We start from the raw sequence: 126,252 nt of genomic DNA on the forward strand, positions 1-126,252 counted from the left end.
ATACCACAAACGCGCGCTGCCAGTAAGCGCGATCTGAAAGGCGCGGCATTTGATTGCGTCTGATGCCGCTTGAAAATCCATGAGGCCCTCGAAGACCTTAACATAATCCTTATGGTCCTTCGACCCATCATAAGGCTTCACGGTAGGAGCTTTGAACTTCGGAGGGATCGGTGCTTCCAAAACGTCCGAGGTGAATGGCGATTCTCCCAGGTCGCCATCGTTCAGCGGGCTTTCTTTCTGCTCGCATTTGGCCTTTAAGGCCTCAACCTGAGCATCGAGCTTGCCCCTCAGCTGGTCAAACTCCTCCCTTGTGATCATCCCTGCGGGAGTTGCTGGGTTGTGAGAGGATTCAGCCTGCTGGTTGGAGCTCCTGTGTGAGCGGGATGGTGACTGTCCTTTTCGGAGGGATGAGCCTTTCTTTCTGTTAAGATGCTCACGGAGGTCTCCCCTCTGGCGAGTGTATCCCTCACTCTCATTTTCTTCGGGATGTTCCTCCTCGGCTGGGCCGAGGTGAGAACCCCTTTGTTCGTGTATGTCGACGCGCGTCACTCCGTTTTCAGATCGAGACCCTGCGCCTGCAGCTCGTATCATTTCGTTATACATTTCTTCCATGGATCGCATTTGCATGCGCATTGTCTCCATTTCTCTCTGGAGTGCGTCAAAGTTCTCACTTGTTGGAGCCGGGGCTGGGCCCCGGGCACCCTTCTTAGAGGTCCCACCTCGGCCACGGTTGGTCTTGGATGTCCTTGGGTGCGCAGGTGGTAGAACAGGCGTGGTGATTCGTGCCGACCTGCGGAGGGGTTCTGTTATTAGGCCATCGTGACCTTGCCCCTCGACCACCGCGGCTCCGTCCTCCCTCTGGTGGGCGTTGCTGGCAACTAGAGTTCTTCGATCTGCCGTATTGGTCGAGTTTGCTGGTTGAACCATTTTCGCTCGCGTGTTTGTTTAAAAGAATTGGGATGACTTAGATTGTCTCCCCACAGACGGCGCCAAATTTTTATGCAAGGATATGCACAACAGTGTATTTCTGATTGCAGCTCGAACTCGGTCTCCGGACCGATCTGAACACTTGTGCGGACCTGCACAAAAAGGTGAGCACTCCGATGATCAAGTCAGTATAGGTCGGATTCCCAGTTTAGTTCGAGGTAAAAAATCATCGTACCTGATCGTGGAGTGAGGTCCTATACTTATGGGTGGTAGTCCCGTTAATCTCGCGACGGTTACACCCGGTGATCTCGGGACCAACGGTTTCACCCGGTAATCTCGGGACCGACGGTTACACCCGATAATCACGCCGCTGACAGTTGCTCACATCGGACCCACCGAGCTTCCCGGTAGATCGGACCTTGACCAGGTCGCACTTCGGCCCTCATACTTAGCACCTGTCAACGCTGGTGGTGGTAATCTCGGCAGTTCGAGCTGGGCATGACTCATGAGTCATCTGGGAACACCAATAGTTGTCCTCTACGTGTCCAGGGTATTCTCTCCCCCAAACAGAAAGTATTTGACTCGTCAAAACCTGACAATTAAGAGGAAGAAATGCAAAAACAAAAAATATTTTTAGAAAATGATGAGTTGTCAAATATTTAATGGTGGTAAGGCCAAGATTCCTCCCGAATCAAGTATTTTCTACAAAAAGAAATAACATCCAATTAAATAATTTTTTAATAAATCTATTTTTATGATAAAAAAAAGAAGAAAGAAATAAAATAAAATTCTTTTTTCTTTTACATATCTATATATATAGGTTACGTACTATCGATATTGAAGCTGACACAAATAGTAATTAAAATACTATAGATTTAAAAAACCATATAAACAAATTGAGTTTACAACTTTTCATGAAATTTTAACTAACAGAAATTTTTAGAATTGAAAAATCAATCATATATATCAAAAGGGTAGAGTAAAATTTGCCTCCCGTAATTAAAATTCTTGGCTCTCGTTTCACGGCCACTGACTATAACTAATCTCTTACCTCAATGTGGATCTCACGTAATTTAGGGCTTCTTTGGCAACGGTTTTATTTTCTATTTCTCGTTTCTTGTTTTCTATTTCTATTTTTTTTAACTAGAAATAGGAATATGTTTGATAACTATTTCATATTTCTTGTTTCTATTTTTTCTTTTTTTACAATAATTTGTAGGGGTGAAATTCGAACCTACTACAATCTATTGACCGAGAATTTATACCTTACTCAGGTTAACTAATTTTTATTTTTAATTAAATAAAATTTAATAAATATAATATAAAAAGATATAACATAGACTCAAAAAATTATTTATTAAAGAAAATATAATTTAGAATATAAGTTTATTTGATATAAACGTATCCATTATTAGCTTATAAAGAATAAAGTTTCAAAATATTTTTAACTTAAAAAATAGAAATTTTTTTATTTAATAAAATATAATAGCTTTTAATAAAGAATAAATTATCAAAATATTTTAAGTTAAAAAATATAAAACAAAAATAAAAAAAAATTTATAGTTTATTAAAAAATATAATTTACAATATAAACCAATATAAAAGTATAAATTATTAGTTTAAATAAAGAATAAAATTTTAAAATATTTTTAATTTAAAAAATAGAAATTTTTTTGTTCAAGAAAATACAATAGTTTTAAATTAAAATAAATTTTGATTAAAAAATATAAAATATAAAAAAAAGAAACAAAAAATTGATATTTTACATCAAATGGGGTTTGAATCTTTGCCTCTTATTCAATTTGGGTCAGATGCACCATCACTGTGTTTCATAAAAAATTGTGACAAATATATTATTTAACCTTAGATAGCGCCTAAACATAAAATGAAGAAACAGAAACGACAAAAACGAAACTACATTTCATAGTTCCAAAAATTGGTCCCTTTTTTGGAAACGTTTTTCAAAATTTAGAAACAAGAAACGAGATTGGTTACCAAACATGTCTGTTTCTCAGAGAAACGAGAACAAGAAACAGGAAACAAGAACGTTACCAAACGAGACCTTAAATTCTTTATTTTTTATATCAACAATGCTTATCTACACATTCGCCAATAAAAGTGTATTTTAATTTTATTGACCTATTTCTACTGAATTGAATAGATACCACTATAACTTTTGAGCGGATAAATATTATACCACATCAAAATAGTCAATAAGAACATTTTTAGCAGATAAATATATACCACATCAAAAATAGTCAGTAAGAACTATTTGTGACGGTTGAATGAGAAATTTCGGCTAATTACTAAAGGCCACGTCACAAAATTAAAATTACATTTAGGATCAATGATAAAATTACACGTGTCCTAAATTAATTTTAAAGAATTGATAAATCAAATTATGCCACGTGTCTCCCTTGTGGTCGTCCGATGAAATCAACTAATTGGATAAAAACCCATGAATAGACCAGGCTCAAGCCCATGGCCCATTAAGCCCATGGCCCATATAAGACTCACCAAGACTCTATAAATAGAGGGGATCGAAGAGCCAGAAGAAAGGGAGAAGAAGCCAAGAGGAAGAAGAATTGGAAGAGGTCTAGAAGAATTGAAGATTAAGAGCACTCATAATCGTCTACAATCCTTCGGAGTCAAGTGAAGCATCCAAAGCCAACAAGATTGGAAGAATTAGAGACTTGAAGAGTACGAGACTTCAAGAACATTGAATATTCTCCCCCAAGCAACAATACTTGAAGACTCCATCAAACTGCAAAGTCTTCATCAAAACTGACTGAAGAACTTCCACAAGCAGCGCAAAGTCGAAGCACTTCACAATCTGCAAAGCCGAAGAACTTCACAAGCTACAAAGTCGAAGAACTTCAACAAGCTGCAAAGTCGAAGCACTTCACAAGCTGCAAAATCGAAACACTTCACAAGCTGCAAAGTCAAAGAACTTCACCAGCGCAAAGCCGAAGACTGTACAAAGTCTTCATCAAGCTACAAGCCAAAGAACTTCATCAATAAGTCAAAGTCTTCAAACAAACTCAAAGTTGAAGACTTCGAAGATCCTTCGTCAAGCGAGAAGCTGAAGGCATCAACCATTCAATAACAAGCTCACGAGCCATTGAATTAAGGTTTACATTTGAGAGAATTAATCAGAGGATTATACATTAGAGATTGTAACACCCACATACATAAATACAAATACAAGTTCATTAATTCGAGTTTCCCTTATTGAATTTCTCGTCGAACAGTGACTAATGTATTATTTTTCTTTTCCTATCGACATTAATTTTTGTATTTCTTCGACCAAAGAGCATATAACTCAACTAATTAAAACATATATTCAAAAGATCGAAATTCGAATCCCACCCCAAGTATTCAACTACAGCTTCAAACAAGATCATGTCAAGGAATTAAGCTATGAAAAAATTACAACATAAACACACCCTGAAAAGACAGTTTCACCAACATTTCACTACAAAAACATCAGCTACAAATCAGTTTCAGTGTTTCCTTAACCAAAATTCCAACAAATACAAACAAACCCACATGATCAACTTCCACATATATCCCTCCAAAAACTAATTCTAATATTTCAGATTCAGATTCAGATTCAGATTCAAATGAAATGAGATCTTATCTTACTTCTTGGCATTGTACATAGATTCCACCTTCCCATCATTCCCTCCCAACAACAGATACTTATCCTTCCTTGTCAGCGCCGTGCATTCAAACCCCAGCACGCTCCCCAGCATCCTCTGCACATTATTCGCCACCTCGATCGCCGTCTTCCCTCCCCCCTTGCACGTCATCTCCTCCGGCAACCTGTCGAGAAACCGAACCTCGTATACCGGCCTCGGGTTCATGAAGAAGTAGTAAGCATCCCAGAACTTCACCCCTCTCACCGTCGTCCCGTAGAACATGTTTTGCTTGCAGTCCACCGCGACCGGGACAATTCTATCACTCATCTCTGCGAACAGTGCACTGAACCGCAGCAGGAACGGCTCCCGACACGTCGTGCCCTCGGGGCAGACGACGAGGTCGCCGTGCTGGAGGAGCTCGGTGATGCGGGCAGCGTCAGCAGCCCGGTCGCGGGTGAGGGCGATGGCGGGGATGGGGGAGAGGAAGCGGGAGAGGCGGCTGACGCTGTAGGTGACGCAGGAGACCTTGCGGCGGAGGGCGATGGCAATGACGATGGGGTCGAGGGCAGTGCGGTGGTTGCAGACGTAGAGGTTGCCCGGGGTGCCGGGGGAGGGCGGCGGAGGAGGGGTGCCGCGGATGACGAGGTGGATGCCGAGGAGCTCGTAGGTGTAGCGGACAATGCGCTCCGGGAGGGGGAGGTTGAAGTAGACGCGGATGAGGGAGAGGATGAAGCCGAAGGGGATCCATATGAAGGTGATGAGAGCGTTGAGAGGGGTGGGGCGCTGGACCAGGCGCCCGTCATGGAAGATGATCTTGCTTTTCAGTTGATCTAATGGAACCGGCGTCGCTGATTTGCTACGGGGCACCATATAACCCTCCTGTAAAGATCCCACATATATAGTTTTTGTTAGTATTAGAATTCAACACAATCAGGTCCCTGTTCAAATTCTACAAAATGAACGTAAAAGTGACCATAGGTCAGCGATGATTGATATATTAATCTCTAATAAAAAAAAGTTGTGGGTTCGATCTCCACCCTCACATGTTATATTAAAAAAATCTACATCATATTTAAGAGAAATTACTAATATTTTGACCAACTAAACAATGTACCAAAATTGCATAATAAAATACAAGAAGTTACTGATATTTTGATCAACTGAACTATGTACCAAAATTGAATAACAAAATATGGGATAATAATATAATGAGAAATTTTGTTACGTTTACAAAGGAATTGCATAGCAAACATATTATATTTATAACTATTACATCATATAAATGTAATAGAAATAAATCAGACAATAAACAGAATGCACATCAGAGAGTGAGTAATAACTCCAACTGATTAGTGGCAATAATAATGTATTATTTTGGAAAAAATGTTTGATCACATAAATGTTTCATAATCAAGGCCTTATCAGAAATAACTATTTTGTTCTTATAACAAACTAACAAAAAGGAAGAAGATACCTACCATTTGGAGGATTTGGAAAAAAGTTCTAATGGATTAGAACATTAAAAAAAGGAAAAAAAAAACAATAAATTTAAACAAAAGATTTTTTTTTTTTAAATGCAAAAGGATGGAATAACTATGCCATAGGCTACCCGCTACAGGGCTAAATTATAGATACGGGATTTGTTTGATTTAAAAGAAATTTTTTAAAACCTAACTATTCTTTTCAAATTCAGACATATCTTCAATTATACTGAAACAAAATTTGAGATTTCTAACCTATATCAACATCTCAATGCATTATTGAATAGAGAAATTACGAAGTACAGCAGGGATCAATATAAATCAACAAACCCTACAATACAATAAGTTTTACTAAAAGTATCATATATAAATATAATGAAGAAATTATAAACACTCAAAGGAGACTATGCCCAAATAGAAAAAACAAGTTCAATAATCAAAAAGAATGACTCAGAATGTAGAAGCTCTCATTTACACATATCTAACATTTTAATTACCGCAAAAAAAAAAGTAATAATATAAAATTAAGGGAGCTGAAAAGTTCAATGACAAAATAAAATTTAGCTGATAAAATAGAATAGTCTAAAAAAGTTGAGAAAAACTCCAACGTAACTTTTTATAGTACAATAAGTATGAATATGCGGATTCAAACTCATAACTTCTTAATAACAGACAAACTCATAACTTCTTAATAACATACAGATATTAATCATTGTTAAACTAAATTCATGTTGACGAAAATTCGACATAATTAACAACGAAACAGAAAATAAATAACGAAATCGTTATCAAAACACAGACTTATTTATCTTACCCTAGGTTGGTTGGTGCGCATTAATTCCTCACGTTGGGCTGTTTATAGACAGGGAGGCATTCATTAATATAAAATTTAAGAGAATTTTCGGTTCATCAATAGGAGTCGTCTGTGGGGACCACTCCAATTTGTAAAATGTTTAAGCCGGTGAGGTGGATGAGCAAATTTTTACAGCGGTGGGTCCCACGAAATTCAATTCGACCGGCTACAAGTCCATGATTCTCTTCTCATCCATTTATGAACCGACACGTGTCTTAAATAAATTAAATTTTGTATTCTGAATTTTCTTTTCCTTTTTAAATGTTCCCTTTTGCAAAAGTAAATATATTAAACAAAAACTAGAGGATCATTGTTCGAGATCAAGATACGACATATAAATGACAACACAAAATATACACATAAATGATAACACAAAATATACAATGTTTATTAAAAAAAATTAGTATTACCACATTTGGATATTACTTTATAAAATCCATTATTTTCTTTCTTGGTATGCTACAACAAGCTAATATTATTCCTTTTAAACTAAGTCGTGAAGTTTCGTACCAATAAAAATATTGTCTCTCACTTATATACCGATAATCTTCTTATTAATTAGAGACTTTGATTGCATTCTTAACAATGATATGTTCCACATTTATTTAGTAAATTTATATATTTTTTTAGTTCAAAAACATATTGACACGTGGATTGGAAACTCTAACTTTTTTATTGACGATACAAATCAGTTGAACTAGTTTGCAATTTATTAAATTCCATAGAATAAAAGGATAGGTTAAATATGAACATAGGTTAATATATATAACATTTATTTGATATAATTTCAAAAACTAATCTACTTATGAAGTATATATAAACATAGGTTCAATTATCAAACCCTAAATGTAATGAAACAAAAATCATGCAGATGGAGATTGAAATGGGATTCGTGTGCAATTTTCCTAAATTTGGGGAAGTATGGGGGCGTACCTTGCAGATAGACATGAAATCGTGATCGGATTCACGATCTCCGATCCCAAGATCCGGCGAAGTCTCGCCGAATTCCTTCAAGATAGCCAATCTCTTCAATTTTCCGACCAACACTCCCGGCTTCTTCACGAATCCGGTGGCCTTCTTCGTCTTAGGGTTCACTTCGATTTCCGTCCCCAAAACTTTGTCTCCGCCGAGAAAATCCTTCACGAAAGGCTCCACCATTATCGTCGGATTCGCCGTCACCACCACCTTCCTCTTGCACTTGTCGAACACCTCGAAACTCTCCGCCCTCACATCCGCCGCGTAGAACCTGCAGATTACAGAGACACAATAAACACACAACACAGAGCAAAAATTTCCAGTAATCAGTTAAAATTACAGCTCCCGAGCAGTGGAAAAAGCACAATATTCGTCCAATTACAGAGCGATGAAACAGAATTTGAAAAGAAATCGAACGCGCGAATAATCTGGATTTTTTTTATGAAATCGCGCGCTCTGCAAATCGATTTCGAATTCGAATCGGTCTCCACCGCCTAAATTACCTAGGCAACACGGCGCGGGAGACGAGTTCGATGTCGCGGACTTTGAGGCCAGCGTAGGAGATGAAGATGAGGATCTGGATTCCGATGGCCTCGGAGATGAAGAGGTAAGCGATGATTACAATCGGAAGCGAAAGCAAGAGAACGAGGCCGCGGAGGAGGCTACCGGCTTCAATGGCGACGAGCATGAAGTAGGGGAACGAACTTCCGGAGATCAGAAGCGTTCCGTCGAGATCGGCGGCGATAGAGTCGTGCGCCGCGCCAGAGCAACTGGTAATAGAGGGAAACTTAGAGGCTTTCTTGTGCGCAGCGGCGGCCATGGTGGATTACGGTTGAGATCGGCCGGCGACCGGCGGGATGAGCGGAGGGTTTAGGATGATCGGAGATTTGGAGGAAGATGAAGAGGCATTGAAGTGGGGAATTTGTGAGGGAAATAGGGAAGTGGGGTTTTAAATGGCGTTTTAATTATTATTATTTTTTAAAAAATTGCAAAAATCACCCTATAAATTCCTAAAATTGTTGCGATTAAACCCTTAAACATTAAAACGTATAAACTACCTTAAACTATATAAGGGGTGTTTCAATCGAACCCTTGAAATATAAGATGATTCTTTACCATAAAAAAAAATCCTTAAATCGAGAGGCAGCTCTATATCAATTTAAAACTAAATATTTTTTTAATGGTTGTAATATTACAATTTTTAAAATTTTAGGTTAAATTATCGCAATTATATACTATGGAGTTTGATTGTAGTAATTCTGGTGGTTCATAGTATATTTTGCAATATTTAATAGCTTAATTGTAAAATTTTTGTAAATTTTGAAAGTTTGAATATCTTTTTTTTAATGATCTCTATAGTCCAAGTTGTTTTATGTCAAAGCATTCAGCGGTAATTGGTATATAAGTTGTGAGTTCGATCTTCACTCCCACATGTTACACTAAAAAAATGATTTTTTGTCATTTTCTCTCTCTCTTTTGAATTTGTTTTGACTTTGTAGTTTTTTTTTTTTTTCTTTTGAACATTTTGGATGTGAAGGGACAGTTGGGGGTCGTTGGAGGCAATGTTGGCAAATTGAATGCACTGATTTTTGTTTTGGTTTGAGTGTGACCCATTTAATTAATGTCCCCAACTAATGTTTACAGCTCTTTTTCTCTTTCTAGATGCTAATTAGACAATTATTTAGTCAATATATTTTAATTAAATTAATAAATTTCTGTTGAACTTTAGTTTAGTTCATTTTTTATCTGTCTATTTTTAACTTCTATTCATTTACTTTCAATACGTCTATTTTGTCTTTTTTAATCTTTTAAAATTGTCAATTTGATATTTATTTATAAAATTTTAATATAATTATTTATTGAAACTTTTTAATACAAATTTATGGTAAATAAACTATCCTGTTAAAAAATTATGATAAAAAAATGAGATTAGAATAGTCACTTTTTTAAATTACAAGGACGAAAATAGATGCTTCAAGTACATGAACTGAAATACATAAAATTTGAAAATACATAGACTAAAATAAACTAAAGCCGAAAATGTATGGACCAAAATAATATTTAAATCTAAAAAAATTGGTTTAACCCTATTTCACTTTGTAAATCTTTCAAAAGTTCAATGTGATTGGTTGATGCATGCATGTTAAATCGAGTTTGTTGACCTAGCAAGACCTATTTGTTAGTATTAAGTCTTGTTAAATTATCACCCATTAGTTATGCTATACGACAATGTTGAAGTAACAGTGTTAAACGATAAACGCTTATTATAATCAAAATTGAAATGTTCAAATAATTTAACACATATATATTGTTATTAAAGTGGGTAACAATTTTTTTTAAAATAAGAGGATTCAAGGTCTTTCATTTTTGACATGTTAGCTTATAATAATTTACTTTTTGCATAAATTAAAAAATTCTCATCGTTGATCAAATTTAATTTGCATTGAGATCCCTTTCGTTGAGATTATAATCTAAAACGAGTTCCATCATATGATAATCAAGGTTAATTAAACTTTCATTTTGGATAAAAATTTATCATATGTGAGGTAGTAAAGCTCACCTCGACTAGTACATATGGGGTGGAGCATACTTCGAAATTCCAAATTTTGGATCGTGTTCGGTATAGTTCTTTAGGATTCACAAGTTACATTCCTTAGATTCCTTACAAATAGCGGAATCTTCCTCGGAATTAGGTAGGTGAGATAATCTTTGCTCAGCTCAAAAAAGTACACCATGTGTTTCGGATAAGGGTGCCCCATCTTTATACCATCTTTCAATCACAGTTTCCCACACCGACACTACTTCAATCTAAATATTAATTTAAGCATCAGAGTGTGTTGGATAAATATATCCTATTCGTACAAGTTCTTTGTGTAAGTCGTCACCCCCACTTCAGTGACCTCCCGTCTCATATTCGAAGTCAGCAAAGTTCACAATGTAAATCACACATCAACATTGGTCATGGTCTATTTAGTAAAAATCACGACCGAGTGATGTAAACTATAGTTTATATTAATAGAAGTATGAATTTATTTTAGACCATAGTTAAAAAACAAAATTACCAACAGCTTTTAACCAAGGGGTTTTCAAAAAATGACTGCGTTTATATCCCATTTTTGTCAGATTTGTTTATCTTAATTCTTTAAAAAAATATATATGTTAATAAAAAAAATAATAATAATAATTTTAATTTTTGAGTCTATAAACTTTAAAAAAAAATAACTATTTTGATTTTTGCTATATTTATCATCTAGGATCCACTTATCTAATACTCATCGCTAATTAGCTATGTGACTTAAATATATGTTGACGTTAATATATTAATAAACATACTTGAAAGCTCATTTTGAGTTTGTTAAAAGTAGAATAAATGTAAGGATCACGTTAAAATAAATATACTGATTTTCAATAATTAATTGTTACTACTAATTAGTAATTAAGCAACTTTGAATTAATTATAATTAATAAACAATCTAGTATATTTAAGTTGCAATCAACATGCAAATGCAATTGCAATAATCCATGAACATCAATGATACCTAATTAATTGTATGTAGTGTGGTCCAATTAAAATAAATCTATTAATTGTAAGTAATTAATTATTAATATTATTTTTTTCCTAGTACAAGTACAACAACTACAATATTTTGGTCAAAGATATATATCTTAACTAAATATTTAAATTCAATCAATAAACTAATTACAATTACAAGTGATAATTTTTATTAATTTCTTTTTACTTTGTGGTGAATAGTCATTCATGAGCAAAAATTAACTACTCAATCTTAATTCAATTAATAAAATAATTATTAATTATATAAATATATAAATATGAGAACTAATTTGAATTGATTAATTAGTCTAAATTCAAAATATTTAATTATCTTTAATTGGTTATTTAAATAATATATATATATATATATATATATATATATATGTGTGATTTATAATTAATTATTTCGTTATATATATAGCTCTACAAAACCCTTCAGAATGGAAGGTAAATAATTATGTTTATATTTTTAAAATGTGTATTTAATAATCATGAAAACAATAATTATATAAATATAGTTGTATTGTTGTCATCGAAAACCAAATTTAGTTTGAATAATTAGACACTTTTTTTAGTAGAAAAACTTTGGACATGGAGATTAAACTTTCAGAAAAATAGCAAGATCTCTTGAGTGCAGTGTTGATGTTGACGAATAATTAAACATTATTGTTTGTGGAACATAAAATCATTCTATTTCAATAAATTCATTGGATAAACATCCATGAATTCAAATATGATAAAACAATTTTTTTTTTTATTTTGGAACAAATTGGAAATGATAACAAGAAATTTATTTTGGTTGTTTCTAAAATCTCTGTACTTTGAAAATTTTTCCAAAAAAATGAGAAACAAGAAACATCGAAAGTTACAAAATGCTTACATTTCTTCATAAAACTAAAAACGAGGAACAAAAAACGAGAACATTACCAACCAGGCTATAGATATTCTCTGAGTCAAAGCTCAATTCTCAATTGCAACGTTAGCTTTTCTCTTTTTTTAGATCACCATCCATCCAGTACTTTTGTCTTGCTCGCTAAAATTGAAGAATCTTTTTTAGTAATATTATAAGCAAATAAATCAATCAAATTATAAATTTATTAACAAAATAATAGAAAGAGATATACAACAACAATATCAATATTCAATTTTTTATTATTTATAGAACAAAAATTAGTCATTATATGTTTAGTTAACTATTTCTCTAAGGGATTTTTTCTTTTAATTTATTTGCACACGTAATCTATTTTTAATAATAAAAAATTTTGTTATTCCTTAAATATCACGCATATATAAATAGTTACGTGATATTATATTACTCAATCACAACTATCAAAAATAATGTTTCAAAAAAACTACAAAGCCTAGGTCTTAAAACATTAAAGTGGCCACGTGTCACATCTGAATTTTACATATTTCTTATAAGAGATAACTTTATTTCTTGTAAGAAAGAACTTTGCAAGTACAAGCAAGCATTAAAATATACATTAATTTCAAATTGTTTATTGAGAATAAATTGGATGACATAGACAAAATAATTCATAATCTAAGTGCGTTTGGTAGCGTTCGTATTTCTTGTTTTTCATTTTTCTATTTCTTGCTTTCTCTGTTTCAATCAAGAAAAATATAACTACATTTGATATCTATTCATTGTTTCATCTTTTATGAAAACGTGTTTGGTAAGTACTATTTCTTATTTCTGGTTATTAACAATTTTAGATTAAAAAAATATGTATAATTTTTATATGAAAATTAATGTTTCAAACTAAATATTCAAATTTTTTATATTTAATATGCATTTTTTGAAAAATGATTTTATCTATGTTTTAGAAAAAAAAATCTGGAAACAAGAAATAAAGTGCGCCTTTGACATCGTCTCCCCCTCTTGTTCTTTTTCATTTTTTTTTAACTTTACCTCTTGTTTCTTGTTTCTTGTTTTCTCTTTTTAATAAAGAAAAACATAATTTCATTTGGTAATTATTTCTTGTTCTTTATAAGCAAGAAGGATAAAATGATATTTTTATTTATTTTTGAAAAAAGTTTTGGAAATGTGAACAAGAAACAAGAATCTTGATTTTGTTGTTTCCAAAATTTCTATAAAATTTTGGTAACGTGTCTGAAAAATGATAAACAAGTAACATAAATAGTTATAAATGCTTAAATCTTTCAATAAAACTTGAAACACTAAACAATAAACAGCAAATGTTACCAAATGGGCCCATAATTTTGTTGTTTCTAAAATTTCTACACAATTTTGAAACGAGAAACTGGAAGAGTTTCCAAATGTCTCTATTTCTCAAAAATTAAAAATGTTTCCGAACATGAAGTTAAAGTTAGCTCAGTTTTGGTATTTTACGGTGAACTTTTAACCAAAAAAAATCTTATACAAACCATTTCAGACCATATTATGCCCATTATAATGATTTTTATTAATCCACCTAAAAGCTTAAAGAAAAAATAATAAATTAGAATTTACATAGATTCAATATTTCAAAATATAAGGACCAAACCGCAAAAAGTACATGAACGGAAACAGAATTTAAACTCAAATTATGAATGATATCATGTTTGAAAAAATAATCACATAACAAGATAAGAAAAAGGGTGGGAAACTTGATAAGAATATGGTTGGAAGTTGGAAGTTGGTTAATGCAATACACAAGAAATTGATTGGGGTAGTTGAAATTTTTGCTAATATGGGTCTCCCACTTTATTTTGGTAACCCACTATTTCTATTTTATTCCCAATTGGGCCCACAAAATGACTTTTTGCATAGTTGCCAATAAAATCCAAAATGGCATTGAATATTTTATTTTTTTTCAACCTTTGAGATTTTGTGCAAAGTATGTTCTAAACAACTCATGATCTTCCTTCAACCAATTTTTAGATTTAGTTTGTATGGTATTCTTACTTTATAATTAATGTGGTTTGTTAGGGGTGAAATTTCATTAATGAAATTTTGGAAAAAATAATATTCGATCAATAAGATTTCTAGTATACTAGATGTCCATAGCCAACAAATCATTGTAATTAGTGTAAGTAATGTCGGATGGGGTACAAAGTCCAATAAATTTGATAGCATGTTAGACTCGATGTCAACACCTAACAAATCATTGTAATTAATGTAACCAATGTCGACTAGTAACATAACTCTATGTCAGGCAGCGACGTAACATGTCACATTCTAACACTCATTAGATCATTACCAATTGTTCTCATGAGCGTACGTCCACTTATATACATGTCAAATTTGCAATTCAACCGTATTTTATTTTTCTCTATCATATTTTTTTAATTTTTTTAAATATTATATTATACCTGTGGATGATAATCTATCTACGAAATCTAAGAGAAAGTTGAGATGTGTTAACTGTTGGGTTATGCTCAATAAGATTATAAATGTCAATATCGATAGAAATGTCGAGATCTCGATTTCATAGAAATATCAATGGAAATATGGATAAAATGTAAATATTGATAGATATTTCTAGAAAAGTATAAAAATTAAAAATTGGTAACAAATAAGTATTTCACAATTTCTAAATAAATTAAAGATGATTAATTATTTTTTTATTATTTTTTTTCAATACTATGAGAACATTGATTCACCCCTCACATTGATGCCGAACTCGTGGACACATTTAAATGTCAATGAAAATGTCAATAAAAATTTAATACTTTAAGTTCTAGTCCATGTGCTTGTCAACACGTTAATATACATATTTAATATTAATATACATATTTAATATCACGTCATCCAATTGACAATAAAATAAGTTCTCAGGAACTAAAATTGTCTAAAAAAAACATTGTCTAAAGGCAAATTTTGAATAATAGAAATCGAAATAAGATTTAAATTTAAATAATTTTATGGCTAAACTTTGAGGGTTGTGTCTAACAAATCTCTAGCCTTAAAAATGTTTCGATGTTGTGTCTAATTGTTCGACGAGAAATTAAACGAAGAGACTACTCGAATTTATGAACTTGTATTTGTATTTATGTATGTGGGTGTTACAATCTGTTATGTATAATCCTCTGATTAATTCTCTCAAATGTAAACTTTAATTCAAGGGCTCGTGAGCTTGTTCTTGAATCAATGGTTGATGCCTTCAACTTCTTGCTTGTCGAATGATCTTTGAAGTCTCCGGCTTTGAGCTTGTTGAAGACTTTGACTTGTTGATGAAGTTCTTTGGCTTGTAGCTTGATAAAGATTTAATGGAGTCTTCGGCTTCGAGCTTATTGAAGAATATTTGAAGTATTCAGCTTTGCGCTCGTGAAGTTCTTCGGTTTTGCAGCTTGTGAAGTGCTTCGACTCTGCAGCTTGTTGAAGTTCTTCGACTTTACAGCCTGTTAAGTGCTTCGGCTTTGTAGCCTGTTGAAGTTTTTCGGCTTTGCAGCTTGTGAAGTTATTCGGCTTGGAGTTTGAGGAGTTATTTGACTTTGAAGCTTGATGAAGTTCTTCGGTTGGTTGCTTGATGAAGAATTTGTAACTTAATGGAGTCTTCGGCTTCACGTCTTGTTGCTTGGCGAAGAGAAGATTCAGTATTCTTGAAGTCTCGTCGTCTTCAAGTCTTCAATTCTTCGAGTCTTGTTGGTTTGGGATGCTCCATTATAATTATAGACGACTCTGAACGCTCTGATGGCTCTAAATCTCCAATTCTTCTGGATCTCTTCTCGAATCCTTCCTTCTCCTCTTTGTGACTTCTTCTTTCCCTCCAAAATGAGAGGTGACCCCTCTGTTTATAGAGTTTTGGTGGGTCTTAGATGGGTCATGGGTTTAATGGGCTTGGGCCCAGTCTGTTCATGGGTTTTAATCCAATTAGTTAGTTTCATCGGACGGCCATAAGAGAGACACGTAGCACAATTTGATTTGTTGATTTAAAAATTAATTTACGACATGTGTAAATTTGTGATTGGTCTTAAATATAATTTTAATTTTGTGACATGGCATTTAACGGTTAGCCGAAATTTCTCTGTCAACACTAATAGATCCTTAAACTTTAAAAAAATGTTTTAAAATTTCTTAAATTTTCAATTTTGTATCAAAAAAGTCTCTAGACTTTAAAAGGTGTCTCATAAATCAATAACCATTTAGACACAAAATTGAAAATTCAAAGACCTAATAAATTCATTAACGAAAGTTTATAAAGTTACGAGAAGTTGAGAGGCTTACTAAACATAACATTAGAAGTTTGAAGATCTACTAGATACTTTCTAAACTTAGACACAACTCTAAAAGATTAAATACCCAAACTTACAATTTAACCTTCTTGTTAAAAGATACAATCATATTAATGAAGTTCGAGTGTTACGTTAGTTTTCTCACACAGACAAACACATCATACTGACTTTTTGATACGACTTATTTGTATAGGCATATTACTATTACATTTAATAGATAAGTAGATCTCACCGACATTCTTTCGCCAATAAAAATAAGCTCTAATATTCCACCAAATTGGTGTAGAAATCGCATGGTTTGAGGCATTGATGGGTCCAATAATGAAGCTTGGAGGCACATTCACCCACACCCTCAACTGTAGTCTACAGCTTCTTAATTAATTCAATTCAAACTTCAATCTCCTAACATATATATTATACGTTAAAAAAAGTAAATAACAATTTAGTCCATGAACTATAGTTTATAACGAATTGATAACAATTTAGTTTCTATAGTTTAAAGTTTGTAACGATTTAATCTCTATCAAAAAAATTTGTTAAATTTCTTGTATATGTAGATCGATATAAATTATAAAGACTAAATTATTATATGACAAAAAGTAACCCTTGATTTTGATGAGTGAGGACTAGATTGTTGCAATTTTTAAACCATATGGATTAAATTGTTAAATATAAAGTCTAAGGACTAAATTGTTACCAATTTGAAAGTAGCTCCCCTTTTTCTTTCAACCATTTTTCCATTTCAGTTCTGGCTTTAGGGGAAGGAAGGGTCGTGGCCTTTTAATTGTACCCTCCTTTCTGCAACTAAAAATGAAGTTAGATTCCCTATCTGTCTATTCAATCTAATTTAAGACCCAATCAATAGACATTACATTAGTAGTTGAAGGAACCAATATCAACATCCACAAATATAAATATATATCTATGCTTTTATTTATTAGTTATCTATATTAATCATATTTTTTTCCATTGATTAAAAAATCGTGCTGTGAATACTTGTTAGAAGGCATTTGTAAATAATCGCTTGGGGGATTTTGGTATATTATTAGGGATTTTAGGAATCACTTGAAAAGTGTGTAACCAAAAGTTAAAATAATCACCCAATTTCCTCTTTCTGTCGAACCAAACGAGTCCTCTTCTAACCCCCAAATCCCAAGCTCGTTCCAATCTATGAGTGTCCGGACCAGCTTGCATACACTTCAACTAATCTCACGGGACAACCGTTTGACTCTACTGCATTTGGTTGCCAAGGAAATACATAGGAAATCAGTTTCTAGGTAGGCGTCAAGCATGGGTTGGACCAATGAGCCAACCCATGATGGTTCCATATTCGAATTCATCGGATGAGTACTCTGAGTTGTTTTTCATCTTAGGAGTTAAATAGCAATCGTGGCTGTTCTCGTCGTATTCAGATTTAGAGTAGAGCCCTGCAGGAAGAGTTTTGAAATGGACCACCAAGCTTGGATATTACCAACCCCAAATGCATATTGAAGGTGGGTGATCTCAACTAGAAGCTCTCCTACGGTAAAGGTAAAGCTAAAAGACTCTTAAACACTATTCTCCCAAAAAAACGAACAAGTCGTGAAGAGAAAGGACGACGACCAGGCAACTTGCCTTAAGCTCCTCTGTCGCAAGTTTGCCTCTAGGTCTTCCATTAATTATAATTGAGAAGTTGATCGTGGATATGCAACTCCAAATTCGTCTCTCCTCTCCATCTTGGACCAAAGCCCTTGAGTTCTAGGATCGCGTCCAAGAAAGACGAATCTACCTTGCCTACCAAAACCTTATATAATTTTTATTCCATTTTCAAAAAAGAAAAAGAAAAAAAAAGGGACTTCCAGCAACTTATTCCCTTTGATGACCACCTCCTCTGCTATTTACTAGCTTAGGCCTATCCATGTAAAAGTTGGAGTTCTCTCATCACCTTTTAACCATTGGAGCTTATAACACTGCTTTCCACTCCATTTTCGCCTTGCTCGTTTTTCATTAGTTTGCCCTTGCTCCTCTAATCGATCTGGTCACTTAACGCTCTTCTACCATTCTTTATCAAGCCATAACTTTCTTGTTCCTTCCAAGTAATGAGAATTCTCCTCAAGGCTTTCAGCCTGTTCATGAATGCATAACCCAACCAGCCTTCTAAATTCATACTAGTCCACCAACCTTCAAATTTTCCTTCAAAATTAAGAAAATTCAGCCATATGTTCCCTAACCGAAAACGAGTCGATCCCTACAAATGCAAACCAGACTTGGGCAACAAAAGGGAAAGGTCTAAGGTAGCCCAAGGAAAATGATCTAATTTGAACTCTTTAAATGAAACTAAGCATTCCCTTAAAGAGAGACGGAAAATCTCTGTTTTGGTAACTCTTCCTCCCAATGATTTTTCAACACATCATCTAGCCACATTAAAGCACCCCCCAATGCATCAAATACTATAACACAAACCGAACGTATCGACAATTTCGATTCCATGACTAAGATACCACCCGAAGAGCCTTCAACATCTAAAGCTACTACTCTATGATCAAGTATCAATGTCTCTCGTTGTAGGTTGTAAATATCAATCGACCCTTCTTATTCACAATATAATATTCAAAAAGAGAGAGAATGATGGGTAGTTACAGAAATTCGAGAGCTGGAAATAATTTGTCAAATAGAAAAATGTCAGTTCTAAATATATCAAATATGGCTCTCAACTCACCTAGTTGTGAACTTGTAATGTCTCGCTTGTCGTTTTCATCTCAGTTACTTCACAGTTGGTTTCCCTAAAACAATCTTAGATTTTCTGTAATGACATCACATAACAAGCAGCAGAACTGCAGAGACAACAGCTTGAAAACAAGAGAACGCCTTTTGTGTTAAGTATATATGGTTTGTAAAACAGCTATATATAAATTACATGTGGAAGTCATCTACAGCCTGAGAGAACGGTAAAACAAAGAGTTCTCTAAGTTCTTTCAGCTCCTAATAGTAGTTTACAACAGGTATTGGTTATGATCCAAGGTTGGTTACTTGCTGTTTTTTTTTTTTAGTGTTGAAAGGAGGGTCGGAGTTGGATGTGCGGGCAAGGCCTTTCTGGTTCTCCTCTTGTCCAAAGAATTTTAAGATCCCCTCTTTGCTTTCCCAGTGTCAAAAATGTGCCTACAATGAAATCCAGAATTTTAAGCCCCTCTCCTTTTCAATTTGTCATAGAATGGCCAATTTGTAGGAAGGAGCATGGTTGTTCGGGTAGAACCGTTGTACTTACCGAGGGTGAAGGGAACAATGTAAAGCAAAGCCGGTTGGCCATGTCCATCCATTAAATTCAAAGCTACATAAGTGATTAGTAGACCTGAAATGCAATTTAAACATCACAATAAGCAAGACAGCGGTCAAGTAGGACAAGTTTTGAATGTATTGAACAGACTTTTGTTCTGTTTTTTTACGAGTAACCATATTTCAATAGAGGAAATGAAATAATACAGACTGCATGCAATTTAAAGAATAATCAATCTCAAAAGGAGTCTAAACAAAAGGCAACAAGCCAAAAAAACAGTAAAAATGGAAGAGGATTATGAACAAGGAGGCCGATTGTTGAAGATATGATTCAAAATAAGTAACCTGCTCAGAGTTTGTTATAGGTTGTGTTTATCATACCTGTGCCATAAGCAGTCATTGCCCAAACGAAGTAACCGGCACGGAGTTTCTTCTTTGCAAGCCAATCATATCTGCAAACATAGGTATAATCCACCATTTAGTTCCATGGTACTCTTGCCAGGAATTATTAGTATGCTACTACAACAGAGTTTCCACCATTGAAGACAATGCGTAGGCCAATTTACTCAACAGAGAGAGAAAGGGAGCATCATTCTTAAAAGATAATTGCACCTACTGTTCAGTCTAATATCCGACTGACAAAAGGGTTAAATTACCAAAAAGAAAATGGCATCTGATTTTGATGGTATCGCCTTTTCCATCCAAAACACCATACTGGTGCTATAGTCTTTCATAATTGCCATAAAATTTTTAAGAAAACTTTGACAACGTATATATTTTGACAAAAAGTTAAGAAGACGTCCATTTTGTAGCCTAGTTTGAGATCAGCCCACTAAATTCTTTATTTTATTGAAGTTGTTGGAGCACAAGAAATAGTACATTCCAACTTAAAACAAGAGAATCTTCAAAATTCTGGAATGAATCGATGGAAAACTGACTGGGGTCATTAGCACTACGATTTAATATCTGATTAGATCATCTTTAGTAATGCAACATCTAAGACATTTTAATAATAAAAATAATGGTGGAGTAGTGAGGTAAATAGTTACTTGAAATAGTCAATGTAGGTTTAGAAGACTGTAGGCACAGAATATTAGAAAATTATACTTGTAGCTTTCACCTTAATGAAAATGCAACCAAAAGTCCTGGCAAGATAATATCACCAAATCCAATAATGCTGTATCCTCCCCAAGGATCAAACATCCGTGGAATCTTTAGCAGCATGGGTATACCATCTTCTCCACTCTTATCACCTCGAGCAACCTGAAATCCCAAAAAAATAAATAAATAAGATAGGTCTCTTGATGATAACCAACAATATTGCCCAATAAAGGACAATGGAAAAGGGAGATAGCTTCAACTAACAACTCACCACTATCATAACACTCTCGTGGAACCACCATTTTGAAACAAATACCCAAAAGATGTCGTACAAAAAGGCACAGCTCAGGAGAACCGTCCCAACCTGATGATAATAGGAAACAAATTGAAAATTTTAACCGGAGATTTCCATCAAATTTGTCCTCCAACTTCAAGATTTCATTGCACTAAGATTTTCTTCAATAAATTTCAAATAAGCTCATATGCCAAAAATTGCAATAATGGAGTTTTCTACAAAATTATTAATCTTCAATGTAGAACCTATGGTTCACTAATAGCACTATAATCTATAAAGTTTGATATTTTTGTGACCAGGTTAGTACAATCAATTGTTGCATGAAATTGAGCCTTTTAAGTTAATAATATCACATGTAGCTTTCTTCTTCTTCCTAGTTAAAAAGATAACTTAGGGCCCGTTTGGTAACGATTACTATTTTTAGTTTTTGGTTTTCCTATTTTTTGTTCTTTGTTTTTAGTTCCATATATGTTTGATAACTTTCTATGTTTTTGTTTTTAGAGAACGGAAACCAAACATGTTTGATAACCATTTTTTATCTTCCATACTTCAAAAAGTTTGAGAGTCGAAGAGATATGCTTGAGAGAGAAAAATTTATATGGAGTAGAGATGACGATGGGGTGGAGGGAGAGTCGGGGACGGCCCCTCCATCCTCGTCCTCAAGAAAATTTTTAAACTCCATCTCCACCTCATTCTCCAATTCCAAGATCTGAGGGGAATCTTCACAGGGAAAATTACCGGTTTAGTCATTAATTTTAATCACTTTTATTAAAATGAAACATGCCTACAACAGGTTTCGAGCACGGGCTCAAGGCTATAACAGCCGTAATCAACGCGAACGGGCAACAGACAACAATTTATTAATTTTAATTACTTTTAAGAATTTTAAAAATAAAAAAGAGTAATTAATATATATAAATTAGATCTATTTTGTTAAAAAATTATTATTTACTAGTATAAATAATTAATTTAATTTTTTAAAAAATATTTAATATTTTATTCATAATTTAGTAAAATAGTTAATAAAATAAATATTATTTAATTTAAAGATGGAATCGGGGACGGGGTTGGGCCATCGTGGGAAATGCATTCGCTGTTCTTGGAGCGGGGACTTGATCCTGTGGGGATTTTTGTCATTCCTAATTTAGAGACATAAACTAGAGAGATAAAAAGAAAATTTTTAGACAAATTTTAGAGAGTAGATTTAGAGAGATAAAGAAAAAGATTTAAAGAGAAAAAGTTAGAAGAAAAAATTAGTCAGAGAAAAATTAAAAACAAAAAGAGAATTGTAAAGAAACAGTAAATTTGAGATCAAAAGACGAGTCAGAGAAAGAAAGAAAAATTAGAAAGTGAAAGAAGAATCATAGTGAAAAAAATCAAGATATATTTGTTAGAGAAAATAAATAAATAAAAAGAGAGAAAAGTTGTTCAAGCAAAAAAAATAGATTGGGAAAAGTTTGAGATATATTTGTTAGAAAAAGAATAGATTAGAAAAATAAATAAAAGTTATAAAAGGTGAAATTTGAGAAAGAAAAAAGTTTGGAAAAATATTAAATTTTTACAAAGACAAATGAGAGTGATATGTTAGAAAAAAGAAAGAGATAAAAATATATAGAGATAAAAATTTTGGAGAGATAAATAATAGTAAATATTCAAGAAATACAAATTTTATAGAGAGAAATTTAGGCCAGAAAAAAATTTAGAGTGAAAAGGAAATTTATTAGAGATAAATATGTTAAAAGAAAAGGGGAAAAAAAAGGTCGAGCATTAGAAAAAAATGAGATTTTGAAAAACAAAACTACCTTTTTTTCTTTTTTGTTTTTGAAACAGAAAACTGAAAATTGAATTGGTTATAAAAAGGAAAAGGCAAACTACCCCTTAGCTTTTCATTTTTCTTAGTTCTATATATGAACATTTCTCATTATCTCCATTGACTATATGATCCAATTATTTCATATAACAATTATCTAAGCCTAATGCCAGAACTTCACTGCATAGCTTAATATAAAGCAAAAAAGAGGCCAGGGCAGCAACATTAAAAAGATAATCAGGCAAACAAGTGGAAGATAGCTAGGAAAAACCTGGAAATGGGTGCAACTCAAAAATTACCTTAAGATTAGGAACTCGAACAATCTGGAGAACTGTAACTATGAGCGCAATACCCTGATTAAAAGTGAGAACAGGAAGTCATTTCATCAATGGACAGACCTTATATATATATATATATGAAATAAATCAAACTAACTATGAACATAAAATGAAACATTAATGTGGCCCCTCATATTTTAGTAGGTAAATTAAAACCTTGGCTAGAGAAAAGTTTGGAAGACAAGTAGTGATTTCTTACAAGGATATCTTGGCCTATCCAAGCAAAAGATACTTTGCGGTAATAACCCCAAAGAACAGCAAATGCTATGCAGAAAGGAGAAACGGCCAACGTCAGATGGGACACAGCTCCAAAGAAGGGTACTTTGACATAGGACTCAGCAGCATGTTCAAACCATCTGAAACTATAGTTCTTTTGTCATCAGTTTCATCTTGCTAAAAATTTGAAAAAGAGAATATATCATGGAAAGTTACAAATTCAAAATGTTATTCTTTCTTTTCTCCAATACCAATAGGAATACAGCACCATGCTAGCAAATTATAATGTTCAATTCGTTAGTTGTTAATCAATTATGAGTTGGGCGCAAGGTCAAGCTGTCATGTAACAAGTGAAAATTCAATCCAGAAAACATTGGGCGGCAGATGTGAAGTCACAACTTCATCAGCTAATTTGATCGATTGTATTTACTTGATATGCCTCAAATATATAGAGCCCAAATTGTAAGAAAACACAAACAGGGATATCAGCAAGTTAACAACAGATCCCCCGAATACTAAACTTATCCACTGACAGTTTTGAAGTAAAATCATAAATGAAAGAGGAAAACAAGGTAATTTTCAAATGACTAAGGGCCCGTTTGAGAATGATTTTAGAATGAGTGGTTTTAGAAAAAGAGATTAATGATGATTGGTTCTGTGAAGGTAATTTTTATATAATTGTTTTAACATTTGGCTAAACACTTTTTCAAGTAATTTTTATATAATTAAAAGTGATTTTGAATAATTAATATTTGAAGTTTAAAGAGAGAACTTGACAAAAGTTATAGAGAAAGAAAAGTTAGAGAGGAACCAAAATCTTAAAGAGATAAATTTTAGAGGGTGAGAGACAATAATTTTAGACAAATAAATAAATTGAGATGGGAACTAAAAATTTAGAGAGAATAAATAAAATTAAAGATAAATAAAGTTAGAAACTAACAAAAATTTTAGAAATAAATAAAATCTCTCAAAATTTAAGGTGAAAATAAGGTGAATTAGAAAGAAAAATTCGAAATTTAAAACAATTACAATTTTAAAAACTAATTTCCTATTAATTTTTTAACCAAAAAACACTTGGAAATTACCTCCCAAGCGATTGACCGGGAATCGCTTAAAGTGATTTTGGATTTTTCTAAAATCACTTGAGAAGTATTGTCAAACACATCTATACTATATTAAAAAAGTAGGATGTAGGAAAACATTTTTGGACACTTTTGCCCTTTACTAAATTTACAAATTACAAATTATACCATTTACAAATATTAAATTAATTATTAATTATCCATACTATAAATGCATGGAATATAAAAAGTTGGAATGCAAAAAGTTTTCCAACAACATAAAATTAATTTTTTCTTTAATTAAAATTCATACTAGAATTTCAAGAGTTTTAGAATTTGAAAAACTTTTGTAACGTTTTATCCTCTACTACTATAAAAATAGGGTTCTTCTACATGTTTTTCACAAGTTTCAATACTTTTTTATTCTTAGTTCCTTCAAACATCTCTCAAAGATGATTCAATCATGAAAACATCTCGAGATATTTGTGACATATTCATCAAGTTGTAAGGGAGGCATATGTTGAATCTACATATCTCGAATACTAGGTTTGTGACATTACCATTCCACAATTTTACAAAGTTGAATAATAGTATATGTCAAGCAATCTTCAAGAATGAGCATATTTACTCTAAAAGATGAGTGTATAGTAAGTATTTGGATTTTTTTTTTTTTGTTACTATTGTTATTTTTCTAATTAGTGTGTTTTTTATTTGGAATTTTTCTTTTTTTAGCAATTTTATTTAGTTTAGGATTTGGATTTTTCTTTTTGTTACTAATGTCTTTTTTTATTGTTTAGTGTACTTTTTTTATTTGGAATGTTTCTTTTTTGAGCAATTTTATTTTGAATATTTGTTTAAAATATAGATAATTACAAGCTCATGTTCTTATTGTTGAAAAAAAAAACAATCATAGAAATCAATACATAAAAAAATGTTTAATTAATAAATTAATTATAAACAATAATTTGTATAGAATCTTAAAAGGTGGAATATAAAACTTGAATTTTTCTTTAATAATTTTAATTATAATATAAAATTAGATCAATAAAATAATTTATATTTAGATAAAAAATTCAACATATATAACAAAATGTCAGCTCTAAACAAATATTTAATAAACAAACAAAATATTAAAAAAATAAAATAAAGGACCCATATTAGGTTGAAATAATTTAAAAATAAAAATATTAAAATACCTATTTACTTTTTTATTAATATATAATTTTTTCCTTTACTTTTAATTTATTTATTTACAAAATATATCATTAACAATTAATTATAAATAGTATATTTAAAAAATAATTATAAATAGTACATTTTATTATTAGTAATTAGCTGTCAATAATAATAAATATATATAAAAATTAATCTTAATTATTTTTAAAAATAATTATACTTAAAATATTTTACGTGAAATTATATAAAATTTAAGTTACCTTATAATTAAAAAAAAAATGTTACGTGCATTGCACGTGGTAATACACTAGTAATTTTAAAATGGCAACAATTTTGACATTAGTGAAAATCACTCCCAAACATGCCCCAAGGGCATGCCAAAATCACTTTTCTCATTTTCTAAAATCACTTGTATATCATTATCATACATTACAATTTTAAATGGAAGTCATTTTGATAATGACAAAAATGATTTTGGTCATGTCAAAATTACTTCCACAAATTTTCTAATACAAATTTTCTAATGTTTGACAAAGAAATACAAGTGATTTTAGAAAATAGAAAAGCCAAAATCACTCCCACACGCCTTAACTTTAAGCATCCAAGCAAGAGTACACATAATAGGGAATCATAAATAACAGAGCTAGAGTATGGTAGTATCTGCTGTACTACATCCATAAGCCGTCTAGGTCATGGGAAAAATGGAGTAAAAGACTAACCATGGCCATGGGAGTTAATAAGTATGGCCCAGAAAATATATAGTATGCCAAACAAGAGAGCGAGAATATATTCCTCTTTGTTTCATCTTCCTTGAGCAAAGCAGTTAGAAATTAAAGCATAGACAACTGAGAAAAGATACGTACCATGACAACAAAGCCACCAAGCAAGTTTGCAGTCCCTGTAAACCATAGAGATATTATGAGGTACAGCCTCATCACCACACAAGCAATGATTAAATTAATTTAAATATTAGATTTTAACCTTGCAACTATTCATATTGTGCATGCATAAGAATGATATCAATGCTTCGAAAATTCACGAAGGTAAGGACATTAAAGAGCCTTGAGTTAGAGAGTGGAGGGGTGATGGAGAGAGAAATATCCTCAGGAAAATCAGAAGCTAGTGGATACGCATGAGTTTAACATAAATGCAAAAAAAATCCGTGAACCCTAAACCGATTTTCAAAATAGATACTATCATATCAATTTTTATATACCTGTTAATTAATAGTCAAACATCCGAAGATTCTGAGACCTCAAAACAATTTCCTTATGAAGCAAATAAATTGACATAGAAACAAGGAGTCTCAGAATATACAGGTCAAAGGTCACAACAATTGATTGGGTTTTTGAACATCACAACGTCCACAAGGTTTCACAGACAACTCTTTCTAGATACAAAGTAATTAGTACACCTTAAACAACCCAGCATGAAGAGAAGAATGGACAAACCTCTGCACCACCAATACAAAATAGAACCACCAGAACCTCAAGAAACCAGGAAGACATTAGTTTGTAGAGCATAACCAAGAAACATGAAGCAATCACGACAAAGAGAATTGCAGCTGTAGTGTTAATGTCTATGTAACCACTGGAACCAGTGGCTTCCATCTGCAGCAACTCATCCGAACCATCCTGCAAATGGAACAAACTCTGTCAACTATTCAGGAAGCATTGAGTACTCCAAGGAGAAACTATTACAAATAATATATAATAGACTAGAAAAAAGCTGTGGACCTTCAGCAGCTTATCTTGCTCGATAGCCACTTCTCTGGCAGTCCATGCAGACCAATAAGAGGCCAATAAGACAGTACCGACAGCCATAAGCCACAAAAATACTTCAGCAACATCTACTACTGGTCGAAGTGGGGAATAAAGTTGCACAGATACTGAAATAGCAGTAAGTTTACACTAAAAGTTGATTAAAATGAAAGTGAAGGGAAGAAAAACACAAAAGAATTGAAAATTGTAAAATTGATAGAAATTAAAGACATACCTGACATATTGTCCTTCAAATCTTTCTCTAAGCTATCACCAGCATCGTGAGGGAGCATAACAGCAGGTATGCCTATGGTTACATCGGTTTCATTCTCCTCGCAGACCATCTTGAAAAGTTCTGCAGAATAAAAAGTGCACTCTCTTTTCAAAAACAAAAATGAATATGAAAATATTTTTTTTTATAAGAATTTAAGAACTACATTCAAAAGGGGCGGTTGTGAGGTGAGTCATTCTATCACTTATATAAATATTGAACTGTGGGGGGTTAATAAAGTCCTTCAACCTAATGGACCTGAAAACTCAAATAAACTATAAAAGTGGTGTGAGGTGGGTCCAAAGTTTCAATACTCCAAAACGAAAATTTGAAATAAAAAAGAAACAAAAATACGAACACAGAATGAGTCCTACTTTTAATAAGCCACGGACAGTTTCGATCTTACTAGGTGTAGCTTAAGTTAGGCTTTTAAAAAAAAAAAAAGCTTAATTTTAGGGACTCTTGGAGGAACCTTTTTATTTGGGATATCAAACAGACACGTGTACAATGGGGTAAGAGGTAGATACATAGAAAATGAAAGAGAGAAGTCGCATGCATCACCCAAATCATGAGATTGCAAAAAGCCTTCCCCAACTGGCTATAATGAGGAAAGTCAAACAGTTACTGAAAAACTTGTCAAAGTCCAAGAAAATGCGATAAAACTCACTAAATCCCATTCTATCCAACCCCTACTCTTATCTTTAATAATTTTTGTCGTTCCTTTCCAACCACAAGCACCATTAAACAGCCCCATAAGAATTTAACAAGAGAACATTGACCTTAATGCCCAGCTTCAACTCAACAAATAACGAGTGAGAACTCCCACGATATCCTTTGGAGAACACCAGGCAACACAAATTATGAGATATAAGTCCAACATCTATAGGCATAGTCATAATGTATAAAAAGAATGATTAACGCCCTCTCCACTGTTTTTGCGGTAGACACAAAAGGGGAAAGAGGCTTGTGCGAGGATTTCTCCTTTAGATTCTCTCTTTTTCTTTTTCCCTTTTTTTTTCTTTTTTGATATCTATGTGTCTAGGTCGCACACCTCGACTAATCACGTGCCAACCCCCTGACTCTACTACATCATTTGGTTGACAAGGTAACTCGTAGGATATTAAATCCTACTGGCCACCATGGTTTGAACCTATTCCCTCTAAGCCCTTTGCTATTTACATTGGCCCTTATTGACCACTTTTTTCCTTTTTTTGTAAGAAACAAGTTTCATTGAAAATGAAAGAATACATAAGAGAGGACAAGATCTTCACAAGAAGCCAAGGAGATTACACATACATTAAAAGTATGTTGTAGATACAAAAAAGGGATAGAGGCTTGATTGAGGATTTCTCCTTTGTTTTTTAAATAAGAAACCACTCTCGTTAAAAATAAAAGAATAACAAAGGGAGTCCAAGAGATCCTCACAAAAGCCTAGGAGCTTACATAAAAATTAAAGCACTCATATGACACAGAAAATAGAAAGAGAACAACTACAAAATGGATCAGAAAGAGCCATTTGAAGGCTACCAAAATCACCATTTCTCAAGAGTTATCAAAATCAGCCACAATGTCTTGGAAAGTTCTTCTGTTTCCTTCCAACCAAAGTTACCAAAGGAGGCCTTTAATAGCATACTTCATACGGTTCGGTTTTTTCCTATGAAAGGATTACTACACGTGACTAGTACCAGGGCTTTTTGGTAGTCTTTGGAAAGTACCATTTAATATTAAAGGTTCTGAGCCTAAAGTACCACTACTTGCAAGCAAATTCACATTTTATGGTTACATGATCCGACTGTTTCATTGTTTTTCCTGCACATGATGGGAAATTTGGACATGGTTCGCTGAATCACTGTTTCATTTTCTTATCTACATTTCCAATTCCTCCTCACTATACTCCATTGATTTCAAACTGCAAGAGGAATTAATTCAATGATACAAAACCTCAACAAGATCTTCTCTTCTTAATCTCACTCAGAGTCTAATTCTTTGATTCATAACTCCAAAATTTGGAGGTTAAATTCTTCTAGGTCCTTTTCTTAGTTTTTATTTTCTGAGTCCTTGATCTCTTTATGTTACTTTGGTTCTCACTCTCCCCTTTGAGAATGTGAAAGTTTATGCCCTGAAGAAGGCAAGTCATATTTAGATCATAGTAACATGTGATCTTGGGACCTCATCAATGGAAAAATTTTATCAGCTTGTCTTTCCTTGTAGTGATGCATTCTTCAAGGGCAGTTTGGGGATCAAAATCACTTATTCCTTCACTGCCATTTATTTGACTTGTAAAGTAAACTGCATCGAGGTTTGAGATGCATACTGCTCTCATTCATCATAGTAAAGAGTTTTTTGGCAAGTTATTGCTTAGTCCTTCCTAGAAGAGGAAGGTCACATTCTCTGATATTTGCAAACGTTAGCCTAACTTTCAGTTAAGGGAACGACAGGACTTTTGAAGATGGAACTCGAGTCATTGAGCAGATTTAGTGGTTGGTTCTATTTAATGCATTTTTTGTGAGCATCTCAGTCTAGTGAGTTTGGTGACATTCTCAGTTTTTTTTATCTTCATCATGAAGGGTGTTCCTTGGTAGTTTCCTAATAGGTTCTTTGAGTTTATGTTTTGTTCCCTCTTCCTCTCCATTTCATGCATCCTTCATATTTTCTCAATGATAGTTGTGTTCATTTCATAAAAAATAATAACAACAAAATAAATCCTTACAATGATATTATTTTGAAGTACTGCAATAGTAAAAACACCACCAATTTTCTCAAACAGAAAAAAAAAAAAAAAAAACCCACCAAGATCATGATGGTATTCACAACTTCTTATTATGATATACCTACCTATGTAGTTGTATATTTTGTTGGTTTACCTATAAGCAAGAATGAAAAAAGAAAAAGAAAAGGTGTACCTTTACTGTTATTAATAATGAGGATGGCTGAAGCATTAGCACCTTCGGCAATATTTGCCTTATTTGTGAAACTACAATTTCCACGATGTACTAAAATGACCTCTCCAGCCAGCTACAAGCACGACAAACAGTTCAATGTGACAAAATACCACAACAAGTAGATGAACACTTTGAGTTTTACTTAAAATGAAATGTCTAGATTAAGGAAAATATAAATCCAAAAAACATACCTTATTCTTGGGCGTAGTGCAACAATCAGGAGGATCCGCCAAAGCAACTTTAGTATGGCTGGCACGTTTTTCCTTTGACTCCAAGGTCGGGCCAAATCGAGCACCAACACCAACATATTCAGTGGCTTCAACACCATTGACCCAAGTAGGGACTTTCACCTTAACCAAAAATTAATGAACTGCACTATGAAATCATCTTACATATAATTGTAGGATAAACAGATTACAATTCTCAGAATTATCGCTGCTTGGACAAGCAATCGATTCTATTTCTACCTCCTATCTCCATCCATTGAATCTATCTCTAGTTCTCAGTACACTTAACAAACAAGCATCGTTTTAAATCATTTCTTGTCATCATGTCAACAGTCAAATAGACAAGAGAAAAACTGAATAATCAAAAAGAATTGAGAGAGAGAGAGAGAGAGAGAGTAAATGAATTAAGAACTTCTTTAAACTAAGCCTCACATATAAATCACAAATACACCACGAACCATCAAGTCCCAAATGTTCTCTCCATTCCATTTCTTCAATTATGTCTGCTTCCTCTGAAGAGGTTTGTTCAATTTACTTCTGCTTCTCAGAAAAGCATCACAAATAAATAGCCCAATAAATATCATATCGTCTACCCAAATTTTCCAAGTATCGATTCCACACAATTCAATTAACAAGAAACAAAAAAGGAAAAAAAAAAACAATAAGAACTACAACAATTTCAAACTAAAACTCCCGATTAAGTCAAAATCAATAAGAATCAATCAGAAGAAGGAGGGAAAACACGAATTCTAACCAGAACGAAATTATTTTCACAGCCAGGGCGCGTGGGTGCGATACTGTCCTGGTGAACTATATCCCCAGCTGAAACCAGGCTCAAACTCAGCATCAAACCCAGAACCACCGCAATTACATCTCCCCGCGAATCCATCCCTCCCCCCAACAACCCCAGCACCGATTCCAATCCGAGATCCGAAGCAAGAAATAGGGTTTTAACTTCCAAGATAGTGAATTCCTAAAGAGAGAGTTCACCGAAAAGCTTGAAAGAAGCAGCAGAAAGAGAAGAAAACAGTGTATCGGTTCAGCCTTCAGCTTTCTTCAACTCAGTGTCAGCTTCTTCTCCCCTTTGGTTTTTTCTTCCTTTTATTTTTTCTATTGGGTCGTCGTCGTTATGGCCATGGCAGAAGGAAAACGAATAGAAAACGGCGTCTACCAAAACCCGTTGAACTGGTTTCTTTCCACTTTCTTCGATTCCCCTCCCTCTATTTTCTCCCTTTGTTTTTGGGGTTTGAGAGATGAATCCATAGCCGTTGCTGTTTATCCGTATAATACACGCGTCACCATGGCGTGGGGAGAGACTGCTGAGGAGCTGACTCCATTATTGTCCTTTTCCCGAGCTCCACGACCTCCATTATTGTACTTCCTCAATTGATTGATTTATATACGGAGATGAAAAAAAAAGTCCTTTTTTTTTCTTTTCCATTTGATTAATTTGAATATCTCTCTCTTTACTCTTTATTTAATGTCATTTTTAATTATTTGAGCCATCATTAACTAGTCTAATTAACACAAAAATACTGGGGAATTTTTAAGTATGATTAAGATGGTTAATTACTAACTTATAGACTTTTAATGTTGAAGGAGCAATTGAGGGTTTTTTTCAACTTCATTGTGAGATGGAATCGAACTATTGACATTTGGGACGGTAATTGATATCTTTATCCACTCAGTTATGTTCAAATAGGCGATTGAGAGTAGATATTGGGTGTTTTGATCGGGGGACATTTTGGATCTAATTCATATTGTTTGGATTATCGATTTTAGAACAATATTTAGATGTTTATCAATCGTAAATTTATCAAAACTAAACAACACTAGTTACGTGATTGACCTAACTAGATGTAACCATATTATATAGATGGGGTAGGTTTGAAATGGTTGAAATGTTCCAACATTTGTTAATAGGAGTCAAACTAATAATAATAATATATTTATCTACTTTCTTTAATAAATTTATTTTTTAACTACTAAACCCGACTAGTTTAATTAAATTTGAGATAATTATTAAAATAGATAGGTAATTTCGCAAGCTGACTAAAATAACAGAAAATCTAGTCCAAATTAAAAAAATTACAAATATGACCTATAAGTTATTATGGACGCATGATGTTGATATATGTTGATGAATTTTTTTAACTCTGATATAATTTTATTTGGGAATGATTTGATCGTGCTATATTTACAATTGCTTCTTTTAATCAATATATAAATAAAATCAAGATCTAGATATTCAAGTTACGATGGATAATGATTTTTTTATTATTATTATTTACATGATATCCAAAATAAAATTTAGAAAGAAAAAAAATCTTCATTTCTATTTTAAGTATAGATCTTTTTTCATGGTCCTTGTACTTTTAAAAGGATAATTAATGCTTATGTGAAAAAAAAAATAAACAAATAAGAAAATTTTGTTGATTACGACTTGGATTGAACTTAGACGTTTTTATTTGATAGAATAGAAGTGGAACTAAATTATTTAAATTTGATTTGACATTAAATAATTAATGGAGCCAATATTTGGTTGGTGTTACATATAAAAAATCCAAAACATTAAATTATTTTTTTTAAAATCCAAAACATTGTAATTTTTTTTTTATATTCTTTTTGGGCAAGAGATTTTTTTAAAATGTTATGGAAAGGCACGCGCGGGCACAGAAAGTACAAGCGCGTGGGGAGAACACGGGAAGCCGGTCACTGGCTACCGCCTGAACATGTTCCAACCTCCGTATCGCCGTACATAAAATTGGCAGACCCGAAGATAATTCCGTAGCAGACGTGCGGGAAGCTCCATAGAGACACCGACACGTGGAGACTGATCGCGAATGTGAACATCGTGGTAACCAATCAGAAGGCAGCCACGTGTCCAAGTTCGATGAACCCGACCGCATCTGATTCGGAATCCTTTTTTCTTTTATATTTGATGCCGTACGGCAGAAGAGCTGAAAAGTAGGGCCCGCACATGGTTTTCAGCGGAGCGTCCAATCAGCACATGTGGCATCCCGATCCGATTAGGATCACACGTGCGGTTTTTAAATAATTTATTATTATTATTTTAGAGAGAGAGAGAGAATTTTATGGTGAAATGGGCTCCAGGCTGCAGCCCACTAAAAATAAAGTGTGTGATGTCAATTCCCACGGCTAATAGTTAAATCCGTACCATATTATTATTATTAGTATTATTATCATTAAACTTTTGTTTTATTCTTATTTCACTTTCATGCTAAAACTTTCCAATATTTTGTGTTTTTTGGTTGGTCTGGAAATTGAAATATTGAGCTTTAAAATGGTATTAAATTGTAAGGGGTAGAAATTGGACTAATAAGCATTTAAATGGTATTAAGGTACTTTATCCCCTTTGGATTTGTTCTCGGAATTTTGTTGGAATCTTAAACTTTGAGTAAAAATTTTAATTTTAGTTGATGAATTATTTAATGAAAACTTAATATAGTTACTTTAAAGTACTATTTTAGTCCGTATATTCTAAGTATTAATTCATTTTGGTACCTATATTTTATTTTGATTAATTTTAGTCATTATACTTTCAAAATGTTTAGTTTGGTCCGTGTGTTCTTAAAAAGAAGTGATAATTTTCATCTATATTTACAATATTTTGACATTTACACATAATCGAAACTCTTTAATATAAAGTAATTGTTATGTTTTGATAAATATATTGAGTGTAGTGTAGTGTATCGTTTAATAGATTCTTGAAATTTAAAATTGTCAGATTGGGTCATGAACTTCTAATTTAAAAGCTACAGACTTATTAGACACATAGTTAAAAGATCAGGATACACAAAATTCAATTTTATATCTAATAGATCCACCCGTTTAAAAAAAATGTCAAATATGTCGAGAGCCGATTAGACACAAAATTAAAAGTTAAAGAATTTAGATACTTTTAAACTTTGAGCATCTAAGACATAAAAATTGAAAAATTAACTACTAAAACAAAAAAATTTAAAAATTTAGACACAAAATTAAAAAAGGACGAAAAATTTTAAAGATTTAAATGAGTTTATATATATATATATTAGACACTTTTTTTTTTGTTTCCTTGGCTTGATTTAATAGGACCCAGCAACCTAAATATTCAATGCGAGGATTTGATTTTGAATCATTCAATTTATTAGATAGATGTGATTTGATTAGGAGTGGAAGTCCAATTTGTAAGTTTCCTAGCAACGCCCTTCCCCTCTAAATTTCCTATATCAAGACTCAATACTTGGAATTTTTAATAATTTATTTTAGCTTTAAATACTATTTATTTTTCTCTCTCTGTTGACTTTAGTTTTCGTTCGGCTAGTTGATTTTGATTCATGTCGATTATCTTATTCATTTTAGTACTAGTATTTTTAAATAGATAAAACTTGCCTCTCGAAAACGTCCTTCTGAATGATTACGTGGTTAACAAACTTTAATATCTATCTCTTGTACATATATATATATATATATATATATATATATATATATATATATTTATTTCCTTTCTCTTCCAACTTCTTATTCTTCTTTTTTCTCTCTCCTACAAAGCTTCACGATTTTATCTCTATTTTTTTAATTAATTTTATTTTACAAAATCATAAGTAATTCTCTTATGCATTTGTCTTGTCTATTTTTTTTCCATTTAATGTGCCCTTTTTGTATTTAAAGAACATGAGAAACAAAGATAAACTAAAAGACAAATATTTGTTAAAAAAAATTAAATTTTCTACCCAATGTACATTGAATGGTGAAAAACATATCAAGTTTATTTGTGGATGGAAAAAAACATAAGAATTTTCTTTTATAACAATGAAAAAAAATATTATTTTGGAAATAGTATTGAAGAGATACAATAAAAAAAAAGTACAATACATTTTTAAAAAATATAGTAAATTTGATTTTTTTTAGCGAAAATTTGAATTGAAATATATAATTAGAGATAAAATGAGAGAAAAATGAAGAAGATGTGATGAAACACAGGGAAGAAGAAGAGAAAAAATAGGAGATATTAAAAGTTAATAAATAAAAAAGGAAAAAAAGTTAATATTTGTCTACATGTTATTGGGCCACATAGGTATTCCGGAAGAAACTGCTTGTGAATCTTCAAGTATTTTCCTTTTTAAAATGTTCGTTTTAATCTCGGTACTTTAAAAAATGACTGACTTGATATTTATTTGCAAAATTTTAACACGAATTTACAAAGAAACTCTTCTTTAAAAATTCAAGCTAAAATTATTATTGAAAAAATGAGATTAAAAAAGATCAAAATAATAATGTAAAAATAAAATGCATAAACCAAAATAGACATTTTGAAAGTAACCTGAATTAAAATGAACAAAAAGTAAAAGTACACGCACCTAAAAGATAAAGTATTTTGAACCAAAGTCAAGGGCACGATAACCAATACAATATTGAAACCATCAATGAACTTAATACTTAGTAGGCACGAGACTTGAGTTGAAACAAAATTGCAACACCTTTTCAAAGTTAGATGAAAATTGTAATATTTATCCAAATCTAAGGTGAATTTGATAAAATTCTGGAATAAAAATGGATGCAACTTGCCAAATAAGAGTTAAAAATGATATTTAAAAAAGAAAAAAAAAAGCCAACATTCAATGACTGATTTAACTTGATAGAAGGTGAAAAGGATTTGTCTGAAATAGCACTTGCTAATGACCAACTTGCCTGGAATTTAAGTCATCAAATCAAATCAAATACAAGCAACAGATTATACACACACATTTTTATTTACGTATATATATATATATATATTCACACTTTTTCTATATTACTGCAACCCAACAGGAAAAGGATATGGTAGCAGATTCATTCTCCAAACTTTAGGAACCCACCACAAACAAAAAGGAAAACAGATTCTTTACCAGCCCCATTTCCTTTTTCCATATCTCGTTTATTTTTTCACGGTCCCGTTTGGTAACCATTTAGTTTTTAGTTTTCTGTTTTTGAAAATTTTAATTATAAACACTACTTCCACTTATATGTTTCTTTGCTGTGTTATGTATCTTTTAAAAGTGTTTTCAAAATCTAAATAAAGTAAGTATTAACAACCCATTTTATTTTTTGATATTTGAGTAAGAATTTAAATGTGTTTTCAAGGAAATTAAGAGGAAATAAGCATAATTTTTAAAAATAGAAAACTAAAAACGAAATCATTACCGAACAGGACCTACATATCTACTGTTTCCCTTCCACTCTTTCACTCTATCTCTTCCTTTTCTTTTTCCCCTACTTCTGTAATGGCAGAGATTAACTATATGGAAACAGAAACACAAAACCAACACAAAAATGAATCAATGGGCTTACTACTGGGGCTGGTGCAACCATTCCTGAATTGCAGAACGAAGAGCACGGTTAGGGACGAGGTTTCGGTGGTCGAGCCTAAGGTTCGTCATTGGCGAAGTGTCATGCCCACTGTCCAACCATCCTCTCAATGCCTCCGCCTCGTAGGTGAACCCGTCGGCTGCCACATGAGGATCCTCCATGACTTCCTGAATATTTGCCAATGGAAGGAATGAAATATCAATCCATCAGAGGTGTGGGTGCAAAGAAGAATAATGTACATAGAAGATGTGTATTTCCCAGCCAATAACTAAGATTTTTCTATTTTAATCTCTAAACTTTTAACCCCTCCCTATTTTAATCCTTCAACAACTTTATCATTTAATTTTCATTCAGCTCCACATGTTGTCTCTACCGTGAAAAAATGATAAGGTATAATGAATGATGTTAAACCACTTCTAAATAAATTAAACTAAAAATGAGATTCTTAAAGATTTATGATCAAAGTCTAGTGACCGAAATAGAAAAATTCTTACAAGTTCAAGGACTAAACTGAAAAAATGGATGGAAAACTCGAGACCAACAATGTATTTAACCAGGATCCCATAAAGAACTGTATTGAGGAACGATGTGAATAATAAGAAAGGCCAGAAAATCAACTCAACTTTAGCTAGGAGGTTCCATCAATGAAAAGAATATGCAAAGAGATATACATGAAACAGTTCAGAAACTTGCATTTACAACAATTACATATCCTTTAACTAAAACACCATCATCAAAGCAAGAATTATGAGAAAACCGAGAGAGAGGCTTAAGGTAATAATAAAACTTACTTGAAAAATGGGGCATATGAAATAAGGAGGAGGTTGCAGTTGTTGCTCCCCAGAGCCTAGGCATACTGATAGTGAAACTCCACAAGAAGCCCTCATTGGCTCAAGTACTCTCCACACGTCAGACGCAAGGTCTGGCCTTTTCATACTATTTGTATTGCAACACCTAAATGCCAATTGGGCCAACTGTTCGGCTTGCACGAACGGCCAGTCCCCGGCTCGTGGATCCAATACATCTTTCAATTTTCGGCCATCTATGGCAAATTGAACCTCATGTAATAATTTTATCATCATGTCTGATTTTCCTGTTAACAACCTTAACAATACTATGCCAAATGAAAAAACGTCCAACTTTGTTGTGAGCGGAGACTCATGGTTGCTCTCTATGTCAGCTCTGACAGATGTAGTTTCATCGTTAGGTAAAAAATGACAATTGCCAAATCCTGCAAGTTTGGGAATGTAGTTGCCATCTAGTAGTATATTAGCAGGATTCAAGTCGCAGTGAATAACCCTGCAGAGTTTGTTTGTGTGAAGAAATACAAGGGCTGAGCATAACTGTGTGGCAATGCGTATTCGAGTTTTCCATGATAATGGGGAAGAATTGTCCTTGCAGGCTAGCCTATCTTCTAGGCTTCCATTGGCGAAATAGTCATAAACAAGAATGCAAGACTCCGAGCAAGCTCCAATGAGCGTCATAATATTTGGATGTCTCAACTTATTCAACACATCAACCTAGCATATACCATAAAATATACGTTCAATTCACTTAAATTTGAAATTGACTTGATATGATATGAGAATTCCAAACTTCTAATGTTAATTGAGCAAAGATACGATCTTAATTAAAATCAAAATAAGTGCCTAGCCTAGAAACTACACCTTAACATATAACATGCATACACAAAAATATAATAAATATTAGTTAATACTTGCTATTTTTAATTAATTTCTTCTTGAGATATATTTCTAAAAAATTATTAACATCAATTTATTGTCTAGATTAATATCCATGCCCACCAAATATGCATTTGATGAAGTTGTAGCACTCAAAGTAGGATTTGTAGGTTGCAAAAATACCTGATAATGGTGACCATCTACCTGGGAATTAATATCCTATGTGTTTCATGGCAACCAAATGTAGTAGGGTCAGACAGTTGTCTCGTGAGATTAGTTGAGGTACGGACAAGCTGGCCCAAATACTCACGATTATTAAAAAAAGAAAAACTCAACAATAAGGGTAAGTTTGAGGTGATTTCAGAAAAAAAAAATATATTTTAAAGTGTGAGCGTTTCTTCTGTAAGCAATTTTGAAAGAAACACTAATCCTAAAAGTATTTGAAGTGTATTTTAGGGTGTATTTGAAAGTGCTCTTAACAAATGTGCTTTGATTGGTTTTGCTCTCTTAAAAAGTGATTTTTAAGTACTTCCTCGACAAGCACTTGGGCTACCACTCTACAAGTGCTCTCTCACAAAGCATTTTACATGCTTTTGACGTTTTCCTTGAGTACCGTTAAATCACTCCCAAATATGATGTTTTTGAGTGGGAAGTACTTTTGGTCATGACAAAAGTGCTTTTGGCCCATGTAGAGACTAAGGTTGGAGAGAATCCAATGTGATGTGTTCTCATTATTAAAGTCTATATATATAGACAAATATACAAAGTTGACCTAATCCTATAAGGAGAAGGTAAATGACAAATTAATATTAATACAAGAATATAAAATATACTAATATCTATACTCTAACACTCCCCCTCAAGTTGGTGCATATATATTGATCATGCCCAACTTGTTAGACAAATAATCTATTCGTGCTCCATTCAATTTGTGTTCTGTGATTTTTGATATCACTGGGATCACCTCAGAAGTTACGATTGATTTCTTCTCAGTCATAACAAACAAACGAACTTATTTGAACAAAACGACAGAACCAGACCAAACCACCCGAACCAAACAAAATAGATGAATCAAACTACTGGAACCAAATCGGATTAGATGTTTTCTGAAACAAGAAACCCTAAGTGCTATCCCACGACAACCAGAAGGGCGAAGGCAACGGGTGGCGATTGGCGGTGACAAAAGCAAACGGCGACGGCGACGGCGACGGCGATTGGCGGCGAGACGAAACCCACGAACAGCAATCAGAAAACAACAGCACTGGCGAATCAACAAACAGCGTCGGTCGGCGGAGGCGACGACAGTAATAGTGAGTTGAGTTGGATAGCAATGAACAAAACCCTAAGGGACAAAACCCTAATGGTCACAAAACCCTAATGAGCATCAAAACCCTAATGGGCACAAAACCCTAATGGGCACAAAACCCTAATGGGCAAGAAACCTAGAGCTCTGATACCATGTAGAGACTAAGGTTGGAGAGAATTCAATGTGATGTATTCTCATTATTAAAGTCTATATATATAGACAAATATACAAGGTTGACCTAATCCTATAAGAAGAAGGTAAATGACAAATTAATATTAATACAAGTATAAAATATACTAATATCTATACTCTAACGGTCCAAAATAAGTAGAAGTACCTTTAGAATATTCAAAATTACTTGTGTTTACCTAATTAAATACTATAAAAATTTTAGAAAGTATTTTAAATGGGGGCTAAAGGCACATTTTATTCTTTTAAAAGTCATCTCAAAATCACCCTAAATAGTTTAATTCATCGTAAAGATGAAAGAATAATACTTAAGTGCTTATTGGTCGGTAGGTATCCTCCAACTTACCACCATTAAAAATTTGACAACTATTTATTATTTTTAAGAAAAGAAAATATTTGTTGTCTCTCTCTTCCATGATGTATTCATCTCTTTTAGCTATCAATTTTTTAGTGGTAGTTAGTAAGAAATACCTAATGACTAATAAGTACCTAAATATTATTCAAGATATAAAAGGGATCCAGGCCTTTCGTACCTCGCGTCGAAACGCTAGTGGGTTCTGCAGGCTATGAGAACGAAGCATTTTTATGGCAACCTCAGTGTTATATAGCAGACCTTTATAAATAATCCCATGTGTACTGTCTCCAATCTTAAGGGAGGGATCAAATTTCCTGGTTGCTTCTGCAATTTCTGAGAATGAGAACTCAGAGAATAATTGAGCGCTATGTTCACCTGTGGCATCTTCTTGTCTAGTCCTCATGTCCTCCACTTCTTTGAGTGCTTCGTCCCGCTGCCTCAGTAACTCATCTCGATCGTTTTTGTAATTATGCAGCAGCTCAATGGCTGAGAGAATCTTCTTCTCCAACTCCTTCACCATCAGATCAGATTCTGCAATTTGGTTCTCTAACTTTAGTCCCTTGTTTCGGGCGATTTGAAGCTCCTCCATCATTTCATTTACTTGGTTCTTCACATTGTCAAGTTCTCCTCTTTCTTTGGACAGTGCTGCTTCAATTTCTTTCCTTTCTCTGGACTCTCCAGCATATAAGGCTTCAGAATCTTTAACCTGTTTATTCGATGATAATCATATGAGATCATAATGTTGCTGACTACAACTTGATGCAATAAGAACACCCAAATCCAAGATTAATATTATCTAATTATCTAAAAGAGTACAGTTCCCAATGTTGAGATATCCATATATGAATTAAAGTTACCCAACCCATCAGCTTAAGCTTTTGGGTTGAATGGTGGTTTATTTATCCTTAACATGATATCAGAGCAGGAGCTCCCGTATTCGAATCCGTGCATTAATGTTTCCTCCCTATTTATAATGATTTCCAGTCGTTAGGCCTTGTGCTATTATCCAAATCCACGAGTAAAGACGAGGAGTGTTGAGATATCCATATTTGAATTAAATTTACCAAACCCATGTTTATTCATCCTTAACACCCACGTATAGAGTCAAGTGGTAGTGCATTATCTACATAAATGAATAGAGCCCAGATCTGACTACATGACAATTGACAACAGAATTACCCTGCGAATAGCATCGCCAAGTTCTTTTTCAGCTTTTATTCGCCTCGTTGCCTCTTTAAAGGCTTCTCGCTTGGCATTTGCAGCATCAGTTATTGCTTGTTCAAGTCGAATATAAAGACTGTCATCAACACTTTCATCTTGCTCGAATCCCTGAAAAATAGCAAGGCCAAAATAAAAAATCACTTGTAGGTTCAATGCTCAAATTTTGAATGTAAAATATATAAGAAATGTCTAAATTGATATTCAGGAGGCCAGTATGAACATAGCTTAGCGGTAAAAACATCTCCTCATTTCTTTGATATCAGAGATTTAAATTCCCACACCACCACATTTGTTCTATTAAAAATTTAAAAAGCTGATACTCTGGAGCATACCAACAAATTGGGGGAATATAAGTTAGGAGTGAGATCTTTCATCTGAAGAGGCAAATTTAATCCTAGTCCATACTCATCTTCCTCAGTCCTTGAAGATGGGACATTTATACACCCACTACAAGAACTTGTAGAATATGGATGCTCAAAAGGGCTCCAAGATCCAGCATCCAACATACTATTCGAAATCGAACGCGTCTCCAGAACAATTGATGGAGTGTCTCCTCTGCTCCCATTGGATTGGCCAGACTGCACTGATCTCCAACTTGCACCATTGATGATGTTCTGTGTCTGTGGCAATGGCAATGGCAATGGCAGTGGGATATTTGCATGAGCTTCTCGTGGACAAGCTTCCCTTTAAATTTGTATACAATATTTGTATCAGTGTCGGATAACTGAATCTGCAATCTTAAACAACAAACAAGTATGCAGGCCATAACAGCTCCATATATCTCCTGCTAAACTATTGGCCATGTTGGCCTAAGGATTGACTATTAACCATAGATCCACATGTAAATTAAGGACAAGAAGTTTCCTCATTCAGGAATTGATGTCATATCCAGTACATAGATCCATTAAGGTCAATGCCCATGTCAATATGCGATGCAGTAAAAGTATGAAAAACAGATCAAGAGTGAGAGCAACAAACCTAATGCGAATTAGCATCCCTTTGCAAACAAATTGAATTTGACAGAAAGCTGGTGCTTTCAGGTGAACATACATAGCTTTCCTAGACCGGATTTTCTTCATTCTTCTGCAACACCAAAGAAGATAAACAATCATTGAATACATGTTCTATATAATCCTCCATTTAGTTGACAACTATCAGACATCACACTACTTCCTCATCACTAATACTGATAACCCCACAACTCCAAGGGGCAGCCCAATTAGCAAGGACTTGGGGTCTCTTGATCATCCTGGCTTAGAGATCTCAGATTCGAACCTTCTGGTGAACTTAATACTAAAAACTTTTGATTTTTCCCGGGTTCGGGCTTTGGGGCAGGCACGAGTGCCCCCTGGGTATAGGGGAGCAAAGCTCTGACTCCCATTTATTAAAACAAAAAAGAAAAAAGAAAAAACACTGATAACCCCACAATGATTAAGCCCCTAGGAATCTGCAATATTGTTGAAGTGATAAAGAAAATGCAATACCACCACAACAATAATAACTAATAACGATATATCCTGTTGAAAAGGAAACTAAATAGCTATCATCTCTCTCTCACTTGATCTACTGACTGCTATATCAAAATGACTATTAACTAAGTGACGTAATGTTATATTTATCCGAACCAAATCTTTTCTACTCATATTATCTTAATTTTCTTTAATTAATATCAAATACATTTATTTTCATCTCCCCTCAAGCTCTTAACTTGTGTTTTCAACCATCATTTGGAAAATGCACACAACAGAAAAATTAATGAACATAAAAAGAGCACCCTTATTTTAAGCACATATACATGGAATAAACAGAATGTAAGAAGCTGGAATGTACGTTGAATAATGCTTATCTGCTGCTGCACCCATAACAAGCTTTCTAATTCCACAAAGCGAGATGAGTTTAACAAGTCCCTCCTTAATTTTGTCTGATTCAAAATAAAGTTTCTCTGCCCGAGCCTGTAGTAAAACATTAATGAATTAGTAGAACAAATAGAACCAATCCCAAATGAAATTTGAAAGCATTCCTTATGTACAACCCATTTTGATTATCTATATCAACAGAAAGCGCAAAAATGATTAATGACTTATCATAACTAATATTGTATATCTAGGCTGCCTAACTATTGTCTTAACTGATGCCCAATAGTTGCATAAAGTAAAAATGCATCTTAAACCCCAATTTAGTTCAATGAACAATGAAAGTGTATTGAAAGAGAGAGCTAACAAGGGACGCACCCCAGCTACACGACAGAGGAGGAGGAACCCGTCAAGAATCTTATGAATATCCTGCCTTTCAAGTTCTCGGCAAGCATTTACTTCCTCTTCTTTCATAGAACTTGCTGGAACTTTTTTTCCCGCTTAATACATGAAAGAGAGAGTTCAGGATAATTAATCAGGTGTTTTCAACAAGCTACCAACAACAAACAACCTCTAGCCATTATCTCAAATTCAAGATTGCTATATAATCAGTAAAAAAGTCCCAAACATTTCTAACAAATACTCCAATTCATGCCAAAACTAAACCATGTGGTATGAATAGTATTTTAGTGAATGAAAAAGTTGAACATAGAAAAGATCCTAATATGATATATGATAACTTACAATACTAAATTAGCCTTTAACAACTTCTAATTTACTCTTGAATATCCAACTTTCTGGGTATTCAATCGATGCCGTCCACAAAAAGGAAAAGTCAAACGTGTTAAAATTTGTGAGCGAGCTTACAGATTCGAATCATCTTTGGTGGCTCATGAATATGGAGGATGCAAATCCTCCTCCCGCCTGAGTTCTGTGCAGCATAGACCAAATTCAATTTGCACTCCTTTATATCTTTTCCTACAGCCACATAAACCACATCGTCAACGCCATTCATCGCAGAATTTCCGCCACCACTATCCATAATCCCTGTAGAGTAAATCAATTTCTATCGACTTCTGAAAGAACACAAAATCAGCCACTACAGCGAACAATCTTCTTTCAGCAGAAGGGCAAATTCCTCAGTTCACTTCGTTATTTTATCCCTCTGGAGAATCCGTTGAATCAGGGGCTGAATCGATCAGAGTACAGAGATTCTTCCGTAGCCATGGATTTGAGGGAAGGGCGGAGCTGATGATCTGAATACATAATGGAATGGATAACAAAATCACTTTCGCGAGAGACCTGACTCGGTCCTCTGCTCTCTCGTTCACCATTGCAATTGCTTGAGGAAGAATCATCAGAAGTCAGCAATATTAATATTTAAATTTGCAAGCGTTGCTAGAAGAACAAGGATATTAAATTAAAAAAAGGAAAAAAAAAACGACAAAAGACAAAAAAAAAAAAAACAAAATACAAAAAGATTTATGGATTTTTTTAAAAAAAATGCTGACTTGCAAACTTATTTGAATCATATTAAAGGTACATAATGCATCGGTTGAAACTTACGACCAAATGCTGAACATCACATGGTCGTCAATTCATCAAAAAAGTATTATTTTTTAATAAGTTTCTATTTCAAACCAACTTTATTTCGTTTAAAATTAAAAAAAAATCTAAAGATTTATATCCGAAACTTTAAAAAATAAAATTAAAATAGCTCTTTCTATATATTAGACACAAAGTGAGAGGTTCAACAAAAATTTTATAACTTTAAAATGAGTATATAATTGATACCTACTTCTATTCTTGACATAGGAGATTCAAACTTTCGTATTTATAATTTGTTATACTTAAATAGAAAAAAATGGTAATAAATTTTAAAGTATAAAATCCAAAGTTCATAACATTAAAAAAATCAAGTTGTATTTGATATTCCCAAATCGAATTTAAAATAAATTTAAAATTTGGAAAACATCAAAAATATTATTTTTAAAATTTCATCATAAAATTAAAAAAGAAATCTACCAAATATCAATTATTGAATCTAAAAACACAGATTGTATACCTATACCTTAGTAATTATTTGAAACTAGGAGAAAAAAAAATGTAAGAGACTTAATACACCTACTTTTTAAATTTAAGTACCTATTTTAAATTTTTTAAAATTTAACAACTATATAGACATGAGTAAATTGAGGATTCTAGTCTCATTATATAACTCATTTAGATTTTAGATCAATTTCTAAAAAAATCTAATTTGTGATCCCTACCATTCTAATTTGGGATCATTTTCCACTTTTTATCAGTGTAAAATTATCAAAATATCTTTTCTTTTTTTTTGGGTAAAATTCTTCCCATTCCCTCCACCAATCCATGCACTGATATTTTTAAAAAAAAAACTGAAACTGCTATCCCCTGGTATATAAAAAAAACTGCAATCCTGGACTGGGATCCAGGACAATCAGTCCAGTTTTTTTTCTTTCTTTCTTTCTCTCTTCCCTCCCCTCTTCGCCCTATTTGTAATTAATGAAACCTTGACTTTGTTTTTTTAATTAAATCCAGACAAATCTTATGTAATTATGTACAATATTTCATTTTGTAATTTCAACTTTTTTTTTATTGATTTTTTCCATATTAAATTTTTAATTAACTATTTGAGTTAGATTTTTTTTTATTCGTAATTGATTTTTCAAGTTTAAAAGTTAGATTTTTTAAGTTTGTAATGGATTATTATAAGAAATTTGTGGAGGGAATAAAGATCCAAAAGAAATTTGTTAATGAGAGATGATTGATTTTGAAACATGAGGGTACCACAATAATTTCATATTTAAAAATAATGAAAGGGGTAAAAAAAATAATAAGTGGAGTGAGGTCACAAACTAGTTTTTTTTTTTTTTTTGAATGTATCAAAAATCCAAAATGAATTATTGAAGGGGTCATAAATCACAATTTCTCGTAGACATGACTTTAAAAGCTTTGATGTTTTATTTGTTTCTTGTTTGTTGGCGACGCGTGACCCTTTCCAGGGATGTTATCTTTGTTTGAGTCTTTTCTACATTTTAATATTTTTTTAAATTTGTTTATTTTGTTTGTTTTTTTATATTTGTTTGTTTATATTTATATTTTGATGTTTATGTTTTCTTATAATTATTGAAATATCAAATATGATTATTGACTTTTTCAGCGAATGTAATTATCTGTAGGATAATATATTTCATATAATAATTATGTTTACGCAAGCTTAATTTCAATAATTGAAAAATAATATAAATGAGACTCTCTCCATGTCACTTGATTGCTCAACGAGGAAGACGAGGATCTAAAGGGAAATTTGCAAATTTATCTTTAAAAAAAATCCAATTTAATTCTTATAATTTCGCTTAAATCTCACTTACTCTTGGTGAATATTTTTTACTCACCCAAGAACCCTCTCCTTCTCACTTTTATCTTTTACTTAATTCGTTGTTAGATAAATAGAAACGTGTTACGTATTCAATACAGTAACAGTGAATGATTTGTGAGTTCAAACACTCTTAAAATTACTCTTAAAAATAATTTGATAATTTAACCTATTTTTTAATAAATATTTTATTTTTGTCTATTGGTCAATCTTCAATTACTTTTCATTTCTATGAAATTGGAGTATTCAAGCCTACGATATCTTAGAACATAAAATTAGTATTTGTATGTAATAAATTATTATTTGAAAAAAAATATCATTTAGAGACATTAACAACATAAAAATGTACCACTCTGGTTGGAGCCATGGTCTACGCAGCAGCTGCTGTTGGGGAACTCGGTAAAAGCGATTTGCCGCTTCCGCCTCTCTAGGCTTCACAATAGCTTCCCCTATCTCGTAATTCTTTTCCTAAAAAAAAGAATCAATAATCATGCCACAAGGTCCAATCATAAGAGCTATAAACTAGGAGCTAAAAGACACCAATAAGTATTGAATTGATCGCTTCCAAGTTAAGGTGTTGGGGAAAAACTGCATCCATTCAAGTTTGACGAGGCACCTACACAAGGGGTCAAGGCACCTACACAAGGGGTCAGGGACTTGGGGGCCCATTTCTTAGTATTTCACTCATATAAATCCTCCTGCTGGAGAAATTGTTATGTTACAATTTAAAATTATATTTATGACTAATCATAAAATTATACGTGTCCTAAATTAATTTTAAAATCAGCGAATCAAATTATGTCACGTGTCTCTTTTATGGCCGTCCGATGACATTAAATAATTGTACTAAACCAATAAAGAGATTGTGCCCCAAGTCCATGGACCTATTAAGACCTCGTCCCATATAAGACCTACCAAAACTCGGGAGGGAAGAATTGGAGATTCAAAGTGTAACAATATCTTAATACCTAGAGAGATAGTGCTCTATTAATAACGATAAGAGCACAAAACCTATTTAACTAACTGTACAACAATGAGTAACTACAGTCATTATCTCCCCAAGCAGATTTAAGCTGAAGTTTGGATCGAAAATAAAGCAGGTGATCACTTGTATGAGGCTTGGTGAAGAGGTCAGCAAGCTGCTGAGTACTAGAAACATAACGAAGATCAAAATCTTTCTGCACAACACGTTCTTGAACAAAATGAAACTCGATTTCAACCTTTTTAGTTCGGCCATGAAAAATCGGATTGTTAGTTTAAGAATGCTGAAGCCAAAATAATTCAACAACCGTGTATGCAAGTGATCGATATTCTGCTTCGGTTGAACTCCTTGAAACAGTGATTTGTTTCTTGGATCCCAAGATATAGGATTGGGTCCAAGAAAAACCACAAAACCGGATGTAGAACGTATTAATAGAGTCACCAGCCCAATCGGAATCAGAGAAAGCATTGAGACGAAAGAAATCTTATGTGCTATATACTTGCATACTTTATTCCTACAAAATATATCTTATGTGCTTAAATTTGTCATCAAAAAACGAAAACTAACAAATAATTTCAATATAAATCTCATGAAATGCAGCTCAGTGTGCTATCAATCTGCCCCTGTTGAAATAAAACGCCAAGATGCAAAGTACCAATAAGATATCGATGGACCTATTTAGCAGTCACTAAATGTGAATCAAGGAGAGCATTCATGAATTGAGAAAGTTTACCAACACAAAGGCTATATCAGACCTTGTAAAAGTGAGATAATGAAGTGATCCAATTAATCTTCTATAATTACGAGTGTCTTCAAGACAGCAAGGTGTTGTCCAGTATTTGTAAACTTCAATAAACTGACAGGAGTAGAACAAGACTTGGTAGAAAGCATACCATATTTCAACAAAACATCCTTGATATACTTAACTTGATTAACAAAAAAAACCCATCATTCAAAATAGAAACTTCAAGACCAAGAAAGTATTTTAACTAACCTAAATCAGTCCTATCAAACTGATGTCGCAACTGAGTAATAAGAGAATCAATATAGCTTTTGGCTAGTCCCAGTTATAATAATGTCATCGACGTAAAGAAGCAAGTAAATGACCCATCCAAATTACGAACAAATAGAGAAGAATCAGCATAGGAAGCCACAAAACCGAGATTCAATAAATGAGAGGTAAAATAATTGAACCAAGCATGAGGTACTTGTTTTAGACCATATAGCGACTTAATAAGACGAAAACATGAGTAGACTCGGTAGAATCAACAAAACTTTGAGGTTGCTGCATATAAACTTCCTCTTGCAATTCACCATGATGAAAAGTATTTTTAACATCTAGTTGACGAAGTTTCCAACCAAACTGGACAGCCAAATATAGGATAATACAAACCTAGGCTTCTTAACTATGGGACTAAACGTCTCATCAAAGTCCACACCTTTTGTCTTTATGATATCCCTTAGCAACAAGTCTCGCCTTATAACGAGCAATACTTCCATCAAGATTGCGTTTAATGCGGTATACCCACTTGCATCCAACTGCATTCTTACCAGGTTGTAAAGGAGTTAAACACTAAGTGTTTGGCATCTAATAGCCACCCTGACAAATCCATACATGAACCTTATTAAATGAAAATACATGAATATAAATGGTACATAATGCATTAAATATGAGAATGAATTTGGATTTGTAGATTCATTAAGTTTCTTGGATGAAAAAGTGCCTTAACAAGCTTAAATAGATGCAACTCTTTACCAAGTTTGAACAACTTAGCTTGAAAGTGATCATTCAATTCTTCTTGATGTCTTTTAGCTCCTAGCTCCTAGCTCTAATAACCGAACCTTGTGGCATAATGATTGGTTTGAATTTGCGTTGTTGGAGATTCATATCACAAACACCTAACTAATTAGGTTGAGGCGCGGAGATCTCACCCTCTTTAAGGAGATTCAATGTAATGCCTCAAGCTTAGGATTCAGCCAGTGTTTTCGAGGTGCACTTGGGCGCTCGCCTCAGGCGAGAGGCGAGGCATTTTCGCCCAGGTGCGTCTTGTAAGGTGCCCAGGCGAGCACCTTCAATCGGGCGCTCGCCTTTGGGCGCCTTGGCGCGCCTGTCGCCTAAGGCAAGGCGATCACCTCCTTCAAGGGGGCGATCTGCCTTATTTATTATTATTTTTTTAATTTTTAATGTGTTTTTTTAAAACACCCTCCCCTGCGCGACCGAACCCTATCTCTGCCTCCCTTCTCTCTCGATATTCACCTTCACGGGCTTCACCACCACCAATCTCCGTCGGCCGTCGCTCGATATCTCCGGCCATCGCTGTCGACACTGTCTTCAACCGTCGCCACTGTCTGCTACCGTCGCAGCCGCGTCCTCCTCATCCGTTGCTGCCGCCGCTCACTCCGACTTTCATAGGTTCTTCTTCTTTTTCTTTTTTATTATTTTTTTTAATTTCTTATATCTCATTTATTCCTTTTCTTTTCCTCTCTTTCATTTCACACAAATGTTTTCTAAATCTTTGGCTTTCTTCACACTTCACAGTGACTCTTTCCTTTACTTACTTACTTATTTTTTTATTTTTTTATCTTCCAAATTTCAATTATATTAGGATGGAAGAAGGTGGAAACAAATGCAAGCATCCCGGTTGGCAATACATCATATTGGATGATCCGAAAGATATAAACACGTGCAAATGCATGTTTTGTGAAAAAATTACTAAGGGTGGAGTTTGCCGAGCAACAAACCATTTGGTTGGGGGAAATCGAAATGTAAAGGCATGTTTGAAATGTCCAACTAATGTGAGAGAAGAATTAAAGGAGTATCAAACAAGAACACAAGTAAGAAGGGAAGAGAGTAATGCCCTCCCAACGTATGAAGATTAAACTTTAATCGAAGAAGATGAGGAAGATGAGATGGAAGTAGTTGGTGGTAGTGGTAGTGGATCGACATCAACCCCAATGAACAATCAAACAAGAATAAACACAAGTGATAATGTGAGTAGTATGGGTGGGAGAGGGAGAGGGAGATGAAGAGGGAGTGGAGGAGGAAGTAGTAAGTATTGTAGTCCATCAGTGTTAAAACCACCGCGATCAAAGGGGCCAATTGATAAATTTGTTTATCAACATCGTGGAAAAGTTGTTGATGATAGAAATCGATTGAAGAGGTTGAAACAATCAACTATTACTGAAAAATATGATAAAGAGGGGAGGGATGCTACAGTGCAATTCATCATGCGTTGGATATATCAAGCAGGTATTCCTCTAAATACTATTCGCTTGAGAAGTTTTTAAGTGATGCTAGAAGCTGTGGGGCAATTTGGCCCTGGTTTGATACCTGCCTCTTATCATGAAGCTCGAGTAACGTATTTGAAAAAAGAAGTACAGTACACAAAAAATCTGATGGGCAATCATGAGGTAGAATGGAAAAGAAATGGTTGTTCGCTGATGTCAGATGGGTGGACTGATAAGAGGGACAGGACACTAATAAACTTTTTAGTTCATTCATCTATTGGAACATTGTTTATGGAATCCATCGATGCATCTTCATGCATCAAAACTGGAGAAAAGATTTTTCAACTCTTAGATGACATGGTGGAGAAGATTGGAGAAGAAAATGTTGTCCAAGTTGTGACGGATAATGCCTCAAACTATGTCCTAGTTGGAAAACTTTTAGAAGCCAAACGACCTCATCTATATTGGACACCATGAGCTGCTCATTGTCTAGATTTAATTTTGGAGGATATTGGAAAGATTGAGCAGGTGAAAAGGTATGTTAGGAAGGCTGTGGCACTTAGTAGTTTTATTTACAACCACTTGTATGTGTTAAACATGATGAGAGAATTTACTAACCAACATGAATTGGTAAGACCAGCAGTGACTCGCTTCACAACTTCATTTTTAACCTTAGCCAGTATTCACAAAAATAAAGTCAATTTGAGGAAGATGTTTATTTTTGAGAAATGGACCACCTCTAAATGGGCGAGGGACCCAAAAGGGAAGAGAGTAGCTGGAACTGTTATGATGTCATCTTTTTGGAATTCAGTTGTGTATGATTTGAAAGCATCCGACCCTTTAGTTCGTGTGTTGAGGCTAGTAGATGGTGATAAACTGGCTATGAGTTATATTTACGAAGCTATGGATAGGGCAAAAGAGGCTATTAAGAGTGGTTTTAATGGAAATGAGGCGAAATATAGATCGATTTAGGAGATTGTTGATAAAAGGTGGGATTGCCAACTTCATCGGCCTTTACATACAGCCAGATATTATTTGAATCCATCTCTTTTCTATGACAACAAAGAGAGAATTATGCAAGATTCTAAGGTCATGGATGGTCTGATCAAAGTTATGGAACGATTAATACCATCTATCGAAGACCAAGTTCAATGTTCAATCGAATTATAATTGTACAACGAAGCAAAACGTATGTTTTCGAGTAATGTAGAAATAAGGACGAGGGGTGTTAAAACAATAGGTAATGACATTATTTATTAGTTTACATTTAGTTTTAATAGAAATATTTAAGTTTGAACTACTAAAATTCTAAATCATTTGTTTAATATGTGCATAGCTGCATGATGATCTCTTTATGACGTTAATGCTCCAATTTTACGAAAGTTAGCCATGAGAGTCCTTAATCTAACGTGCACTGCTTCTAGCTGTGAACGCAATTGGAGTGTTTTTTAACATGTAAGTGAGAATAATTTGGTTTTTCCATTGTTAATTGAAGATTTAAAAATCCACTTTTGACTCTACATTCATTAATAATTCTGTAGATTCATTCCAAGAGGAGGAACATGTTAGAGCAAAAGCATCTTAATGACTTGGTTTATATAAAATATAACCAAGCACTTAAAGAGTATTGCACTCTACAAGACCAACTTGATCCAATTTCTTTGGATCATATTGATGAAAGTAATGAATGGTTGATTGGAACACTCGAAGAAGAAGATGGTCAAGAAGGAAATGAGTTGGTCTTTGATGATGATGACCTCACATGGGGAGATGTAGCCGAGGCTAGTGGTGTTGGAAAGCCCATAAGGCAAACTAGAACATATACAATATCTAAAGGAAAGTCGCCTGCTATTCTCACTCCCACAATTTCTAGAGTTCGAAAATCAGTGCAAGTGGTGGTTAGTGATGATGATGATGATGACACCAATGAAGAAGAATTGGAAAAGGAAGATTGTGAGGACGTCCAAGATGAAGAGAATTTAGATTTAGATGAGGATGATGATCTTTGATCACTTATATTTACTTTTGTTCTATTCCAAACTCTAAAATTTCTCAATGTTGCTTGTCTTTATTTGGAACTAAACTTATAAAATTTGGTTGTTTTATGTATCTTGTTGACATTTACTATTTTGGTATTGATTTTTTAAGGTAATTTATGCACTATATATATATTTTTTACTTATTTATTAAGGTGCGTCTCGCTTCAATCGGGCGTCACCTTTGTATCACTTCTTGCCTCAAGGCGATCAAAGGGCTTGTCGTCTTGCGGTGCACCTTGCACCTCGAAAACACTGGATTCAGCACCTAATTGCCCTGACATTCTCCTGCGATCTGGTTGCGCCTACCATCTACATCTGAGCTACTTTTAAGAGTAAAGACTGTCCCTACTTAAAATATTGCTCCAAGTGAAGCACGCTTAAACTTTAGAGTTCTTATGATTGAGCTATTGAAAAGGAAGATGCACTTGGTTAGTATAAATAGTGACTATAAGTTCTTTTAAGCTTCTTAACCATGCTTCCATGATCTCAGGATCTATTGGGACTTTCTCTACCTTTAAAAAGATTAGAGACTCGTGCAAGCGCACACGGTCACAAGTAATACTCGGAAGTAATCCAAGGTCGAATCCTCAACGACTTGTTGCTTTTCAAAATCAAGTAATGCAGTGAAATGGTTCAAATATGCAATTGTGATTTAGGAAGAAAATAGTGGTGAAATGTTGTTGTTTGGGGTTTTAACGAACAAACAATTTAATAGAACTCAACCTCCTTGTCTCCTACCTTGGTTTTGATGCAAAACATGGAAAACACACTATGTTGGGAAAATGCACCAGGCGCAATTCCTAGTTTTTCTTGGGATTTGAGTTCTACTCTTTCACTACTGCTTTTGGTTGCTGTAGAGGCTAGGGTAATTTACAATCATATTCCTATGTGTGATTACAATCCTAGAGAATATCTACCAACTCATTTGCATTATGGGTCAGAGGGCCTATGCCTAGGACCATATTTTATGTGCTTATTCCTAAGTCACATCCCATATTGGTTTCCTATTATTTTACCTAACTCACCTTTCCCAAGGTTGGGCTTTGGTGTATAAATCAAGTTCCCACCGATCGAAAGGAAAAAAGAAGTAAAGAAAAGTTTTTAGAAACCAACCCAAAAAAGTGTCAGGCGCAATCTGGCCAAAATCCCAAGTGTGTTGAAAATCAAATCATTTGACTAAGACATCCACAAGGAGGTTGATAACTAATTTAGAACATAATTAAATGAAAGTAAATGCACGAAAACATAAAGAAAGTATTTTTCATTGAATTTAAATGAATAAATAAGCCGTACAAGGAGTTCTAACTTGACCCTCTTCTCTCTCGAGTGTGAGGGGAGTTGAAACTCGCTAAAGAACTTTAAAAGAACAAAATGAACAAAGAACAAAAGTAAGAACTTGAATTAAAAGTAATACAAAAGGTAAAAACGTGAAAAACAAAGAAATGAACAACTAGAACATGAAGATAAACCCTAAAAACGTGTTCTACAACTAGAGAGCATGTAAAAGAAAATGAAATGAAGCTTGGAAGAGATGATTTACTGAGGGATGGATGGCTTCCTTTTATAGCACCATAGGTTGGTTGAAACTCCCCTCAATTTTAGGTGGAAAAGGGTTGACATTCACCTAACCACCTCACTTGGACTTGGACTCACGGTTTTGAACATGTGGGAAATTTCCTCCTTGCCCTTCATTAATCAAAACGTGCGTTTTGACAAATTGCGCTCAAAAAATGCGCCGGGCGTAATTCTGCAAAAAAACAGAATTCTGTTATTTTCTTTCAACTTTGACCGCATTTATCTCATATTTTTTCTAAAGTACCATAGTTTGACTTTTATGCAGAAATAATCTATGTATGTTCTAATTTAAGATATGTGGTCCTTTTTGGCAAATAATAATGGGAAATGGGTCAAAAACATGGTCAAACATGGCTACCGACACATGTTTCTGCAGTAAAAAGTCAACTCTAACAGGATCCCTCTTATTCGGATATGATATCGGTTTATTCATGTACCCCTCATCTCTAGTCAGACATCACATGCCCACTAGCTTTCGCTTGGTTCGTTCCTAAACCACATCGTATAGGGAGAGATTCCGCTCTGATATCATTTGAACCAGGATTCAGAATCCTGATCCAAATCCTAGGCCTAGAACATTATATTCAAGCCCTCTGTTATTTGTATATATCTATCAACCACCATACCTACTACTAGTGTAGTAGGTCTTCTTTGGTTTGTCTCCTCTATGATATAATAACTCAATTGAAACGTTGTATAACTCAAAGACACTCTACACTTAAGATGAGTTCAAAGCACATAAAAAATAACACCCATTTTTTTTGGCCAATTACTTTTAAAAGAACAAAAGAGACAAAGTAGAGAAGATAGAAAATATATATCACATATTATGAGTTGTGTGGGGAAAGTGTTGTAAGAGTGATATTTATAAAACTTTTGGATCCAGTAACTTAATAAAAAAAATTAAAATTAATAAGTTTTGTTAACCTTCTTTCTTTTTTTTTTAATGTAAATTTGTTTCTCTATTTAATAGATAAATAACCTTTCTCATTTAAAAAGTTAAAACTAATAATTAAAAATAAATATTAAAATGTAACAACATTCCACGTGCTGATTAGACTCACGAATTTAGTTATATCAGTTGGAACAAAATAAAAGCCATTGATCCAAAGATATTAAATTGGGAACACATGGGTGAAATATTTTTACAATAATTTTTTTGTATAATTATTTTGTTGTTAGCTAGCTTGCTACATCATAATTTTAAAAACAAAAAATTGACCTCCATCACTAATGTTCGAATCGACAAAAATTTTGAAGTTCAATCCTAACCTTCCTATTAGAGCGTAGAATTTGAATAATTTTTTATGGGTTAAAATACTATTTTGTTCTATATATTTTTAACTTTAGTTTATTTTAGTCTCAATGTTTTTAATACGTTCATTTTGATCCATATTCATTTTAGTTTTTATACTTTAAAAATGTTTGTTTTGGTCCATATACTTTTAAAAAGTGATTAACTTTATCTCTTTTTGCAAATTTTTAACACAAATTTTATACCTAATGAAAACACTTTAATACAAACTCATGACTATATTTCAAAAAATCTAGTAAGTAAAGTATCGTGCTAAAATTATGATTGAAAGAAATAAAGATAAAACAAAAATTGAAGGGACCAAAATGGTAACTTTTTAAAATGCATAATTAAAACAGTCATTTCAAAAGTAGAAACAAAATAAACAAAAATTGAAAGTACGTTAACCAAAATAGTATTTAAAATTTTCTTTTAATTAATACCTCCTTATCATTTTTAAAAAAAGTGATGAAATCAAAACTTTTATGGAAATGAGCATTTTAAACCTTAAAATTAGCTAGTCAATTTTTATCCTAAACTTTCAATTTCATTGAATTAAACTCTAAACTTAAACAAGTGTTGCAATTTTTACCCTCTATTCAATTTATGATAATTCACTCACTAATTTTTTTTTAAGAAAAGGTAAAAACTCCAAACACTCACTAATTTGATGAAAAACAAGCTTCATACAAAATTAAGTTTGATTAATGTACAAAATCGATCACTAAATAATTACGACAAACTTAAAAAGTTTCAACAAAAAAAAAAAAACTCTCTTATGTTATTTTTGTTTGAAACATATATGTTTTACATTTGACACATGACATGTTACCTTTTTAGGTGAAAATTACAACACCTTTCGTAAGTTTAAAATGAAATTGCAATATTTGTCCAAATTTAAGTTGCTATAAAATGAAATTGAACATTTAGGCTCTGCCAAATTCAAGGTTAAAAATGATACTAAACAAAAAAGCAAAAAAAAAAAAAAAAAAAAGGAAAGGGCAACATGGAATGACTGATTTAATTTCATAGAAGGTGAAAAGAATTTGTTTGAAATAGCAATTGTGTAAATGGCCAACTTGCTTGCAATGGTCTGATTTAAACAATCAAATCAAATATAAGCAATAGACATATATATGTTCACAATTTTTTATGTACAAATGGGATAGAATACATTACATATACAAACAAAAAGAGAAACACATTATTCACCAGCTCATTCCCGTTTGGTAATTGTTTCGTTTTTTTTTTCTTTTGGAAAATTTTTGCTAAAATATTTTCAAAATCTAAATAAATATAATTTTTAAAAACCCATTTTTGTTTTTGAACTATTTGTCGTAACGGTAAAGAACATACCGAAGAAATTGAGGGAAAGGAAGCATAGTTTTTAAAAAAAAAAAAAAACTAGAAACGAAATTGTTACCAAACCGACCTATATTCCTATTGTTCCCTCCCCCCTCTCTATCTCTTCCTTTTCTTTTTCCCCTACTTCTGGAAGGGCAGAGATTAACTATATAGAAAGAGAGAAACACAAAAAGAACACAAGAAGTGAATCAATATGAACTTACTATTGGGGCTGTTGCAACCATTCCTGAATTGCAGAACGAAGAGCACGGTTAGGGATGAGGTTTCGGTGGTCGAGCCTAAGGTTCGTCATCGGTGAAGTGTCGTGTCCACTGTCCAACCATCCTCTCAATGCCTCCGCCTCGTAGGTGAACCCATCGGCTGCCACATGAGGATCCTCCATGACTTCCTGAATATATTTGCAAATGGAAGGAATGAAACATCAATATCCATAGAGTTGTAGGTGCAAAGAATATTGTACACAGAAGATGGATTTCTCAGCCAATAACTAAAATATTTAAACTATTTTAATCTCTATACTTTAAACCACTCCCTATTTTAGTCTTTCAACAGCTTTATCATTTAATTTTCCATATTGAGTCTCTACTATAAAAAAGAACAAAAATGATAAGATCTAATGAATGAAGTAAAGTAACTTTTAAATAACTTAAAATAAAATTTTAGGACCGAACAGTACAACTAAAATTGAAACCGTAAAGATTTGTGATTAAAGTCTAGCCACCAATAGAAAAATTCTTAAAGTTCAAGGTCTAAACCGAAAGAATGGATAGAATACTCGAGACCAACTAAAGGTCCCACAAGAACTGTATTGAGCAATGATGTGAATAATTGGATAGGCCATAAATCAACTCAACTCAGTTTTCAGTTAGCTAGAAGGTTCCACAAATGAAAATAATATGCAAAGAGATGTACATGAAACAGTTCAGAAACTTGCATTCACAGCAGTTCACATATCCTTGAACTAGAAGACCATCATTTTTTTCTAATCGGGAGTCGGAGCTTTGCTCCTCTATACCCATGGGCACCCGCACCCACCTCAAGGCTCGAACTCGAGAGACATCAAGGATTTTTGGTATTAAGCTCATCGAAAAGTTTGAACTTGAGACCTCTAAACCAATATGGCCCCTTGCCAATCGAGTTGCCCTTGAGGGCTAACTAAAACACCATCATCAAAGCAAGACTTCAGGCAATAGAGAGAGGGCTAAGATTAATAATAAAACTTACTTGAAAAATGGGGCATATGAAATAAGGAGGAGGTTGCAGTTGTTGCTCCCCAGAGCCTAGGCATACTGATAGTGAACCTCCACAAGAAGCTCTCATTGGCTCAAGTACTCTCCATACATCAGACACAAGGTCTGGCCTGTTCATACTATTTGTATTGCAACACCTCAATGCCAACTGGGCCAACTGTTCCGCTTGCACGAACGGCCAGTCCCCGGCTCGTGGATCCAATACATCTTTTAATTTTCGGTCATCTATGGCTAACTGAACCTCATCTAATAATTTTATCCTCATGTCTGATTTTCCTGTTAACAACCTTAACAATACTACGCCAAATGAGAAAACGTCCAACTTTGTTGTGAGCGGAAACTCACGGTTGCCCTCTATGTCATCTCCAACAGATGTAGTTTCATCGTGAGATAGAAAATGGCATTTGCCAAATCCTGAAAGTTTAGGAACATAGTTGGCATCTAATAGTATATTTGTAGGCTTCAAGTCACGATGAATAACCCTGCAAAGTTTGTTTGTATGAAGAAATATAAGGGCCGAGCATAATTGTGTGGCAATACGTATTCGAGTTTTCCATGATAATGGGGTAGAATTGTCCTTGCAGGCTAGCCTATCTTCTAGGCTTCCATTGGCTAAATAGTCATAAACAAGAATGCAAGACTCCGAGCAAGCTCCAATGAGCGTCGCAATATTTGGATGTCTCAACTTATTCAAGACATCAACCTAACATATACATAAAATATACGTTCAATTCACTTAAATTTGAAATTTACACTTTAAAACTTTTAATGTTAATTGAGCAAAGATATTAAGATCAAAATAAGTGCCTAGCCTAGAAACTACACCTTAAATATAACATACATACACAGAAAAAATAATAAATATTGGTTAATACTTACTATATTTCTAATTAATTTTTTTAGATATATTTCTAATTAATTTACAATCACGTAAAAGAACACGAATATTATATACATACAAGAGTAAATTTTCAGTACTAAAATTGAAATTTTTTTTGTCCCAAAATATCCTCAGATATATTTCTAATTAATTATTAACATCAATTTAATGTCTAGTTTTAAAATTCAATATCTCAAACAGTTAATATCCATGCCTACCAAATAAAAATTGCATTTGACGAAGTTGCAGTACTTAAAATTTGGATGCATTAGGTTGCAAAAATATCCGACAATAAGAGTAAGTTTGAGGTGACTTTTGAAAAAAAGTGTTTTGAAGTGAGAATGTTTCTCCTACGAACTATTTTAAGTATCTTTTAAGACGTGTGTTTGGGAGTGTTCTTAGAAAAAGTACTTAATAACAAATCACTTTGATTTGCCTAACAAGCACTTTGGCTATAAGCACTTTAACAAGTGCTCTTTCACGAAGCATTTTGCATGATTTTGACTTTTTACTTATGTAATTGGAAAGAAAAAAAGTCCCTTTCTTTTCTTTTTTTTTTGTCTTCGGCAAATGAAAAAACTCTTGAATTAGAAAATCAAAATAATGGAGAAAATGAATATGTGGTCATAGAGGATCTCGAATCAGCTTTCTCAAACCACAAAAAATGTTCAAGAAGATTCTGCAAGAGTAGATGTGAAAAAACGTACAAACAAAAAGCAATACAAGAAAAACATGTAAGTAGAGCTTCATTTCGTCTTAAAAAGATATTTTCGTTTTCGGTTGAGATGAGATGATTTCTTAAATCAAGAATGATCAATAACACCAAAGATTCTCACTTTTGGTCATGAAAAAGTACTTTTAGAATGTTAAAAAATACTTTTGATTACCTAACTAAATACTATAAAGTGTTTTAAATCGGCTAAAAGCACTTTTTATTCTTTCAAAAGTCATCTCAAAATCAACCCAGATAGTTTACTCGTCATAAAGATTTAAAGGGATCCTGGCCGTTCGTACCTCGCGTCGAAATGCTGCTGGGTTCTGCATGTTATGCAAACGGAGCAGTTTTATGGCAACCTCAGTGCTATACAGCAGACCTTTATAAATGCTCCCATGTGTACTATCTCCAATCTTAAGAGAGGGATCAAACATTTGGGTTGCTTCTGAAATTTCTGAAAATGAGAACTCAGAGAAAAATTCAGCAGTATGTTCATTTGTGGCTTCTGCTTGTCTTGTCCTCATTTCCTCCACAGCTTCTTTCAGTGCTTCGTCCCGCTGCCTCAGTAACTCATCTCGATCGTTTTTGAAGTTATGCAGCAGCTGTATGGCTGAGAGAAACTTCTGCTCCAACTCCTTCACCATAAAATCAGATTCTGAAATTTGGTTCTCTAACTCTATTCCCTTGTTTTGGGCCATTTGAAGCTCCTCCATTATTTCATTTACTTGGTTCTTCACATTATCAAGTTCTTCTCTTTCTTTGGATAGAACGTCTTCAATTTCTCTCCTTTTTCTTGACTCTTCAGCATATAACGCTTCAAAAACTTTAACCTGTATTATTTAATGATAATCGTATGAGAATACAGATGTTTCTGATATCCTTGCTGTCTACAACGTGATGCAATAAGAACACCAAAACCCAAGATTTATAATATCTATGCTCCTGTTTGATAACATTTCATTTTTTGTTTTTTGTTTTTGAAAATTATGCTTGTTTCCTTATAATTTCTTTAGTATATTTTCACCTTTCTTGAAAATACATTAGAATTTCTAGTCAAATTTTTAAAAAATAATCACGTTTTTAATTAACCAGGGCCTAAAAGACTACCATTCCCAACTACAGAGTCAATGCATTATCTACATAAATGAATATTGCCATGATTTTGAATATATGACGGTAGACAACAGAATTACCCTGTCGATAGCGTCGGCAAGTTCTTTTTCAGCTTTTCCTCGCCTCATCGCCTCTCTAAAGGCTTGTTTCCGGGCATTTGCAACATCAGTTATTGCTTGTTCGAGTTGAATATAAAGACTATCATCAACACTTCCATCTTGCTGGAATCCCTAAAAAATAGAAAGCCCAAAATAAAAGAAAAAAACTTGTTATCCATTCACTTTTTCATTTTCTGGTGTAGCTGAAATCTAAGGTTCAGTGCTAAAAATTTGAATGCAAAATATGTAAGAAATGTCTTTGACTGACATTCCATACCGACAAATCTGGAGGAGATGTGTTAGGAGCAAGATCTATCAACCGAAGAGGTGAACTTAATCCTAGTCCATACTCATCTTCCTCAGTCCTTGAAGATGCCACATCCATACACCCACTATAAGAACTTGTTGAATATAAATGCTCAAAAGGGCTCCATGTCCCACTAGCATCAGACATGCTATTTGAAATTGAAAGCCTTGATGGACTGTCTATTCTGCTCCCATTGAATTGGGCAGACTGCACCGGTCTTCGACTTGCATCATTGATGTTATGTGTCTGAGGTGATAGCAGTGGGATATCTGCATGAGATTCTCGTGGACAAGCTTCCCTATTTATAAACATTAGTTGCAATAATTGTCAGATAACTGAATTACAGCCTTAAACAACAAACAAGTATGCAATCCATAATAGTTTGATAGGAATGGGGTAATTAGGGATATTAATTGAATAGTAAAGGTATGTTAGTAATTAGTTAAGAAATTGATTAGTGGGGGATACTCAAGAGCGGAAGGGTCCATGTACTTTGAATTACTTTGGAGTTATAATGGTACTTATATCTTTTATATTTCAATATTTTTTTTAGTTGTTTGGTCCTATCACAGCTACATATAACTCTCCTACTAAACCATCAGTAATATTGCCATAAGAATTGACCAGAAGTTAGGAAGTTGATTTTCCACATCATGCCTATATTTTAGAAGTTTCACCATTCAAGATTCATGTCATATCTGATACATACATCTGTTTCTAATTCTGTCAATGCCACATGTCTTTCTGACACTACAAGTCAATATCGATGGATTTAAGGTGTAGAAAGAGAGTGAGAACAACGAACCTAATGCAAGTTAACTGCCCTTTGCAAACAAATTGAATCTGACAGAAAGCTGGTGCATTCAGGTGAACATACGTAGCCTTCCTCGATCTAATTTTCGTCATTCTTCTGCAACATCAAAGAAGACAAACAATTATCACATACATATGCTATATGATCCTCAATTAGTTAACTATCTGACACCACCTTACTTCCACAACTGAGCCATCACAAAGACTGATAACCCCACAATGATTAAGCTATTAGGAATTTGTAATTTCTGTTGAAAAGGCAACTAGATAGCCATAGTCTCCCTCTTATTTGATCTACTATGGATTAACGATTGCTATGCCAATTGCCAAAACACCAATGAAGAAATGTTATGTTTTACAAACAAAATCTTTTCTTTTCATATTATCTTAATTTCCTTCAACTAATATCAATTACATTACTTCCCTACTGATTTTTTGACTTCTTTACTTTAAACTGTTGTTTCACTTTCATCCAACAGAGTATTCAGTCATGGACCATTTACCAAGCAGAGTGCGTAAAAGTGCACAGACGGAATAACTATAAACATCATTAAAAGAGAACCCTTACTTTAAGAATTGAAAGCAGATATATGTGGAAGATAAACGGAATGCAAGTAGCTACAGTGTACCTTGAGTAATGCTTGTCGGCTGCTGCACCCATAATGAGCCTTCTAATTCCAAGAAGGGAGATGAGTTCAACAATTCCCTTCTTAACTTTTTCTGATTCAAAATAAAGTTTCTCTGCCCGAGCCTGTAGTAATACGTCAATGAATAACAGAATATACAGAACCAATCCCAAATGAATTTTGAAAGCATTCCTTATATTCAAACCCAGTTTTCTTAATGATATCATCAAAAAACCCGAAAATGGTTCATGCATTATCATATCTCGCACTGTGTATTTATGATGCTTAACTATTTTCTCAACTGATGCTCACTGCCCAATAGTTAGAATAAAGTAAAACTCGCATCTTAAAACCCAATTTAGTTCAATGAAAAATGGAAGAATATTGAAAAAGAGAGAACAATGGACATATACCCCAGCTTGGTGACAGAGGAGAAGGAATCCATCAAGAATCTTATGTGCATCCTGCCTCTCTAGTTCTCGGTATGCCTTTACTTCCTCTTCTTTCATAGAACTTGCTGGAAATTTTGTTCCCACTTAATAAATGGAAGAAAGAGTTCAGAATAATTAGTCAGGCGTTTCCATAATCAAGCTACCAATTCAAGAATAGTAAATATTGCTATATAATCAGTTAAAACATCTCAAACAATTCTTATAAAAACTCCAATTCTTGGAAGTCAAACCATTTGGAATGAACGCAAACAACCTAGCAGAAAGTTGAAGATAGAATCTGATATCATCTTACATTTCTGTTAATCTCAAGAACTTAAAATATTAAATTAGCATTAACTTCCTCATATTAACCTTTAACAACTTCTAATTTACAACTACTGTTGAGCACCCAACTTCTTGGAATTCTGTCCACTAAAAGCAAGAACTTCTATCAACCTAGAGCAATGGAAATTAGACGATTAAGCAACAAAATTAAGTAAACATATTGAAATTTGTATACGAGCTTACAGATTGGAATCATCTTTGCTGGCTCATGAACATGAAGGATGCAAATCCTCCTCCCGCCAGAGTGCTGTATAGCATAGACAAAAATTCAATTCGCAGTCCTTTATATCTTTCCCCACAGCCACATAAACCACATGATTCCCGGTGCTACCAGCCATGATTCCCGCTGGAAAACTCAATTCCGTTCAATTTCTGAACGAATACACAACCAGCCATTGACGGAGAACATTCTTCTCCCATTGTACCCACATTATTATCTTCCTCTGCTAAATAAAATCCCCATTTCAGCCATTTTCTGAGTCCAGGGCTGAATCGATTCAACTTCAGGCGAGCAGGTAGGGTTTATCGCTCCCAAATTCGAGCAAATGAAGCTGAAATCCAACTCTTCGCGGAATCGGACTGGCAAACTATCTCGGTGAAGAACACAAAGCAGAATGAATCAAGAAGAACGCCAGTAGTGAGAATCTGGTTCTTGTTGATGTAATTTACAGAAGAGCTGAGAATCTGAACATAAAATCAAAAGCATTTTCATGAGAAACATGAATTGGTCCACTTCTCTCTCACTCACCATTGCAGTTGCTTGAGGAAGAAGGCTCAGAGGTCAGCTCTGTTAATATTTAAAATTTGGACTTGCCTTATAGATAAATTACAATGACGTAGAAGAACACGGATATATAAAGAATATATATTTACGTGAGAAAATTTTCAGTACTAAAATAAATTTTTTTTCTCCAAAATATCCTTAATTAATTTCCTTCTATTAATTAATTGTCGTAATAAATGAAGCCTTATTTAAGGCATACATTTATATTTATTAAAGTATCATTCTATTTAAATAATGGTTTTAACAAATAAAGAGAGTTTTAAATTTAATTGGCATATACCTTCAATCATAAATTGTGAGTTCGATCATCCACCCCTACACATGTTGTATTAAAAGAAATAAAGAATGTTTTAAATGTTTTAAAAAATAATAAATAAAGTTTTAAATTTAATTATATATGAAAATCCTTCCAATTTTGTTTACGGTTTTTGTAGTTTTGAACTTCGGACGGTGATTCTATGCACTAACGATTTTGTTTTTTTGTTTTGTTTTTTATGGTTCTTTTTTAATAATGAAAAATATAATTGCATAGTCCTCAACACCCTTGAATTCAAAAATAATAAAATAAAATTTTTATTTATGTTGAAACATATTCGAAATTGGAACAATAAACAAAAACTTGTTTCTAAAAAAAATAAGAAATATAAATAGTTGTCAAATAAATAGATTTCTTAATAAATTTAAAAGTAATAAACAAGAAATTGAAATGTTACTAGACGAGTCTTTGGTCCTTATTTACTCTAACTTCTAGCTACATCTCTTTTATTTTTATGCGATTCTTATTTTTCATGGTGGCAGTAGTACTTACTATATTAAAATAAAATATATGTAGTATATACTCAAAATATACTCTATATCAATAACTTCATATCATTCATAAACACTAGAAACCGTCTAAAAAAAATATCATTAGAGTATTATTTTATATTACTTTGTGTATGCATACAACACATACCCAAAATTTACTCTATATCAGTAACTTTAAATCATTCATAACACTGCAACTTGACCAAAAAACATATGAAGTATGATTTAACATTACAAAATAAAGTAACATATATCCAAAATATACTTCATATCATTCATAAGTTGTCCACAAAATAGTAATATTGAAGTATTATTTAATATTACAAAGTATATGTTGCATATATACTAACTAGAAATATAGTATTTAACATCACCAGAATATATGCAACATATACCCAAAATGTACTATATATTATTTAATATTGCAAAGTATATGTTGCATATACTGATTAGAAATATAGTATTGCTTTCTGACCGTTTTAGAAGGAAAAAACGGGAGGAGGGACGTCATTGTCTTCTAATTCGATGGTGATGACGAGCTTGATGATAGAGACAGGGTCTGGTGGTGAAAGCAACAAATATGAAGAGAGAGATGCAAAATTAGAGGAAACAAAGACGGCGTTGGTCGTAGGAGTTGCATCCGCCGCTCATCGAATATGTGGGTGTTGCAGTTGTGACGTTCATGGATGTTACATCGCTGCTATTGCTGATATGTGGTTAGGGTTTTGATGAGAGGAGAGAGAGAGATATCAAGATTTAAGAAGGAAAAATACTTAGTTTAGCAACTTTATCTTTATCACCTTTAAATATTTGATAATTAAAACAAAGAAAAATGATGAATTATTAATATTTAATGGTGGCAAGAACATGATTATCCTACAGATGAGGAGCCAAATATTTTCCTTCGAGAAGGAGAAGAAAATCAAGGATTTCATTCTATAATCAAGCCTAAACTCGTATAGAATAACACCTAGTTTTGCATGTTTCCTCAAATTTTTTTTTGTTTATTAAAAATGTATCACCATGGTCAAATTGGTAATTTACCTATGAGCTTTCTCCTAATTAATGAGTCTATCTATTAACAAAAGTGAAAATATTTGAGATTGGAGACATCCTATCTTAAAAATGGGCTAGTTTTGTACTTAATCTTTTCATTTATTTTAATCTTGGTATGTTAAAAGCGATCATTTTCGATAATTGTGCTTTTAACTTTTATTCATTTTAGTTTATATATTTTCAAAATATGTGTTTTTGTGACTGTTTTGGTCATTTAATTTTTCATTTTTTTTATCTCATTTCTTTTGATAATAATTTTACCATGACACTTCACTTTATTAAAATTTTTGAAATTTAACCATAAATTTGTTACTTAAAGGTTTTCATTAGGTATAAAATTTGGGTGAAATTTTTTGAAATAATTATTGAATTGGTTAGTTTTTAAAAGTAGAGGGACTAAAATGGATATTTTGAAAAGTAAATGAATCAAATAAAAAATATAGAGACTAAAATAGTATTAAATTAAACCTATATTTTGCAGCTTCTTGTAGGGATGAAACCAATAATTGCAATAAATATTTTATCTATCTGTTCCAATTGGTCGTTGGTATTTTTCGTTGACACATAGGCATGGTACATTGTACATTTCCAACTTATTAATAAATTTGAATATAATATAAAAGAGAATATATGATAAATTACAAGTTTAATCCTTGAATTTTCATGGTAATATTTAACCGGTTTTGAACTTAAAAAGTGTTACAAGTCTCTAAACATTTAATTTTATGTCTAATAAATTTATGAACTTTTAATTTTGTACCTAACAAATTTCTAAACTTTTTTTTTTTACTAGAACAAATTTCTAAACCTTTTTTTTACAAGAACAAATTTCTAAACTTTAAAGTGTCTAGTACTATTTAAACTTACCATTATATTTAGGGGGATGATTTATTAGGCACAAATTAACTGAAGAAATATCTAATAGGTCAACAACAAACTATACACAAAATTGAAAAATTTAGTTTCAGCAAATTCTTATTTAATAGGTCTTTAAACTTTAAAAAATTTCTGGTAGATCCTTAACTTTTAAATTATGTGCCTATTAAGTCTATTAACTTTAAAAACTTTAAAAATGTTTAATACATCCAACTCATGACTTCAAACATATTGGTGATATATATTTATTTTTTTAATATAATAAATATAGGGATGAATGATTCAACCAAAACTTTAAATGAGTAAGATGGTTGACATATATTTAGTCATTTAAATGAACAAAAGATGGGTTCATTTCAAGTCTTTGTTAAATAATTTATTTAAAATGTTAAATGCTAGTAATTGAAAATTTAAGAACAATGATAGAATATTTGAAAGTCTTGAGATCAAATAAAATGAGTATAAAAGTTTTAGGCAATATTTGATTTTCATAATTTTTCTAAACATACTTGTCAATGTGGATATTTTTAATTGATATTTCAATTATCATTTTCTATATCATTTAATATTGAGAGCTCTACATGTTTGTCGAAATTATTATTTAAACTTTCTTCGAGTTTTAATACGATTAAGACATCTTTTTTTTTTTGATTATATAGAGACCCTTTGACTTTTTTGTCAACATACCATGTGACTTGAATCCAATACTTCGAAGATATTTCTTGAAGTCCCAAGCCACCTAAGCTATCTCATAGGACTACTTTTTTTTTTCGTCCAATCGAAGATTCAAATACACCCTACGCATATGTTAGTACTAATTAAGAAAGAGGAAAAAAAAAACTTTAACTCATAATTGAAGTTAAATTAAGGATGACAATCAAACAAAATGAGATGAATGGAGGATTCAAGAAAAATAAAGGAAAAATTAATAGGTTGTAAATCGCATTGCCATATTTACAAATATAAATAGGATTATGATTTTGTAAATATAACAATCTTTTTAATTTTTGTATTTAGACATTTTTATACCATTCTCTTTTTATCCTTATATATCCCTCATTCACATCAATCTCTTAATGATAGGGCTATATCACTGATAGATAGCTGCGACTGATATGGTCTATCAGAGATAGATATCTTTGCTCATATACGTCCTATCATCGACAGACTAATAGAAATTTTAAGATTATTTTATTCTTTTTATGAGAGAGTTTGATCTAATTTTTTTTTTCGTTTTTATTGTTATATTTGCAAATCTATAATATTATAACTGTATTTTCAATTAACAAGAATTATTTTTATTGCAACATAAATTGTATAATTATTTTTATTTAAATCACTTTCTATTATGAATATTATCCAAAATTAGATGTCCAACCTTAGGCGTCGAAATATGGGATGCCTAAATAACCCTAACCCATGTGTCAATTTCTTTCATTTGCTTAGTGTGTCTAAGTTTCAAGTAGACTCTTATCCATGTGTTTAATTCTCAATATCATGTGTCTTTTTTCTACCTATTATTAGTATTTATATGTAACATCTCATGGTTGTACAAATTGCCGATAATGGCAATTCATGGATAAATTGGAAATGAAAAATTTAGTGGATTTCGGTGGAAATTTAGGTTGAAAATTGTGTTTTTAATTCTCAAATTCCAAATTTAGATTTTAATTTTATACTTTGTTTAAATCTCGTATTTCCTCGTTGTTCGTGACTCGTGGTGCCTCATTTTGCTCTATAATTTTATAAGACGTTATCAGCATGACTCTCTGCCATTTTTCCCTCTAAAGTAGGTCCTAAAGGTAGGTTATTTGATTTTCCTTTTATTTTCATGTTTAGTATATATCAAATTTCTAATATATAGATTTTTTTTTGTGATAGTGTTACCATGACAAATCTCACCAAATTAGACTTTACTGCCCTTGACATCAATGACAATAATTATTTGTCATGGGTACTGGATGGTGAAATTCATTTCGATGCTATGAATCTGGGAGAAACCATTAAAGAAGAAAATACAACGACGAGTCAAGATAAGGTCACGAGGGATTGAGGATGGAATATCTGACACTAAAAGATCTTCGTGTATTATGACAAAATTTAAAAGAGAGATATGATCATCAGAAAACAATTATTCTTCCTCAAGCTCGATATGAATGGATGCACTTGAGGCTCCAGGATTTTAAATCAGTAAGTCATTATAATTCTGCATTATTTTAAATCAGTTCGAAATTGAAGTTATGCGGAGAAAAAATTACTAATGGAGATATGCTCGAGAAGACATTCTCTACCTTTCATGTCTCGAATATGCTCTTGCAACAACAATATCGAAAGAAAGGTTTTAAGAAATATTCTGAGCTTATATCATATCTTCTTGTTGCTGAGCAAAATAATGAGTTGTTGATGAAAAACATGAATCTTGACCAACGGGAGCAACACCGTTCCCTGAAACAAATGTTGTGAATTTTAATAATCGTGGTCGAGGTCGAGGCTATGGTCAAGGGCGTTACTGCGGTAGAGGAAGAAATAATCATTCTTTTCGTGGTGGTCATTATAATCATCCAAATTTCAAAAGAACCACACAAAGTAATGATCATAAAGGAAAAGCTCCACTGGATCAGAATACTAAAAATGTTGAACACAAATGTTTTCGATGCGAAATGACTGGTCATTGGGCATGTATTTGTCATACGTCGAAACACTTGGTGGATTTCTATCAGGCTTCCTTAAAAGAAAAGGGAAAAAATGTGGAGGCAAATCTTGCATGGTGATATATTTGATCCTGTCAACATAACAAATTTGAATGTAACAGATTTTCTTGAAACTCCTGGAGAACAAATTGGCACAATGGATGGATAGCAAGTGTTTCCTTTGATTTTGAAAACATCCCAAATTAATGTTTTTTAACCTAAGGTTGTCTTTTTGTATTTCAAGTTTTTTTTCTTCTCTTCTTATTATAATTATTTTGTTTAATGATGAAGCATGAACAATTTTCATATATTGGATGACTTGAAAATGAGTAATGAAGATTTATGTTTGGCAGATAGTGCAACTACGCAACAATACTAAAAAGTAAAAAATATTTATCAGGTTCTGCAAACTTGATTGAAGGTTTTGGAAAAGCATATATTATTTTGCCTAGAGGAACAAAGTTTACAATTGGCAATGCATTATTCTCTAGTCAATCAAAAAAAAATCTATTGAGTTTTAAAGATATACGTTGCAATGGTTATCCTATTGAAACTGATTAATTAGAATAATATAGAATATCTCTATATTATATCTATTGTCTCACATGGCAAACATATACTGGAAAAGCTACCTGCTTATCTTTTGGATTATATTATACTCATATACGAGTAATTGAAACATATGCAATAATGAACTTGAAGTTTATGAATCCAAATATATTTACTATTTGGCATGACCGATTGGGTCATCCATAGTCCATAATGATGAGAAGAATTATTGAGAATTCACATGTACATCCATTGAAAAACCAGAAAATTTTTCAATCTAATGAATTATCATGTGATGATTGCTCTCATGGTAAATTAATCATTAAACCATCACCAACTAAAGTGGGAACATAATCACCTACATTTTTAGAATGAATTCATGGTGATATATGTGGACCTATTCATCCATCAAGTGGACCTTTTAGATATTTTATGGTGTTAATAGATGCATCGAGTAGAAGGTCACATGTATGTTTATTATCAAGTCGAAATCTTATATTTGCAAGATTACTTGCTCAGATAATTAAGTTACGAACACAATTTTCTGATTATACAATTAAGAACATTCGTCTTGATAATGCTAGTGAATTTACATCTCAATCATTTAACAATTATTGTATGGCAATTGGGATAAGGTTGAACATCTTGTACCTCATGTTCATACACAAAATGGTTTAGCTGAATCATTTATAAAATGACTGCAGTTAATTGCTTGACCAATGCTTATGAGAGTTAAGCTTCCTACATCTGTATGGGGATATGTTATTTTACATGCAACATCACTTGCACGTATTAGGCCAACAGTCTATCATAAATATTCTCCATTACAATTAGCTTATGGTCAAGAGCCGAATATTTCCCAAGAATTTTCGGATGTGCAGTATACGTTTCCATTGCTCCACCACAACGTACTAAGATGGGACCTCAAAGGCGATTAGGAACATATGTTGGTTTTGATTTTCCATCAATCATTAAACATCCTGAGCCCGTGATATATTTACTGCTCGATTTGTGTGTTTCAGGGCAAATAAATATGACTGTTTATATAATTTTAAAATACAGTAACCAAACAAGTTGCTAATCATATACGTTAAAATAATCTAAAAAAGCCATAGACATTAAAATATGACTACTGACTTCTAGGATCTTCTTGCGTATGTCATTATCTATAAAGTAAACTCATATCGAGGGGATCGAACTCACAACGTCTTGGTTGGAGAATATGTCAATTACCGTTGAACTATACTCGTTCTGACAATTTTCGTGACAACTTGATTACAACTCAAGTGGTTAAGATATTTAATCTCGACTAAAGATTGTTCATCCTCTATTGTTGTACTAAGAAAAAGTCAACATGCCAACATCATTTTATATATATGTGTATAAATATATAATATATAAGCCTTTTTTTTAGTGCAACAAATATGTGGATAGTGGATTGAATCTCCGATGAACAAGATGACTTAATCACCGAGTTAAGCTTATGTTTGGGTTTTATTTATTGTCATATAAATAGAAAATATATCATATATATCATGTATTCAATATATAGTAACTTAGAATAATGAAAATTTACGTGTTTTAACCAAATAATAAGAATCAAATTAAAAACTTTAAACATTAAATTTTTTTAATCATACAGACCAAATTAAGACTAAACTCAAATTATAGAGATCAAATTGGTAATTTAACAATTTTTAATTATTTAATCATCAATTACTTTTCATTTTTATGAATTGAAGATCACATAAAAGTAAAAATTTTATATAATAAATAATTATTTGGAAAAGTTTCATCTCTTACCCATAACTTTAAATCTTGATCTTAAAAGCTTCCTTTTCATCACAAAATTAATAAATTTTTAAAATAAATAAGAAAATTATTTAAAATTTATTTGTTTTTTCTCACAATTTTTAGAATATCTGATTTATTAGCCAAATTTTAAAAAAAAATATCTGTTTTTAAAAACAAAATTTTGTAGTTCTCAAAATTCGCTTAGATTTGGACAAAAAGAAGTAGATAATGAAACAAAGAAATAATCATTTTTATAAGCTTAACTTTTAAAAACAAATGACAAAAATTAAAATAGTTATCAACCAAATCCTTTTTAAGTGATAATTCACCAAATAAAAAGATTCAGCTAAAAAACATACAATACCTTAAAAATGTCTGAATCCCGATCCAGCCAATTTTTTTTTTTTTTTAATCTGACTACAAAATCAAACAATTAAAAATAAATCGATTATCCAATATAAAGTTTAGCTTATGAACCAAATGAGCGTTGTAGGAAAGGAATTATCTTAATGAATATATTAAAGTTCCATTTGAAATTTCAAATACATTCTGTAATTATGCACTGTATTTGGACTTTGGAGTAGCTCATTAATTATTTTCTCATTCCTATTATTAATAGGGATTTTATAGATATTGTACTAAAAAAATAGGAATTTTATAGAGACTACCTACAGAATTAAAAGAGATTACATATTGATATATAATATAACAATAAATTTGTGGCTACCTTGCATAAACTTCAATTGATCTCATGGAACAACCACTTAACTTACAACTGAGTACACCCTATTTTCAAAAGCTAAGAGCTGTCACTTTAAGATTTTCGAGGTAAGTGGTCATCACACAATTTGAACCCATTCAAGTCCCGTCACTTTTTCATTAGCCTCGATGCTAATAATTAGAAGAAAAATATATGAGAACACCCAAGAACAAAAAAACACCAATTCGAATAAAGCAATCACAATTAGCCCCTCTACCCTTTTAACCTGTGGTTGAAAAGATACAGCCTCCTATTTCAGTAGTTCCAGTATCTATATAATACAAGGGAAAACCAGAAAAGATGCAACACAACAGTCTATATGCAAAGGTAAGCTACCTCTGTTTTTTCTTGGACCGAAAAGGAGGCATAGCTACCGGAGTTGCTGCCCGCTTCTTATCGAACATGGCAGTTCTACTCTCTTCTTCATCATCATCCTCGTCATCTTCATTGTTGAGTATCAGGGTATCCTCCTTTGTCTTTCTAGCAGCTTGCCTTTTCCCAGCATCCAATTTGGCATATAATTTTCTGTCAAGCGGGTCATTAGAAGGTCCACTTCTGAATTGGCGTGATACTTTGGCTCCAAGTCCAAGTCTGGCGAAACAAGTCCAAGGTTAAGATATCAATTCGGGCAGAGCTTGGTAGATAAGTTACCAATTATCTTCCTTAAAGTTGAAGGTTCAATTCTCCTGCCTCATACTAAAAAGACGTTCATCACAGATAGTTGTATACTGACCTAGGAGGCCGATTCTCAGGTTCTACAACAGTTGGCTCGTCATTACCAATTGGTGTCATATTGTTAAGCCACTGCTCTGCCTGCACATAAGATGGATTGTCAGTTTGTGAAATATCAGAACAACACTTTATATACAACATGTGATTCTACAAATCCTTAACATAGTTTCACTTTCTTCGTCCCTGACTTAATTCTACAAATCAGGGAACGGGGTTCGAAAGAAGATTAAAAGTCTTCGCGAGGTTAGGAATGGGGAGTGCATCTCTGAATTTACCCCACATCTACCTTGATACCATCTTAGAAATCTCCAACATTTTCTTTTCTTCTTTTCCCAATAATGATGGGATTATTTATGGAGGGAATGCTTCCATAGAAGAAATGTAATGACATAATGCAGTATTGGAAAATTTCTGGCTTATTTTGTGGTAACAGATGAAAATCATTTGAAGACAAGTCTGAGGATATCATTTTTCTTTTGAATGAATTTCTCATCCAATCCTTGTAATTTGCACTTCCACAGAACATTCTTCTTTCCTAGAGAATGCAAGTTCTAATTCTTCATAGGAAGTCTCAGTATTTAACTTTAAATGTGAGATACTTTCAAAACCACTAGCATTTATCCATGTTGCAAAACAACTAATTTAGAGTGTTAAATTCTAGTTCACTCCACAAAAGGGCATCTCATCCTCTATCAAAATTTTGTGTTTCTATCAACAGAAAACTGAAAAAAAAAAAGGAGAATACTATCCAATCTAATGGGCAAGTAACAGAAAACCTAACAAAACATTGAGCAGACCAAATTAGGGTAAATCAAGGTGTAAAACAGTCGTAGCAGCAGAACCATGTATATACCATATCCAATAGCGAATGAGAAACAAATTTCAGAGCCACGACGAAGTGACTTAAACCGAGGCCAAGAACATGAGGAAGGGGAAATATTAATGGATTACCATTTTCAATGCAGTATTCAACTTAAGAATTTCAGGAGGTTGAGATTTCTGCGGCGTCTTCATGTTGCTCATTGGGGTTGTGGCAGTAACTTTTGGACGGCGATTCTGCGAAACCCACGCGAGGATCTTCGATGAAACGTCGCCAACAGCGGGGCGGCTACTTCATAGGGTTTCTCGATTTGGAAGATCTTTTGCCCCTTTGAATCGAATTGGGCAAGCTTACGGCTGAACGTTGAACGGTGAACGGTGACGTCGGACCGGCGGCGATGGGGTTGAGAACGAGTGAACGCAGAGAGAAGAGAGCGACGTCACTGTACAAGACTTGAGAGAATTAGAGAGTTGAGACTGGGCTGGGCTTGAGAACGAAAGTTGAGATTGGGCTGGGCTTCAAAATGAGAATTATATATAAAAGAGAATTATTTAGCCATCCACTTCAATTTCCCTATATAAAATAAGGATAAAAAACATAAATAACCATTTAGCGGTGAATTTAAATTTATAACAATTTAATTCAACAAACTAATATTTAGTCCCTATTATTTTTAGTTCGTAACGAACTAGTTTATATCATAAAAGTTTTTGCTAAGATTTTAGGTGATAAATTGACGAGAGACTAAATGTGTTTATACAAAAACTGGATTATTATATGATAGAAATTGCTACTCAATTTTGATGATTTCTTTTTGTTTTTTTTTCAAAGGAATTTTGATGAGATTTTTAATGTTCGTGATTAAATTGGTACAAATTTTAAACTATAGAAACTAGTTCAAAGGTTAAATTGTTGCTCATTCAAAAGTAAGATATTAAATGAGTACAAACTAAAGTTCAATGACTAAATCGTTACTTCAATGAAAGCACATAAACCAAATGTATTTTTAACCTAAAAAATAGTAGGTATATATATAGTTTAACTAATATGTGGGGTAAGAATTTAAAACTCCGACATTTTTATTGAAAATATACGTAATTGAGCTATTATCAAGTTAAAAAGTAAATAAGTATGGATTGGCAGATTCGGGCCAAATATTTACTTTTAGATCCTAACATTTGAGGTTTTTTCTTTTTTTTTTTCTTTTTAATTTAGTCTCTAAAGCCTAAAAAAATTCCATTCAAAGTTATAAGAAAAGTCAAAAGTTTATGTTTAACTTTTTAGAAATTTGAATAGGTGTTATAAACTTTCCTTAGTATAATTCTTCCCCTAAATTTTCTAAATATATATTTATTATCAACCAATTTTAATATTTACAAATAAGTGAAAATTAGAAAATGTAAAAATATAAGAGACTAAATTGAAACGAGAAATAGAAATTAAAATGAAGAAACACTCAAATATCAGCATCTAAAATATGTATTTAATTTTATTATTATACTCGATGAGTGGATTCTGACGTTAAAATTTCAAAGATGAATTTAATTTTTCTCAATCCCTTTGAAGCTAAATTAGCAAATTAATCAACCAACCAATAAATTGCACAATATTCAACCTCAAATTATTTTTCAATCATCCAATTCAAATTCAAGATTGTTAACTTATAAAGAACAAAATTAGGGTAAATATTTAATCAAGTACATGTATTGAATGAATCAATTAATACAAAGGACTTTTCTAAATGGGTTCATTGGACCCAATGCAATGTTTCAACTCAAGAAGTTTGGCATTTAAGATATGCCGTGTTATGTATGTCTATTAAGTTCTCAATAATTTCAGATTTAAAATAAATTATTTAAATATTATTTTCATTTTTCGTATTTCAACTTTCGTTCATTTTGGTCCCTGTACTTTTAAAACGTAGTGTACTTTTTGAAGTGTTCATTTTGATCTATGTATTTTTAGAAACGGACTATTTTGGTCCCTTTAATTTCATTTTTATCTAATTTTTTTCTATCACAAATTTTGTACGACACTTCACTCATTAAATTTCTTGAAACATAGTCACAAATTTATATTAGAGTATTTTCATTGTATATGAATTTTGTGTTAAAATTTTACCAAAAAGTGACCAAAATTGTTTCTTTTTAGGGGACCAACGAACACTTAAAAGGTACATGGACTAAAAATAAACAAAAGTTGAAAGTATAAGATTAAAATGAACATTTTAAAATACAATGAACAAAATAAACCGAAGCCAAAAAGACATCGACCAATACAATATTTAAACAATATTTGATCACAAAAATGACTCAAGCCTGCAAACCTCAGCTTGGATGGAAGATGGCCTAGAGGATTAGCTGAAATCTAGCTAAGCAAGGGACCTGCAAAACAGAAGACACTCCGACGCCCAAGTCAGGAAGTAGCGGACCTATATTCGAGAGAGAATACAATGTTCGCGTACCCGGGATAGAGGCAGGTGGTCTCTATTTATAGATGAGCTCTATGATAGGACTTCCGACATGGACATGGCTCTAACGGCACTTTAAGGTTATCGTGAAATGCGGCAGGTTGTCGTGGAATGTGTCGAAGAATGAGGCTGAGCAGAGCAATTTCAGGTCGGTTCGACCGAAAAACGAGAACAAGACCAAAAGAAGACAAGGTCGGCTCGACCACCTAGAGCGTTGGCTTTGTAATAATTGTTAAGACTGAGGTAATGAATCTTGGTCTATCAATTAGTTAATTTTTTTAAAAAAAGATTCGTGTGTAATTATTGTAAATGAGACTATTTTTGTGGGTGTTGATTATTTTGATTATGCCGTGTCCGATGGCTTTTAGAGTTGAGTTTTGGTTACTTAATGACAATTTTTTCTAATTTAAAAATTTTGACGAGATAATATTTCACTATTTTTTTTAAATACTTTCGCTGCTTATTCAAGTTTAGGATCAATCAGACAAAATTATAAAGCTTAAAATAAAAATTAACTAAATAAACATAATGTATGAGTAAAAATGGAACTCAAATTCCTAAAACAATTTCAAGTTAGAAATCAAAAGATTAAAAAGAAAACAAAAACAAAAGTGAACAAACTTAAGTCAAATTTACCTACATGCTTTAGTTAAAGTCAATGACTTAAAATTTTTAATTTCATATAACTTCTAAATTTGAATAAATAGTAAAATCAACACCTTTTTAAAACTAAATTAAATAGCTTAAGTGTCATTTGATAATCATTTCGTTTTTTGTTTTTTACCATTTCATTAGTAAGTTTTTCACCTATATATAGAAAATATATCGAAAATATATCTTTAGCTTTATGATATTTGGTATATCTTCCTTAATTATAGTATACTTTTGTATATATTGAGAATTATATAAATATTCTCTTCCACATGGTAGATAATGAAGAAAATATTTTCTATAAGTTTTCTACTCCAAACCCAATAGTAACTAATTGACTAATTGATTAGTGTGAATAAACCATGGCGATATTCAAAAGATTTGGGTTGAGTGTTTGTTCAATTTCATTAGTAAATTTTTCACCTTTTTGTTTCAAACGTAAATAGAGTCCAAAAACGATAATTCACAAATATGGAGGATCCATTGTCTCAACCACGACATTTTTATACAATTTATAACCACATATACAAATAAAAAACTTTAAAAAAAAAAAATTCCTACCCAACTAAGCATTAGAAGCAAGATCTTATTCACTTTCATCTACATTCTAAAAGTTGAAACAAGAAGGAAAAAAGCCAATTCTAAATCTCATAAACTCTATATTTCTTTTTTCTTGGTATCATAGAAAGTTCCTAGTCTTGGTTTCTTAAAGATCTATCGGCAAAAAGAACATCTTCAATCCAAGCAACTAGGTTGAATGCCAAACCTTCCAATACTCTTGAGTAACTTTCCAACACTGCTTGTCCCACATCCTACAACATCAAAAAAAAGTATCATTTAGTACCTGAACTTTAGTTTCGTATCTAACAAGTCCTTAAACTTTAAACAATGACTAACGAGTTCCTAAATTTCTTGTTTAATAGGTCCGCTAGGACTCCGACCTTTCAATTTTGTTTTTAATAGGTCTGTGATAAGTTAGGGACCTATTTGACACAAACGTGGAAGTTTGTAGACGATTTATTAGATACTTTTAAAATCTAGGGATCTAATAGATACGATTGAAGACACAATCTTGAAACTTCAGAGGCTAAAATTGTAATTTAACCCAAAAAAAATAGAGGAGATTCCATGAATTAAACTTACCCTGTTGTATTGAATCTTTGAAGTGTCTAAGGTTGTTTGAGAAAGTTCAGGGAACCTTTGTTTCAAGGACAAGAGCAAGGTCTCAGCTCTTTCTGCCAAAATAGTGTTCTTGTCACCCTTCTCAGTTTCAGCCATTAGATCTTTTACCAATTCCCATGAAGATTTTGAGTGGCTTAGACATGCTTTCCTTCTCCACGTATACATCGAAGCTTCGATCCGGTCTGCAAGTTCGAGCGCTTCGTGTTCCGATGTTATGTGCAGGCAATCGAGCAGATGTTCGGGCGAGAACTTGTCTGCACTATACATGTAGCGGTATATAGTATCGCCTATACTCGCCTTGCCACTCTGAAGAAAATATATATGGATATTGTCTCACACTCATCTCGAGTAATTAGAAAACTAAAATATGATGTCTCCTCTTATATTGGCTATTATGATGGTTAGAGCCGAGGGGACTAACCTTTGGAAGAGTGTCGACGTATGACTCGGGAATTTCCATCTCAGCAAGAATAGTGCTGTTGATTGCCATGGCAGCTTTGTGGATTTGGCTCGCACAATCGCGGCTATTTCGGAGCTGTTTTCGCGACTTCTCCGACAGACCGCATGAAGGAACACAGGGGACTGGCAGCCACCATTTCTCCTCCTTTCCCAGCGGGAGCCCCCGAAACGAGCCAGACCTTGAACGAGTCGAGTTCGACGACATGCTTCCTTTCTCCGCGTACCAGAACTCAGTGTTGTGAAAACGATCCAAGATGTCCTGCCGAATGTACAAACAAGATTCAATCTTGATGTCTTTTTTGAAACATGATGAAGATGTTAGTGATCTTTACCAAGAGCATCATGTCAAGCTTTTGTAATGCTGGAAGATTAATGTATATGTCTGATCTTGCCCTGCTGTTCATCACCTGAAAACACCATCATAATTAACTTTGTGAAAAATGAAAATGAGTATAGGGAAAATAAAATAAGTACAACAAACCAAGGCTGCTTGGAAATAGTTTCATGTTGTTGCTTTCATAATTGTTTCCTTTTTCTTCTTTTTCTATAGTCGGTTATCGGTCCACTCTTTACATTATACAGACGACCCACTACTACTAATTTGGTTACTTCTTTCTTTTAATTCCCCAATTCACCCACTACTACTATATAAGCTCATCATTAGCTAATTTTAATATCTAGAAAGAGCATACTCGAACAAAAGTAAAACACAAGTGACAAAATTGAAGCATTTTAAACAAAATCGACTAACATCAGAATTAAAACATATATTTAACCGTCTAGTTTCAAAGCGAAACGAGAAAAATGTTTGAATTAGAACAAAGAAAAAGTTGACCTCAAGAGCAGTTCCATCTTGCAAAGTCTGAGATTCAGTGAAGAACTCGACAATGTAATCACAAACAGACAACAAACAAGCCATCTCTCTCTTCCACATCGCCTTCTTCTCCGCCGGCAGCGGCTCCAGCTTCAGATTCTGACCAAACACCGTCGCTGATTCCATCAAACAAACAAATTAAGCGTTAAAAAAACATAGAGAAATATACGAACAAATGTTAGAAGAAGAATTTTGATCGCGACGTCACTACTGCAGTCTCACAAGGATTTGAAGTTTCTCAAATTCAAATCTTCTGATGAGCTATTGATATTTTCTAAGTTCGAATTCTAGGACGGATGCAAGTACTTTCGAGTATAATGGAGAAAAACTCCTATTCCTAATTAGAGAAAAGAAAAGGAAAAAGAAGAGAATTCGACGGTCACCGTAAAGATTAGTAATGGCGTTGGAGATTGTAACTGCCGTACACACCCCTTTTCCACTCCCTGACATGTCTTCTCCCAGCAGAAGCTTCGCAAATCTCTCCTTCATCATCTCTACTTCTGCCAACAACAACAAAACACACGTTTGGTTTACTTTTTAATCTTGTGTCCATCGGTCGTTAATTTATTTAACCATTTTTTAAGTATCTAGATTTATTAGACACTTCGTGAGTCTAATAAATAGGTTAAAAAAAAAATTTGGTTTTGAAGTACTATTAAATATTTGATAATTAAAAAAAATGTAAAAATAAATATATTTTTTGGAATGAGTTGTCAAATCGTCGCTTTTTCAATATATTCAATAAAATTGGTCTTTAAATAATAACTTAAAGACCTTTTGGTAATGTTATAAACAATCTTTTCCTTTATGTTTTGAGATAAATTGGGAATAGAAACAAGAAACAATGGTTATTAAAGTCAAAGTAGGCATAACTCAGCAATAATTTATATAAGTACACCTCTAACTGATAAGTTGTGAGTTCGAATCTCCTTCGTTTAGGGTTAAATTTGTAATTCAACATAAAATGAAATCTAAAAAACCTTCCCACCCACCAAACTCACCGGAATCCATGGCGTCATGATCGTCGAGCTTGTCTTGGCCGGCGAGTTTATACTTTCTCGTCCCCCGCCCGGTCGGAGCCGGCGCCGGAGAAGGCTCAGTGCAGAAGCTGCTGTCGTCGGTGGGGTCGGAGAAAGCAGAGGCGTCGGAGCTTGTTCTGCAGTAGGGGAAAGAGTAGCCGCTCGCCGGCGACTGGCCGGAAGCTTCAGAAATCATGGATTGATCGTTCAGATCCACGGAAGAAGACGAAGGGCGAAGAAAACCCAGACGAAAATTTCCCTCAGAGATGGGAAATTTCTCCATTTTCGCATCAAAAAATTCTCAAAACTCTGTGGATTTGAAAAATGGTCGGAGGAGGAGCTTTAAAAGAGGATGAGATTTTTTGAATTTGAAGAAGAAGAGGTTTTGAATTGCTATTCCCTCCTTTCTTTGTTGCTTTGCTCTGATTTTTCTTTTCTTTTCTTTTCTTTCTCTCTCCTCTGAAATCTTTTTTCTTTTTTGAAAGATAGAGAGAGAGAGAAGTTGCTCTGCAACTTTAGGACCACGACAATGGAAGTTCGAGGCAGAGAAATCGGCCGGCCGACAACTTGGTTGCCTTTATTCGATCGAAAAAGAGAGACCCACTTCGAGAAAACAGAGCAATTCCGCCATGGAAATCGACTTCTTCCACACAAAACAGAGCTATATAAACAAGGATGGAAATATATAAAATGGGATCATTATGAAACTAATAAATTAATATTATGTTTATATTAGGTTAAAAACCACATTTCGTCCTGTATTCTCACTGCAATAATAAATGTAGTCCAAGTTTAACCGGCAACAATTTAATCTCTATAGTTTAAAATTTGTAACAATTTAGTTACTATCGTAAAAAATTTTATTAAAATTAAGTGTCAAATTTTATCATATTAATCTTTCTAATTTATAAACATATTTTGGTCCCTCTTTAATTTATCAATCTATATATATATAAGAAACTTAACAAAAAAAAATTTCACGATAAATGCTAAGTTGTTTCCAACTTTAAATTACAATGACTAAATTGTTACATAGTAAAATTCAATGACTAATTATTACCAATTTGAAAGTGGACTAAATTGTTACAAACTAAAGTTCATGCATTAAATTGTTATTTCAACGAATGTCAAGGGATCAAGAGTGTTTTTTATCCTTTATATTAATATGGGTTTAACCTTTGGACATGTACTTTCACAATTTAGTCCTTGAACTTTTGCTTGTAACGATTTAGTCACTGTACTTTCAAATTTGTAATAATTTGATCCTCAAATTATAGTAGGTGACAATTTAGTCACATTAATTATAAATTTGTAACAATTTAGTCTCTATTGGGAAAAATTTTGTTAAACTTCTTATACATTTAGATCGATTAATCGATGAAGGATCAAATACTTTTACAAATTACAAAGACTAAATCGTTATAAGATAAAAAATGATACTTAATTTTGACAAAAAATGTTTACAGTAGGGACTAAATTATTAAGAAAATTTAAACTATAAATACTAAATTGTTACGTACTAAATTTTAGGGAGTTTAGAGACTAAATCGTTACTTTAGCAAAAGTATATAGACCAGATGTGTTTTTTAACCTTATTATGTTGATATATATATATATGGATTTACTTTGCGATGCTGTAGAAATGTCAATTTATCTTTTATCTTATTGTTGAATCCATGAATACACATAAATGCGGTTTACTTTGGTGGAAAGAAAAATTTTAAGGTCAAAGTGAGCGTAGTTCAACAATAACTTAGTTGTGAGTTTGAATTTTCGTCCTTACTAAAAAATTAAGTCTAATTTCATTTTTAGTTTTCTATTTTTAAATGTTACTTTGACTTTTTCTTTAATATTCTTTTCTCCTTTCTTATTAGGCATAATTGAACTCTTTGCTAAATATGAAAAATAAGAAACAAGTCTTTTTGAGAACTATTTTTCTTATACTTGATTTAAAAATAGTTGTTTGAAAGGTAGATAACATGAAAAATAAAGAATTAGTTTAAACTAAATTTTCATAAACACAAGGCCAAAAATCAAATGATTAAGAAGCAAGATCTTTCCCTCTGAGGCTAAGGGAATAATAGTAATGGGTAACATTGAGTTGACAGTTAATTGACATGTAGAAAAAACGATGTAACAATTTAATTGCTACTTGCATCTCGTTTGAATTATGTTCAAGTTGGTATGATACCTTTTTTTAGTTAAAAAATATTGGAAGTATTCGAACCTTCAACCTTAAAAATAAGTAACGACTTGACTTTTTACTTTTGTAGTAGTACAATCAGTGGGAGTAAAAATTGACGTTACAACATTTAGATTGGAGCTAGGTTCGAAGTAGCAACGACTTGACTGGTTGAAGTATTACAGTGTTTTGTGATATAAAATTCACTTTGGTCAAATATGTAATTAAATAAATAAATAAATCTGATTTCTCTCTATCTGCATTTAATTTCTGACTATTCTTTGATATTTTTTTTTCGTAAAAGAAGACCAATTTGGAACATTCACTAAGGGATTCTTACAATGATCTGCCATGTGGAACTATTTGTCCTACATTTGATACTTTGCCCCATTTGTTTATGGTTTTTTTTTTTTTTTTTTTGATAAGTTTTTCTGTCATAATTTGATTATACAAACCGATTTTGGTTCTTTTCTCTTCCAGTAAGGGGTAAAATAGTATTTTGGTCTTCTAGTTCATTTTGGTTTGATTCATATTTTTAAATATATTATACAAATTCTACGCCTAACGAAAACCGTTTTATAAAAAATCATGATTAAATTTCAACAAAAATTTATTGAGTGTAGCGCGGTGTTAAAATTGTGATAGAAAAAATTAGATTATGAAAAAAATTAAAGACTCAAAATGGTTATTTTTTAAAAGTACAAAGATTAAAACGAATATTTTGAAACTATAATAACTAAAATAAACCAAAATTAAAAATGCAGAACTCAAGATAAGTATTTTAATCTAGAATAAAAATCAATGAAAATTTATAAGTTAAATGGAACAATTTTTAATTTCAAATTTATATCATCCCAAACTGATCAATACTAATTATCTAATATGATTAAACCAATTCAATTCCTTCAATTTAATAAACCTTTTCGATTTTGACTTGTACTTCTCGATTTTAAATGTCGATATGGATTGAAATATGGAAATTAAAATTTTATGGAAATGTCGATAGAAATATAAAAAAAAATATCGATGTAGATATATATTCTTTTAAGTTATAAAAAATAAGAAAATTTTAAACATTTCACTCTTCTTGAATAAGTTGAAAATTATTAATATTAATATTAGGTTCATATTAGTGTGATATTATTATATTTTATAGATTTTTTTTAAATTTTTTTTTACCATATGTCTATGAAAATGCAATTTAACTCTTCAATCCATGAAAGTATAGACATAATTTAATATCCTACTTATGAATGATAGAAGGGCATGTAAAATATATATATATATATATATATATATATATATATATGAAAACAAAAACAAAGAGGTCAAAACACTATTTTGTAATTTTAATTTTGGTTTATTTCTGTCCTCCCTTCCCTTTCAAAATGTTAATTTTGATCCCTACTTTTAATTTATTTTAGTATCTATATTTTTAATACGTTTATTTTAGTTCCTATATTTTTAAAAGTGACTATTTTGATTAAAAATAAATCAATCAAAAAAATATTTTAACAAAAATGGAAAAATAATGAAAATAGAATAATGTTTGAAATAAATGATTATGTCAAAGAAGTTGCATGGTTGTGACGAGGACGTGCCTTCCACTTTGTACAAATTGCGTATATTATAATTAATATAATATACCTTTTCAAAAAATATATATATATATAATATATATATAGATAATATATATATATAATATACACACAATGGGGTTAGACTTTGACTATAAAATGTGGGTGCATTGAGAAGATATACATGCGAGAGGGTGCAAGAAGAATACCCTTTCTCTTCGTGTTCATTTTATACCGAAAAATAAATACTTTTGGTCAATATGCTTTCGTTAAAATAATAATTTAGTCCTTAAATTTTAGTTTGTAACGATTTAGTTACTGTACTTTCAAATTGGTAATAATTTAGTCCTTGAACTTTAATAGGTAACAATTTAGTACTTGTAATTTAAAGTTTGATAATAATTTAGTCCTTATCGTAAATTTTTTTTTTTGTTAAGTTTCTTATATATATAGATTGATAAATTAAAGATGGAACAAATATGTTTATAAAATTTGACACTTGATTTTAATAAAATTTCTTATGATTAGAACCAAAATGTTACGAATTTTAAACTACAGGAACTAAATCGTTACAATCTAAAATTTAGGGACCAAATTGTTACTTTAGTGAAAATATAGGGACTAAATTGTTACTTCAATAAAACTACGGGTACTAAATGTATTTTTTAACCTTGAAAAATTATGCACAAAAGTTATGATAAGATCTTAAAGTCTTTTCTTTTAATTTAGTTTGCAACTTAGAATTTTTTAAATTTAGAAATTTTATATATATATTTATTTATTTATATAAATAAAGTTATAATGTAAAATTTTAAATTTTGGCTCCACTCGATGCATTGAGAAGATTTGTGGGTGTGCATTGAATCTAATTATTGCATACTTATTGTGTTCGTACCTTATCTATCCAATAAAAATCTATTAAATTTACAAATGGTGCATTTATATAATATCTATGTGATTTGATAATGATTTTATTTTCAATTTTATGATTCTTCAAAATAATAAACTCATTTCAAACGTGCAATATATGGCAAAAATTCGGTTAAAACCTTTTATTATTATACTTTCATTAAAATCTTAAAATTTAACGATTTAGTTATTATATATAGTTTAAAGGTTGTAATGATTTAGTCTGATTGTTAAAATTTTTGTTGAGTTGTAATGAGATTTTTTGTGTAGGTATATGAACAAATCACTAAAGCTCTAATGTTTTCTTAAAATGATAGACTAAGTCGTTACAAGCCAATTAAAGATCAATACTTTAATTTGATTGGTTAAAACGAGTATAACTCAACAGTAATTTACATATATCTCAAATCAAGAAGTTGTAAGTTTGATGCCCTATTCAAACTAATGAATCTCGTAATATTTTAATTTTTTAGTAAAACAAATGTGATATGGAAAAGTAGTAGAAATGAACTATACCCATATTTTATTTACATTTCAATGAATATGTGAAGAGGGAGTTAAAAGGGTATAAGAGAAATTTGAATAAACAGGGCCAAAAATTGTAAATTTCATAAAATTTAAAACTGCGCTCAGGTTATTTTTAAAAACAATATAATTTTTAAATATCAAAATTTTGACTATATTGTATATTTCTATTATATCAACTTTATTTTGAGTTACATAAGTGTATTAAGTCTCAAGCTACATTAAATTATAGGTTGTTCAAGATTCCACGTTAGAACTTATAACGGCTAATAGGTCTTATCAAATCATACAGGAAATCGAGTTGCTTATGAAAATAACTCTAGTATTGAGTCGAATCAACCTCAATCCAATTAAATTTTTTAAGGGTGACATACACTTTTGGTCCTTAAGTTTGAAGATAAGTTTAAATTTGATCCCTAAATTTCAAAAAGTAACATTTTGGTCTCCGATCTTTAGAAAATAGTTTTAAATGGTTCGTGAGCTTATTTGATCGTTGGTTGACTAATGGAAAAATAATATGACATAATTGAGTGCGCAAATTTTAGATGATGTGAAAATTTTAAATGATTTTATATTACTTTTTTTTTATCTTAGGAGGAGGATTTTTCCACTATCCGACCACGACGAATCAATACGGTGATTAAAAATGTTAAATATTATGGATCAAAAATGTATTTATCTTTTATTTTTTAATTTAGGAGTTAATATCCACATGGTTGTGTCCCATCAAATCAAATCAACTTTTTATGTATAGGGTTTTCAAGTTTTAACATTACATAATACTTTTGGATATCTCTACTCTCCATGGACCATTGGATCAGTGCCCCTATTAAATTTGCTTCATATTTTCTTCAAAGGTGGTAAAATACAAAAGTATACTTTTATGGGTATTTGGGGCACAGATTCGACATATGCGGCTTGGAAATATTGGAGTTTACGACTAAGTTCAAGAACTTTGCATATGGTTAATCTGAAAATCAAACAATTTCTGTAAATATGGATAATTTAAAATTAAATATTATTAATTTCATAAGTTCAAATAAAATATCATTTACATTTTTTTTATATAATTTTCCCATTATAGCTACAAATTAAATATATATTTTTTTAATTTTAATATGAATAAGTCCAAAAATAAATCAAGTTTCTTATCTTAAAATCACGTAATTAAAAATGAAATATATATTTTGAACTAGTACTTTTCAAATATGAATAAAGGAAGATAATATGGTTTTTTTAGAAAAAAAAATAATAGTATTATTTACTGTAAGAAAATAGTTTAAAGAAAATATTGTATTAGGCAGGAGAACATTTATTTTTCTTAAAAAAATCAGAAAAAAAAAAATAGAATGTATTTTAAAAAAATGATGGTTAACCCATAGGATTGAGCGAAGGGTTCCCGAATCCATGCCTCAAACATGAGTTTGTTTATCTATTTCAACTCGTCCCTCCAAACACCTCCTTAATTCTCAATTGGTTTCAGGTTTAAATTTCGTTTTGGTCCCTAAAACTTCATATTTATTCTATTTTTGTCTCTAAACTTTCAAAATATCTATTTCAATCTTGGAAAGTTGCAACATTATCTAAAGTACGTAGTAAATTCATGGAGTAGAATTTCTATTTAAAATTTAAATCAACATATATATTATATTCGATTGAGGATCATGGTATATGTTTTATTATTTGATTTTATGAGAGAGGGTGATATGATGCCGTCAATGAGTTAGCAATGAGCCATAAATGACGGAACTAAGGCCCAACAACCAGCATTCCTCGAACACAATGCTAGCCCAAAAAGGCCCATGAAATTTAAAGATTTTTAGGCCCAAATCTGAAATCTACTTACACACACACACACACACACAAAAAGGACATATTAGCAACGTTCCTTCTTTTTTTTTTTTTTAATATCATGTAAAGGTCTATATATGTAATTATTATAAAAATTTCAATATTTTAATAAATATTTGTGGGTTGTATATGTGTATATATCCCAATTTCCCAATTTTAAGCTGGGTTAGATTGTCTATGATCTAGTTAAATTAATTTGAATTAGGTCCAAAACAGTCAATTTAGAAATTTCAAATCATGAACATTGTAGACAATTTCACACAAATGAGGGAAAAAGAAATGAAATCGAGCTCGAGCATCTACCGAATGGAATTTAAAACTTTATATGATGATAAGTGGAAAAAAAAAAAAAAAAGAATCATACCAAACTTAAAAACTAATAAGAGTCATTAGAAACTTTCCGAAATGAAATTCATTGTCCTTGTCAAAAAACTAAAGCAGGTAAAAGGGTACGGTAATAACAGTTTTTTGTTTTTTTTTTTTGCTTCATGCCAATTCTAATTTCTACCTACCACCATCGACAAGAATACTAGAGGAAAGGAAAAAACTAGACCCCCATTATGAAGACCTACAGTAGGAAGGGTAAGGAAGTAATTGGACATGTGTAGGCCAAACGGCCACGAGAGAGAAAAGGTAGCTAGGGGCTAGGTGGGACGTGTAGTCCTTTTTAGTGGGAAGGAATGTCGTTAGGGGGAGCATTCTGGATTTCCGTTCTTTTGGTGCTACTATGTAGCTTTTGAGAGAGTTTCCCCACCCTCTCCAATTGGTGGGTTGTCCTTGAGTATTGTTCTAGTTCTTGCTTTGTAATGCCTACACAAGAGAAGAGTTAAACACCAGTATTATGCTGGTTAAATACTGGTTATACTTGAGTCGAACAGAATTAAAGAAGGGAGTTCACGTACCTTAACAATGATTTAAGCTTCTTACTTACCGGTGGAGAATGATGATTACTCCGTTGTCGCTCCCATACCTCCTTCGTCGAGAATAATGATCTAGTGTTTTGGGATGCATGTCATCAATTGATTGGCTAAATACAAACAGGTCTCCATCTTAGCATAAAATACATTCATCCAAAACAAGAAGCTAAGCCTCAGCTACCTAGAATGAGCTCTTTCACCTATCTTGCTAGTGGACAGGCATGTGACTAGCATTAGACCTAAGATCACCTCTCTCTCTCACCTAATTTATTATAACCATGTTTTTTCTTTCTTTCTTTTTTTTTTTTTTTTTGAAGCAAATGAAAGAGACTAAACCAACACTGAAATCAGAAGTCATTAACGCAACAAGCCACACAGGGCAAGGCAAGTTGACAACCCATCCTCACAAGGTTTCCTAGCTAAACCATGAGCACGCCATTTGAACTTCTACGAGTATGCTTGAACTCCTTGATGGAAGCGAGTTCTGCCTCCTTCCTGATGCCCTCGATGAGCAGGTGAACTTCCATGGTGTTCGAAGTCACGCCATTGATGATATTGATGACCTCGAAGCTGTCTGATTCCACAATGGTTTCCACCCCATGTTATCAGTAAGGACTTGATTCAGAATTTTGATCCCTTCCAAAATAGCTAAAGCTTTGCGAGCTTTAATAGGCCACTTCCTTTGGAGATGATGGCAGCCAACAATTATAATCCATCCATTTCAGTTGCGCACAATCTAACTGATCCCTCCAGCATTCAGCAAATCGATCCAAGTCGCATCGGTGTTGAGTTTTTAGTGAGGACACACCCGGGGGTCCAATTTGCTACCGAAGCCGAAATCGCAATCGTTGTCGCCTCCTCACCAAAGTTTTGAGCTTCATCCCAATTTGCCTCTTTGATCTTGATTTCAATCAAATCCACTATTTTCTTGAAATATGGTTGTTCATTGATATTGTGGAAGATATTGTTCCTATAGGTCCAAATGCTCCAAAGAATGATTAGTTCTTTCTGCATTTTGAGTTGGTCTGTGTCTCCCCAAATCTAGTCAATATCCACAGCGCTCCATTCCGCACTATTAACACCAGTAGACCGAACGTTAAAATTTAAGAAAATCAGCCATAAATCTCTAACAGACCTGCAGTTCCAAAAAAGATGTGATGACATGTAGTCTCCTCCTTCTACGACAAAAATTGCATTCCTTCTTCGTGAATATTCCTTTTGTTCTTAGATTTGTCGAGGTGGGAATAATATCATGGATAATCTTCCAGCAACATATTTTAACTTTAGGGGGTACTGAGTTTGACGTTGAGGCTATTTCTAGATTGTCCAATTGAACCCCCAATCTGTAAGCACTCTTGACCTTAAAAATTCCTTTCTTATCAAGACCCTAGATTATCTCATCCTTTGGGTTGTGTCTACTTAACAGAATATTGAGAATATGGTTCACCTCATCCTCCAAAAAGCAATTTGTGATTACATCCTCATTCCAAACTCCTGTCCTCACAAAAGAGTAGAAACCTTGGTGTTCTTCAATGAATCATGCACTTGGATGGGTTTGTAGTTTTCTTCCTTAGGAAGTCAAGGGTCTTCTAACACATCTACACTGGTCCTACACCCTATTCTCCAACGACAGCCATTTTAGGAAAAAAAATCCTTCTTAGGAAAAAAAAATCTGAATCCAGCAGACAAAAAATGAGTTGTTAAACAATATTGTAATGAATCTAGAATCTATACATTTATTGACTAATTTTAAGACTCAATATAAAGATATCTAGAATTTTTACATATAAAATTATGTCCTATATTCAAATTTCTTAAAAGAAAAAGATTATATATATATTTATAAGAAACAATTTCATTCATTATATGAAATTATAGAAGATGGAGAAACCCCAATCCAAAGGAGTTACATAAAAGATCTCCGATTGGATAAAAGAGAAATATAGCTATAGTAATGGAAATAGAAGAGTTTTACAGCAATCATTAACCAAAAGAACTATAGTGTGATCAAAAAAACGGTGAAAATTATGTTCCTTCACTTTGAAGATTCTACTGTGTCACTCTCGCCATTTGACCCATAAAAAAGCTAACAAAATTCGTCCAAAGAAGCTTTTTCTCCTGGTTAAAAGGATGATTTCCAAGAACTATAGAGAAGAGAGATGTGGGTTCGTTTGGGAGGGCTGTATACCATCCGAAGCTAGATAGAATAAAGTTCCAAACAAAAAAACCGGCAAATTTGATCACGAGACGAAGAGATGTTGTAAGGACTGAAGATTATAATTTATAAAGTAAAAAGTTTAACGTGACGTTTTCAAATTTAACTTTAGAAATTCACCACCTCTAAGTTTATATATCTTTTAATAATTATTATTAAAATGAAAAAAGGAAGAAGAGAATGAAGAAATAATAGCTTCATTCAAAAGAGCACAGTTAAAGCCTTTAGCATTCAGTGATTCACTTTACTTGTTTGGCTCTTTAGATGGAGAGATGACCCATTAAAACAACTCCATGAAACAGGATTACTACACATATATCATGTCTGTCATTATCATTGCCTATAAACCACTAAAACCACATATTATATATATATATACCTTTCAACTTTTTTCACCACACCTCACCATTAAGCTTGACCTCCTAGAACATTAAGCTATACAGTGGTTATATCTAGATTTGTTGATTAAAATGTTAGGGTATCCCTACATCTATTGTAAAAAGAGTCGGAAGTTAGTTTCCAAGTGGGAAGATCTCATCTCTTGTGTACTTTTGGAGTGTGAAGGGGATTCATTTAGTATCAACAAATGGTATTAGACCCAAATTTAATTGAAAATCTAGTTGATAGGGAGATTTGGAGTTTAATCAAGATGTTAGTTTAATAGACCCAAATTCAATTGACAATCTAGTTGATAGGGAGATTTGGAGTTTAATCAAGATGTTAGTTTAAGAAAATAAGGGTCTGTCTGGTAATATTCTCATTTATTATTTCTGTTTCATGCTTTTTAATAAAGAAAAATATGATTACATGACCTCAACATCCATGGATTCAAGATTGATAAAACAATATTTTTTTATTTATGTTTTGGAACAAACTGAAAACGGGAACCAGAAACTTGATTTTGTTGGAGTATTTCTAAAAAATAAGAAACAAGAAACATAGACAATTACCACATATTTAAATTTCTTAATAAAATTGGAAATGAAAAGTAAGAAATGGAAACATTACCGAAGGGGCTCTAAAGAAACCAACTTAAAGCTAAATTTTTTATTAGGAAAAAAAAAAGAGAGAGACTGGACAAATTGACCATAAGCGACTGAAAATCAAAACCGTCCAAATGAAATTAAAACAAATCATCAATCACAAGAAAAATAGTGAAGCGATAGTAATTGACTTACTAAACCATGGTGACTAGACTAGGTTGAGTTAGAAGAGTTTGGATGACTCAAGGTTCATATTCGGGAAGGAAGAGTGAGGGGAAGAGGCAAGAGCGGAGCAAAGGAGGGTAAAAATTGCCCCTTCCTAAGTTTGGTGCAATTAAAATAATATATACAAAATCTTTAGTTTTTCTCTAGTATGCCTCCCTAAATTTTTAGAGTTAAAATATCACATATATAATGGTACAATGCAAAAGTTCGCCCCATTTGAAAATTTTCTGCTCCTGCCCTCGGGAAGAGGGTATTGTCCATGGACTTGATCATTCCATTTGCTCCAACAGACAAACATGGTTTTTGTAATTAAAGAAATTTGGCAAACATTTTTTTATTCGATTTACTCTCTTTATGAGATCCAACTCAAAACCTCATCTAATATGGAATTGTTTATATTAAAAAATAAAAAAATAAAATAAAATATTCTTTGAGATGGGGATACACATTTGGCACCAACAAATATTCTTTGAAAAATCAAAACATCAAGCCTGTTTGGAACTTTTCCATTTCTTATTTCTGTTTTTTCATTTTTAGTAAAGAAAAATAGATTTGCATGCCCCAAACACCCATAGATTCAAGAATGATAAACAATATTTTTCTTTATGTTTTGGAACAAATTAGAAACCGCGAAAAAAAAAAACAAGAAATTGATTTCTTGTTTCCAAAATTTCTATACAATTTTAAGCATGTTTCTAAAAAAATAGAAACAAGAAACATAAATAGTTGTCAAATACTTAGGTCTCTTAATAAAATTGGAAACGAGAAACAAGAAATGGAAAAGAATCAAACTTATGTGCTTAAATTGAAAGAATCAAATACTGATTAAATTAAGGGTTTTTCTAACTTCTAGATGCTTATCCCTGCTTATGCTCTTGTATTCTTTCATTTGCTCTCAATGAAAGTTGTCTTTTTTATAATAATAATAATAACAACAACCTTCTACATGCTTATTAACAAACTATTCGGGTAAGTCAAACCTCTATCTAAAAGAATCCAAAACCCTCTAGAACTCGATAAATACAGAATGTATATATATATAACAAAAGTCTACAGCAGAAAGTTTCTTCCTAACCAGCCTGTCTTAGCTCCATGTAAATGCAAGAAGTTTGCATTATTTAAGCTTCCTACAATACCTACTTGTTCCTCATAACAACCAAAAGCTTATAATATTTCTAAGCATGTCAACTCAAACCCTTTCACCAATTATTATGAATCAGCTTAGCCATTTTTCAAATCACTGTGTTCTTGTTTCAATTATCACAATCATTGTTACTTTTCCAAGTGACAGGAATCAACCCACTAATGATTAAAATAAAAAAGATAATAGTAAAGAAGAAAAGAAGTTTGGTGGTTATTATGACCATCTGCATCTTTCTTTTCAAGCAATATAATTCTCCATCAATAGAATATAGGCTAAGTCTAGGTAGACAGACAAACCAGTAGGCAACAACAAAATGTCTGAATCCAAATCCAAGGCAGCCTCAGTGGAGCTCCCTATTATAGACATTTCTCAGCCATTGTCTCCCTCTTCTCTTTCTTCACTTGCTGATGCCTGCAGAAAATGGGGTTTTTTCCATATCAAAAACCATGGAATCTCAAAAGATGTCTACTCTAAACTCCATTCATTCTCTAAGGACATTTTCAGCCTCCCTTCTGAAACAAAACTCAAAATTGGCCCTCTTTCTCCTTTGAACGCTTACACTCCACATTTCATAGCCTCCCCATTCTTTGAAAGCCTAAGAGTCTCTGGCCCAAACTTCTTAGACTCTGCTCAGAATTCAGCAGATTTCCTCTTCAACCAAAAGAGCCCTAACCAGTTCAGGTACACACCATCCACAACAAGATTTTCAAGGATCTCGAGAGATCTCAGAGTTGGAGTGATCTATTACTAGGTTTAACGCCTCTGTTTGAGCGTTAGTTACTAAGGAATTTTGTTCTTACCCTTTAGGTTTTATTTTTTCGAATTGGAATCCCTTCTGGTATAGTTAGCCTCTGGCTCTGTTGGCGGACTGCCTTTCTGTATGCCGTTTTGTGTGTTCTCTTTCATTTAAAACAAAAACAAAAACAAAAACAAAAACAAAAACATTCACAAAATATCATATCCACTTCAAAATTCAAGTCCTGTATCTCTATGTCTCTAAGTTCACTACTCTGTTTTCCTAACAATTTACTTTCATGTGCATGAAGTGAGATACTGCAAGAATATGGAGACAAAATGACAGAGCTATCAAAGAAGATTGTGCAGAACATACTGATGAGCCTAGGGGAAGGTTTTGAGAAGACGTACCATGAAGCCCATTTCAGGAATTGCCATGGATATCTCAGAATGAACAATTATAGCCCTCCAGAAATCATGGAAGACGATGAAGAAACAGAGGGGCTGGGAATGCACACGGATATGAGCTGCGTGACCATTGTGTACCAAGATCAAACAGGCGGTCTGCAAGTGAAATCGAGCGAAGGGAAATGGGTGGACATATGCCCATTTGGGGGATCCGAATCCGAAGCTCTGGTGGTGAACATTGGGGACCTGCTCCAAGCTTGGAGCAACGACCGGCTGATATCGTCGGAGCACAGAGTGGTTCTGAGGCGGCCGGCGATGAATCGGTTCTCGATTGCGTTCTTTTGGGGGTTTGAGGACGAGAAGGTCGTGTCGGCGCCGGAGGGGGTGGTCGGCGACGGCGGTGAGAGGAAGTATAGGCCTTTTGTCTGCTCGGATTATTTGAAATTCAGAGAGAACGACGAAAGAGGGAAATTTGAGAAGGTGGGTTTCACTGTGAGAGATTATGCTGGAATTAAGATTAAGAAAATTTTTGAAGAGAAATAATTACATTTTGATATATGGTAGTTTTTAGTTTTTTTCTTTTTTTTTCTTTCCTTTTTTTTGGGTTAAAAAAAATTTTAGTTCCTCGATATAGTTTGTAACGATTTAGTTACATAGCAATGCAATTTAAAGTTTGTGACAGTTAGGTCATATTGTAAAAAAAAAATTAAGATTTAATGTTTTTTATATATGTAGAACGATAAACGAAAGATTAGATGTGTTTCTAAATTACAAAAACTGAATCATTATATGATAAAAATCAACCGTTAATTTTGATAGATTATTCACACGTTAAAGATTAAATTGTTACAAACTTTTAAATACAGGAAATAAATTGTTACCAATTTGAAATTATAAGAATTAAATGGTTACAAATTAAAGTTGAGAAACTAAAACTACAAAAACCAAAAAGGTTTATTTTAATTTTTTTTAAATTAAGATTATTTTGGTTCCCTTTTTGTTTTAGGTTTTTAAAATTATGCTTATTTGGTTACAATTTTTTTAATATATTTTCACATTACTTAAAAATACATTTAAACTATTCTTACCCAAATTTAAAAAATCAAAACAAGTTTTTGAAAATTATTATTTTTTTTTAAGTTTGAAATAGATTTTGAAAAAAGTTTTGAAAAGCATGTGCAGAAGGAAATGAAATACCTGGGTGAAAGCATTATTTACAAATTCAATTTTCAAAAATTGATAACACAAGCTAGTTGGCTCAAAACAGCTTTCTATGTTAAATAATGTAGTTTGTCGCCTATGACGGTTATCCAATCGGGCTGATAATTTGTGTATATTTTTGTTTTTGTTTTTGTTTTTAAATATTTTGGAATATTTGTTAAATACAAATAGATTTAAAACATATATATATACACTTTTGAAATATGGTTTTAAGCAATAAGTAGATTTCATGATTGGTTTCACATTTATGGAATAATATAAATAAATAAAAAGTAAATTGAGAGAGAGAGAGTGATTTTTGTAATGATCAACTAAAATCTATTGAAATTTTGGTTAGATTATGTTTTGTAATGGATTTGGGTGGCTTGAAATTGGACACCACGTAGAGCAAATCCAACCCCATTTGGTCAACTTATGAATTATAAACAAAAAGTAATCAAAACTTCAATAATTTCTTCTCTCTCTAATCCAATCATGAAATCTACTTATTGCTTTTATTTAATGTAATCAAACTCATGTTTTGTTTTTACGCTCAATTTTTATGCAATTTTTCAATTTGATAATTCCATAAGAAAACTTTAATAATAAAAAAGTTTGATTAATTATTATTTTATTAATATATTTTGACACGAAGACATGTGCCTTTGGCATATGTCAACTTTCTATTATTACTTAATTGAGAATTTTAATACATTAATAGTAAAATTTAAAATTTAAAATGATTAAGATTCAAGTCGAGAATAAACACGAACTAGAAGGATAAAATCAATAGATTTAGCTTTCAATATAATAATTAGAAAATTATGTTTCCTGACATCAAATATTACAGGATCAGACAACTATTCAATGGACTCAAACACTCATGGTTAAAAAAAATAGTGGTGCTAGAAAATTAATGATAATCACATGCGTGATTAGGTACAAACTACTCTAATTTTGCCAATAAAACCACCAAATCTTACCGTTATCTTTTCATAACTACGGTGTCTAAACCTCGGTCCTCAAAACTCAATAACAATCTTAAGAATCTCTAGAAAATCAAATATTATAGGATAGACATTAGTCTCGTGAGATTAGTCAACATACTACTCACGCCAATTATTTACCTTTTCCTTAACAGCAAGAGAAACAAATTACCAACACACAATCACAAATCGCAAATAGTAACAGTAAAAGATTAGCTTTATAACTGAAGAAGTTACAAGTCAATCTTATCATAAGTTGATGCTAAAGCTAACTTGTCTAATTTGTTAGCCCTAAGGGGAGAATGTTAGAAATTTTGAATGTCAACTTCTTGTCTACTCTATTGACTTAGAGCAAAATGCTTCACAATTGATATCCTAAGCTTTTCTCTCTTAGATCAGCTCTTGTCGGCAACTTTCAGGAGTGCTAGTTTGATCCTCCCGACTGATGCAGCCGCTATCCCCCGAAACTGCAACCAAATTAGCAAGAGCAAGTTACTAGGTATCGATGTAAAAACACACACATTCTTCTACTCCTTGGCATTAGCTCTCATTTCAGTTCTACTACGGTAATTATTATGAACCAACGACTACATTGTGATACCATTCACTAAAGATAAAAATTGTAATGTTTAACACATCATTTCCATTTCAAAGTCAGATAGCAAGTTTAGTTGCCTCATCAACTGTATTAAAGTTCAAAATAACTTGTTGTCCAACTTCGAAATTGAAATGATGATGTGTTAACAATACAATCGCTTTACAATGTGGTCATTCATAATAGCTACCGACTACCGTTTGTAGAACGAAAACGAAACTGTTGTCATTTTGAATGAAAAATGCCAAGGAGTAGAAGTATGTGTTTGTCTTTATATCAATACCCGGTACCTTACTCTTGCTAATTTGGTTTCAATTTCGGAGGACAGCAGCTGCATTGATCAGGATGATCAGATCAAACCATTCTCCTGAAAGTTGCAGCTTAGAATATTAATTGTGAAGCATTTTATTGCAAGTCAGCAGAGTAGACAAGAAGTTAGACATTCTAAATTTCTAACATCCTCCCCTTAGGACTCACAAATTAGACAAGTTTAGCTTTAGCATCTACTAAACAATCATATTGTAGGACGTTTTATTATATTGACAAGTTACCTAAGACAAGTCTCTAGAAAATCAAATATTATAGGATTAGATATTTGTCTTCTTAGATTAGTCAACATACATCTAAGCTAACTTAAATTACTCATGCCAGTTATTTACCTTTTCCATAACAGCAAGAGAAAAAAATTACCAGCACACAATAAGAAATTACAACTGAAGAACTCAATCTGATCAAAACATGGTTAATTGATGGTGGGTAGCAAATAGTAACAGTAAAAGATCAGCTTTACAACTCAAAAGTTACAAGTCAATCTTATCATCAGTTGATGCTAAAGCTAAACTTGTCTAATTTGTAAGCCCCAAGGGGAGGATGTTAGAAATCTAGAATGCCAGCTTCTTGTCTACTCTACTGACTTACAGCAAAATGCTTCACAATTGATATCCTAAGCTTTTCTCTCTCAGCTCAACTCTTGTTGGCAACTTTTAGGAGTGCTAGTTTGATCATCCCAGCCGATGCAGCCGCTATCCCTCGAAACTGAAACCAAATTAGCAAGAGTAAGTTACCAGGTATCGATGAAAAGACAAACACATACTGCTCCTCCTCGACATTTTTCATTCAAAATGACAATAGTTTTCATTTCAGTTCTACAACTATGTAGTTATTACGAATAAACGACCACATTGTGATACCATTCGCTAAAGATAAAGAGTATAATGTTTAACACGTCATCATTCCTTTTCAAAGTCAAACAACAAATTATTTTGAAACTTGAATATAGTTGCCTAGGAGCCAAGAGCATTCTAATCTAAAGAAAAGCACATGCTCGAATATAGGAGAGAATATAAGCCATGTGTAAGGTTAAAAACGACCTTTCTTCATGTTATGCTAGTAGGATAAGCTGTTCATGTTGGGTTGGGTCGGTTTTTTCCAATTTCTGCTTTCACCGCTATTTTCTTGTAAGTCTAAGTCATTGAATGGTTATTAAAAGCATTGCTTTTTTCCTTTCTTTTTCTCTTTGTGTGTGTGTGCAGATTAATTGAAATTAGTAATCTATGAAAAACAGAGATAAAAAACTCAGCTACAAACCTTAGACTTAAGGGTCAAGGAGAAGACACCATTATGATCAGAAGATTGAACTGAGTGGGCGTCCAACTGTAAGTCATTCATAGCATCCATGATGTCGACCAATAAATATTCTCGATACGGACATCTCATATCAACAAGAACCTCTTGTTCTTTCATGCTGACTTTCACATCCAGCCTCAAGCCATTTTGTGGAATGTGATTCTTCAGCTTCAGGTCTGTTTCATCTAACTCACAGGCTTTCCTCTTGTTCATTGAAGTCTTTAAGGTGCCTTCAATCTTTTCATAGTCATAGTTATCTGAAGTCTGCTCCACCATATCAAGATATTTCCTTCTTAATCTTTCTTCATAATATAATGAGTCCATGCAAGCTTCTAACTCTTGTACTCTTGCTTCAAGCATCTTCAAATATTTGATCGTATCATTGAGTATGGACGCTTTGCTGATCTGCATAAAAGAATTAAGTTTTCAGATCGTACCGCTTCAAGATACCATTGTTGCTAATCTCTAAGGCTTCTGCGTAACGATTGAAGCAAAAAATGCAACAATGTCAATACTAAGATCATGTTTGGTATCTATTTTATTTTTGGTGTTCTGTTCATAGGAACTAAACTCAGAAACACTACTCACACCTAATTTATGGTTTTTTTTTTTAGAACTAAACACTGTGTGTTTCAAAATAAGCCAAAATTTGAAAACTAAAAAACAAGTAATTCTTTTTTATGAAAAGAGAAAAATATACCAAAGAAAATGTGAGAAAACAACCATAATTTTTAGCATAAGAAAAATTAGAAACGAAATGGTTATGATACAAGGCCATTTCCTCATAATATCATCACAAATTTTTATGAAAAGTAGCTGGAAGTACCTTGTTGAATGAAGGTAACATCGACTTTAGGGCCATAAATTTTTCGTTTTCTATCAATTTGTCATGCATGACGTTGTTCGGGCACATATCATTGTTACCCTGTTTCAAGATTGACCGTTCCCCGTCCTTCAGGCGATTCAGAGAACTACCAGAACACAACAGTGGAACTGTAAACAAAATCTTCTTTAACATTTTTTGCTGCACCAGGGGCGGCATGTGTCTCTCGGCCAATCGTTTCTTCCACGGCATGAAACTGGATCTGTTTGAGACATTAGGGAGAAGGGGACTGCCAACCAATTGAGTTGAACTTCCCAAAATGGTAAAGAGAGTTCTCCTGTAGTGCATGTCTTCATCACTTCTGGGATCCAATGAACCGGATTTAGTGCGATTCGAGTTTTGAAGCTCTTTCAAAGTTAAACTGTTTGCACCTTTCGGTCTCGAAGGAGATAAAACTTTCTCTTGATTTGCCAAAGCTTCAGAAACACAGTCACTAGGATTCATGGAGTCTTGAAAACCATTACTGAAGTCATCATCTAGAAACTGCAAACCCTGAAAACGAGACGCCCCTCCATCGACACCCTCAAGTCTTAAAGGATCTTCCTCCATTTTGTGGTATTGTTCATAACCATTTGAAAGATCATCAAGAGAATCAATGCTGAACTCCTTATCATTTCTTCTTAGAATCCTGTTTACTTCCTTATACCGGTTCTCCAAAGCCAAAACTTCAACAATCTCATTGTCAGGTTTGGCGCCCATCTGTTCTTTACCATTATCATCTTTATAACTGGCTGAGGAAGGTTTCTTTGAGCATATCGGCTTCGAGAATTTCAGTAAAAAATCTTTGACATGTTGAAGAAGATTAGGATCCTCCAAGACCTTAAAAAGAAGGCACGAAAATGGGAAATGTGGTCAGCAAATTATACGATGCTGAAAATTTTATGAAACTTATGCTGTGCGTCTTCATGAATATTACCTGCTCAGTTACACCTAATTCAATAACACCCCCAAGGTAAGGAAAGCAGACTACAGTCTACAAAACACAAGTTTAAGATCAGGTCAAGAATCAGCTTTGAGATTAGCAAGTAACAGCAGTTCATTCTCAGAGCTTTAGATGATTTTAAGTAGCCAACAATTGAACTCGGTTTCTCATAAGAGTGTGTTAGGTGTTTGATAAAATTATGTTATTACTTTTCTTTTATTAAAAATTATGCTTGTTTCCTCACAATTTCTCGCTTATCCTTTTTACCTTTCTTAAAATGCATTTGAATTCTTAGCCAAATTTCAAAGACAAAAAGTAAGTTTTTTTAAAAGCAGATTATGACTATGTTTGATAACCATTTTGTTGTTTATTTTATTACTTTAAAAATTAAGTCTACAAATACTACTTTCGCCCATGTGTTTCTTCCTTATGTCATCACAATTCCAAGATCTAAGTCAAATTTTAAAAACTTGTTTTGTTTTTTGAATTTGACTAATAGTTCAAAAGTGTTCTTAAAAAAAAGTGAAAAACATACCCAAAAAAAATTGTGATAAAGCAAGCAAAAAAAGGTTGCCAAAAGAAGAGCATTTGTTTGACTTCTTTGATAAGAGGGCCAGAATAATACTCAGTCCAAATAATTTACAAACAAATATTTGTGATTTTATCACATTCACAAGAGGTTTCTTTTTCCTTTTCAAAGTCACACTGTTATCGAAAGATTTCTGGTTTTGTTTATCATATTTAGTACTAGGATGATGCTTTACAAGGATAGGTATACCTGAATCGCTGCACTCTGTACATAGTTGATTGACGACGTCAAATATAAGAACCCCAGTGAAAAAAGAGAAGAAGAAAAAAAAGAACGAAATGTCAATTTTTCTTGGATCGTAACGAATTTGAAATAAATATCAAACTGTTCAAAATCAAATAAAATGATTTCCTGCCAATCAAAAATAAAGCGAACCTTTGCAAGCAAAGAACGAGAGAATACATTACTCTCCGCATATTGAGCATTGCATAACCAGATAGTTTGACTGTCGGCTAACGCTCTTCCAGGCAAACTGTGCATGATAACAGATAATGGTTGTTATATCACAAGTTAAACAGCAAAAGTAAAGAGACAAATATCAGTATAGATCAGATCAAATACCCTTGGCCTTGATTGAAGACAAAGGACATGCAAACCAAGTAATACCATTCTGCATCTGATAGATCTTCAGGAGACAGAGAAGCAGGAGGCTTTTTGATTCGTTGCTCGGTTTCGCCTTCTAAGAGAGACTTGTAGAGCTCTCTCAACTGCTCACTTCTGTGTAAGCCCATTTTGTCGACATGGACATCCTCAGCTTGGACCGTTTTCCTCGTCTTGATGTCGCCATTGTAGTAGCCATCACTCCATTCCAGCACACTAAAGTATAAAACCAAATCTTATCATTACAGTACAACAACTATATAGAGCAGAATTTTTTAAATCTTTGCATCCAGTTGCTATGGCAGTGAAAAGAGAGAGCAGATGGCACAAAAATACAACCTGTGAAATTGTAAGCAACTACTTTAGTCGTTCCTAATTATACTTTGTACTTACCCTACTTGTCACACAGAACTTCATGGAACCCCTGAAATTTCACTATTTCCTTATCATCCATTTAAGTTACATGGTGTTTTTTAATATATAACTGGAGTGTCGAGAGCGCCACTCCTTGCATTCTAATCTTCGAAAAGTTTCGACCACCTGAAGACCAACTTCGAGAGGCTAAGCATTTTAAGTTATTATGTTTTCAACCAAAAGTTTCAACTCAGTACCTCAAAAGTATCTCCAAATATCTCAAGCCCTCACCAACAACACACACTCTAGAGATTACATGTTAGTTTAGTTGAATCCTGATTTTGACCTTTAAGCTCCTCAATAGCATATAATGAGGCTTTCTTGAGTTCGATTTGAACCTCCAATGTTACGGTCGAGGATATATGCCTTAACCGAACCAACTTCATTTTTCATCAATTGTTCCCAAAAGCAACCCACAAATTTAAAGTACAGAAATCACAGAACCCATCTGGAATTTCAACACCCATCCGAGGAATTGACCTGCAAATACAAATCCATCTCCACAGAACAAAAGTTACATAAGGAAAGAAAAAGAAAGACCCAGATAGATAAACAAGCCAAAAAGGAATAACAGTGGCATCCAACAAATTTTACAAATAACTCCTCAAAAAGAAATCCATTCCATACCCATGCTGCCTAGTCGACGATGCCCAGAAAATCGCATAGCTCCACTGGATGCTCTTCACAGCAACAGCGAGCTGCTTTCTGAGAAGCCCAGGTTCGCTGTCACAGTTTTCAGTTCCATTAGCCATTTCCCAGAAAAAAACTAAGAGAAGAAACTCACAAGAAACGATGAAAAAAGAGAAACCCACCAAGCCATTAGCCATAAGGGGGTTCCAACGCCACAGAATGGCGAAACCCCAAATGCCTTTTAGGCTTTAGCCGTGCGACACAGAGCGAGAGCAGCTTTCTGAACAGAAAAAAAAGTAATATACTGGAAAAAGTGGAAACCGTCTTCTCAGCTGCAACAAATTTTTTCAATTTTTGGGGTTAAGATTAAGTAAGGCTTAATCGATTAGTTTATAATTAATTTTAGCAGAAATCTGATTGCGGGGCCGACAGAATTCTAATTGCGGCTCACCTTTTTGACCCGTAAGAAAAATGGAGCTTCTGAAATCAAATGGAAAGGGGAAAAGTTTTGCTGATTTCAGCTTCATCACTTCATATACGATTATTTTCTATATTATGGTATTGTTTTATATGTGTAAGGGAAATTTTCTTTGATTTTTCAAAATGGTTGAAGCTCGAGCTCGGTCTGTTGGTATAAATTCTTTGCCAAAATGAAACAGACAAAGACCGCCATGGTTTTCTACTGATCTAAACTTTTAAGCAGTTTTCAGAAAAGATATTATAAATAATTCAAAAACTAGAGACGGCGAGTAAAAAAATGTTTTTTAAAGAGTTTTTTTATTTGAATGTTAAATACATTTTGATCCTTGACTCGAACGACTAACGTTGATTTTAATCTTTATACTTTTAAATTTTACCAATTTAATTTCTATACTTTGTAAAATTTGATTTCTATATTTAAAAAAATAATCATTTTGGTCACTTTTGGAAATGTTTCAACCTAAATTTTATGTGCATGAGGTAAACTCTTAATACAAAATTATAGTTCCAAATTATTGGATAAGTTTTTTAAAAATTAGGACTAACCATTTTATTTTTTATTTTCTTATTTAAAAAACCTATAAATATTATTTTTACACATGTCTTTATTTGTTTTGTTATCTACTTTTTAAAATGTTTTCATAATCTAAGTCAAATTTTTAAAACTAAAAAACATTAATTTTTAAATACTTTTTTTCGTTCGTTAGAAAAACAACTCATTTTTGTTATTTAAATTTGACTAAGAATTTAAATGGGTAAAAAAAAGAGAAAAACATATAGAGAAATTATGATCGAGATCGTTATTAAACATGACCTAACTTTTTGATTTTCAAAATTTGGCATATACTTACCCTACTTTTATGTTTGGCTCTATTCGTCGTTGAAGTAATTCTTAAAAAGATATTATAAAATAATTCAAAAACTAGAGACCGCGAGGGAAAAAAAAGAAGTTTTTACATGAATAACACTAGTTTTTTTTAGTGGTTTGAATACTATTTTGGTCAATGTACTTCTAGTTTTGGTTCGTTTGAGTCGTCTCTATATTTGTAAAATGTTTATTTTGGTCATTATTGTTCCTATACTTTTGCAAACATCTAATTTGGTTACTGTACTTTTAAAAAATAATCATTGTGGTCATTGTTTGAAAATTTTGTACACAAATTTTATGCATGACGCAAAATCTTACTACAAAATAATTGCTACATTTCAAAAAATTATTGGGTGCAATGTTGTGCTGAAATTGTGAAATAAAAAATAAAATTCTAAAATAAATTAAAAATATAGAGACTAAAATAGATGTTTTGAAAGTAGAATTAAAGTTAAAAAAAACTAAAATGATAGACATCAAAGTAGTATTTAAAAGTTTTTTATAATATTTTCAAAATGTGTGCTAGAAATAGCAAAAATTTAAGCTTACCCCAACTTTAACATGAAAATGGTATTTATCTTTTATATTTTTAGAAATTATATTATTACATATAAGAAAGGAAGATTCCAACCTATAATCATGAAATGAGTACTGGTACCATTGTGTACTTTGTATTACAGCCTTAATTATGATCTCATCAATGTTCTCTAAAATAGTAAGTAAAACCAAAATTTTAGATACTTAATTTTACTTTATTTGACTTTGATATTTTTTGAAAAACACCGCTAACCAACCAACTCAACTAGTATGCTGATTATCAACTTTAACGTAGTTCCGCAGTTAAGGTACTTATGTGTCGTGAGTTCGAATTTCTCTACTCTACATGTTGTACGAAAAAAACTAGTATGTTAATCTGTTTAGTTAATTTTCACCAATCGTCTTTATCTATATGTATATGTACGTACGTATGTATCTATATATATATATATAGTTTAAATAATAGTTTGGTTTCTGTACCTTTGACTTTTACTCATTTTGGTCCTTTTATCTTTGAAACGTCTATTTTGGTCCCTATACTTTTAATTTTTATCATTTTAGTTATTGTACTTTCGGAACGTCTATTTTGGTTCCTATACTTTTAAAAATTAACCATTTTGATCTCTTCATATTCATTTTGATCTTATTTCTTTTGATCATAATTTTAGCATGATACTTTATTCACTAAATTCCTTGAGATGTAACTGTAAAATTGTGTTAAAGAGTTTCCATTATATATAAAATTTGTATTAAAATTTTATAAATATGGACAAAAATGGTCACTTTTTAAAATTGCAAGACCAAAATAGATGTTTTGAAAGTATAGAAACTAAAACGAACAAAAGTTACAAATATAAAGATCAAAAGAGACATTTTGAAAGTATAAGGATGAACCAAGACAAAAATTAAATAAACCAAAATAAACCTTTTAAGGCGCGCAGAAGTAACAAAAATTGAAGCCAACCCAACTTTAACAATCAAACGGGTATTTATCTTTTATATTTTTAGAAATTATATTATAAATATAAGAAAAAGATTTGAACTTATTATTCATGAAATAAGTATTTTTTTTTCTTGAGTTCAATGGGGTGGAAAATTAAACTTTTATATTTTATTTTGATATATATTTTTTAAATCACATGTACAAAAATTACACCAATTATCTCTTATTACATATAAGTGATCGTATAATAGGGACAAGTTGAAACTCTCTTTTTCCCCCTAAAGTTGATGGATAAAAATTAAAAAGTGATTATGAGGTACAACAATAATGGACCAAATGGGCCATGGGAATGCCTCGTTTTGACAGACTCAAGTAGGTGTATTGGGAAGAAGGAGATGGGGGCACAGTGGTAATTTCACAGTCGGAATTTTGATAACCTACTCATTTTGCATATTTTGTCATTCTAGACCACTTTTTATTAGTTCAATTAGTACGTAGAGCCATAACTTCGAATCTCCCATTTCATTATATTTAGAAAGGAAAAAAAAAATGATTTGCACTCCTCTCTAAAAAGATTTATGGGAAATTGACCTGAATTGCCTCCCTCCCGGGATAGTATTGATTTTTATCCACCTTTTTCAAAATCAAGAATGATAATTCTGATTTTAATATCTTGTCAATTATTTTTTTAATATGTCAACGATACGTGACTTGTAGACGTGTCTTAACATGCTAATGTTGTAACTATTCAAGTCATTTATGCAGGCAAAATAATAACAAAAACTATAATAAAAGTTAGGGATAAAACAAACATTTTGAAAATTCAAGGAGCAAAAATGTAATTTTGTTAAGTTCAAATATCAAAATTTGGACTTAAATAAAATTTAAGGGGTATTTGGAAGCATGTCAAAATCACTTTTTCTTTTCATTAATCATGTACAGTCAGATATCCTAACCGCAGGACGACAACAAAATTATTGAAAGATAAATCATATTACATTAAAATAAGTAAATAAATAATTGGAACAAAAAAACTGTAAACGTAATCCCTTTTTAGCCATGCTTTTTTCTCTCTCTCTATTTTACTATCAAATTTTATAAAGGTGAAGAATGTATTTTTTTAAGAGAATTTTAGAGATAGTTCAAAAATAATAATAATAATAATAATAATAATAAAAACAATAATAATAGTAAAATTCAAAATAATTTGAATATTTAACAGTTTTACAATTATTTTTAATATTTAACAGTTTTATAATTATTTTCGAAAATTAGGAGAGAGGAAAAGATCTGTTTAAAGTTTCCGTCATACTCTTTTATTAATTTATCATAATTATACATTAAGAAAATTATGTTATTATATTATTTTCTATAAGTAACTCATTTTTCTAATTAATAACTTATTAATTTAGCCTTCCATATACTTTTTGTCCTTCGATTCTTTTATAAAAGAGATGAGACAATAGAAATGTTCATAAATTCAAAAATTTTCTGCCCATCGTTTTGATTGAAAACAGACCACCAAATTTCATGAATTATTTTCTTAAAATAAACATATTTCCTCAATAATTCTTTGCAATAAGAATAACTTCCTTTTTTCCTTAGATAATTCAAACCACAACGATGAACAAACTTCAAAAAGCTTTTAATCTAGGTCCTATTTGATAACTTTTTTTTTTTTTGTCTGAATCTACATTTTTAAACAGTTTCTAAAATTTAAGTCAAAATTTAAAAACTAAAAAAAAAAAAATAATGGTTTTCAAAAATTTGTTTGTTTTTTTTTTTTCAAAATTTGACTAAGAGTTTAAACATATTTTTAAGAAGAATGAACCCACCCAAAAACAAAAAGAACATTGCATAGTTTTTAAAAACAAAATAATTATTAAGCGGATCATAAACTAGTAATATGCATTTCAGACCACACTACAACAAAAAAGGCATCAGCAACATAAATCAGCGACGAAATACATTTTCGTGGCTTAACCAGTAACAAAATCAATTTCGGCGCAACCGGAGTGACGAAACGACTTTTCATCGCACCAAAATTTATGCTGGATGCCAATTTTGACGCTGTTTTGGCACGATGCGACGAAAAGAATTTTGATCGCCATTTTAAGGAGAAATTTTTAATTTACCAGCTTCAGAATGTAGCAGTACACTGAAACTACTTTCTTCACCAACACAACCCAAAATTGGAGAAGATAACAAAAACAAATTTACAAGTCTCACCAACTCAGTTTCAGAAAATCTTACCATAGCAACAAAGCTTTAGAACTCATTACATCACACTCTTTGTCTTGGCGGGGCAGCCTATGGAAGAAGTTCATCGGTGGATGAAGTTACATAGGCCTGAAATCGCATGCAACACACAGTATTTATAACTTATCCTAAACAAAATCTTGTTGCTTATTTTCCCTAAAAGTATAATTTCTCCAAAACAAAATGTTGTCACAAGATCAACTCATCAAAGATCTTGGCTATTATAAGCCAAGATATAAACAATTTTGTCTTAGTGGAAATTGAATACAGTGTAGCTACTAGCGGAATCGTAAATCACCGTTTTTTTCTACCAAGTGACAGTTTTTCACTGTCATTGAAAATTCGGTTTTCGTGACAATCATAGAATTAACAAAATCTGAAACATTACATTTTTTTGGCCAAAAATGCGCCTCATCTTTGTTCGAGGGGAGGATATTGAGGGTGCAATGGAACGACACCAGGTGTTCCCACAAGGTGGTTCGTATAACAAGTGTTCTATCTGGATGCTGGATAGAAGGGGGCTCTCGTTCCCAACTTGGAGTAGATGAGTGCATGACTATTCGAGGCAAGATACGAGTGACACTTTGTTTGAGGAGAGGATTGTTGGCTTTGTAAAGAGTGCAAACAAAGTCGCACATTGGTTAGGAAAGAGAATGATGATGAGTATATAAGAAAAGACAATTATCTCCATTGATGTGAGATTTTTTGGGTGGAATCAAAAGCAAAGTCGGACTATTAGGTACAAGGGGTACCGTTGCCCTATTTATGACCATTTTTTTTTTTACAAACTTAATTAAATATGAGTTTTATTTTTATATTTAATTTAAGAGTTCCAATTTAGAGAGTTTTATCAAATTATATATGCAAACATATTTGCTTATTTATTTGAAGAGATTTGTTTACTTAATTTTATGTTAAGTTACTACTTCTACATTTTCTATAAATATCTCTCTTCCTATACTCTCAAAACACACCAACACAATCTACCATTCATACTCTCTTATCTATTTTCTCCATTCTCTACTTTGCTCTTTTAAGATCGATTGACCAAAAGAGGGGTGTTCTTTGTTGTGGAGCTTTGAGCTCAACCTCTAGTTGCAAGGTTGTTTGAGCTACACAACATTTCAATTAGGTTGTTGTATCCTGGAGGGGACGCGTCAAAGAATACCTGCTGCACCAGTGGTTGATAAAAAAATACACACTGCAGATTTAAATCTCCTCAAGGAGAGCGAGATACTCGCGCTTCAATCTAATTGATTACGTGTTTGTTTCTCAATATTTACTCCATTTACCTTTGTTATTTGTAATAGCCCAACAGGTAACAATAGAAACAATAGCAACTCATTGACGAGGAAATATCCAAAATCTGAAATAACAAACAATCAGAGACAAAACGAAGATTAAGCAAAATTTTATGAGAACAGACTTCCATTTTCCTCCATTTCCTTGATAAAGAACCAAGTATCAGATATATTCTCAAACCCACAATAAAAATTGAAAAAACAATGTCCAAATCATGCACTAATACTAGGATCCAAACCCAAATTGTCCCTGCCATAAACCTACAAGATTACCAAACTCATCAAAATAGACTTTGATTTCCTTTCAACATGGCTAAGAAATCACAAGAAAACTTCAAGTTGCCTCAAAGGGAAGATAACCCATGACCATAAAAAGTCTAGTCAGTCGTGTTGGATGGATGTAATATTAGAATACGAAAGTGAATAATCAGAATCTTAACAGCACTTTACTTGTGTATGGAAGTTTATTTACTTGAGTAGCAACATTGACTGTCTTGTCTTGTGTGAGTATTTATTTTATACTAACCTCTTATTAAGGTTAAATGATAAGCGTCAAGGTTATTCGGGTTTACAAAGCTAGAGGTCCTTTCAGGATCCTTGCAAACATTTACAAAAGTGACTAACTTACCAAATGATTCCAACCGAGAGTAAGGTTAGAAGATGAATCACTCTTAAAACACACTTATAATCTATGATGGTCACTCCTAGATCCTAAGACGACTCACTCTAGAATTAGCTTAATCGAGACTAATCCAATGAATCGGTTTAACATCAAACCTAAAGCAAGATTTGAAAGAGACAACACCAAATGTCTCAAGGAACAAAAGTTCTTGATTTCAATATGTGATCTCCATACAAGAGCATTACAAGCCTTTAAATAGGCCAAGGGGGTCATTCAACAAAGGAATACCAAAAGTCTTTCAAAATCCTACTTAATGCAAATTGAAGAAAATAAGACATGAAAATTAAAACTTGATTGCACATCAATCTAGACGACTAAATGTGGATCAGAAAACGTAGAATGACTTTAAATTGTCTTGGAAATCACATGTAGGAGGCACTTCACATTTGGATGAGGTTTGACAAGTTTTGACTTCACAAACTCCCAAGAGGTGCAACCAAAATACTTGTTCATAATTCTGCACACTTTTTTTGTCCTCCGTGTCATCTCTCAAAATAGACAACTTTTCCCGAGTCATCATTGCTTCATTCTCTTATTGACTCATTGAAGTAACATTATAAAGAATTTTGGGCTCAAAACTCTTTGTTGGTTCTGGTGTATTAATCAACCTTTTGCCTTTTAAGATGGCAGTGTGAAAGCTTCTTGAATAATCTTCTTTGTTTTGCTTCTTGTAATTACTCATTTGGTACATGTAATCGGTCACAAATGTATTCGTACCATTAAATTAATAGGTTAATATCAAAGATATGACTCTTTCTTTCTTTTATTTTTCAGTTGGCGACCTAGCCATGAGTTAATTTTCTTTCCCTCCGTGTTGTTGCAGTTTTGCTTATTCTCCTATCTCTAATTTCACCTAACTCATCAAAATGAGGGGTAATCACTTCCAATACATTGCCTTGTACATTTTGTTTCTTTTCCAAACATAGCTACTACAATTATTTGAATATTCTAAGCCATGGAATTCAACATTGGAGCATCAATAAGAAATGGACAGTGATAGGATGTTGGTTTAAACATTGAAGGATAGCCTGCATGGAAAGACTAAATAATCAAATAACATGAGATTGAAAACATGCCTCCACAAATGGAGAGCCAATGAATCGCATTCAATGTACTCCTCTTCAAAGTTTCAATAGTCAAATCATATAGGATAAAAAATAAAAAACTTAATATAGTTGAAAACTAGTCTCATATGGTTTGGATGATTTAGAATATTAATAATCAATTAACGATCCTCTATCCCATAGACCATGAGACAGGAAAAGATAGTGTTGATGTTAGATGTTGCAGCGTCTACAAATGTTGCAGCTTCTACAATATTAGTGGTTGGTTGCTGGAGGTTGCGGTATCTACCAATCTTACTTCAATTGAATGATTTCCTTTTTCAAATGGGTTTAGTCTAATTAAACTAACTTTCAAATTATCCTTAATTTTTATTAAAGAAAAAATAAAGGCCCACATCACCTCCCTCCCCCTTCACTTTTTCGAAAAAAAACAAGAACCCCTCCCTTCCTATTTTGCATTTTAGAAGAACCAGCGTCCATTTTTCTTCCTTTGTGTTTCTTTGATAATCCATAGCTTCATCCTTACAAAGCACTTCGTAAATTTTCTCATCTTCCAAACATCCAAAATTCAAGCCTCACAGTATCCAGATTTTTCGCCCAACAGCAGTAAATGGGGATTTTCGGCTGTTTTCGCTAATTTGACGTTGCAACAAGCCTTGATGAGTAGTTAATATAGTGGGTCATCAGTCCCCCCTCAAAACCCACCTATCTTGAGAGCTTCTTAGCAGCATTCTAACCACTTTTCAATCCCTAACAACAGCAGTTCGAGGTTGCTCCAACAGGTTCGTATCCTTCGTCCATCCTCATAGTTCATACCCCTTCGATTACCCGACCTTCCCATTAGGATTCAACCATATTTACTTCAAAATAAGTTATTGCCCCTCCAAAATCGTTATGTCCAACCGCAACATCCAATTAATTTGGGGCAAAATTGTCATCATTTAGCTATCCCCAAATTCCCCTGCCTATAGTTAGTACCCCTCTCTCATCATCTCAATTTATTTTTTAAGAGGGATGCCAACAAGTGAGTATAAATCAGGTTCAAGGTATGTCCAAACTCGCGGTCTTGAAATGCCATTGTGGCCTATTAAGCCTCCTCAATTGCCCATTACTTTGTCTCCCTCCCTACTGCCCCTTAGTGCTCCTAGTAAACCTTTTCTTGTAGAGACATCAGTTCAAAACAAAATCAATTTGGATGTCGAAAATAAAGAGAAGAGCCCTCAAACCAAGTCTACAATGTATGTTTCGATGATTTGAGGTACCAATAGGAGAGACAACGGTTGGAATGCAAAGAGGGGAGTTTCGGGGTACGTGACATGGAAGTTGATGAAAATCCAAGCGCGGACTGGTGCCTTCCTCTATAACATCAAATGAAAGGCTCGAAAAAGCGAACTGGTTCGGAGGAATTGACTAGTGAGATAGTGGAAGAAGATTTTGAGAACACTATGCGATTAGCATGGCAAGTTGCTTGGAAAGCGTGTTATATGAGGTCCCATGTGTACTCACTAATGAGGTATAAAACAGTGAGTATCGAAGAAGAGGATGAAGGGGTCGGACAACAATTACCTTTTGAGATTTCAACAGAGATGCTATCTAAGAGTTTGAAGGAAGAGGTAAATAAACCGACACGAAATGAGAGAGAGTTTGCAACTACTCCCGCCACCTTGCCTGGTGTTCAAGGTACGAATGATCTTTCTCAGTTCTTATCAATTCCCTTGACTATTGGCGTGCCTCAGGGAGATGGAACGAAATATTGTACATGTTATTCGGGCTGATTCGGAGGAGGAGTTAGAACCATCCATCAAATATCATGGAAGTCAGTATCACCTTTTAGCACTTGTTGAAAATCTTGGGCAAGATGAATCTTGTAGAGTCCCTGTAGAATCCTCTAACCATGCATGAGCACACGAGTTCCCATGTTCTCACAATGATGAGCTTGAACGACGTGAGGAGCATTGAGTAGCGTCCCCTAGTACAGAGGAAAAGGAGAATCCAAATAGAAATGAAGGGGATAATGGAGCAGCAACCAGACCAGCAGATTCTAGAACATCACCTCATACACTTTAGCATTCTATAGCTTCTTCTTCGCCATCAGATCCATAATGCTTTAGGAAACTGGATATTAATAGACATATCTCAGAAGCAACTTAATGAGGCAGTAGATACGGTTAGAATGCCATTCCACATGGGACATCTCACCGATGGGATTCCATATGCTCAGATCGGAGTATATTTCTGTAGTAGCAACTATTTGGTTGTATGTGGTAAAGAATCAGATCATGCCAACAGAGAATGATCAGCACATCATTTGTGATTGGGTGCTATTAATTTATACCATGATTAAGGGTTCTCAATTACTTTTGGGAGACTTATTGAGGGAGTAATCCACGAATAATGGTAAGTTGTGTGTTTGGGGGAAAGAATACCCTGGACACGTGGAGGACAGCCATTAGTGCCCCAAGGTGACCATGAGTCATGCCTCAGCTCGGACCGCCGAGATCACCACCACTAGCGTTGACAGATGCTAAGTATGAGGGCCGAGGTGAACCTGGCCGAGGTCCGACCTACCGGGAAGCTCGGTGGGGGCCGATGTGAGCTACTGTCAGCGGCGTGATTATCGGGTATAACCGTCGGTCCCGAGATTACCGGGTGTAACCGACGGTCCCGAGATTACCGGGTGTAACCGTCGCGAGATTAGCGGGACTACCACCCATAAGTAGAGGACTTCACTCCACGATCAGGTACGATGATTTCTGACCTCGAACTAAACTGGGAATCCGACCTATACTGACTTGATCGTCGGAGTGCTCACCTTTTTGTGCAGGTCCGCCCAAGTATTCAGATCGGTCCGGAGGCCGAGTTCGAGCTGCAATCTGAAATACACTGTTGTGCATATCCTTGCATAAACATTTGGCGCCGTCTGTGGGGACGACAACCTAAGTCATCCCAATCCTTTTAAACCAATACGCGAGCGAAAATGGTTCAACCAGCAAACTCGACCAATACGGCAGATCAAAGGACTCTAGCTGCCAGCGATGCCCACCAGAGGGAGGTTGGAGCAGCAGTGGTAGAGGGGCAAGGTCACGACGGCCTAGCAACAGAACCCCTCCGCAGGTCGGCACGAATCACCGCGCCTGTCCTACCACCTGCGCACCCAAGGACATCCAAGGCCACCCGTGGCCGAGGTGGGACCTCTAAGAAGGGCGCCCGAGGTCCAGCCCCGGCTCCACCAAGTGAGAACTTTGACGCACTCCAGAGAGAAATGGAGGCAATGCGCACACAAATGCGGTCCATGGAGGAAATGTATAACGAGATGATACTAGCTGCAGGCGCAGGGTCCCGATCTGAAAATCGAATGACGCGCATTGACATACGCGAGCAAAGGGGTTCCCACCTCGGCCCAGTCGAGGAGGAACATCCCGAAGACAACGAGAGCGAGGGACACACTCGCCAGAGAGGAGACCTTCGTGAACACCTCAACAGAAAGAGAGGCTCATCTCTCCGAAAAGGACAGTCACCATCCCGCTCACACAGGAGCTCCAACCAGCAGGCTGAATCCTCTCACAACCCAGGTGGAGTTCGACCAGCTGAGGGGCAAGCTCGACGCTCAGGTGGAGGCCTTAAAGGCCAATGTGAGCAAAAAGAAGGTTCACTGAACGATGGCGACTTGGGAGAATCGCCCTTCACCTCGGACGTTTTGGAAGCACCGATCCCTCCGAAGTTCAAAGCTCCTACCGTGAAGCCTTATGATGGGTCGAAGGACCCCAAGGATTATGTTGAGGTCTTTGAAGGCCTCATGGATTTCCAAGCGGCATCAGACGCAATCAAATGCCGCGCCTTTCAGATCGCGCTTACTGGCAGCGCGCGATTGTGGTATCGGAGACTGCCAGCCAGGTCGATCTCGACCTACTCTCAGCTGAGAAGGGAGTTCCTCGCCCAGTTCTCTTCTCGGTATTATGACAAAAAGACAGCGACCCATCTCGCGACCATCAGACAGAAGGAGGGTGAGACGCTGCGAGAATATGTCACCAGATTCCAGGAGGAGCAATTGAAGGTCGCACACTGCTCCGATGACTCGGCCATGTGCTATTTTCTCACCGGTCTAACCGACGAAGCCCTCACGGTAAAACTTGGAGAGGAGGCTCCGGCCACCTTCGCCGAGGTGCTTCAGAAGGCGAAGAAAGTCATCGATGGACAGGAACTCCTCCGAACCAAAACCGGCCGACCAGAACGAAAGATCGGCCGGGGCAGAAGTGGAAAAGATATAGAAAAGGCAGATCCCAAGTCCAAGGACAAGGGATCCTTTTCCAGCGGCCGAGCTGAGTATCGAAGGGCAGAGAACGGACCTACCAGGAGCCGACCTTACGAACGCTTCACCCCGACCACGATTCCAATTTCCGAGATCCTAACGAACATCGAGGAGTCTGGAATGGAAAAACTACTCAAGCGTCCTGAGAAGCTTCGGGGAGCCCTGGAAAGGCACAGCAAGGACAAGTATTGTCGCTTCCATCGGGAGCACGGCCATAACACGTAAGACTGTTGGGAGTTGAAGCGCCAAATTGAGGATCTAATTCAAGATGGCTACTTCAAGAAATTTGTGGGAAAGCCTAGGACCAGCTCGGCAGAGAAAAAGGAAGAGCGGAAGCGTTCAAGGACGCCGCCCCGGCGCACTGACCGACCTGCGGTCATCAATACCATTTTCGGAGGCCCAAGCGGGGGTCAGTCCGGACATAAAAGAAAGGAGCTAGCTCGTGCAACCAGGCGCGAGGTGTGCATCATCAGGGAGCAGAGGCCGATCTGCCCAATCACCTTCGACAGTACAGACTTAGAGGAGGTCCACCTGCCCCACAATGATGCACTTGTGATCGCTCCCTTGATTGATCATGTGGTGGTCAGGAGGGTGCTGATAGACGGAGGCGCATCTGCTAACATCCTGTCCTTACCGACCTACCTCGCCCTGGGTTGGACGAGGTCGCAATTGACGAAAAGCCCGACACCGCTGGTTGGGTTCTCTGGAGAATCCGTCATCCCAGAGGGTTGCATCGACTTGCCAGACACACTTGGGCAGGACCAAACTCAGGTCACCCAAATGGCCGAGTTCGTGGTAATTGACGGTAGATCGGCCTATAACGCCATCTTTGGGAGACCCATCATCCACTCATTTCGGGCCATTCCCTCGACACTTCATCAAATTTTGAGTATTCCACCCCCAATGGCGTGGGCACGGTCCGAGGAGAACAGGCCGCTTCGAGGGAGTGTTATGCCTCCGCACTCAAAGTCTCATCGGTCTGCGCCCTCGAAACTCTCGCCGGTAGAGATGGGATGCTCGAGTTCGAGGCCGACCTGTCGAGGAGGGAGTTTGCCGCACCCACTGAGGAGCTCGAGCTTGTTCCTCTACTTAGTCCCGAGAAGCAAGTAAGCATAGGAACCAAGCTGGGGGCCACTGACAGAGAGGAGCTAATCCACTTCCTCAGATCCAACTCGGATGTCTTTGCGTGGTCCCATGAGGACATGTCTGGCATTGACCCGAAAATTATGACGCATCGCCTCAGCAGTTGAAAAGCTACCTCTGTTCGGCACCTTTGCTCGCCAAGCCCATGCCGGGGGACAAGCTCCAATTGTACTTAGCAGTGTCTGACAGAGCCGTCAGCTTGGCCCTAATCAGGCAAGAGGAAGCGCGGCAAAACCCGGTCTACTACACAAGCAAGACTATGACCGAAGCCGAGACCAGATACCATTAAATGGAAAAGTTGGCTCTTGCTTTAGTCACCTCGGCCCGACGGCTTAGACCATACTTCCAAGCCCATACTGTGGTGGTGCTCACTAACTTGCCCTTAAAAAACATCTTCCATAAGCCAGAAGCTTCTGGACGCCTGATGAAGTGGGCAATGGAGCTAAGTGAGTACGACATCCAGTTCGAACCCAGAACTGCGTTGAAAGGACAAGCAGCGGCAGATTTCATAGCCGAGCTCACACCACCTTCCGAGCTGAGCGAGTCCGACCTACCGTGGACAATCTATGTCGACGGATCCTCCAATGAGAAGGGGTGCGGGGCCAGGGTCCTCTTGCTCGGACTAGGAGGCGAGCGATTTGAGTATGCCTTGCGGTTCGGCTTCCGGACTTCTAACAACGAGGCTGAGTATGAAGCATTTATTGCCGGCCTGCGAATCGCTAGAGCATTGGGGGCCTCTTGTGTTAAGGTCTTCAGCGATTCCCAGCTAGTTGTGAGCCAGATCAAGGAAGAGTACCAAGCCAAAGACTCCCGAATGGAGAAGTATTTGGGCAAGGTCAGATCGTACCTCGCCCAGTTTCGAACTTATGAAGTAAGCCGGGTTCCCCAAGTAGAAAATTCTAATGCTGACGTCTTGGCCAAGTTAGCATCGGCGTACGAGACCGACCTGGCCAAGCCGGTCCCCGTCGAGATCTTAGATAATCCCTCGATCTCAGAGCCAGATCTGATGGAGATCGGCGCTCCAGAGTCCTCATGGATGGACCCGATTGCGGACTTCATTAGGGGCAATTCACCACAAGACCCCAAAGAGCGTAGAAAGTTGGCAAGGCGAGCAGCTCGGTTCGTAGTCCGAGGTGGAGCATTGTACCGACACGGCTTTTCCCTACCTCTATTGAGATGCCTAACCCCTGAAGAGGGCCTGTACGTCCTCAGAGAAATCCACGAAGGAGTGTGCGGCAATCACTCAGACGCCCGGTCGCTGTCAGCCAAAGTGATCCGACAAGGATACTATTGGCCGACCCTCAGCCGGGACGCCAAGAAGTTCGTTAGAACTTGCGACAATTGCCAACGCTACGGAACCATAATCCACCAACCTCCCGAGCTGCTCACCCCCATCTCGGCCCCGTGGCCATTCGCGCAGTGGGGGGTAGATATCATTGGTCCTTTCCCTTTGGGCAACGGCCAGACCAAGTTCGCTGTGGTTGCTGTGGATTACTCACAAAGTGGGCCGAGGCCGAGGCGCTCTCCCATATAACGGAATCCAGAGTCACGTCCTTCGTATGGACAAATATCATATGTCGCTTTGGTATACCTCAGGCCATTGTGACAGACAATGGGAAGCAGTTTGACAACGCCAAGTTCAAAGACTTTTGCAGCAAGCTTGACATAAGTCACCTTAGCTCGTCCCCCGCACATCCGTAAGCAAATGGGCAGGTGGAGGCAGTGAACAAGATCATCAAGCGAGGCATCAAACTTAGACTGGACTCCAAGAAAGGCAGGTGGGCCGAGGAGCTACCAGAGGTTCTATGGTCGTACCGGACCACCCAAAGAGATTCGACGGGTGAGACCCCGTTCTCCCTAGCCTTCGGCTCCGAAGCTGTAGTCCCGGTTGAGATCGGCATGCCATCTGACAGAGTAGAGCATTACGAGCCTACGGCAAATGAGGAAGAGCTGCTCCTCAACCTCGACTTGTTGGAAGAAAGAAGAGCAATGGCCCAGCTACGCCTGGCGGAATATCAGGGCAGAATGGCCAGACATTACAACGCCCGCGTTCGACCTCGAACCTTCCAGGTCGGACATCTGGTCTTAAGGAGGGTCCAAATCCATGTGGGTGCCCTTGATCCGACCTGGGAGGGCCCGTTTGAGGTCAAGGGCATAGTCCGACCTGGGACGTACATATTGGCCGATCTGAAAGGAGACGTCCTCGCGCACCCGTGGAACGCGGAACACCTGGAGCGTTATTATCCTTGAAATGCCAAAAGGGTTTTCAATGGATCTGTAACGACTGTTCCAAAAGAATTATGATCGGAATAAATGTGATGATTTAATTTCATGATTCCGAGTTCGACCAGAAATTAAATGGGGGCCACGGACTCCCACGCGATCACATTCCAACAGTCGGTTAAAATTCAATCCTCCAAAACCTAAGGGTACGAGGTGCGATGCCAAAACCACTGATGAACATAAAATTCAAACCTTCAAGGTAAAGGAACGATGTGAAAAGTTCAAAATGATCAAGCCTCTGAACCTGAGTGTATGATGTACGATATGAAGAACAGCTACGGACTTAGGATTTTAGCCTTTTAACGTTTTTAAGTTAAGGGGGCGATGTTAAAAAATCCAGAGTTGGTGCAATGCATTGAACACTAGACAGAGATTCAAATTCAAACTTGCAATTATTTTAATTGAAGGCGCGACCTCAAAGGTAAGAGGTGCGAGGTGACATTGGCTGCAGTTCAAAGAAAAAGCAAAGAAAGGAAAGATGTTGCCAACACCAAAGTAAAAACGAACAAATCTTCTTCATTAAATGGAGAGCAGAGCCAAGGCTTATAGACCTTGCAGCTCTGCCCTGACACTTACAAACAAAAAAAAGGAGAAGAGAAGAAAGACAGAGAAAGGCCTCATGAAGGATGATCGCCTAAGAGCCTGCCTGAGGAGCGCCCTCCTGAGTGGTGCCGACCTGGTCCTCTTCGAGATCGGAGTAGTCAGAGTCCAGATCTCTGACATACTTATCCACCAACGCTTGGGGGCCAGGGGTGCCGCCAGGCCCAGACGCCCACTGCTCGGCATACCTCTTTTTCAGACCACTAAGATCGATCTGAAGGTCAGGCATGTCGGAAGCAATGCCCTTCATGAGGAACTTGAAGCCCGCGTCAGAGAAGTCTTTGGCAAATCCATCGAAGTCAGGATGTTGCGTAAACGATTCCTCCAATAGGACTCCATTGCTGAGACGCTCCTTCGCCGTCTCCAGCTCGGTAGTCGCATGCTTCAGCTCCTCATCCTTCGCTTCAAGCGCCTGGAGATAGCATGGGCAGCTCGGAGCTGGGCCTTGCGTCTGTCCTCTTCCTTCTTCAGCAGCTCGGCCTTGGTCTCCACCTCGGCCTTCAAAATTTCCACCTCAGAGTGAGCCTTCAGCAGCTCATCCTTCATGGTGGAGGAAGCAGCCTCCAAGGCAGCAGAGAACTCCTCTTTCTCCCTCGCTGCCAGAACTTCCCTCCCATCCAGCTCGGCCTTTACAGCCCGAGCCGATTGAATGGAAGCAACAAACGCCTGAGGAAAAACACCAAGAAGAAAATTAGACTGAGCTACCTGTCAGGTAAATTGAGCAAAAATGGAGACACCAGTCTTACCTCAGCGGCGTAGTCGATGGTCCTCTGCAGAACGGACCCTGGATCACTTACAAATTTGAACGCCCTCCTTAGGCAGCGGTCCAAACTTGCAGCCGAGATGCGGGACACCTGGTCCCTCACCCCAGAACTTGACGGCTCAACTCTGAACCGTGCCGTCACGTCGGACGTCCCGCCCATCCTGGCTTCAGGATCGTCCACCCGATCTGCGAAGCTCGCAGGCAAGACCCCACGAGCTCCGACCTCTAAGGGGGAGGTGGTCTTCTTCTTCTTTCTCCTTCGCTTCAGAGGGACTTCCTCCCTCACCTCTTCGCCCAAGGGCAAGACGTCCACCGCCTCGGTCTGATCCCTGGGGCGCTTCTCCCTCGAAAGACCCCCAGAAGACTCCAGCTCGATCACTGGGGCTGGATCTTCCGAGGCTGGCCCTACCACAGCAGGAGTGGCAGGTTTCGAACACTGGGCGGCTTCAAGAGCATGGGCTCGGCCTTTGGACCTGCGTTTCACGTTACTCGGAAACCCGCAAACCATGGCTGCAAAACAAAGGAAAGAAATCAGCACAAAGTTAGAGGAAAAGGAGGGGGTAGCAAACTCGGCATACCTAATTCGGAGTTCGGCCTTGAGGATTCAATGGGACGAACTGCAGGGTTGTAATCTAGCAGCCCGGACTCGAGCAGCAGCTTGTCGGTCACCAAGGTTCCGACCTTCCTACCCCTCGGAAAATGCTCCTCGTAATATTTCAACATATCGAAGGAGGCTTGCGTAAGCTCGAGGACTGGTCGGATTGAAACTGCACGAAGACAAAATCCGAGTTAGACCTGAATGACAGGAAAGAAAATCACAAAAAGTAAGAACTACTCCGTACCTAGGTTCCCAAACCTAGTGGGAACGTCAAAGAAGGAACGACCTGACTCGTCCTTTGCAAGCCATTCCCCAGAAGCGTAGAACCACTTCCTCACCCATCCCTTGATGGAGGTCGGCCCCTTAACTATATCGTCTGCGCCTTTCCTTGCGCACATATAGAACCGACCAGGCTTCTTAGCTATCCTTTTCGCTTCGAAGCACGCGAGGAGCTGGTCTACGTCCAACAGCTGGCCTCTTCACTATCCCGAGCTTGTAGCCAAAAAAGGATGACCAAAGCGAAAATGACACCCCACCCATTGGGGGCCATTTGAGCCGGAGCCAGCCCAGTTCGGAAAAGAAACTCTTGGACGAAAGGGTGAAGGGGAAGTCTGAGGCCGTACTCAAACATTTTGAAGTAGAGAGTGACCCATCCCTCTGGAGGATTGTCAGCTCTCTCCCCCTCCTCCGGAATCCTAAGGAGGATGTTCTCAGGAATAGCGAACCCCCTACGAAGGGATCCGAGGTAGTGCTCAGGTATCCTAGAAGGGTATTCCAAACCCTGACCCGAGGTGGAGGCATCAATATCCTCCCCGTCATCGGAGAACCTAAAGTTTTCTATCTCCTCGAGCTCGGACTCTAACCTACGAGCTAAATCCTCATCGGATCCTAAGTTGCTGCTAAAAGAGGACGACATGGCAACTACGTCTATAAGAGAAAGTGAGGGAAGAGACCGACCACTACCAAGGGTTCGAGCTGCCTTCAGATCGAACTCCAAGAATTCAGGAAACGTAAGGTATGACCTGAAGGGTTGGGGTATTTATAGCTTGTCGGAAAATTTCCCCACCGTACACGTGTAATCAACGAGCGGCTAGGATCCTCCCGGAGATCCGAAGCGTCGGAATATTTGAATATTCTGATGATAAATCCACCGCAACGGTTATGTTTTCCCACGAATAGGGAGTCGCCACGTGTCCGAAGCAAATCAAATGAACTTTTCTGCCAGGTCGGGATCGGACCAGACAGAGAGGGGGCCAATGTTTGGGGGAAAGAATACCCTGGACACGTGGAGGACAGCCATTGGTGCCCCAAGGTGACCATGAGTCATGCCTCAGCTCGGACCGCCGAGATCACCACCACTAGCATTGACAGATGCTAAGTATGAAGGCTGAGGTGAACCTGGCCGAGGTCCGACCTACCGGGAAGCTCGGTGGGGGCCGATGTGAGCTACTGTCAGCAGCGTGATTATCGGGTATAACCGTCGGTCCCGAGATTACCGGGTGTAACCGACGGTCCCGAGATTACCGGGTGTAACCGTCGCGAGATTAGCGGGACTACCACCCATAAGTAGAGGACTTCACTCCACGATCAGGTACGATGATTTCTGACCTCGAACTAAACTGGGCATCTGACCTATACTGACTTGATCGTCGGAGTGCTCACCTTTTTGTGCAGGTCCGCCCAAGTATTCAGATCGGTCCGGAGGCCGAGTTCGAGCTGCAATCTGAAATACAATGTTGTGCCGCATAAACATTGTGCTTTCACTGATTGATCACATCTTTCTGCCTTTGTCAACGTGTGAGTGTCCCAAAAAGCAGGATAAAAAGAAAAGTTTCTGATGTAGAAGAAAGTAACTTAAAAAGATTTTTGGGCACATGTTCATAAGAGAAGCAGCACACTTAGTTCTTTGCAATAAAATTTTTTCTTTGCTTTTATTGTTTTTGAAACGTAAACTTTTTCAATGTTTTATGAAGTCATTGTCCTCTTTCCCTTGATTTTTACATTACCTCTTCAAAAATCTTTTTCCAGTGAGTATACTGTGTGTCCTAAGTTTGGGGATAATCTTTTGCTTTTTGGAAAGAAAATATTATTTTCCATTTTGGAAAAAACATGCCATTTATTTTTGCAAAAAGAGTTATTTGAAAGAAAATGCATATGAAAAAAGTAGTCTTGGCAAAATCTAATAAAACAAAAAATAAAAGTACTAGAGAAAGAGTCGAAAATTTTTTTGCAAAGAAAACGAAAAAATTTTTGCAAATAAAAAATTCCTCTTTGCTTGTGATAAAATAAGAGTGAGGAAAAGATTGAAATTGTGAGAGAAAATGAAGATAGGTAAGAAACAAGAGTGTCAAGAAAATGTCTTTATTTTTTGCAAATATCACTATAGACACTTGTTCTAGCTTAGGTCGAGTGGCATAAGCAGCTTCGAGGATAGTAATTGGGTCTAGTGTAACACCGTGCAGCCCACCATAGATATGTTATGACCTGTTGATACTTAAAAAACCTCTACTTAGCTGTTATGGAAATCCCCAGAGAGGCTAGTAGTCATTCCTTTTAATGTAAAAATCTTAGGTGAAAAAGAGAGCGTGCATATTTTTTAGCGTAGTTAAAAAGTTTTCATGTTTTAAAAATGGAAAAGATTTTAAAAAACTTTTTACTGTTTGGAACTTCGTCAGCTTATGGTGAGTTGGCTTTTTAAGATAAGAAGAAGATAATGTTTTGATGATCTTTCTTGAGACACTGTATCGAAAAAGTCTAGTTTATCCTTGTGTCTGACGTTGTTTATGGTTGTTACATGTGATTTAAGAGATGTAAATTGTTAAGTTTGCTTGAGGACAAGCAAAAAGCCAAGTGTTAGGGTGTGATTTCCCTTGTTTACAGTAATAAAAAGAAGCTAGTTAGGTGTTGTTTTTCATTACTTTATAATTAGAAATCACGTTTTGAGCTTACTTAGTGCTCAAAACCTTTCATTGGGAGTTATCTTGAGTTATACATGCATTTAGAACATTTTTATATCATTTAGAGTTGATTTCTAACAAAAATTATGATTGTGTATAGGAAATTTCTGAGCTGGGCGCGAGTTTTCCCTTAATGTGAAACAAAAAATTTTAATGTGTTTAAAAGCTTCTTCCAACCTCACCACAGCCAATTCAACAACAAATTAAGTTGGAGATGTTTTGAGGGGTGGCTCTCCTTGAAATGCTCAACTCCCTAACCACCTTGGAGCTCTCTTTAAATTCAGCCTCCTTCTTCCCTCCGTTCATCATCGAAAGTGACCAAATTCAACTTTTTACTCTTTTTCTCTCAGCACTTTTCCACACTCGATTTCTTTCTTTAATGTTTGCTGCTTTTGAAATCTCGACGTAATGATTAAAAAATGATCGATCTTATATAGAATTTTGTGAATTACCCATTGAAACATATTTTTCTAGAGGAGCACGCATGCAAGAAGGAAGTTTGACCAATGATAATCCTCTAAAGGAGAGTTATTCTAGTAACTATTTGGGTAATTTTATACAAAGAAATCTTAAAGTGTATCTATTTTAGCTCTTAAACTTCATGAATAATCATAGAAATTGAATTCCAAGCTAAAGTCTCATGTCTTGAATGCCTTAGCTTAAAATTGTGTTGAATCCTCTTGTTATTGGCTTGTATGCACATGTTTGGAGAAGGAAGATAAAGCATGAAAAAAGCGCTGAGCACAGAAAAGAGTGGATGAAACATCCTCAAGGCAGAGCAGAAAAGAGCTGGAGCAAACTATCGCTGGAGCATCGATTTACAACGCAGTAACTGTCCCAAACACAGGATAAATTAACATGCCCGTAGAATCACCAGCTGGGTGCCCTAAAATTGGGACCCAATATAAAAGGGACAGAATACCCTAGCCGACACACACAGATCTCAATCGAGAACATTAAGGGAGAAGAATCTCACCATTTTCGGAGAGGACTGTCACTGTTTTCGGGAGGGAGCTGACGACTAAAAGGAGCCTCTACTGTTACTACGTGCAGCTGTCTCCATCTTCAGTTTTCTTCTCTTTTCTCTAAAATGGATTGTAACATTTCCTTACTCATTTCATTTTCTCCCTTCCCCATGAGCTAAATCCCATTTTTGGGGATTTGCGTGTTATAACATGTTGAACAACCGAAACTCTAACTGATTTCCATTTGTTATTAAATAGAGCGACATATTTCTTTAAAGTTACTGAACATTGTTGGCCACCTAGTTTAGTATGTTAGCTTCTGTATGATCAGGAAGGGCTTATGGGTAGTTAACTTGCTCTATTTGTGATTAGCTACTTTTTCTAGT

The 126,252-nt window shown here is 34.2% G+C and overlaps 8 protein-coding genes, 1 long non-coding RNA gene and 1 pseudogene across 17 annotated transcripts; 2 read left to right on the plus strand and 8 right to left on the minus strand.

The window, feature by feature from the left end:
* Positions 1-4,375: 4,375 nt before the first annotated feature.
* LOC111024350 (putative glycerol-3-phosphate acyltransferase 8) lies at positions 4,376-8,816 on the minus strand. The gene is made up of 3 exons (XM_088126695.1): positions 8,381-8,816; positions 7,836-8,148; positions 4,376-5,447 (listed from the first exon to the last, which is right to left on the minus strand). Exons 1-3 carry the CDS (start codon positions 8,695-8,697, stop codon positions 4,569-4,571), a joined length of 1,509 nt encoding a protein of 502 aa, XP_087982821.1. The 5' UTR covers positions 8,698-8,816; the 3' UTR covers positions 4,376-4,568.
* A 10,621-nt stretch (positions 8,817-19,437) lies between these two features.
* Positions 19,438-32,409, minus strand: LOC111024345 (signal peptide peptidase-like 4). The gene is made up of 14 exons (XM_022301996.2): positions 31,812-32,409; positions 31,022-31,180; positions 30,792-30,903; positions 27,853-27,972; positions 27,594-27,745; positions 27,309-27,491; positions 26,721-26,755; positions 23,604-23,766; positions 23,366-23,419; positions 21,233-21,325; positions 20,981-21,123; positions 20,242-20,312; positions 19,853-19,936; positions 19,438-19,746 (listed from the first exon to the last, which is right to left on the minus strand). The coding sequence occupies exons 1-14, from the start codon at positions 31,944-31,946 to the stop codon at positions 19,634-19,636; spliced, it is 1,617 nt and encodes a 538-aa protein (XP_022157688.1). The 5' UTR covers positions 31,947-32,409; the 3' UTR covers positions 19,438-19,633.
* Positions 32,410-36,677: 4,268 nt separating this feature from the next.
* Positions 36,678-45,392, minus strand: LOC111024334 (U-box domain-containing protein 33). 2 transcript variants are annotated; one of them, XM_022301985.2, is made up of 9 exons: positions 44,882-45,392; positions 44,393-44,514; positions 43,992-44,113; positions 43,140-43,244; positions 42,494-42,845; positions 42,120-42,269; positions 41,119-41,646; positions 38,200-38,928; positions 36,678-37,575 (listed from the first exon to the last, which is right to left on the minus strand). In XM_022301985.2, the coding sequence occupies exons 1-9, from the start codon at positions 45,054-45,056 to the stop codon at positions 37,390-37,392; spliced, it is 2,469 nt and encodes an 822-aa protein (XP_022157677.1). In that variant the 5' UTR covers positions 45,057-45,392; the 3' UTR covers positions 36,678-37,389. The 2 variants fall into 2 exon arrangements, with proteins under 2 accessions (XP_022157677.1, XP_087982922.1); XM_088126796.1 differs by lacking the exon at positions 44,393-44,514 and having other exon boundaries at positions 44,882-45,013.
* A 7,621-nt stretch (positions 45,393-53,013) lies between these two features.
* LOC148210445 (uncharacterized) lies at positions 53,014-53,633 on the plus strand (annotated as a pseudogene).
* A 3,995-nt stretch (positions 53,634-57,628) lies between these two features.
* LOC111024351 (U-box domain-containing protein 33-like) lies at positions 57,629-65,257 on the minus strand. Its single transcript, XM_088126358.1, is given in 10 exon segments — positions 57,629-58,285; positions 59,122-59,850; positions 61,042-61,572; positions 61,936-62,085; positions 62,231-62,558; positions 63,066-63,170; positions 63,703-63,824; positions 64,113-64,234; positions 64,659-64,740; positions 64,742-65,257. Coding segments are annotated over 10 exon segments (2,427 nt in total). The 5' UTR covers positions 64,814-65,257; the 3' UTR covers positions 57,629-58,099.
* Positions 65,258-73,981: 8,724 nt separating this feature from the next.
* On the minus strand, positions 73,982-75,824 carry LOC111024338 (uncharacterized). The gene is made up of 3 exons (XM_022301987.2): positions 75,475-75,824; positions 74,525-74,604; positions 73,982-74,382 (listed from the first exon to the last, which is right to left on the minus strand). The coding sequence occupies exons 1-3, from the start codon at positions 75,544-75,546 to the stop codon at positions 74,124-74,126; spliced, it is 411 nt and encodes a 136-aa protein (XP_022157679.1). The 5' UTR covers positions 75,547-75,824; the 3' UTR covers positions 73,982-74,123.
* Positions 75,825-78,926: 3,102 nt separating this feature from the next.
* LOC111024337 (rop guanine nucleotide exchange factor 3) lies at positions 78,927-82,686 on the minus strand. Its single transcript, XM_022301986.2, has 7 exons — positions 81,981-82,686; positions 81,363-81,479; positions 80,941-81,095; positions 80,438-80,512; positions 80,068-80,364; positions 79,608-79,952; positions 78,927-79,276 (listed from the first exon to the last, which is right to left on the minus strand). The coding sequence occupies exons 1-7, from the start codon at positions 82,279-82,281 to the stop codon at positions 79,157-79,159; spliced, it is 1,410 nt and encodes a 469-aa protein (XP_022157678.1). The 5' UTR covers positions 82,282-82,686; the 3' UTR covers positions 78,927-79,156.
* Positions 82,687-89,411: 6,725 nt separating this feature from the next.
* On the minus strand, positions 89,412-95,813 carry LOC148210446 (uncharacterized). 4 transcript variants are annotated; one of them, XR_015792300.1, is made up of 4 exons: positions 95,673-95,813; positions 94,823-94,937; positions 89,945-91,631; positions 89,412-89,852 (listed from the first exon to the last, which is right to left on the minus strand). It is a non-coding gene; the product is annotated as an uncharacterized LOC148210446 (long non-coding RNA). The 4 variants fall into 4 exon arrangements; XR_015792302.1 differs by adding an exon at positions 95,327-95,425 and having other exon boundaries at positions 89,412-91,631; positions 95,673-95,807; XR_015792301.1 differs by having other exon boundaries at positions 89,412-91,575.
* Positions 94,840-96,404, plus strand: LOC111024358 (2-oxoglutarate (2OG) and Fe(II)-dependent oxygenase superfamily protein). The gene is made up of 2 exons (XM_022302012.2): positions 94,840-95,207; positions 95,573-96,404. The coding sequence occupies exons 1-2, from the start codon at positions 94,840-94,842 to the stop codon at positions 96,210-96,212; spliced, it is 1,008 nt and encodes a 335-aa protein (XP_022157704.1). The 3' UTR covers positions 96,213-96,404.
* A 1,650-nt stretch (positions 96,405-98,054) lies between these two features.
* LOC111024343 (transcription factor EGL1) lies at positions 98,055-104,460 on the minus strand. 5 transcript variants are annotated; one of them, XR_015792239.1, is made up of 9 exons: positions 104,112-104,236; positions 103,032-103,286; positions 102,846-102,942; positions 102,660-102,674; positions 101,876-101,932; positions 100,903-101,778; positions 100,038-100,481; positions 98,746-99,485; positions 98,055-98,322 (listed from the first exon to the last, which is right to left on the minus strand). XR_015792239.1 is itself a non-coding variant. In XM_022301995.2 (9 exons), exons 1-9 carry the CDS (start codon positions 104,302-104,304, stop codon positions 99,414-99,416), a joined length of 1,920 nt encoding a protein of 639 aa, XP_022157687.2. In that variant the 5' UTR covers positions 104,305-104,460; the 3' UTR covers positions 98,055-99,413. The 5 variants fall into 5 exon arrangements, 3 of the variants coding, with proteins under 3 accessions (XP_022157687.2, XP_022157686.2, XP_022157685.2); XR_015792238.1 differs by having other exon boundaries at positions 98,741-99,485; XM_022301995.2 differs by adding an exon at positions 104,297-104,460 and having other exon boundaries at positions 98,055-99,485; positions 104,112-104,207.
* Positions 104,461-126,252: the final 21,792 nt, after the last annotated feature.

Source organism: Momordica charantia (assembly GCF_013281855.1).
Source record: "Momordica charantia cultivar OHB3-1 chromosome 7 unlocalized genomic scaffold, Mcharantia_2.0 BLBB01000007.1, whole genome shotgun sequence".
NCBI classification, from domain to species: Eukaryota; Viridiplantae; Streptophyta; class Magnoliopsida; order Cucurbitales; family Cucurbitaceae; genus Momordica; species Momordica charantia.

Coding starts and splice junctions, on each gene's coding strand:
- LOC111024350 (XM_088126695.1), bottom strand. CDS start 8,697: ATGGCCGCCGCTGCGCACAAGAAAGCCTCTAAGTTTCCCTCTATTACC. Junction 8,149..8,380: donor TCCCGCGCCGTGTTGCCTAG/GTAATTTAGGCG, acceptor TGTAATCTGCAG/GTTCTACGCGGCGGATGTGA. Junction 5,448..7,835: donor ATTTCATGTCTATCTGCAAG/GTACGCCCCCAT, acceptor GGATCTTTACAG/GAGGGTTATATGGTGCCCCG.
- LOC111024345 (XM_022301996.2), bottom strand. CDS start 31,946: ATGGATTCGCGGGGAGATGTAATTGCGGTGGTTCTGGGTTTGATGCTG. Junction 27,973..30,791: donor CATTATTAATAACAGTAAAG/GTACACCTTTTC, acceptor TTTATTCTGCAG/AACTTTTCAAGATGGTCTGC. Junction 26,756..27,308: donor TTTGTATTGGTGGTGCAGAG/GTTTGTCCATTC, acceptor TATGGTTTACAG/GGACTGCAAACTTGCTTGGT.
- LOC111024334 (XM_022301985.2), bottom strand. CDS start 45,056: ATGGATAGTGGTGGCGGAAATTCTGCGATGAATGGCGTTGACGATGTG. Junction 38,929..41,118: donor CACTAGCGTTTCGACGCGAG/GTACGAAAGGCC, acceptor GGTATATGCTAG/GTTGATGTGTTGAATAAGTT. Junction 37,576..38,199: donor TCATATGCCCCATTTTTCAA/GTAAGTTTTATT, acceptor GCAAATATTCAG/GAAGTCATGGAGGATCCTCA.
- LOC111024338 (XM_022301987.2), bottom strand. CDS start 75,546: ATGAGCAACATGAAGACGCCGCAGAAATCTCAACCTCCTGAAATTCTT. Junction 74,605..75,474: donor TGAATACTGCATTGAAAATG/GTAATCCATTAA, acceptor TCTTATGTGCAG/GCAGAGCAGTGGCTTAACAA. Junction 74,383..74,524: donor CCTGAGAATCGGCCTCCTAG/GTCAGTATACAA, acceptor TTGTTTCGCCAG/ACTTGGACTTGGAGCCAAAG.
- LOC111024337 (XM_022301986.2), bottom strand. CDS start 82,281: ATGGAGAAATTTCCCATCTCTGAGGGAAATTTTCGTCTGGGTTTTCTT. Junction 80,513..80,940: donor AAGATGGAACTGCTCTTGAG/GTCAACTTTTTC, acceptor TGGTGTTTTCAG/GTGATGAACAGCAGGGCAAG. Junction 79,277..79,607: donor CAAAGATTCAATACAACAGG/GTAAGTTTAATT, acceptor TTGATGTTGTAG/GATGTGGGACAAGCAGTGTT.
- LOC111024358 (XM_022302012.2), top strand. CDS start 94,840: ATGTCTGAATCCAAATCCAAGGCAGCCTCAGTGGAGCTCCCTATTATA. Junction 95,208..95,572: donor AAGAGCCCTAACCAGTTCAG/GTACACACCATC, acceptor ATGTGCATGAAG/TGAGATACTGCAAGAATATG.
- LOC111024343 (XM_022301994.2), bottom strand. CDS start 104,236: ATGGCTAATGGAACTGAAAACTGTGACAGCGAACCTGGGCTTCTCAGA. Junction 101,779..101,875: donor AATTAGGTGTAACTGAGCAG/GTAATATTCATG, acceptor CTTCTTTTTAAG/GTCTTGGAGGATCCTAATCT. Junction 100,482..100,902: donor TGTTACCTTCATTCAACAAG/GTACTTCCAGCT, acceptor TCTTTTATGCAG/ATCAGCAAAGCGTCCATACT.